Source organism: Gallinula chloropus, assembly GCF_964237585.1.
Source record: "Gallinula chloropus genome assembly, chromosome: 10".
Taxonomy (NCBI): Eukaryota; Metazoa; Chordata; class Aves; order Gruiformes; family Rallidae; genus Gallinula; species Gallinula chloropus.
This window is the reverse complement of record NC_140095.1, coordinates 9,359,351-9,483,487: the sequence shown is the minus strand read 5'-3', so window position 1 is coordinate 9,483,487 and position 124,137 is coordinate 9,359,351. Positions and strand designations below refer to the sequence as shown.

The window sequence follows — 124,137 nt, the reverse complement described above, 5'->3', positions numbered from 1 at the left end:
CACAACAGCCACGGAACATACCCCGGGGATGAATCCAGAGGCACGACAGGGGAAAAAATAAACGTGGTTTGATCTTACAAACCTAAAGGACCTGGAGATGTCTGCAAAATGCTTTATTAGTGAGCATTAAATGAAATGGAAACAGCGGGACAGTCAGGAGTCTCCTTCAACAGCTCCTGTTCAGGTACAACACTACTGGGAAGTTTAATTAGGAACTGACAAAACTGACTAACCTGTTTTCCCTAGAAAATAGAATTGAAGTAAAACTGTATGTTGTCAGATTGAGTATTTTAGAAGACATAATTTCACATGTAATATCTATATTGTGATTCCTCACAATCAACCATCTCTAGGAACGTTGGTTTTCATCTACTAGAAGCTGAAGATAACTCCAGGGGGAAAGAAGAATTAGTGTTTAGATGCAACTCTTCCCTCTTCTTCCATAGGTGGGATACACCTGCCTGCCACAGACACACAATGACCCATCTTCACATCCTGTCACCACGTAGAAGCCTCCTTTGCTTCAAGCTGGACATGGAAATAGAGCCTCAAATATAAAAACTCCTCTGTGAACACTATGAAGTAACAGGATTTTGGCCAGGATACACAACTCAGCTTTCAATAGTTTTGCAACCTACAGCACTGCAGGTTAAGCTAATCTCCAGCACATTGCAACTGGAGCTGACAGAATCCCCTTAAATAAATATTAACCTGTTCCAAAACTCCTAAATTAATAGCAAATGATTCTGATGGGCGTGATTGACGTAGGGAGTGGAGGATGGACGACGCAAGTTTAACCATCCATCTCCCCATAAACCCATCCCTGTTGGATAATCTTCGTACCCACACGGAGAACACACATTTCAACTTCACCCATTTGGCACATGCTTCCTCAGCCCCCAAGCCTTTCCCTTCCATATGCAGCGATTGTGGATCAAACCAGAACCACTCACACACAGCCCTTACCCCCCCAGCAGGCAGTACCCACACCCCCATGGCGCTCGGGAGCGAGCAGCAAACATCCCTCATCATCTCCAAGCACTTTAAGTCAAAGTCTCCTAGAAGTACACTTCAGATAACAAAAATAACTGAACAGTGTTAATGAAAAACCTCTTACAGATTTATGTCCAATACATCCACTAAACACGCATCTGCCATGCACAGTTCCCAGCGATAAAGGGTTATCGTGGTTGTCGCACGGGCTGACTCACTGTGAGCGATTCCATTCAAGCCATTAAGACTTCATCATGTCTAGGATGTGACAGAGCAGCCCTATTGACACTGAACAGATTTCTCTCCTGAATCACTCCACAAATAAGCTCTTCTGTACTGCCCATTAAGTGCCTGTGACCCATAACCTTCATGCACTGATATGGAAGTGCCAGTTTCCACTTCGAATGAGATCTTATGAGGGCATTCTTCAGTCTAAAACCAACACATGGGAAAATGCCTTCCCTTTGAGACAAGCAGAACAAGAGTGGATATTGTTGCAGCCTCAAAATGAATAAAATTTCCTTCCCTGGGGCAGAGCGCTCGTCTGGTAATTAATTATACTTTCTCCAAGAGTCAGACAAAAGATGAAAATAAGCAGCAGTGCTTTCGTAACTGAAGGGAAGACAGACTGAGGTTCATGGTATTTCTGTCCTCCTGTGTAGCCTCATCACATCAAGGGAAACAAAAGCAAAACTCCAGGCTGCTACAGCCAACTCCACAGCTACACACTGTATTTTCTTCTCTTGTACTCTCCAGTTAGTTTAAACTGTCAGAGTTGCTTGTATAGAAACTACAAAATGGCTTGGGGCAATAGAAGTGGGTTTTTTTCCTACAACTCCTAGAGCACCCTCACAATAAACACTTCCTTCATTCTGGCCCATCCTGTACTTGATCTTTTAAGCAAAATTGAAAGCTATTAAGTAAATCTGCATCTAGCAGCTCACCTCTACCACCTAGGGGCTGGGATTCCTGTGCAGTGCCCAGTGGCTTCAGATTTGTCAAAAGGGTATTGATAATCAGAAGCACACCCAAGAGGACTCCCAGGAGTCTCCCATGACAATGACCTGTCATCTCTTTGTCATGGAAGCAGTTTTGATGCAGGACATAGGCTGACTTAACCTCAGTGACACCTCCAAGCTAGACGACCCATCCTCCTCCTTGTTGTTTGTTTTCACTGCAGAGCCTCATAGGTGTCATGCCGCGGCACCTGGAGAGGTGGAGGAGTCACAGAGGAGATGTGCATGCTGTGCTGGGCAGGACCCTGTCACTACTGTCACCTTTCCCTTACATCGCCATGTTCAGCCAGGCACAGAGAGGACAGGGAATGCAGGGAAGGCAGGGTGCAATCCCAGTCATCTGTGTGTGTCTCCCAAACTCCCTGATGCTCCTCTACCTACTCACCTCCTCTGGTGAAGGCCACCTATACTGGTGCATGAGTGGGACACAGCCTGTGGCCCAGCACCAGGGTGGCTGTGCCCTCCCACTGGAGTCCCACTGTGGGCTCCCAGCACCTCTCTCAGCTCCCGAGGTGCCCCTGGTTCAGGAACCCCATGTGCACCACAGATCTACCAGCACAGAACAATGCCCAGAATGAGATCTAGTTGCTTGTACAAAGTAATTTTAATACAGTAATACTTGAGTATTTACAAGCTTACTGCAAAGTATTATTCTAAATTCCAAATACTGTATGTACAAAAAAAAAAACACAAAAAGGACCATTAAGTCTTGGTAAGTAGTTCTGTTTCACCTCTCTGCCACAGCAGCAGGACAGTTACTTCTTCTGTTGACTCCACCCCTGCTGAAACCCAGAAATCTCATCTGCGTTTACAGTAGATCCAGTTTTTGGTGCTCGTAATATCATCTGGGGAGAAAGTGATAAGTTAAACACTGAAGTGGCACATTATCAGGTATAAGAGAACGCCTGTTGATCTGACAAGCTGTGTAGGTGCTCAATAGATACCTGTGCTCTCATTCATAGGAACCTGAATCTTGTAGGTCAGTTGGTAGTGAGAACAGCTTTGAAAGGGAAGCAGCAGTGAAAGGGAGCACGGTCTGGAAGACTCCTTGACCAGAGGTGAAGCCATCCAGCACAAAACCCACCACCACCACCTTCAGGCAGTCTAATTCCCAATTCCCAGGCTCCTCTCAAAAAGCAGTAATGAAGCCAAACTTCTGTCCTGACATCAGAACACTTGCTGATTTCTGAGATCCACTTGCCTGCCAAGAACAACCTATCTTCTGTATTACCACAAGGACTTAACATCCCCCTCATCCTTGTTCCTTGGCCTGTCCAGAGGCATCAGATGATTGTCATTTAACACATACACACAATTAAAAGCGCTTCTCTCTATTCCAGATGCTGCCCATGCTCAATCCATAATGAAACAGGAGAGCATTTGGACTCAGGAACCTGGAAATTTGTGTATATTCAATATTTTTGAAAGCTATTATACTTATGCAGTGCCTTTGTATTACATTAAACCAGCACAAGTGACAAACAAAGCTTGCAGAAGATTTGCTGACGTTGTCTGCGAAGAGCTACTTGAAACTTCGGAAGACATGTGCCATCCAGTGGCACACGGAGAAACTTCAAGAGAGATTAGAAAGGGAGGGGATCTCACCTCTCCGGTAGCAATGACAGAGTTTGCTACTCAGTTCTCATTTTTTGTTTAACTAAAATCTAGGAAGTGAAGAAAGGAGCTTCCCCTGTGTGATGGGTCTCAGGAGAAAAGAACAGAAACCTCCAGAAAAAGCCTGCCCGTTTTTAAAGAAAAACATACCCTGTTACATGAACTGTTTGCAGGGCAAGGAGGAGGAGGAGGGGGGGGAATACTAGGTGCCAAAGAGTTCAGTTTAGCTGATAAAGATAGAAAACACACTAATGGCTGAACGCTGAAGTCAGCCATACTCATCCTAGAAATAAGGCACAGGATAATAATTTCCTTAAAAAGGCACCCTCTGTTCTAGGGAGTCTCCACAGCAGCAGTGAAGCCTAAAGTTTGTGTTTAGGAGTAACTTCAGAGGTGCAGATATTCCCAGAATTACCCTGTAGCATCTTCTGGCCTAAGAAATGGCTGGACTGCGTTAATTCCTATGCTAAAGGCCCTGGAGGAGAAAGCTGAATGTGGATTGTTCATGCACAAAACCACTGTTAAATCAGAAATTTGACGTTTTCAACATCTTTTCCTCCTTAGGATTTTTGCAAGTATTCAGACTTCTGTAAAACCAAACCACCTACAAACACTTGCACAGCCAGCTGCTGTCTGCACAGTGATCTGAGTGTGGACTTATTACCTTCAGGCACCCCTTGGGGAAGGCAGAATGGCTTTGTGTTCGCTGGGGTTTGGTGACGCTGGGAAGGCCTCTGGCAGGGTGAAGTCCTGACAATGAAGCAGATCTCTTGTTCGGCACACAGAGGCTGAAAAGGTGAAGGACATCTCGTTCACACAGCTTTTTCCACTGGAGAAATATTGTTCTGGGAAAATTAGAGCCGCCATGCAGATTTCGAGGGATGCTTAGGAAACAGGTAAGACTATTAGTGCACATTTTGTATGCTATCAGAAAGGGTGATAGAAAGCTTCAAAGCTGAAGCATCTTCTTCAGCTGTTTGCAGTACTGTAAAGCTTTAATATCTAGTACATTCCATACTAACAATATCTGAAGGGTGGGACACAGGGGGACATGGGCAGCCTCTTCTCAGTGTCTGTGAGGACAGGACAAGGGGCGATGGCCTCAAGTTGGAGCACAGGGAGTTCCACACCAATCTGAGGAAGAACTTCTTCCCAGTGAGGGTGAGGGAGCCCTGGGACAGGCTGCCCAGGGGGTGTGGAGTCTCCTTCTCTGGAGAGATTCCAGATCCATCTGGACACCGACCTGTGTGCCCTGTCCTAGGGACCCTGCTTTGGCAGGGGGTTGGACCCCATGGGCTCTGGAGGTCCCTTCCAGCCTCTACAACTCTGATTCCGTAACATGCCAAAACTGGATTTTTAAAAGTGTAATAAAATTAGAACCTGTAAAATAGTCTTTTCTTCTGGACTTTGAGGTGTAGTTTTTCTTTCTGAGCTCAGAGATGCAGGAACTATTTCTTCAGAATTTACATCTGGCCCTGTGGTGTTCAGGAACAGGCCTTCCCCAGGTGAGGCTTTGCTCACTGGTGACAAGCTAAGCTACAGCTCCATCAAAAGACAAAACACCACAGCAACAGCCACCCAATTAAACAACAGACAAGGCAAATCAGCCAACACTTGTTGGCTTGTGCAAAAAAATGTTCTAGTGCTTATAAATATGATTCCAGACTCCAGTGATTCCTGTGTTCAGCCTCCAACAAGGCCCTGATGTTCTCTACTTGTTAATCTAGTATCCATAAACCCAAGGATGCTTGTAACACTACTAGGAAAGCCCAGTCTGCTTTCCTGCCATCTAATCTGGTGCAGGATTAATCAGTCTTTCTATTGTAACAGTTTACCTTTTCCTTTAAAAAAAGAAGAGGTACAACGTGCTGATTTGGTTGGGAGCTGTGGAATGAAAGCAGAGACAGACATCGCTTCCAGCACTGCAGAGAAGTGGTACTATACTATCTTCACTGACAAAGAATTCAAGCTGGTATTGAAGTATCTAGTTTGTTTTCATCAAAGGGTAGTGCAAGTAAGGCAACTAGGTGCTGGTTTTACATTAGAAGATGTTACAAAACTACAAACTATATACCTCAGGTTCCTGTTGTAGCTTTTTAACTGTCCGACCGACTGTATTTAACGTGCACTGTGTTGTGCAACTTCCATTATCATATAAGTGCAGCCAGAACTGAACTGTGCCACAAGAACAATTTGTTTGGTTTTACTCATTAAAACAAATCTCAGATTAGACACTCACATCTAGCTGTGCAGGCTGAGCATAATCAACATCTTTTAGGGCTTTCTTTTCCTCCCCAGTCAGCATGGTGGAGCTCATCTGCTAAAGAAAAACAGGGAAGAATTCAGTATCAGTTTCCAGTTCTTTGCTCTTTATTATTAGTCCTACTGTACTCCCCCAGTGCACCATGCTATTTATAACAGCTCCATTTAGAATTACTAATAGTTCTTAAGGTTTAACTACTGAATCCCTGTCATTCACTTTTATTTTGGTCTTACACTCTCCATAATTAAGACAAAGCAGCTGTTTACAGAACACACACATTTCAGGTCCCCTTCACAACTAGGAGATAAAGCTCTTCCTACCACTTGTCATGTTTAATTGTAACTTCTGTCACAACTGCAAACTCCCACTTCAATTTCACACCCTTGCTGTTCAGCAGGGCACAAGGGGAATACTCACCACCACAGCATCCGTCTGTCTGGATGGCAGTACTTCTGCTGCCAGCCCCACTGATCTGGCTGAAGCATCTCCCAAGCTGTCATGTGGGCTGCACAATGATTTCTCTTTTTCTGACACATTAGAAGCTTTTCCCCCTTTCTCACGCTTCAGCTTTTTGGGTTTAGCAGTCGGGTTGTCAGGCTGAAGGGTGAAACGTTTTGTGTTACAAAGTGAACCTCTGCACCCTGGTAAGCACTAACACAGAGTCACAGTCATACTGGAGCCCCACATTGGGTACAACTGACAAGAGTCAGTCTGGAAAGCAGTGAGCTCAGGGGGTGCCCGTGACTATTACTGCTATCCTGAGGCAGAGCCAAGCCACTACATCTTTGCTCTCTGCCCCTGCCTGCAGGCACCCCTTTCAAGGGCACTGCTGCACTTCCAGGTGGAGTCTTCCACCTTACAAGGAAGGAGCAAGTCATCTCTCTTTTTTACAACCTGGCTGATTAAGATTATTAAAGATCTTTCACCTTTCCTTCTGGTCCTAAAGGTGAAGAACAGCGCATACCAGTTTTTAGGTCTGGAGTTCTCTCTCTTGCAGCAGTAATTTTACAGACTTTTTTCCCTGTGATAAATTTCCAACACATTAGTCAACAAAGACCACAGCTTCTCTCCAGCCCATGTCTTACAGGAGGGTTTTAAGGGAGGGATCACTCCAAAGCCACCCCCATAAAGACACTTCCTCCCTTCAATATAATCACTGTCTCCCTCTCCCAGCCACCAGGGCTGCTTTACTGCTCTCCTTTTCCTTCAGGAAACAAGGTTGCATATTAATCTTACGTTCACCTGGCTATTTACTGCCAGACACACGTACTGTGGGAGCAGAGGAATTGCATAATCATGGCAGTCTTTGCCAGTGGCAACTTCTGCTGCTATTACAGTCCAAATTAAGCAGGGGAAAATTATGTGGTACCTGGGCCACAGCCAGAATTGCATCAGTCACAGTTCAGAACTGTAGTTACATGAGGGACTCCCTAATAGTATTTGTGAAGCTGACAGGAACTAAGTTCAGGTAAGGAGTGACACAAACAGTTCCATTCCTGGATAAGTTAAAGAAGAAATGCTCATTTTCACTGAGCATCACAGGTGATTAAACAAAACAATAATCAGGGTTTGGGTTTTTTTTTGTTCTTCTAGCATGTTAATTAGAACCACCTCTTATTTACAGGGAGTACTTTCAATTCACACTTTCCCTTCCAGACACAACTTTGCTTAGCCTGTGCCAGAAGGACAAATGACCCAGTACAAGCCTGGTTCTGGTGTTTTGCCATTATTTAAGTTTGGATAGAATATTCTGTTGTCCCACAGCTAGGGCAACTGCTTCAGGTCATATTTTACCTGCCAGAATGGTTGAAACATTTAATGGTGAAGAACTGTAATTGCAATTTGATGGTCTCTTTCTAGGAGAGGAGGAAAAAAGTGAACAACTATTCTGAATGAGTCTTACTGTTAAAAAAAAATGTATAACAAAATCACAGGAAAATACAGACTGAGTGAAAAGGGATAAAGCATATCTTTATACCACTACTGAGTTACTTCATCACACTTTATAGTTATTTGATTATTTATCAAGTCATACAGCTTATCCTGAGGATACTTTCAGCTTAAGGCCCACAGAAGACATTTGGTACAGTAGTCACTGGAGCATACTAGGATAGAACTTACTTAGGGAGAACACAGGGAAAAATTAGGCTAGAAAAACAATTCAGATTGAATTGTGTAGAGATCCATAACAACAGGACTGGTTTAATGAGTTATTAATTGAACCAGAGACTTAATGAGGGCTTGACAACAGGTGCCCTGTGTAGTCTGTACCGCCCAGACCACCTGGGCACACACATGGGGCTGCCTGTGACCGAACGGACTCTGACAGAGTAAGTGCAACTGGATAAAACCAACTTATTTAGGGATAAATGGCACCTTCCCCTTCCATAAAACCCCACACTGATTCTCCCTACAGCTGTAAGGCCACAACAAAAGTCTGTAAGGCAAACTCCTAACTGACCAAATACACCCAATTTCAAAGTTAGTGAGGACACAGCTGAAACTCAACACACACATCTGCAGGATCAGAAGCTTATTCATACTGGCTTTTCCTTTAAAGATCACTCAAAAGAGAAAAACCTGAATATTTAGGTGCATCAAAAGCCTGCTTGGCCAATTACCTTCTAGTGTGTTGGTCTTGAAAACCTTCTGGTACAGGTTCTAAAAAACATAAAGGTTAAACTTTAAAAGAAAAAGCTACGTTGTGATTCAATAATAATAATAATAATAATAATAATAATAATAATAATAATAATAATAATAATAATAATAATAATAATAATAATAATAATAATAATAATAATAATAATAATAATGCCAGACCAGACAATTACAGACCAGACAATTATAAAGCAAAATATTAGAAGCAAACACAGACCACTAACAGGAAGCTGTTCTCCATTGTGCAGACATGTCTTAAATGAAATGAAGATTATGTATTTTATACAGGTTCCTTGCACTAGAGAGAAAATAATTTGTGCGTAAGTTATTAAGTATTGTAGAAAAGAATTACCTAATATTGATGAAAGATTTGAGATCTGTGGTATCTTATCTATGGTCACTGCTTTGCTGGAGTCCAGGAGAGTAGAGTTCTTGCACTGGCCAGAGTAAACATGACTTCTTTCTGGAAATGGAAGATGTAAGCACAAGCTTGAGTGAGTTATTAAGCGTGTGACTAAACTGAAAGCAATTAATTTGCCAGACAGGAACTTTAAAGCAAAGTGAAAGCACTGGCTTGGCTCAAACAGCTGCAGGAGAGGTTTGGGAGGAATTGTACTTAAAACAGATTTGCTGGTCACCCTCAGTAAACACTTTGTGTCATCAGCAAATTACTTTGAGTTTACAGAGTAATTCAAACTACACCAGGAGCATGTTACCCACAGGCTGGCTTACAGCAAAGATCTGACACAGTGAGTCATGGCAAGAGAGGTTAGTGTTTCTATTGGAGACAGTCCTCACATGCATCTTCTACATCAGATAAAGCTCAAAAAAACCCCTGAAGTCTCACCTGAACAATCATCTCTGAATGTTTCAGGGGATGACCAACTGCTGGAGCTGTCGTTAGCAGCTGTGTTAGAGTTGGCAGTTGAATCTGCATCCAAACACTCCAAGAGAAAGGTTGAAACACCTGTCGGAAGAGTCATTTCTGTACCTAGAGATAAGAGGCAGCTACTAAACAAAAGGCATCATCACAAGCCATCAGGATTTCCTTATCTAAGTTTCATTCATGTGATGAGCTAAATATCATCAAGTCAGTGCCTTACACTGACTCATAACACAGATAAAGACACAAATAAACAAAGGGCATCCTGAAGCCCAGTTTACACTACCATAAGCTAACAGAGGACTAGAAACACCTGAGGAATTTTACTTCTCTGCTACAGTAATTCACAGCCAGGTTTGTTTTCAGAAGGACAAACTATTTAGTCACAGGCTTTTAAAGGTACAGGTTTGAGTAAACTGAAGAAGTCACACCAACAACTGGTTCCACTGATGAAAACCACATGGCCTTGGTTTTATCAATCAGCTGGGCTCAAGACTGTCTTAGGAGGCTCCTGTCCTGTTTGTGCTGCCTACAACCCGTTCACATGAACCAAACTACAGCCAGAACTCCAGCAAACGGTCTCAAACCTTTCACTTTCTAACATCACACAGTCAGAACCAGTACAAGAGCAGCACACCAGTGCTTTTATGGAAATGTAGGTAATTTTACATTTAGTTTTATACAGATCTAAAGAGACACTTAAGGTAAGGTGTTGCCATTCTACTCACCTGAAGTCATTTCAGCATTTTTCAAACTTTCCAAGCTCATTATCTGGGATTCCTAAAAATTAAATTACCAATACAAACAGCCTGAGAGAACTGGATGTAGACAAAGAAATGTAATTTAATGTATTTTTACATTAGGAGATGCTCAGAAACAGTGTACTGCCAGGAATTTCACTATTTAAAATTGCTATTCAGAGTGTAATTTGACCAGGGTTTTCACGCATCGTTAACAAGTCTGAAATCTAACTTATAGTCCTAAAATTCATAACAAATACCCAGTAATTTGATTCTACAACCTCTGCTGGATGAGACTTGCAGTGAAGGCATACTTCAACTATAGTATGCATAAGGCAGCAGCAGAGGAATTAATTTCCCCATCTTTACTTTAAGTAGTACAATTCATGCTTCTCTCTTTCAAATTCCTCAACTGCTCCTATAAACATCATAGTTGTTTGCATTTAAGTAATAAATTCAATGAAACTAAGCCTTTGCAGGGCATGTAAATAATTGGGGGACTCTGAATAAGAGGCAACATTTCAAAGAAAACTAGTTTTACACCAATATCACTCAAGCCCTTCGCTGCAGAGGGTTTCAGTTCAGATACACATGGTGAACAACCTTCTCACCACTACAGTACTAACTGTCCTGTAACACCTCTGCTCAGTCACCTCAAAGTATTTTGCTCCACTCAAAGATGAGGAGGAACACAACAGTGACTTGCCAAAGGTCTGTGCCTGAACTAGAATTGAGCAAGTCTCTGGAATCACTCTCTAATGAGGTAACTTGATACAACACAACTGCTACAGCCTTTCTTCGTTACAGATAATCAGTATTGATGTCTTCTCATGCTACCAATATCCTCAAAAGCTTTTATTCTGGCCAAAGATTCAGGGAAGTGTCACCGAAACACAGGGCCAAATTCAGCCTGAAGAATGTGCATGTGCACACACACAGCTCACAGGTAATTCTACTTAGGAAAAGAATATGTCACATCACAGTTCTTTGATTTAGCCTCTGTTAAGTTACTAGTCAATAAAGAGGAAGACATTCTCACCTTCAGCACTGCAGTGCTTTCTTCTGTTTCCTCTTCATTTTTTTCCAAGTCTGTTTCTTCTTTCATATTCACTTGATTGCTGCAGTGGAAGAACAGAGCAGAGCTGAATACACAGAGCTACACTGTTCTACAGGAGAGCAAAGCTACAAAATGCTTTTATCTGGTGTCAACAAATAGTCTGGCAGACATCAGTTTACCAGCCATGTGCCCTGTGTATCTCCAAGAGACATCCCATGCAGGGAACACAGTATCAGTGATTAGCCAGTATTAGTAAGTGTGTATCTGAAGGAGTTCTAACAGACCTGTGGCTGGGTGAATGGCTCCCTGAAGACACCTCAAGATTTTCTTTAATTTTTGGTAGGGTTTTCACACTGAACTTGCCCTTCAGGCCTAGGGAGAAACACATACCCACTTCAGTGATTGTAGCTTTACTATTAGAATTTAAATGATTATTTCTAACAGGGCACCTGTAGCTGTCCCCCCTCCTCCATGCTGATACTTCTGACACTATTCTCACAAACACTGTAAAGACTGAACGTGCTTTATTTTTCCCCAACCTTTTTTATAAATCAGTGTATCAACAAGACCCCAAAAATAGCAGACTTCAAGAAGCACTTCAGGTGGTTTAGAAACCTCTCAATTGAAAGGAACAATTCACCTTGGGAGTGACCTTTACTATACTGAGGTTCAAAGTAATTTGAGCATAAATCATTTAAATTGATTTTACTAGGAATACCATAACATTCCAACATAGGCTGGTCCTCACCATATGTAATCCCAAAGGCCCCAATGACACAATTACTTAGGAACCAGCAAATTTCAGAGATGTACTTTCTTATCCTAGAAGCAATTTTTTAAGTTGTTTAGCTTTATGTTTTATTTTCAGTAGCCAGGAGCTAGAAATAGCCAGACTTTCTAGAGTTATGCTTTTATGGCAGCAAATTAATAGAGCACCCACTCTCTCCCTACACCATGGGTTTGATGTGCTGCAGCATTCCCCCAGCATTGCACAGAGCCCTAGAACTCACTGGGAGCTCAGGACAGGACAGTGTATGAGCAGGACTCATCCCTTTCCTGCTTTCTTCCATATACACCTAAGCACAAAAAGCAAAGGCTGCTAGTTGCACCCAGTCAGGTGGACAGGAGTTACTGTACCTCTACAAGAACACGGCCCAGAAGACATGGATTAAGCCAGAAACTCTTCATTGTACCTTGGACAATTACCCAAATCAGCACAGGACCATGGTTGGTCTTCCCCATTCACCTGACCAAGTTACACCACCACCATCAGCCTTCCCTCAAATCCCATACCTTCCCTCAGATCACTTTTTTCCCCTCAAGGTCTCCAACTCCTCACACAGACACCCCTACGCTACATTCAGCGATGAGGCTGCTCCTTCTGAGGAACAACCTCGAGCAGCTTCGTAGGGCATCCTCTCCAAGGTGGCCAAGGGGTTTGTCACACCATTTTGGGGTGGGAAGAATACCTCACAAAAGGAAAACCCCTTTTTTATTACTAATAGCTAAAACTGAGGAAACACTCCCGCTCCCAGGGCGGCTGCCGGCCTTCTCCAGGCTGTAAGAGGCACGGGACACGCCGCACTGCCCCAGCTCGGCTGGAGGCCGAGGCACCCGAGGTCCCAGGCCCGCGAAGCCACACAGGCTTAGCAGCCCTTGTGGCTAACGACCGCCCTGGAGGGCGAGTTAACCGCCACGGAAACACAAGCACCGGGCACAGCACCACACACCACCCCCGGCACCCCCCGGCCCCGGCCCAGCCGCCTCCCCGCTGGTGCGACGGGACCTCCCGGCTCCCGCGGCGCCTCGGCCTAGCGGTGCGGGAAGAGCGCTTACAGCCGGGCTGCGGCCCGCGGGCACCCGCGCTCCCGAACAGGCGCCGTCGGCTCGCCTGGGAGGCGCCGGCCCGGCTGCGGGTTCGGCCCAGGGGAGCGGCCGGCAGCGGGGACAGGCGGCGCTTCTTCGACGGCGCCTTTCCGCCCCGGGAAGCGCTCTTCCAGCGGGACCGCTCCATCTCGGGCCCCTGAGAGGCGGCGGGAGAGAAGCAACACCAACGCCCGAGCTGCCCGCAGGAAAAAGCCGGCTGCCCCCAACCCCCACGCCGGCTCCCTCAGCCACCTCAGGCCGCCCCCCCGCTCCCAGCCCGCATGCGCGGCGGCACCCGGGCCCGGCAGGAGGGGGCGCTCCGCCCCGAGCCGGGCGCGAGGCGCGAGGCGCGGGGCGCGGGGCGAGGGGCGTGAGGCGCGGGCCCCTGACACGGGCTGTGCGGAGCCCGGCCACGTTTTGGGCTGAGAAACGCACCGAGAGGGTCGGTGTGTAATGCTGCATCTCACCTGCAACCCGTTCACTGATCAGACCTGAGCTCCAGCTTAAGTTCCCAGAGCACAGAAGCCCCTTCATGCTCTTCATTACCCTTGAGGTAATCCTTCGCCATGGCTGGTGCTGCGTCCATCAGACCCTGACGTGCTGTGTCCAGCTTGGGCATCTCCAGGACAGGAAAGACACAGAGCTGTTGGAGGGAGTCCAGAGGAGACCACGGAGATGATCAGGGGGCTGGAGCACCCCTGGTTTGAAGCCAGGCTGGGAGAGCTGGGCTTGTCCAGCCTGGAGAAGGGAAGGCTCTGGGGTGACCTGATTACAGTGTCCCAACACTTAAAGGGGTCCTACAGGAACATGGGAGAGGAGCTGGTCACCAGGGAGTGCAGGGACAGGACAAGGGGCGATGGCTTCAAGCTGACAGAGGGCAGGGGTAGGTTAGATATTAGGAAGTAATTCTTCGCTCTGAGGTGGTGAGGCCCTGGCACAGGGTGCCCAGAGAGGCTGTGGAAGCCCCTGGGTCCCTGGCAGGGCTCAAGGCCAGGTTGGATGGGGCTTTGGGCACCCTGGTCTGGTGAGGGGGTCCCTGCCCATGGCAGGGGTTTGGAACTAGATGATCTGTGAGGTCCCTTCCAACCCAAAGCATTCTGTGGTTCTATGATTCTATGCAAGTGCACGCAGAAACCGTAATAGAGGCTGAATGCTTTTAAACTTTATTGGTTTAGACACATGGCCTGAAAAAATATTATGCATTCCCAATTGTCAGTGCATATTAAACAAGCATATACACTTGGTTATATTATTATTGAATTAAAATAAATTGAAACCATTACAGAAAGACTGCTGCATCTTCAGAGAACTTTGCAACAATTATTTTTTTTCGTAGAAGATTGCTAAAAATCAATCTCAGGTTCCAGTATTGCTTTGGTCGTTATTTTACCTTTTTTTCCCTTGTTTTCTAACACCACTTTTAGTCTAGCCACGCGATCTGCAGGACGTCGTACCGATCGAGAGGACAGAGTGCTGGAGTAACAGCAGGTTTTGTAAAAGAGCTTTTATTGTATGTCAGTCCACGAGAAAACCCTGTGAGCGGCTTTGAGGAGTGTGACAGTTTAATTCTTTACAAAAGTTGCCGTAGATGACTTTTTGATGTACATGCTAATATACCAAAACTGAAAAAGCTTTTAATTACAGTTAAGACTTCTTTATACACAGGTGTATATATTATATTTTAACCCCTCCACTTTCAGTTGAAAATAGAACAGGCAGCTCTTAGGAAGTTGCCTCGTTTGTTTGCTGCTTGTACTTCGCTAAAATACATAACAGAAAGCTGAACTGAAGTGAAGGCCTTAAAGGGGCTCTAGATGCCTCAGAAAACATTTTATTTTGGAACAATACCAGGGATCCAAAACTTTTTCCCTCCCAGACTACAAGCATCCAGATTTCGCCTCCAAAATGCACGGCCTCCACCATTTAACAGGAGTGAAGGTGGTGTAGAAACCATTGAATGTGCGTAGGACCAAGAGTGGTAATTCCAAGAAGAAATGAAGATTGATTATTATTCTTTTTCCCCCCCAGACAAAACCAGAGTGAGCTAAAGATACAAAAAGCACACAAATAGAATTGCCACTAAATAAAATGCTTTTCCAAATTCTCTGTAAGGCATCAAGAGGTCTTTAAGTAATCTGTTACCATGCAAAAATAGTATATTCTTTCCCAGTTTACATTCATCTTGTAGCGGTTTATTTACATAGAGATCACCAGCTTGTGCTTTTAACACATGGAAAATAATAATAATCAACAAAATGCAGTTAATTTGTTTCATTCCAGAAGATTAAGTCAGGTTATTTTTCTGTTAAATGCAAGAATTTCATGTTCATGGCAGAGGTGATGCTGGGCTTTACTGATGCTCATAGATCCTTCCTAATGGCGCTGACAGATTGCAAAAGAGTACTTTTACCAATGAACAGCTCACACCTTTCTCACCTGGTGTCTGTCAACCAGCCTAACCTGCAAATGTGCCTTTCAGGACAGAATATTACTGTGTGTTTCCTGCCAAGGTGGGGTTAAGACTGGCACAGTTTCTGCTCATGCTCCTCTCTGTCTTTGACCGCTGCTGTGGTAGAACAGTATTTTCTCTGTGTGATATATTGAGCAAAGAGCATACAAAATACATGACCAAGCAATATTCTCTTCCAGGCAAAGGTATTTTATTCTGGTTTTATGTATATGGGCACTGGAGGGAGTCTTAGAGTGATTTGAGAGGCGTAACATCGGGCTCAGGCAGACCCTCACGTGTTGTGCAGAGCCCGACAGCGCACCCATGGCAGCATGGAAACGGCTTTGGCTCACCCAGCAGCCACCGTGCTTTGGGGTTCATCCTCCTGACTGACCTCCCCCCCCCCCCAAACCCCACAGGAGAGCTTGTGTGTGGGCTTGCTGCAGGGTTTTTTAATTAATTGATGGAATGAACAAGCAGATGAGAGTGATTAGTTAAAAGCAGTCACCCAGAAGCCATCAAGAATAGAGAGATGGGCAAGTAACGCTGCCTTTTGTGCAGTGGTGCTCGAGTCTCAGCACTTCCAGTAAGATGAATATTAGAAATTAATTCTGTAATTAGTTGAGGAAAAATAGTACCCTGCTAGACAGCCCTGGGGCTTTTCCCTTGGTGGTCACAAGCAGTATTTCAGTTTAAGAAATCTCAGTGCAAAACAATATTCCTGGAATTTGAAGAGAAGCGTGTTTGTGCCTGGCCTGGGCATTACACACGTGTTCTTGTCAAACTTTAATCTCTTACAACATCGTTACAATTACAATGAGAGAGTGACCTACAGAGGAGAATAGGGTTACACATGGAAGTATTCCAGAGATCTTTTAGTTTGTTCACACAGCTTTTCACAAGTTCTGACAGTACTCATGCTTCTGGTGCAACAGCAGTTCCTCACAAACCACCCTGGTGCAGCCAGGTCTCTGGTTTTTGCTTTCTTACTCGTTTGGCATTCACATCTTTGGCTCTAGTGCATCTGACATTTTGCATCAAATACCAAAAGAACAATACAGGTCTATTATTCAGCATGACATATTTAACAGCGACCTGAGCATAAATAAACTAATACTGGGATCTTCTACACTTTCAGAGTCAGAGTTTAATTACCTAGAAAAGTCTGGGAAACTGAAATCATCGTAGAAGAAAAGTAAATAAAAATAATATGGTAGGAAAAGGTCAGTGGAAAATAACTTTTCTGTACTTATTTAGATGATTAGTTCTTTTTTTTTTCATTTGAAAACCATGTTGCATTAAAACAGGTAATTGCACTAATTCTTCATTGCTTTGAAGTGTGTGTGTGTAGCGTCTGTCTTCTGGCTGACACACAAAAAAAAGAGATGAACTAGACTCCACAGAGAGTAAAACCTTTTATGACTTGAGCCAGGTTTTGTACAGTAATGCAGATTCCTGAGGGATGCTGTTGCTGTGCACATAGGTGAAAAATGACTGTACAACACCTTCAGCTTGTGGTAGTGGGATTTCTTACTTGCTTTAGACTGACACAAGTCATTGCACTGGAATCAAAGACAGAATCGGGCACAGAAAGGGGTTCAAACAAATCCTTCCACATTTTGTAAATCATTATGTTCTTTATATGAGTGATTACATTAGCTGATACTGTTTCCTGTGTATTGTTTTGTTCTGAAATTACTGCAATAAATCAGTCTCTGTGTAACACTAACTCGTTAATTCCATTTATTTCATTTCGAGGCATGCAATGGAATTGCAGAGGGAAAATAAGAAAGAGATCATTTAGATTAAAAATTTAAACTTTTAGCCTCAAAAGTCTATGGTAAATTCCAGTTTAAGAGAGAAAACGTGTGCTTTCACCGTCCTAGCAAAGATCTAGCAGGCACAGCTCCATGCTAGTATGCACTGGCGCAACAAACAGCAGCTATTACAATACACATAGACATTTCAGACTGTGCTGAGCAGAAGGAAGCCACCGACAGTCCAAGTATTCAAGCGACTTGACATGAGTTTTCTCACTGGTTTGTACTGTGCCTTATTTCAGGAGCGAGCTCTGCTCCCGTTCCCATGAGACTCGTCCCCTCTCGAATGGCCACAGCTGCCTGTGAGGTCTCAGCTTTCAGCCCGACTCCTTGCTGGCAATTCCAGAGAGGCCACGGGAAGCGATGACAGTGGGAACTGAGACTTCCAGGCATCTGAACATAAAGCTGTCTTCTTAGCAGGCCTTTCCACAACCACATCCAATGTTTCGCCGTACTGTGACAGCAGCAGTGGCTAACACAGCCTTTCACCCATCCCTGCAGGCCTTCTGGAGCAGTATTCCTCCCTCTCCCGCAGCCAGCCGAAGGATACCCTCCACTGCTGCATCTCCTTCCTCCCAAACTCCTCTAAGCCCCATTCAGAATCGCAGCTCAAACCTCGCGCCCCATTTCTTTAGCACTGTTTCTGAAAGGGAGTTAGTCCGACTGGACTATGCAGTAGTAGCAGCCTGTCAAGTAATAAATTAGGGACCAGGAGCACGTGGGTTAATGAGAACTCCCACAGAGAGATGCCACAGAGCCAGTGATGCTTTTGCAACCTTCTGGGTTTGAGTAGTTGGAATGTCCATGAGTGTGCTGTGCTGAAGGAGACCCTAATGCAAAATCAGCATGCCATGTATAAACTGAGTTCAGATGAAAAGGGAATGGAGGGAATTCTATCCTATCCCTTCCTAACCACTTCTTGTCGTTTCAGCTTAATCCAAAGTAACATACTAATAGGTCTATTAACTACAACTAGCGGGAGATTCACTCCTATTTCTATTCTGGTTGTTAGTTAGCTCCTTAATGATTAAATCAAATCAGTGTCATTTATGTGCTGGAAAATATAAACCCTGTCACTTAATATATAAACTGATACCCAGCTTGAAGTTCCAGATCAGGGAAAACAGACTTTCACCCTCAGTTACCGATTGTTTGAGGTAGACCACATTATTGAATTACCCACAATTTTAGTCTCTAATGCACTAGGTTCTCAGACATACCTACCTGAATTTTTCCCCATTTTAATTAGAAGTGTTTGGAGTTCTTGATAAGGTAAGTTTCCATAGTTTACTCGGTCATAGATTGAAATTTCCATGTATTTTGTGGCAATTTAGCATAATTCTTAGTAGTACCCTACTGTCTATGTACAGTAAAAAATAAATTGTATCACGTGTGATGGAAAAAAGAAGGAAAATTATGATTAGTGGTCAAATCCTAGAACAATGAAAGGCTCAAATGTCAGATTCAGGTGCTTATCCATTTCAGCTCTGTCATTCTGGCTCTGTACTTTTGAGTATTATTCTAATATTGCTACGAAGTCCATTAATTCAGAAGATTCTTCCCGTGATTTTCAGATGGAGATGCTTGAATATAGCTCTTCTATTTGTTTTTTGAAGTAATCTCTTAGTTCTGGTCTCTTAGCCTTTAACGTTGGTGTCAACAAACCGTTTTGTACTGAGAACATATCAGAGTGAATGTAAATGGCTTTGACCTAAAATAAAGAAGGGATAAATTTACAGCAAAAATTAGGGCCATCACACTCACTGAGCATCACTTTGCACACCAACCTTGCTGTGTCGCTGTGCCTGGTGCCCAGGACACCCCTCCACCAGGTCCCTGGGATTTTCCTCACCTTACCAAGTTTTCAAGGTGACACTAAATCCCTCCATCCACCACCCCTCATCACTCTCCAGCTCGTTTTCCCGTGTCTGCGCTGGCCTCAGAGCCAACCAGTGCAGAAGGGAGCTCTCCAAGAGAGTGAGCACATAAACCTCCCTCCCAGATGAAACCAAGGCCTAAACACAGCATCACCTTTTTAAAGGGGTAGATAATGGCAGGACAAGGGGGATGGATTAAAGCTAAAGGAAGGAAGGTTTAAATTAGATATTAGGGGTAAGTTTTTTACAGAGAGTGTGGTGAGGGGCTGGAACAGGCTGCCCAGAGAGGGGGTGGATGCCCCATCCCTGGGGGTGTTCAAGGCCAGGTTGGATGGGGCCCTGGGCAACCTTGTGTAGCTCCAGGCCTGGAGGTTGGTGTCCCTGCCTGTGGCAGGGGGTTGGAGCTCTGTGATCCTTGGGGTCCCTTCCAGCCCAGACCAGTCTGTGATTCTGCGATTCTATGATCACCACATGCGATCCTGCAACTGTGGCGTTTCACACAGTAGAAAGCCCGTGGAAGAGCAGGGGAGGGAGGGCAGGGAGTTCTGTGAAGAATCATCATCATAATCAAACAGCAAAAGAAAGCAAGCAGCACTGATTCAGCCTTGCAGCACTGCCATAAAGCTTCACACACGCCAAGAGCGTACACGGTGATCATCTTTTAAAGGAGAATTGGTGCTGTTTTACTGGCTAATTAAAATGATATAAAATCATTCGTCCCAGGCAAGCAGGAGTTTACAAGGCTGCCCTTGTTAGCGGCAGTGTCTGAGCACAGCGGGGAGCCTGGCGGCGCAGATGGGAGCGCGCTTTTCCTTCCAGCGTGTGTACAGGACCGCTGGTGTGGGAGAAAGCAGAACACTGCTGCGTGGCTGGTCACAGTCCACTGATTTAAGACAAAATTCCCCAGCCATCTGCTGCTTTTGCCATTCCCCAAGCCTGGTTTGCATTTCATTAGGCTGGGAGTTGCAGGAACATAGACCTTTTAAATTCCCATCAGATGTTATTCATCCTTCCCCAGTAAGCACCACGGTCCAGTTCCTCCCCCAGTGATGTCCTGCACTATTAGCTCTTCCCCAGCTTTCAGAGCCTGCACCCTGGGAGCTACTGGTTGCTGGAGCTGTCGTTTCCATGCTTAGGCCTCCAGCATGGCAGGCACAGAGATGAGAAAGAGCAGCTCTGCCATATAAAGGGGATCCCACTCTACAACAGTCTTAGCCAAAATAGCCAGCCTGGAGTTTGGTTATCAAATGAGGTGTTGCAACAGAGATGCTAATTTTTAAGCCCTATAGTTAGAGATACAAAGCATTTCTCTTCTTAGCTTTCAGAAGGGTGGCAAGGCTTTCCACACTGCTGCATCGGCTGTTAATCCAGACTGCTGCTAGGCCAGACCACACCGGGGTATTTCACACTGTGAAGGCCATGGCAGGAGCAAACCAGACTTGTTAGCCCAGGCAACGATGTGCATTGCAATCTGGGCTTTATAGTGAGCTTTGCTGTTAAATTAATCCCTTTTCACCATCATTTCATTCCAATAACTACCTGAGAAATGAAGACTAACGACTCTATGTTTAATGGTGCTTCTGCTGTGCTCAGATATGGTGTGTCACTCATTACAACCACCACCCAAAAACAGTCTCAAAAAAGCACAAAAAGGTCCTTGCTAATTATATGCAATGCCTAAGCTGTTCATTAGTTTAACAGAAATATGCATTTAGACATTTTAAATCGTGGTGGTTTATTTTTTAGTGGTTTTAATGTGGTGTAATCCATGGCTGATTTCAGAGCTCTCCTCCTGAAGTGTTTGTAGCCCTGTTGCAGAAATATTTACATGAGCACCAGAAAAGAATTAGCACACAGGCTGAAAATCAACAAACCAGCAGCATTTCCTAGGCCAGTTATAAGAATGGTAATTAGTGACCCAGTTTCTTCACAGTGCTTCGGTGGCAGCAGAATCAGAGCCCTACAGACATTTGTCCTGAGCCCTAGTTGTCAGACTGCAGAGATTATCCACATCCTTGGATTAGATTTTTACCTCTGCACTCACAATTTTCATTAAATTTAATTTGAATTTCAAGCAGGAGTGGAATCCCAGCCTATATATATTTTCAAACACCACCTGCCCCTCTCAGAAAACATCGCCTGCAGCTGCAACGAGGATATGTCCTAACAGACCAAACTCCCACAAATCCCCAGTCAATGCAAATGGACCAACTGCCTGTCTGCCCACACCAAATAACATCGAAGTGTTTCATTTTACCTGCTCAAAGGAATGAAGTCCACTCTCCTTACCTAACCGCACCATGTCTTCCATTATCGCTCGCTGCAGTTCCTGGGTTAAAACACAGAAATCCCTCATGAAATATCAGTCGGCCTTGCACCAATTAACATCATTGTTCAGCAAGAAGACACACTTCTGAGCCAAGTCCAAGTGCCTTGTTGGTAATTAATACAGAATTAGCAAATACTCTATTACAGAAGCGTGCAAACGTTAAACTGAAGCGTGGTGATGTTAACCCTGTCCTCAGCATGAAAAGTAAGGTTAGATTTGGAGTCCTTCAGCCACGTGCCAGACTCTGATGTGGAATCATCTCCCACAGGCACCAGTGGGATGATTCAGTGGCACCGGCGTTCGTTAATGTGATCCAACTGCTCACCCTGCTTAATTTTCAGCAAAGAAGTAATTCTTGTCACTGAGGACACCCACTTTAACCACATTATGCCACAGTGAAAAAGTGTCTGTACTACTGATAGATAGGAGGACAAACCTTATTTTTACAGAGTTCTGCATATGTTCCATCAAACCCTCTTTTCCTTGCCCAGCCTGGCATGACTTCAGGATCAGGCACCACAATTCCCACCAGAAAAGCCTGCAGGTGGAGGAGAAGAGAACTGCAGGCAGAAGCTGAACACTGTTTAAGGGCCTACATCAAAGTGAATACACAAGCTGGTTGAATTTGGTACATGTTTAGCACTCCTGTTTAATTACACTAATAATTTGCTAATGTGACACAGCAAAGTATATTTTCAGTGTATATTTTCCTCAGATAAAATGGTTCTTCTGTGGCTGTTCCTGCATTTTCCATCAACTTCTAACACCTTCAGTTGGGTTCATGCTCTGCTTGGATGTTGATTAAGTTTATTTGCACAGCCTATGTTGTTTATACACACACAGTCCATGGGCCTGTGAGTCTCAAGCAGACCCCAGCGCCAAGGGTTGCTGCCAGTGAGTGCAGAGGGGATGACCTGTGATGCTTTCAGAAGCATATGTGTGTGTGTGTAAGCCTGTGAATAAGACATCTTCACTGTATTTGCAGCTGTGAGGGATGAACAGAGCTGTAATTTGGGGAGAGGGGTAAGGCACAAATAGGACAAGACGGGCCAGAACGTGTAGGCCGCGGTTGTGGAGGAGCAGTAGCTTTGCCATCACCTGGCTTACCACAGGCAGCACAGCAAAGGAAAGCGTTACAGACCCAAAGGGGGACACTAAGGCAAATTTTGAGGCGTGATCTTTGGCCACAGCATCCTCCAAGCTGCTTCGGGTCACACCAGCAGCTCAGCCCCTGCATGGCTGCCAGCCAGCTACACAACAGGAAGGAGACATCAGGGGCAAAACCATGGCATGACCCACTCACACTTTCCCCTCCTTCACACCCAGCGCTCTGCCTTCTGGTTACAAAGAACAGAGTCATGTTTTCTGAAACCAGAGTTCTTACCTGCAGGCTGTCTCCATGGACATAGATCTGGGCAACAGGGTCACTGCGGATATAGATGTTCTCTATCTTCTCAGGTGCAATATACTCTCCCTGAGCCAGTTTAAATATATGCTTTTTCCGATCGATGATTTTAAGGGTCCCATTCTGTTAGGAGAGAGAAATAAGAGTTCCCAGAGAAGTTATTTAACCAGAGACTCAGCAAGCAGCCTGCTCTGAACAGAGCTTCTAACACTGCCAGAGCACACTTCACTGGTATATCGAGCTTCCTCTGCAAAATATAACCTTGAGCCTTTGTAAACATCAATCTGCTTGGAAATGTAAGTTCAGCCCTCAAAATTGTATGTGGGATATAATACAATTAACACAGAAACTACAGCTCTGGTCAGTACGCACAGGTAACCATTTCCCAATGTCTCCGGTGTGAAGCCAGCCCTCCTGGTCCAGTGCTTCAGTTGTCTTCTCTTCATCTTTCAGGTAACCTTTGAAAACATTTGGTCCTTTCACACATATCTGCAAAACAGCCAGAGATGCTGATAAACTCGTTTATTAGTCTGCTGTGAAGAGTAACAAGCTAAACAGTGGTGCACTACAATGGAAATACTTTATAGCTTGACTTTATGACTGTGCACAAAAATAAGACATATTGTGTTATAAAATTGCCTCTGGGGTTTTTTTTTTTCAAACCCCATATGAAGTAGGGAATGCTAAAGTGATCTGTTAGAAGACGATTTGCATCCAGCTTGAGATTAATAAAAGTTTAATGTGCGTGCAGTATAGAAACACCAGCGCTGGAGCAATCGCAGCCATTCGGCTCATCTGAGCTGAACTCGTTCGTTTGGTACTGCCACAGCCCCTTATTAATTAACACGTGGCTGCTCTGATGCCAAATCGACATTTTCCTTTCCTGACTAACATGTAACACATGTAACATGCACCTTACAAAGGTAAAATGCTTCTGTAACTACAGAACTACTTAACGCAGCGCTAACTCCTGAGAATTTGATATGAAGATGTGATGTGCTACCTCTCCTTCTCCTTTGGAAGCAAAATAGTTCAGCTCCTCCACATCCTTCAATCTGATTAAGTTACAGGGCAAAGGGGCTCCTACATGACCTGGAAATCAAAGTTATCAAGTCACTTGCGATCAATGATTAGCATTTCATTATTAGTCACTTGCATAGCTGTAGGTACACTGATGTTCCTGCAGGAGCTAGGCGTATTTCCTCCATTTCAGGTTTTGAGCTACTGAACTCCCAAACCTCCTGTTTGGACACAAACTCTGTTTTCCAACATGTTAAGTACATTACCTGGACGAAATAAACCCTTTTTAAGCTTAACGTTATCAAAGCACACCAAGCTCTGGACTCTTGTTTTAATCACGTGGGAATACCATAGTAATAATATGCTGACCACAGTCCCCCCATCCCTACGGCTTTCTCCAGAGATGAATTGAGGACAATGTCTGCTGAAGCTGACAAGCAGCTTGGGGCACTGAGGTGAGCAAACCAAGCCTGTTCTCCCCAAAAGCACCCACTAGGAACAGCGGACTCGAAAGAGAGGAGTCACAACTCTGCAAAGGAGCCGGATCAAAGCGCACTGAGTGAGGATGAGGATGCAGCGTTGGAGCGCCAGCGGTGCTTAGCCCAGTGCTGGGCACGGGCAGCAAGCCCTGGGGCACACCAGTTTGGTTTGAAGAAAACCAAACAGATGGCTGCTTGTACTGGGAGAAGAAAGCACATGCTCTTCTCCAGCCATGGAAAACCTGGATTGGAAAGGAGGGACTGTTTAACTGGCCAGACCCATTAGTACCTGACATCCAGGTTCCTACTAGTATTTATTGGAATATAAAACCCATTTCAAACCATTTTATAAATACTGGTGAGTTATATTGAGAAGAAATCATGCTGGAGTACGTGTATGTGCCATCTGAGCCTTGCTGAGTGCTACTTTTTATCAGATTTTTGTCCAGAGTCAAAAGTTTTGAAATATATAACATATTGAGCAGCAGCAGATCTGTATCCACAGCCTGGGTTTGCTCACCAAGTACACAATGTGTGCATCATTTCCTTGTTCCACACTGCACTGTAACCAACAATCTTCTGAATTCAGCTCCACAGGGCCAGGAATGTGGAGGTGCAAGTCAGAATTAATATTGTTATCACAAATAATAGGTACTACAAATAACAGTATTATTTGCAGTAACAGTATTCCAGATCTCCCCAAGCAAACATTCCCACCATCAGATCCCTGTCTGCCTACTCTGGACTGGAAATTGTTCTCATGGTAGATGTTCCAGCCCAGAATTTACAAAAGAAATGGTGTGTTCCTTTGCTTTCTGGAAGTGGGGGAAGAAGATCATTACCTGACGTCCAGTCGCCCGGGGTGGTGAAGGTGCACCCAGCCGTGCATTCCGTTTGGCCATAACCTTCATAGACCTGGCAAAGAAATGGGTGGCTGAGAGCACTGCCTGAGACATCACTGCTACAGAAGAGACACTCTCATAATCACCTTGTGCTGCCCAGTCTGGTGAGCTAGTCCCACCTGCTGCTGTGCACAGGCGCACGCCTGACACAGGGACACCCTCCCTGGCTCTTGGGGTCTACAAATCTTCATTAACACAGCCATGAATTTACTGTGGCTCTGTGTACCTCAAAACAGTGAGAAGTCAAGTGATTAGCCTGTGAGTCAGGAAGTACTGTACCCCGTGGAGGAGTTTATTAATGGGGAAGAAAAAGGTATTTTCTGTGGGACACTGAAAATAGACCTTGATGAGGAATGGTGCAGCAGACCTTACATGGGTTCAATTGCCATCTGAAGATTGTCTTTCTCCATTTACAGGCAGAAAAACCCTCCCATAACGAAGTTCCCAGCACATGCACAACCACGTTTAATTGCACATGTGCAGCTAAGTGCTGAGAGCAGGATGAGCCTCTGCTTTTCCCTGGCAGCTGCCTGCAGCAAAAGCAGCACTTCCTGCTGCTCACATCCCAGGACCACAGGTCATTCCCACTCCAACCCCACGGCTGTGAGAGCAGAGCTCAGGGGACACCAGGGTGCTGTGCCCCAGCCCCACAGCCACGGCCACATCAAACTTAAATGAAGGTCTGAGGTCTCAACCCATCTCCTCTCTCAAACGCAGCGTGTTTCCTTGCTAGCAGCAAATACACACCTCCAAACCGGCGCAGGAACCCACCTGACACCCGAGGGCCGCACGGAGGAAGCCCAGGACGGTGGGAGAGGCGGGGGCAGCGCCTGTTACTATCATGCGAACGCACCCGCCGAGACTGGCCTGTTCGACAGCAGGAGGAACACAAGAGAAGTGCCACAGGTTATTACAGGGGGCAGAAACAGCAGCACCCAGGAGTATTGATTACACAGAGCTTGCACGGAGCGCTCACTCGGGAATCACAGAGTCGTAGGGACTGGAAGGGACCTCCAGAGATTGAGTCCAACCCCCTGCCAAAGCAGCTCCCTAGGACAGGGCACACAGGTTGGTGTCCAGACGGGGCTGGAATCTCTCCAGAGAAGGAGACTCCACACCCCCTGGGCAGCCTGTCCCAGGGCTCCCTCACCCTCACTGGGAAAAAGTTCTTCCCCAGATTGGTGGGGAACTCCCTGTGCTCCAACTTGAGCCCATTGCCCCTTGTCCTGTCCCCACAGACACTGAGAAGAGGCTGTCCATGTCCCCCTGTGTCCCACCCTTCAGCTATTGATACCCATTGATCAGATCCCCTCTCAGGCTTCTTTTCTCCAGGCTGAACAGCCCCAGCTCACTCAGCCTTTACTCATCAGGGAGACAATAGATGCAGCCATGCTATGGGAGGAGCAGGCCCTGAACCTTTCCTTAGGGATAAAAAGGCAGCTAAATCATCAAAGCAATAACTGTCCCTCTCAGAGGCAGATGTAGTGCCCACAGAAAAATCCATTCCACGGACAGGAGCGAGAGTTTCACATCTCTCAGAGGATGAGCTGCTCAGTCTCACCCATGCTCCCTGCGCCCGGGCAGGCTGCAAACCTGGGGGGGACAGCCTCTGCCTGCATAAAGTGCATCTGGGGCTAAAAATCAGACCCTTTCCCCCTCCACTTCCCTTTGCTTATTTGCACCTCCTCGTTTTCTAATGAATTGGCTCCCAAGGCATCTAAAACAACGCTGCCCCTTTCTCAAGGCAGGTGACCTTCAAATATTTGCAGAGGGTATTACATCGATTCCCGTGTCGCATTGCACTTCTTTTCTCCCCTCCTTCATTTCCTTTTCCTTATTCTAAGAGTGAAAAGAAAAAGCTGGGACAAAAGGAAACAACTCCTGGCTGGGCTGCCTGTCTCGCCAGGCCCCGAATCAATATGCAGCCTGGCTTCCTCATGTCTGGGCTCTGTGTGAACTCGGCTTGCTCTGTGCTCTGAGGACAACTAAGCTGCAGATGAAAAGTACAGTCAGTTTCCTAGTTAAAAATGAAGAGACATGTCTCCAGAGGAGTTATCCAATAAAAAAAAAATAAATAAGTGAAGTAATTGGAGCCTCCTGGGGTAGTACCAAAAACCTGGTTTAAAGCCAAATTAATAATTTTTTTCCCCTTTATTTCTTTTTTCCCTTTTTTTCTTTTTCCCCCCCTTTTTTTTTTTTACCCTGTTCTCACTGGGGAGATGTATGGCACACAGCAGGACATTCCTCTTTCTTTCCCCTTTTGTTAGACCATGATTTACACACGTGTTTCTCTCTACACCCTTATCCTTGTTTTGCTAGGGAAAAAAACAGTTTCAAATATTCCCAACTGAAACCTGTCCCTCGATCCAGTCCTGCCTACAGAGAGCTTGCAGAAATCCTTGGAGCAACATCTCCTTGATCTGGCTCCTCTTTTCACCAGCACCTTCCTGAATTTCATCCCTGGTGGGAGCAGACTGGAGTGGGTTTGATAGCATCCTCTTCCCTGCCCGTAGCTGGGTGTGAGCAGGGAGAAGCCATCTACCATTCCCCAGTCCCCATATTTAAGGAAGGAGGTTACAGCAGCCCTGGCCTGGGGTCTGAGAGCTGCGAAAACCAGGTGCTGTTCTGTGAACAGGTGATTTGTCAGGGCTGCAGAAGGAGCAATGTGGCAAAAGCCAGCTCGCTCTGCCTTGTGTTCCTCCCTTCCCCTCTGGAAAAGTCTCCCCAGTAGAATCGACATTTTGGCATCTTATGCATAGTGTTTAAAAATAAGTACATAAAGAAAATTAACTGTGGCAAAAGTTAATGTAAAAAGTTAGTGGAACAACAAACTGTGCTCCTTTTTTCATTGGATTTTTCACCCTGCTGTTCACTAGTATCAAGTGCCCGCAGTTCAGACTGCACTGGCTTGAAGGGAAACCGTCCAGCACTAGATGTGCTGGCTCTTTGACTTCAGGCTCCTTAAATTGCTTACCTGTATTTTATTAAAGAAAAGCTTGTCCCACAGGCTGTCATTTCGTATGATCCCGTTTCGAACTTCGGCTTTTTTCCGCTTTGCAGCGAACTCCAGAATCCAGCGCTTGAGGGACGTGTCTGCCTGGCTGAAGATCTGTGGGAGCACAGGGTGGCAGGCAGCACAGCACCCAGCAGAGAGGAAACATGGGTCAACAGCCAGAGCCAGGTAGGGTACAGGTACATCAGTTAAATAAGATTACACGGCGGCTTTTGTGGTGGTGGGGGAAATCAGAGGAGTGGTTTGTTTCGCTCCATTCGCTATTGTACATCCTGTTCCTCTGGGGGAACTGAGGGAGGGTGCTGGGGGAGGCTTTGGCTAGATTTCTGTGGTATTTCTGTGTGACTTTTACAACAGGATGCAGTGAAAACCTGAAATCTGAGCAACTAGGAATGAGCAGCGTGGCTACCTGGCAGCTGGAGCAGGTGTTGGTGTGGCTGGTGAGGTGATGGGGGCTGGGGTTAGCTAAGCTCAGACACTAGTGTGAACTACATCTCTGCAAAGGAGAAACCCCCAGTGCCCATCCCTTTAATGAGGCACCAGAACCCCTGACCCAACAGTCCTGACCTTGGGGGAAAATTCAATCAGTAGCTTGTGCTTAAGCTCCTCTTTAGGGGATAAGTCCTCTGAGGAATGAGTGTTCCCAGCTGGTCTAAACAGATTTAACATGATGACCAGACGTGTCTGTCTTAAATACCTTTCTAGACCACCTCTCCAAGATTTCCAGGTCCAAAAGCCAACCTCCCACTTACACTGCCTAAATTCTCACAGTCTTTCTGCAGTCCCCAATTTGCAGCCATCATTGCCACCAGAAAGGGAGAGCCAAGATCCAAAACTGGTTGAAGGGCACCAGAAGTCCTAGAGCATCCAGGCTTGACTGGTGTTTCTGTGATGAGAAAGCCCCTCATCTCTGGGAATGGTACTACTAGTAACCTTGGTGAGAGCAGGGTGAGGGGCTAACGCTGAGGGATTTCTCAGTGACATGCAATAATAGCTGTGTCTGCTGTCTGTGTGAGTCAGTGGGCTACAGAGACTTGGGGATTGGAGCAGCTGGGTGAGTTCCACGGGGGAAGAATGTGTTTGTAGTCCAGCAGAACCAGCACAATCTGCTCGGGAAACCGCTGCGGCTGTGGGGACCCTTCCACGTTCAGTGCTGAAGGGCTGTCAGCTTTATCACTACAGAAAGAGCAGAATGAAACTCACCTTGTCATACATCCTGTTCAAGAGCCGCGGCACCACGGGGAAGATGGTGGGACGCAAGGCTTTCATGTCATCCGACAAGAGGCGGATGTCTCCTTGGAAGAACCCGATCCGCCCCCCGTGGCAGTACACTACAGACTGATGGGAAGAGAAAGGGACACATGGAACATCTTGGAGTTTAGTTCCCACAGCAGAGCATCCCTCCCCAGCACAGAAGTGCCTCTCCTCTAATTCTACACTCCGGGGATGGTAAAAACAGGGCTTTAGGAATATGTATTAAGGTAACAGTGAATTTTGCACTGAATAAAATATATATGGATAGTTCTGGGCACTCTTTGGTGCTGGCAATTCAGCATCCACCAAATTTGCCATTGTTTCTGGCAGAACAAGGAAGCAAAGCTTTTCGAAGGGATTTCCCTTCATCCCCTGCATACAGGGATGGAGAAGTCCGAGTTAGGGTCAGATTCTGAATCAGAACTTCTCCTCTGAAGCCCAGACCTACCATAACAGCTCACAGCATGAGGACCTACTGTCAATAAAGGAAAGTATATTAAGAAACATTGTAAAACATATGGATCAGCAGTCGATTTTTAGATGTTAATACTTTAGTTTTGTTTAAATACAACGATAGAGACTACGTTAGCAGCACAGTGCCTGATCCTGTATCCCAGAAATAGAAGCCCGCTTCATCAAAGGTGCTTTACTTGGATGGAAACTAGAGATCCAGAAGTTTTGTGCTTGAAAAGACAAGAGGCCACGTTCATCAGATCAGAATGGAGCTGGATGTGTGGATGGGCAGGGCGGGCTGCCTGCGGTGAGCCAACTAGCAGCTGAAACAGCAGCTCTGGTAGTTTGTAATACTGCAGAATATAAGTCACTAACTTGGTTAAACTGGTGTTTTATCTGCTCTGCTGCTGCTGGGGAGCACCCAGAGACCAGCATCCCAACCCTGCTCTTAGGGTACAAGCAGGAGGAAGCAGCCTCAGCAATTCTGGGAGCTGAGCCCAACCTTCCTAAGCCTGGACTGGAGCAAGGTCCAATTTACCAGGGGTAAATCAAGACCATCAGCTCCCTTTGGAGTACTAAAATCTTCTTAAGAGGCACCCAGGTCTTTTTGTGCTGCTCCTGAAAAATCTGTACCACTTCTGAAGGGCTCTCACCACTGTCAGCCAGTCAGGGACCGTCTCTCCATCAGCTGAAACCACTGGAATGTGATACACGTGATGCTGGTTTGGCAAACACCACCCTGCCAAACCCACAGTTCACACTGCACGTGCATCCACAGAAAACACAACCAGCCTGCTCACTGGGGACTATTAATAACCACTTAATTTTTAGCTTTCAAGAATTTATCTGTATTATTTTAACAGTAAGTTCCAGGCACTTGTCATGTTGGCTAAAGCTAGGGAGGCTGGCACAGGGTTTGCTGGTCAGAACAACTTTAAAAATTATTCTTTAGCCCCTTTGAAAAAAAAAAAATCTTTATATTAACGAACATTTTTTAGCAGTGAGGATAAACCTGGCTGTTCTTTGGACCCCTGCCCCTTTCCATTCAGCAACATCCTGCAAAAGGACGTTATTTCAGACACCTCTAATTTTCTTTTCCCCATTAGATGACTTTTTAATAACTATATTGCTGTTTGCTGGCAAAGCAGGTTGCCTGAATAATGGCCTCACACCGACTAATTTGCCTTTTAAAATTAGACTTCCAAGTGAAGACAGTCTGGGCTGTAACTCTCCAAAACTTTCATGGACTTTCACTTCCAATTTGCATGTTTTTCAGTGGGGTGGAATATATTATATCTGGCATGTGTGGGAGGCTTATATGTGGATGCTTGTCTGACTCAAAAAGTACACTTTCAGGCCAAACCAGTCCTCCCTGAGGAGTTATGGAGCTGCAGCCAAATCCGGACCCAACCTCCACGTGTTGGATCGCTTTTTGGTTGGCAGCTTCTCAGGGGAGGACTGATGTGGCTGCCTCATCTGCCTCTAACCTCATCTAACACACAGACTACGGCACAAACCACCACCTGGCTTTGCAGAGAAGATGTGACAAGTCAGTTCTGGGAGCTGGCACGAGCCAGCACTTCTCCCTGCCAGCATGCCCAGGGCACGCTGCCTTCCAGTTCGTGCCCACCTTACTACGCCCTGCCAGGAGGATGGTGTCTGTCACCCCACGATCTTGGTTTCCTCTTTTTCAGCCCCTTTCCCTCAAGTTTGGGGTCTTTTTGCAGATCTGGTTGCTTGAGCAGCAGAAGTCTTTCAGCTGATGTATAAAACAACGCCAATTGTATTTACACCATGATACTTGACCCTAGAGGGCTTCGAAAACCTGCTCCAAAGTTGCACAGGTAGGCTCTGTTTGTTGACAAAGGGCCATTTTTCCAGTCATGGAACCACCAGCATAAGTGGGATGGCTCAGGAAACCTCTCCTGGGATCGCTCTGGACTCAGGGCCATGTCACCAAGCCCAGAGGCCGGGCTGTGGTGTTGCACGCGTGGCACTTCTGGAGTACAAGCTTTTTTTAGTGCTATGAGATATCACTGGTTATTTAGTATTTTATATATATGTTTTTGGGGGGGCGTGGAAATAAGATGCTTTCCACTGACACCAGGACCTTACCTGTACCATTCTCTCAAACATGTGTGCTAAAGGCAAATAGGAAATGTGTACATCCTCACAAGTAGGAGACCACTGACTCTGGAAGAAAACACAAGGAGCCCCACGAGGCCTCGTCAGTTCAGGCAGGCTTCTTACCTGGATAACTCTTTCAAACATGTGAGCCAGAGGCAGGAAGGAGATGAGCACATCGTCCTGTCTCGGAAAGATCACTTTCTGCAGGTGAAGGGCATGGGAGACAGAAAGGAAAGAAACACTGACAGGAAGACAACAAGAAAGTCATAAAACAATAAAAGAAAAATGGCACCAGAGGAGCAAAAGGGGAAAGATTGTCAAGAGAGGAAGGGAGCAGCGTACGGAGGGAAGCGTTAAGCCACAGCGTCAATGGAGCTGGGTTAGCAGGAGGAGTAAAGAGCACGGAGATGTACACAGAAGGCGATGGAGAGCTCTCTCCATGACAGGAGGCATATTGTATCCACACAGCTGGACCCAGGGGCTCACCCTGACCAAGAACCCGATTGCTTTCAGCCATGGTTGGCGCTCAGCGGCATGCAGACCCCTCCTGGACATCAGCAGGGCTCTCACATCATTCTGCCCAGAGCCCACCAGAGATTCACAGTGTTACTAGAGGCAAAGCTATACATTTCATTTATTTTTTCCCCTTTTCCTTAGGTCAATCATGGATTTGAATCAGAATATGTTGGAAAAAGCATTGATTGTTCTTCCAGCTGTAAAATTTAATGATTTCTGTTAGTTTCTCATCATTTTAAGGGATTAAAATGTGATTTTAAGGGCGTTATCACTGGGAGGTGCAGCAGAGGAAAAAAAAGAAGGCAAGACTAATTTGGTGAAAATTAAAATGACCCAAGTCTCCAGTTTGCTGAGGTTTGAACAAAGTCTCACAGGCTGGAATAAGCAAAGGCCCTGAGAGCCTTACCTGGTCCATGCCCCAAAAGAAAAGTCACCTCTCCACCTGCATTTCCAAGGTAAGGCTTGCCATCCTCTTACAGATTAGAAAAACCAAGAGCTTGATTACCCAGTAACTTGCACCAGGGCCAATGGGAAATGGGTATAAAAGTCAATTAGCTCGCTGAATTAGCAGCTTATACCCACTTTGCATCTGCACTACTGTGACAGGATCGATAGTCCGTGATCTGGGACACAGGGGTGGGTGGAGGCACAGGAGCTTCTTCCTCGGGGAATGTTTTATTGGAGCTAACTCTGGGCAAGTCAGATTTGGGCATGCCCTCCCAACCATTACCTAGTCAAGTCAAACATGATGGACCATGTGGATGTTCTCAGCATCCCATTTCATATTATTTTAGCTGTCAGTCTGAATTAAACTGTTCAAGCCTGAAAAGCTATTTATACTCTATTTTAAACTGGCTTTGTTTTCTGGAAGCCCAGTAAAGCCATTACCCTCTCTAGCTCTGCTGCTTGCACTGCTTTAAGTGCCCAGGCAATGAAGGGTTGGGTTTTAAATCAGACTGGGATGATGACATGGGATGGGATTTCACTGTTAGCGCTGCTGTCCTGGTGAATGTAAAAATGAGAACAGCTCCTTGGCATTTGGGGCCAGCCATGTAATAAAGCTCCAGGTACGCCTCAAAAGGATGTTTCTTTGAGAAAAAATAATCTCTAAGCAAAACTGGCACAAGTCTATGTCAACAGCAAATCTACAGTGCTTCCAGCTTCAGGGATCGCACTGGGACCTCTTCCAGGCATCCTGATGGCTGGGGTTAGGCATTGCCCTCACTGGGGTGACTGGCTCTGAGCAGTTGCGCTCTCACCAACAATACTCCAGTGACAGGCGATTGAATTTACAACCATTCACACCAGACTTACATCTCAATCTGGTACCTTTGGGATTAATCAGAGTCCCACTGCTGTCAGCGAATGCTAAATCCTTTTCCGTGGGCTGGTCCTGGAAGATGCCCAACTTCCCTGAGCTCCCTCTGAATCAGTTCTCGTCCAAAATAAACCTTCCTGCCCTTTGAAGTTCAGGAGTTTCTACACATCAGCTTTCAGTCATGCTTCTTGCTGCCTCTGAACCCAGTGAAAGCTCCACGCTGCAGCCAGCTGTGGTATGGCCATTTCAAACTGGGAATGCCTGGAGTCACAACCCCATGGATGCTCGAACATCTCTCACATCACACGTCCAAGTTTCTTTACAACAGTGGTCTGGAACTCTCAGAAAGGTCAAGGATAATAACACTGTGGTATTTTCAGCAACAGCAATAAGACCAGCAAGGTAACAAACACATCTCACGTGTTGAGTGCCACTTTAAAGAACTACCTGTTTACTACAAGTAGTAGATTCTTTAGATTAGCTAGGTACAAGCTGCCTAAAATCCTTAATATGTTGGGCTAATGGAATTCTGCTTCCTATATTGTTTGTAAACACAAGTTTACACTTTGCATGAAACATTATAGGGGTCCTTGGCCAGCACTATGCTTTTGTAAAAATACATATTGCAGAAACCAAGATATACTTAATTATCAGTTAAATTAACCATGCTTATAAAAATATATATGTGCTTTCATATATATTTCATATATATTTACACAAACAGTCACACACACACACACACACTTCATAGGCAGAGAGCTTTCAAATACACTATGGCACTGTGTGGGCACAAAGAGCACGAGTAGACCCCTGTACTCTTTTTGAAGCACTAGTTACAACCATACAGGGCTTGTCTGTGCTCCTGCTTCATCAAAAGGAGTAAATTAATTGATCACAGGAGCCAACATCACTCCTCAGAACCATGCTGTGCCCCGGAGAGCCCAGGCTGGAAAGGGGATTTAATGCCCTGCAGTGCTGTAACTCAGACTTGCTCCCATCTCCATGGATTTGGCCCTCAGAGTAAGAGAATTTTCAGCTCTTATCTGCAGAAGCACACTTCCAGCCCATGCAGGGACACAGCATCACCCCCACGGCCTGCCACATATTCTACATCAGGGTATTCACCTCTGTCACTTTCAAAAAGCCTGAAAAATCAGCAACCACGTTCCCATGAGTCAGCATAGCACCTTTGGGGTTTCCTGAAAGGAAACAGAGAGTGATTTCAAAAGATGAGACAGTAGGTCATTTCCTAAAGCTTAAGAAAAACACACACCAAAAAAACCTGTCACAAAGAAAAGCAGTAAGTGGCTAAAACATTAAAGTTCCCTTTTTGAATTTTAAAGCTCACCTCTATATTTTTGCAGTGATTTGGGGGCAGTTAGGGGCACCAGAAGCACTTCTTTCCATACTCAAAATGATACTGAGAGCATGAGTATTTGTACTGGAGACTGAACAAGGGTTTCCACCAGAAATACCCCAACTGCAATTTATGGGAGCACTCAGATGGAGCCGCTCAATGTTCCCAGCCTCCCCAGGAGGATTTATTTCATGCAGATTTTTGATTAAGAATGATCTTAAACACCACCAAACCCCATTTAAAAGGCTGTTAAGCTCTTACTCAGCCAGTGCACTGGATAACCTGAACAATGCAGGGTAAAAAAGGCAATATATGGTACAAATTAGGCTACAAGACCACCCTATGTGACTGCAGTTAAGGGAAGTCATTGTCAGCAGCAGGGCAGAAGTGTCCCAGAGATGGGGACAGGGAGCTGGCAAAGCCTCGACAGATCTGCCCAGCTCTGAGTGCTGCGCCTGCAGCGTGTCACCCACGAGCAGCTCCACGCTGTCAGCATCAGCTTTGGGACTTTGGGGCTTTTCTCTTCCAGGCCAAGCATCCTCCTTCACACCTTAAAGGGATTTTTGGATTTCACTTCTGTTCTTACACAGAGCCAGCCTCTCCTCTCTCTCCAGTGTGTTGTTAAACAGGTTGGTTTAACTCTGTCCCACCACTGTAGCAGAGCTCCTGCATGCTGTGCGGAAGCAGATCGGAGGGGCTTTGCCAGCCCCGGCACAGCAGGCACAGGGGTGTCTCCAGCAATGCTCTTACAGTGAACGATGGATGCAACAGCCTCACAAAGCTGTCAGACAGAATTTCACAAGGAAGGGGCAATGGTGCTTAATCCTCTTGGTTTCAGAGCAGCTCACAGGCTGTGTTGCTGGCAGTGCCACTGACGTGGCACAGCCTGGCAGCACCAAGCCCTGTGCCGTGCCAGCTTCACCGACACCACTCCTACCAGGCTGTCAGGTAATTAAATAAAGGCCCAAACATACCAGGAATTGCTGCAGACATTTATTGCACTACTACAGCAGGACATCTCGAACACAACGTGCTTTACCAAAACCCCTCACTTGGCATTCCAAGAGCCTTCAAGTAACTCAGTGCCAGGACCTGCCGTGACCTCACGGTTGTTCCTCTCTCGAAGCTCAGAGGTGAAGGTAGGGCTGACATCCTCACAAACCACAACTGCTCCTGTCCCAATGTGTTGTGCACACCCAGACAGACTGGTGGGCACCAGCTCAGCCAGGCAGCTTGTGTTTTGAGGTGCTTATTTTCACAGCTGGGTGCACACATGGATCCAGACCTCAAGAAAACTCAGTAAGCCAACGTAGGTTGTAAATAGCAGCAATCCAGAAACTGTTGGTGTCAGTTTAGATGTGGCTGGCCAAATCTGCGTGCTTGGCCCCTGCAGTTCCACAAGCAGCCATACCCAGTGTTGCACAAGTGTCTCTGTGAGGAGAAGACACGTTCAGCACTGGTTTGGAGGTTCAAACCTGCACCCTCCAGCTGACCCAACAGCAGATCTGGCTCCTGCACCCTGACACAGCTCTTCAGGCTTCTTGGAAGATTTCTCAGATGCTTTCAGACCTCAGGCTCATTAAATTACTCCACCTCTGACTTTTATTTTTAATACAAAACCAGCACCTCTCCTCAAATCGCCGTGAGGTGCCTGGCAGCAGTGTGAGCATCCTGACTCCTTCTCCAGTGTCCTGCCTGCAGCAGGTTTGGGGTCCCAGACAGACAGTGGTGTTAATGGTGTCAAAGCAGAACAGTGGTGTTAAGAGCCTTCACCAGGAGAAACCCAGAACAAACCATGTTCCCACAGGCGAGCCAGAGTTTTGTGGGCTGGGGGATTCCTGTCAATTCTGACCTCCTTTAGCTCTTCTGTCTGGAGAGTCAACCCTGCAGAGCCGGTGCCTCTTGCTACAAGCCCTCTCCCAGAATTACCACTTTGAGAGAAAAAGGTTGGCAGTGATCCTCCTTCTCTTATTAAAAATCTGGGCCAGAGCTGCACTGCTGCTCTTGGGTTGGAATTTCTTGGGAAGACACATCTCAGGAGGACACATCTCATGAGCATCTGGTTACGGAGGCGACTGCACTGCGATCCCAGGCAGTTAACAGCCCTGAGCACAGCTGATGCCAAGCTGGTTTGACAGTTCCCGTAAGCAACAGGAGGACTTTTCCCACAGGGTAGCTGGGCATTTCAAGCAGCAGCTCCAGCACTAACTCAGGAGTGTGATGGTTTGGGATGTAAGCACTTTCCTCACCCTGGGAGCCTTCGGGAGTCACGGGTGTGCACTGGGAGGTTGTAAGAAACCACTGAGAAGCAATTTTTATCCAAGTGGTTACAGGTGGATCCTTAAGGAAAGGATAGTTTGCTTTTCTGAAGAAGCCAGCATGAAAAACCGTGTTCTGATGGTTTGGGGACATCCAAGTGCCTTCGGCCCATTCGTGTATGAGTGCAGATGGTTTTTTGGTACCATGATAAAAGTTGGTCTTGTGATTTGAGCTCAGTGATCTCAGTCTCTCTCTTCAGCCTGTGGAGGCATTTTGTTATCTGATCCTATTAAAGAAAAAGTACATTAAAGTCCACTTCTCTGTGTGTTGTTTTTATAATCAGCTTCTAATTCTACAGCTTCCAGGTTACAAACTCCATAGCAAAGACTTATTTCACACCGTACAACAATATTTGGAGCCCTTCAGAATTGAAAAAACACCCCTGAAAACACAAAAAGGTTCTAAATCTGGTCACTGAAAATACCCTGACATGGGCTACATGAAACACCAAGCCTTTTGTGTGTGGAAAACAGACCTGGGGGGTGATACCACCTCTGGGAAAGCCAGAAGGTGAGGTGCAAAGTCCTCCACAGGCTGGTGGTTCACAAAGCCCTGCTCTGCAAGAGTTTCGTTTCCAGATGATCTGCAGGACTTGAAACCTCTGGTTTGGATGGGCAAAAGCAGCCAAGCTCCCTGGTTGTCCTATTTCTGTAACATCACACATGTTCCTAACTGGCCCCTGACTGCATCTGTAAGTAAAAGGACAATTAAAACCCCCTTTTTCTACTCAGAATTTCTTATTTACAAATAAAAATGGCAACAAAAACGTGACTTGAAAAAAATCAACTGTGCTGTGCTTTGAAATCACACCCCATAGCCACAGGCACAGGTCCTTTGGGTTCCTACAGTGCCCGTTTGTGCTCGGGCACAGCCAGAGCTCACAGCGTTACACAGCTCCTGTGATGGCTGTATCCTGCAGTGTGTTCCCACTGCTGGGAGCGAGCAGCATCACGGGCTCCTCTCACACAGCACACTGCCCAGGGTACTCCAAAGGGCATTTCAAAACTAAGGTGAAAAGAAAACCAGCCCACAAACAAAGCCACCGAACACATGCTGAGTGTGTACTTGGAGCTGATGAAGCAGTTGCCTACCTGATCTGCGGTACAGGTCTTCTCCAGGAGGTGGAAGATAAAGATGTCCCCTCTTCCTCAGCCTAACCTGCAGGCTTTGTGCTCTGCAGGCTGAGCAGCACGAGCAGCTCCCTTCCTGGAGGGCAGCTTGGGCTCAAGCGGCATCTTCTGCTTGCCTAAATGAGCGGAGGAGGCCAAGTCGAGGATGCTTTGGGGTAGGACCAAGTGTCAGGCCATCCCAAGAGCAACGATGAGCTGCTCCAGCAGTTCCTAGAGCAGGGTCCTTCCCCACAGGCAAGTATAAAAGTAGTTTCCCAAGCAATCCTGCCTCGTGCCTGCTGTTTGCCTGTCTGTTTGTCCTGCCCGTATAGCTTTCTGGTAGATGTGGCAGAGGCTGAGTTCTCAAGAGCAGGAAATTCCTGCAAGCTGCATGAAAGCCAGGGGCTAGAGAGAGGAGAAGGCTCTGCTGCTGGTAAGCACAGGCAGGATAACCCTGCTGCAAGGAAAAGGGGCCAGCAGCACACCTGTACCGGCAGCGTGGGCTGCCAGGGCTTGTCCCAAGGAGATGGGCAGTGTGGGAGCAGGCTGAGCCACGCTGCAGAGGACACAGCGGCGCTGAGGATGTTCATGTGCTTGGGATACAGAGAGTGGAAAGCTGAGGACCTGCATTTCTTTTTTTAAACATCTGCAGAAGATAAATACCCATCAATCAAGCACTTCACGATGACACTGAGAAATGGGAAGCAGAAGCACAGGGAGGGGGGAGTCCAGGCAACTGCAGAATCATACCCCCAAAAAGTGTCTTTCAGGGAATTCAAATGAAAAGTAAACAAATAACTATGCTTAATTTGCAACCTACAGAAGCATACTTACATGTATTTTCTTAATTATTAAAAATGCATAGAAATATCACTGCTATATCAGTATATCAGCATGTTTGTGCATACCGAGGAGGGATTAATAATTCATTTAATATTCAGTTCTAATATTCTGAGATTAAAATGCTGCTGGTTTTACCTGTAGTGCCACTAGTAAAACAGACAATGGATAGATCTTCTGGACGAGGAGGCTAGAAACACACAAGCAGAGTAAGAGTATCACATCAATCAAGTGCAGAAGGGTCCATCATAGACTTGTCATTGTAAGCTAGAAGATCAAACCAATTACATTGCAGCTTTGCCATAAAAAATCCCAATTTTCACCCCCCTTGGCAAATATAAAAGACCATCATGAAACTTTTTATTGGGTTTCCTCAGCTGATGCAGGTTCTGTTCCTCCCTCGTGTGTTTGCTCAGCTGCATTAAGGTTGTGCTTTAGTGTAAGAAGCCTTGGGTGGAATATTTGGCTCTCAGTTTGCATTCTCCAAAACACCATCTATACCTGTAGGTGATGGGGAAAATTTGGGACAACATACTGATTTCCAGATAAATTCTGGAAACATGTAATTATCTGCAATAGGAGGGAACAACTTCCCCAAGCTGCTAATTGCTCCCGTTTCCAGGCACGTCCCCATACTCCCAGCACTGCCTGTGCTGTTTCCAGAGGCTGCTTTTGAAAGCATGAACAGCCCCTGAAAAATCACAGTGCAGCTTTCAGTCGCTGCCCCAGAGAAACACTGCCAGGTGGTGTTTCTGAGCTGTGGAAACCCCACTGGAAAGCCCAGGGTGCAAACACGTTCCTGCGGTGCCGCCTGGGTAAGGTAGTGGAATTAGTGTGGCTTAACAAGGGCATTTAATTACTGTCCCGTTAACGCCTTCAGCAAGGATGAGCTCTTGGTTAAGTGTCCCAGGCAGAAGGCACAAGGCAAGGGCTGCACACCTCTGGCGGATGGTATCGACAGTCCCAGGGCTCCTTCACCACCTCCCACATAGAGAGGGGGGGTCACTGAGCACTGCCCTGAACACACACCAGCGTCCTTCCGTCCAGCAAACTGAATCACAGACTTGTAGGGGTTGGAAGGGACTTCCAGAGATCATTGTGTCCGAACCCCCTGCCAAAACAGAGTCCCTGGGACATATCACACAGGTCGGCATCCAGATGGGGCTGGAATATCTCCAGAGAAGGAGACTTCACTCCCCCCTGGGCAGCCTGTCCCACCAGCAGCAGTGAAATAACTGTAACATGGTCAGCAGCAATTTTAAGTGGGAAAGAAACACTCACCACAGGCACGTGTCGGCTCTCACGGCCACAGTCCTGAAAGAGATTGAAGCAACCAGCAGTTAGTGGGAATGACTAACCTGCTAGTAATCTGCAGATTGCTAAGGGGGAGTGAGCTAGGGCAGAGTTGTGGCTAACAGCTTTTCTATCTAAAGCTTCTGGCATTAGCAGGAATGCCATCCTTGGATTTCAAGTAGTCCTTGGGTTGGCTGAACTGGATCCAGGCTGTTTCAGCTTATATATATATAGGACAGTGTCTGGAACAGCAACCCCCCTTTGCAGGCTTAACTCATGGTGATACCTTATTTGAGCAGGAAGGTTGGAAATCTCAGCTCTCTTGTCAACAAGTAACACTAAGAGGCAACAGCCCTGAGCATTGGGATTATCAGCCACAAGCTGCTCCCCACACACTGAACCTGCCACGTGGTTCCCAAGTCCCTGTGTGTTCTACTGGCTGGTAGAAGGAGAGGGAGAGCAAACTCACCTCCACCTCCTGCATGGTCTGGATGCGAACCCCACAGCACCTCCCTCGCTCCGTCAGCTCCTTCTCAAAGGGGTCCATCAGGATGATGGAGCTCAGCCCTGGTGTTTCTCTCCTCTCCACGTGGTCGAGGAGTATTCTGGCTTTTTCAGGCTTGTCACAAATGACTGTGGAAATGTCAGCTGGAAGGAAAGCAGCCAGAGAAGTTGGTACAAGTCTTTTTCAATGCAAGACTGGCTGTTTGCTCATAGCTAGCATTGTATCAGTTCTGATACTCACTTCAGGCTAACATTGTGAATCCTAAAATATAACATACATTTCTCTTAGAAAATCACTGCAATTTTAGCTAACCTAACTCACTGCCAAAGCTGTAGCCCACAGCTACAGTTTTTTTCTGGGATTGAGTTCAAAATGCTGAAATTGCTCATTGTAGGAGCTAAAAAAAATCCAGGAGGCAAACCATGAAGCAGCACAGGAGTGGGTGGCTGTGGAGTGATTCCTGCTGCCAGAGCAGCCCCATCCATAGCAGTGCACAACCAGGCACGTGGGAAAGGCAGCAGAGCCAGCCCTGACCCAGCGTGGGGACACGCAGCTCCCCAGAACCTCCCTAAGTGACTTCAAGACACTCAATGAGTAAAATCACCTGCTTTTTGGAAAAGAGAAGAAAACAAACCATTCTGAGCAATGAAACTGGATTCGGAGTTCTGGCTTTACCTGTGTTGACAATGTAACGGATGGCTCCAGGACCTAAGGTGTCGTAGAGGGGAACCACCACCATGGAGTAGGTGTAGCAAGCCAGCTCGGAAATGATCCACTGCCAGAGGACATCAAAGCACAAAGGTGAGAAGGGGGCCACAGAAACAGATTTAATGCACTTGAGAACAACCTTCAAGGATAAAGCAAGCTCCCAAGTCAGGAACATTAGGAATACAGCACCAAACTGAACTTCAAAGCTCACCTCTGGACGGTTCTGAGCAAAGACCCCAATGAACTGCTTTGTGGATGGCTTGCAGCCCTGCTGAAGAAGCCCTGAACCCAGAGCTTCTGCTCTTTCAGCCACCTGGAATTTGGAGATTAAAAAAACCCACATAAAAAGGAGGAATAGAACGATACCAAACTAAGCAAAGAGTTGGCTTCTACAGGGAGGCTCTCAAGTTGTATTTGCCACCCAACCGCCTAATCATTCACGTTATCACGAGCCACTGACTACCAGCTGACCTCTGGTTGGCAATGCCCCACAGCTCTGAGCATGTCAGTGCCACTGTCAACAGTGACCTAACAGCATTGAGCCAGTGCCCAAAAGCTGACACACCTCTAGAACACCAGGACGTGCCCAGCCGGGGTAACTGAGAGCCCTCGCACGCTATGGTAGCAACCTCCTGGACTAGCGCCTGTGTGTCACCGATGGGCTCCTTATCACCACCCTGTTCTGCTGGGCATGGGGAGAGGACTGTGCAGGGGGGGTCATTTCCAGCTCACCTCCTTGTAGGACAGCCACTGGTAGGGCTGCTTGGGCTTCCTGAACCCCAGGCAGGGGCCGTTTTCTGGAAGACACAAGCAGAGATGACGGAGTTACAGGGGCAGTGCCAGGAGATGACGTGCTGCCCAGTACCAGGGGACACAGCAGAGCCCCCCAAGGGTGAATCCACTGTTATCGGGGCCAGCTCTCATGCCTGGGGCAGAGCTCACAAGCCCAATCAAATCAAACACAGGAGAGCAGCTAATGGGAGACCAGCAGCTGGGATGTCCCGCTTCAGTCCTCCTCCCCGAGCTGCAGAAGGGACAGGGGCACTTTGCCCCCAGAGAGTCTCCTTAAAAGACACTTCTCCAAAGGTAGCATGAGCATCAGTGTCTGATGAGGCCTTTCATCCTAAACACCAGCTCCTGCTGCTTTCACTGCCTGTGGATTTAAACTCTTCAAAGAGAAAACTGCTATTTTTAGCCCAGCCCATACTTCAGGGGAGGGCAAGAGGACTATTTGAAAAGTTTAATTAATTTGCTAACTGTACTTACCTGTGGAAGATCCATCCCACCATATACCCACTGAGTTTAGTTATTATCCTTGTCCTGGGGGGTGGAATATTTGCAGTTCCATCAAGGCTTTTGGTGGTACCCAAAATAAGAATCCAGCCATGAAACTGTTGCATTCCAGGTGGGAAGTTGTAAGTAGTGAACATGGAAATAATTAAGACAGAGCAGGGAAGAGTCATCGTGCCTCTTTTGAAGCAGGGAATGATGTCTCACGAGTGCATGACAGCTCTTTGATGGCCTGATGGATCATGGGGTAAGGGTGATGGACTGATACACCACACTCAGCTTTCCTAAGAGCTTTTGGCAGGGTCAGGGATAAAATAAAAGGTAAGCTGGAGGAGTTACTGATGAAAAGGCAGCAACAAGCAGAAATAGGTATCAAGGAAGAGCTCTGTTGGGTTCCACAGGTCTATGCCTGGATCCATTTAATGCATTCATAAATGTTCTGGAAATGAATAATGTATGATGAGCTTTGCTGATGCTGCAGAATTCAGGATGTTAAACTGTCTGCCAGTGGTGGCAAAAAGATCTCGTGGTACCAAGAGACTGCACAGTAACATTCAATGGTGTTATGGGCAAAATAATGCATGTTGCAAATAATCACCCTAATTAGAACCCCCATGCTCCAAAAGCAGCACCTGTGATGCAGAGGCTGCAGCACCCACCCTGCTCCTCGCTGGGCCTCCTCCTTCCTTGGCCTCCACTCCTTGGACCTCCCACTCTCCCGGCTTCTGTCCCTCAGGCCTCATACCCTGCTTGGGACTCCAGTTCTGGGTCTCCTTTCACTTTTTTCCCCCCACTCTGTTGGCGGCCACTCTTTGGGCCAGCCCTTCCCTGAGATGTCCGCTTGCTGGGCTTCCCACACCTGTTGGGCATCCCACTCTCTGGTCCTCCCAATTACCTTCTCCCTCCCACACCTCTTTGGCGTCTCTACCTTGTTGGGTTCCAACATACTTTTCAGCCTCTACAGCTCATTGGACTCCCAGACCTTTCTGCCTCACATACCTCATCAGCTTCCACAGCCTTTCAGCCTCCCATGCCTTCATAAGCCTCTACAACACATCGGTCTCCCACTCTTTCATCAACCTCTATAGACCCTTGGCCTCCCAATACCCTTCCAGCCTCCCACTAATTGGGCCTCAACACTTGTAGTCCTCTCACACATTTTTTGGCCTCTAAACTCTTCTGGCCTCCAACACATAGTAGTCCTCTATAGTTTTTGGGGCTCCCACACTAAGGGCTTTGAGCCTCTCAGACCGCTGGGATCTCTGCGTCGTCTGGTCCCCATCTCTCCCAGGCCTCCTGGTCACCATGCTCTCACCGGAGATGCTGAATCCCCTCCTGAAGACCTCGTACATGGTCCTGGCATCATCATAGTAGTGCGTCAGCAGCTGCGGGCTGTCCCCAATCACCGACCGGCGTGCCCCGTCCAGGCCCTGTGTGACATGACATGACACGATGTGACACAGCCATCAGCACTGTGTGATGGGCAGGAGATGGGGAACCCCCAAACCATAAAGCAGCACCCCCCCCCTCCAAATGCCAAAAGCACCTCTACAGGCATCATCAGGCTCCTGTCCCAACACCCAAAGAGACCTGAGAGGTGGGACATCCACCTTGGTGCCCCAGTAACATGAAGAACCAGCTGCCCACAGAGCAGCACCTCACTGGGCTCGTTGCCACGGGAGATGGTTGATATTTCCCAAGGAGATTTGAGGGGGAAATTGTAAATCTGCAGGTAATGGAGTGGGGATGTGCTGGGGGAGCAGCTGCTCTGCCCTTCACAGGTCCCCAGAATCAGCACCACGGGCACCTTCTCGAGGACACGCAGACCAGCACAAAGGACAGACCACAGCAGAGGCCAGGCCTGAAGGCCTCAGATATTCATTTAAGTGGAAACGATTTTCAGAATTATTTCTGCTCTTTAAAACAGAGCAGCTTCATTAAACTTTAAAATCCTTCACAAGCATGAGAATGAATAACTCCTCGGCCTCTACGTGTGGGCTCCAGCCCGCTTCCTCTTATCGCTATGAAGTTCACAGCAGCAGCCTCAGTAACGGGCAGGCACAGAAGGGCCGGCTGGTTTGAGGTGATATATCAGCTACTGCTGCAGCTCTGGGCCTGTAACTTTCAGTCATGGATGGTAAAGCAAAGCCAAGACCAAAATGTTACTGAAAATCTAAGGGAATAAAGTAACAGGCTGCGTTACAGAGCTCTGCTTTGCAGGAAAATGTGAATTCAGGACTGAAGCCATCCCTGGCATAGCGTATTGCACAACTGACTTCAGGATGGGGTTGGAGAGCCCTCAAAACAAACAAAAGCACCTCCTGGCACCCCCCTGCGCTCCTTTCCAGGGGTGCAAACCTGAGGTGAACCCCAGCCTCTCCATCCGACGTGCCCCTGGCCTCACCTCGACTTCCTCTGACTGCATCCGCAGGTCGCAGGGCGGCTTCACGGCCTTGGGCCGGCTGGCAAACCAGTAGGCGACGACAGCCGCGAAGGCACCGATGCCCACCAGCGCCGTGGCCGGCAGGTTGCGGAAGAACTGGCTGAGGTCATCGAACTCGGGGAGCCTCAGGCTCCGCAGGATTTCCTGAGCCTGCATCTTCTCCACGAGGGAAACAGCAAACTCTGCAAGAGCCAGAATCACAGAATTGTAGGGGCTGGAAGGGACCTCGAGAGATCATCGAGTCCAAGCCCTGAAGGACGCGCTCAGGTCACGCTGCGGGGTGGGCACGGGCAGCATGGGTCTCTGTGTGGTGAGGGATGGGGAGAACGTGCTTTGCCTTGGCAGCCACAGCGAACACACTGCTCGGCTGACCCACGGGGCTGCCTACCAACGTCCACCTTAACAGCATCACCTGTGGAAGAGATGTGAGGAAGGAGGAAACACCCGTAACAGGGTGAGTGGGAATGAACTGCTCACTCCAAAGGGCAACGGAGTGAAAACATAAGTTAGGCAAAGCAGCTGCAGTTATCTGTAGCAGCCAGATGCTGTGACAAGCCCTGGGATCCAACTACAGCTGTATCCTCAGGGGTACAGGAGCTTGTTCTGCCATCCCTGAGCAGAATGGGGCTGTGGGAAGTGGGGGCATGCTGCCTGCTCCAGCTGCAAGCCCTTGGCTCCCGTGGAGCTGGGCATATTGAGCCACAGTGTGCCAAGCACTGAGCGACTGTGCTCTGAACCACTTTCTGCTTCATGTTCTCAGCTTGGAGATCCTTGTGGTTCACATCAGGGGAAAACAGATCATGCAAGCCAAGGAAAGTTTCCTTTCATCACTTAGATGTTTCCTGGAAGAAAGAGCAAGTGACTGCAGATAAGGGGGTGCTGGGGTATCAGGCTGAGAGCGTGCCACCGCAGAGCCCCCGCCCCGCAGCCCAGCCAGACACGATGTGCCTGAGGTGCTCCACAGGGGAGGTGGGCAGCTCCCAGGAGAAGTGCCAGGGCATTCCCCGACAGACAGTCCCACAGGGTTTGGCACCAGAAGCAACAGGCTGGAGCCTCGGCTCCTGGCAGGACACGGGGGTGGGGGGTTGCTGGGAACACACAGCCCAGCCCCGCGCTGCTCCAATGGCACTGAAACTAAAGGCAAAGAGAGAAACTTTTCTCCTTCACTGTCAAGGGGGCTGTGCACGGAGCAGCCAGGAGAGGGAACAGGTTTTATGACATGGGATGGTAACATAACTCCTTTTACACCTGCTAGCATCACTTTGCTGCGAGCACCGGGTGCTGGACTGATGGGGTGAGAGCTCCTGGCTGGGCAGGCAGAGGGCACACCGCTGAGCGGGCGCAGCAGCTGCAGGGTGCCTTGCTCTTCTCTTCGGTGTACCCAGAAACAGACACCAGAGAGAGGAGCCGGGCACCTGGCTCTCTGCTCCAGGGCTGCAGCTGTCCTCAGGGGACTCCCGCCTGGGTGCTGGGTGCACAAAGAGTGTTTTAAGTCCCTCGTGTTTGCAATAACAGTCTGGTATCAGCTCCCTGCCAGGGAGCCCCCAGAAACGGCCAGCCCTGTGAGGGACAAGCCCAGCAGAGGCTGCAGAGGAGGGGACCCAAACCGTTATGGGTTCCTGTTAAGCCCCACAGCTCTATTTATGACCTCACCAGATCTCAAAGACAAAGCTTTCCTGCGTCAGGAGCCCGGCAGCCCCTCTCCTCTCACCCACTGGCTCCACTCCAGCCTCCAGCGCTGGAGTGATTAATGGAGGGGCCGCACTCCCATGGGGGGGGCCAGGACTTCTCACACAATGGCACCACTGACACTAACACAAACCAGCTTTTTTCCTCCTGGGAACAGTGTCTGGGTTATGCTGAAGGTCAGGACTACCCTCTCGCAGCCTTTTCCTGTAGTTGTGCTGAGGCCAGCCTTCAAACAGGGGAGCACCCCTCACACAAGGCTCTGGAGGAGGGTTTTTTGAGAAAAAAACCCCACAACCAACAATTAACCTCACTCATTGTCAGGCTACAACAGGGTGGGGGGCAGCAGGGAGGGGTGGCTGTGGCACAGAGCCCACAGTTGGGGCCATCTCCCTCCTACGGGCTCTGGCTCAGTCATCAGCCCAGCATCCCGCATCCACCGCTGCTCCCCCAGGAGTTTCTGGCTATGTGAACACTCTGGGGCCACAACCTGTCCCCCAAGAGCAGCTGCAACGATCACAGCAAACGGAACAGCATCCAGAAAACAGAATTTAATCCTGAGCTTTGAGCAGAAATCTCCACATGGGATAAAACACTCACTGTGGGGCTGCAGTGACGTTCAGAGGTGCCAAGCTGGAGCGCTGAGCTCTCCCCTCTCTAACTCTCCAGGCTATGAGAAGCAGCTGGCCAAACACACTTTTACTAGCAAACTACAGAAAGCAGGAGAGCTCGGCCAGGGAGCTGTGAGGGAGCTATTCATCTCCTGATGAATTCACTGCTGGTGTGGAAGCATTTCAGCGAGTCCCACTTAAAGCTGCCTGCTCCCAGGAACACAGCCCGTCCCACGGAAGGTTACTGTGGCTGCTGGACAGACTGAAATCTTGAGAACGATTCCCTTGACACCAGCAACTCCCTTGACATCAGCCCCTGAGCCGTGTTTTGTATCCCCCCATGCAGCCAAGCTGAAGGTGGAAAGCTGGGAAGGTGGGAACAGCAGGGCAGCACTGCCATGGGGGCATGCTCGGCTGCAGCCACGTGTTTCTGCCCTGCTTGGCTGTGGGCATCCCCAGGGCCAGGCCCTTCTGTCCATCTGTCCAGGTATGAAGTATCCATGCACAACCCGAGCTGGCAGCACTGGCAGAAGGACAGTGAGAGTCAGGGCTGCAGGAAAAAGAATGGGAGTTGGAAGGCATATCCTGTTGGATACAGGAATAAAGCTATTTCAGTTATAAATCAGATAATGATGGTGCTGTAACTCCACCTTTACTGCCTCTGCATCCCTCTGATGTGTGTCTGATATCATTTATATCAGATAGGACCTGGATTTTAAAAAACTTGCTGTAAAGATACCAAATCACCTTTGTAATCTGCCCAGTGGATACAATGCTTAATTAATACAGAATTACGAATCACTTATAGTTGCCAGGGGGTGTTTGGCTTGAGTAAAGCCATGGCACAGCACTCTGTGAGGTTTGCAGGGAACATACTCCCCTCACTGGGGTGGTGGCAGGGACATGAGGGACCATCAAGTGCCACGAGCAGGATGCTGTTGGCAGAACCTGCCGCAGCGCTGAGCTACAACGTGCTGCAGCAGCCAAAGTTACACCAGGCTTACAGGGAAGCAACTGCAGTGGGACCTGTTCCACCCACTCCCAGGGGAAAAATCAGGACATTCATCTCAAACCAACACTCTCAGTACATTTATTCTTCCTGAGCTACATTCTGCTGCCTCCTGCTAAATTCCCACTGACCTGAAGCTGCTGTCGTGCAGGAGATCATACCCCTGGAAGAGCTGCCCAAAGCCCCTGTTCAGAACCACATCAGCTGGATTAAATAAGTGTGACTGGAAGGCAGAATTTCACTTTTCCTTGCTCAAGGGGAGCTGCTGGCCCAGGGAGGTCAGCACAAAGATGCCCACGACCATGAAGTCCACTGAGATTTTTAGATCATTTATGAATAAGTTAAAAAAAACCCCCAACAACACCTCAAAACATGAAGTCATTCTTGTTAGTGGCTCATTTTAAGTACACTGCAGGGCATCTCAAAGGATGCCCCAGTGATGGAAATGTCAACAATGAGGAATAATCTAAGAAAATACCCTGGAAAGCAGAAATCCACTTAGTTTTCTGCCAAATGCAACAAGTGTGCTGAGAGCCCTGTGAGAGTTAATCAAAAGCACTGGTGTGGTGAGGAGAAGGTTCACAGACTCATCTGCTCATGTTTTCCTACTTCCACTTAGTAATCAGAGTTCAGTGGAGACATACACGTTGGGAGCAAAACCCTGCTCCCAAGAGTGAATTTAGCCAGCCAAGGGAACCTCCCAGCACCTCTAAATCCTCTTATTCAGCCTGAGACCTGTAACTTCAGCCACTGCACCCCCGTTTCTGATCACGGTCGATTTTCTCCCCACAGAGCTCACCCAGCTTGCCTTTCCCAACAGCTCATCTTGATTCCTGCACCCCAGAGCAATTCATGATGAGCCCATACTTGATGTGCTCGAGGCAGCGAACCTGCCCTGGGAAGGCAGCCAGGAAAGGTGCTCAGGCACGTCTGGGAGGAGCAGAATGGTCCAGAGAGAAGAGAAACGCCCCAGCACCCTCCTACCCCAGGGGTGCTCCTTCCCCCTCACCTGTGGAAACAGGGCCGAGGGGGAGCTCGGGTGGGTTGAGCTGAGCGGGCGAGCACCTCCTGATCCCAGGCTCTCCCTGAATAAACTCCTCATGTGACCAGGAAAGTTAATGATATTTTACAAAGGCAGCACAGATGGCCTGGGTTTCCCCATCAGCACGGCACCAGCACAGCCCAGCACCACAAGCAGCTGCTGCCATCACTTCCACGTGGGGAACAGCAGCAGGACACCCTCCAAACACTTTATCCAGGGGTTCTGCCCCATTTCTGTTACCTGCGGGGTATTCACCAGGCTTTGGGGTGGACAAGGCTCCTGCAGCCAGTCCCAGAGGGACTCCGGGCTTTGAATCAGCCACCAGCCCTTGTGAAGGGGCAGTCCAGGCAGGGACAGGGTTTATTTATTTATTTAGACACAAATGGCACCATTGTGCCATTGGGTTTTGATCTCTTCCTGCTGGAAGTGAGTCTGTAACTCCAGTCAATGGAGTTTTTTGTGACATAAACCAGTGTGGGAACAGCCTAAAACTACTGGTGTGTGCATAATGCAATTAAAACCTTACCAGCCCTGCGATCACATCCTTCCTGCCACCACACCAGCGCTCAGGAAGGAGAAACCCTTCTCAGATGCCTTTATCTTCTTGCCCACCCCAGGTTGCAGCAGGGTAGGGAAGAGGCAGGTGATTCATTTCACACTGGAGACCAGGCAAAACATCTAATTAATGTCCCTATATTCACACACACACACAAAAAAAAAGCTGTTTGCTTCACAGCACCAAACCAACATCCCACCAGCAGCTTTCCAGCCTGTGAGAATTAACTCTTTGTGGTGGGGAACCACGAGATGCAGCCAGCGGGCACCGGTCAGCTCAGAGCCCCCTGACCCACAGCTTCCCTCCATGCCACCACAGTGATAGCAGTGTCCCATCAGCCAGCACTGTGTCTTTGGCAACAGCAGTGGCTGCTCACTTGTTTCTCCAAGGAAATTGCATTTACAGGATCTAAACCATCTCAGTCCAGAGAGGCAGGGTTGGATGAGTTTCACCCAAGCGAAGCAGAACGAGCTTCTTGAGCTCTTAGAGCTGTGTGTTCTCACATCCAGCTCCCTGGACCTCAGTATGTATGGGTGCTTTCCTGGGACAGGCTTGGTGCTGGAAGATTTGCCCAGGGAAGTGCTCACTTATGTGCCCCTGCAGAAGGAAAACCTTACTTTCACAGTGAGGGTGAGGGAGCCCTGGGACAGGCTGCCCAGGGGGTGTGGAGTCTCCTTCTCTGGAGAGATTCCAGCCCCGTCTGGACACCCACCTGTGTGCCCTGTCCTAGGGACCCTGCTTTGGCAGGGGGTTGGACCCCATGGGCTCTGGATGTCCCTTCCAGCCCCTACAACTCTGTGATTCTGTGAAAACACAATGGTGGCTCTCAGTACGTGACGTTCAGGTGCCTCAGAGATGAGGACTGAAATCCTCTTGCAGCTGTTGCCACACGAGTCTCCACTTCAGGAGGTGAGGGACCACCAGCAGCGCTCCGAGGGACACTGACCACGGTCAGGCGTGAGCTGGGCTGCACCCCAGGCCCCACACACTGATCTCAGCCAAAGCTCCTGCAGCGATGAGCCTGTTCCTGAGGCTGCCGGGGAGGGGGCTGCTCCAGCGGGGCAGGCAGGGGGCACTGGGGGTGCAAAGCACTACTTACAGAGTGCAATTCTCTTTGTTTCCCCTTTTCTCAAGCCTCATGCAAGCAGGCGGTGGGGCAGCAACCCTCAGAGGAGCCCGTGGTTAAACACAGCTCAAGCACCACCGACTTTCTCTAACTTGGCCAGGACTTTCCCTAACTTGGCCAGGACAGCAGCCCTTGAGAGACCACAGGCTACGAATTCCTAATTACTGCTGTAATTAAACCCCTAAACGATGCCAAGCCAGCCTCTGCCATGCACCTCTGCAAGCTTTGCTTGTACGGGCACAGGAGATGAGGAGTTGGATGAACCTCCCGTTCCCAACCTCAGCCCAGGAGGGAGGAGAGCAGCCACGCCACAGCCCACTGGTCTCACACATGCAGACAGGCAAAAGAGCCCATGAAACACTAAAGATTTTATGAGAACAAGTGATGCAATAACCACAAAACCCAAAATCCAGCCCTTGTGCTTCAGCCACAAATACCCAGTTTGCCCAAACCTGCCAACTCTTCCTCGTTGGTTTTAATTAATAGGAGAAAATTTGGGAAGCTCGGGGCACTTGGCTGCCTTTCTGTTTTCAGCTACTTCTGGATGAAGTCAATTTTATTCTCTGTTGTAATAGTTTTATGCCATAGTGGGTTTGGGAATGGTAACACCAGGCTTGGCAGTGGGGACAGAGCCAGCTGAACGGTGCTGATCAGCGAGGAGATGCCACGGAGCAGATGCTTATTGATCCTGATGGACAGGGACTTCTACAGTGCTGCCATGAGATGGAAAGCCAGACAACCCACCAGTCTTACAAACTGCTTTGGAAAGAGTACAGTGGGCGATAAAGGGAAAATACAAGCATCAGAAAGATCAGAAACCATGAAGGAATGAACATGGAGCAATCCAGTACCGAGCCCCACGGCAAGGAAGACAAGCAATACTTGGCTCACATACTTTTCCAGCACTCCTCTCAGTTTCTGTCCTACCCTGTACTTGTGGGAGAAGCACCTGGCCATGGCACTGCCCCAAAATCTGTCCTTATACGGCTGCATCCCTCCTTGAGCAGCTCCAGCACCGGTGACCCCGCAGCCCTCAGCCATCCCTAAGTGCATATAGAGGGACCCTCTGTGCTCTGCAGGGATTAAGTGCCTGTAACTACTTGGGATTCAGCAATTATTGGGATTACCACCCAAGCCAGGGCTAATGCTATCTAAAACTTTCTTAAACTTCACCTGCTTTTGCTCCCATGAAGTGACATGCTTCACTCCAGCCCTTCTCTCCAGCTAACATCTGCTTCAATGTGATCTGAGGTGAGGAGCTCCCACAGCTTCTGTATGATGCATCCTTGCTGGGATGCTCTGGACAGTAAATAGTCATGAAAACCTGAGTTTTCCATTAAAAGAATTGGCCCACACCCACCAAAACAAACCCTTGCAGTGCTTAATTTTACCCACTGTGAGTGAAATACTTTACTCCCAAGCACAGCAATATATAAACCCCAATTACTGCCTTTTACTCAGCTTACACTATTCTTTGCAGAGTCAAATCATAATTTTATATCTAGGAATCAAAGCAAAGGCATTAATCCTCACTGACTCTGGTTCTGGTGTAACTCAGTGAGTCATAATTTGAAATAAAAAGAGAAAAATTAAAAGTTAACCTGTTTAGAGAGAGATAAAATGTTTTTTTTGAGTTATTGTGTCAGGACTCTGCATCAGTAGGTGCAAGAGGCAATGGATGCAGGACACGGGATGCAGAAGGGATGCTCTGGGATGTTTATTTGCATGGATAGTGAACATGGGAGGAAAGGCACACTGTGCCTGAGAGGCTGTGGCATCTCTCTGGGGAGCAGACACTGGGGAAGCACACAGTGAGCAAGAAATGTAATAAAAGGCAGTTAGAACTTTTATATTTGATCTTCACTAATGAAAAGTGTCCTTCTCCCTTCCCCCTGGGAAGCAGACCTGTCCAATCTGTTACACTGGCCACTTGCCAACAAGACAATTAAAGAACCAGGTTCCAATGGTCCATAAGCCTCCTGAGCTCAAATTGCTTTCGTGCTGGAAGAACCGGCTGGGAGCTCCGAGCACCCTGAGATGGGTGTCTGGGGAGCAGGGCTGCAGCGATGCCATGGGGGACCACCCCTCCACCACTGCCTGCCCCCAACCCCTCTGTGCTGCCCCTCCCTGCTCAGCAAGGCAGAGTTATCTTGCCCTGGAAAAGGCTTTGCAGCCTGGCCATGCCTCTGATCTACCAGAGAGGAATTCAGCAAAGTGAGTTCACACTGAGGGAGCCAGGGATGCTTCTGTGTGACCTCTGCTCACTGTGTGGAGCAGGGAGAGGACAGGGATGGATGAAAGGGACCAGTTCTGCTGTGGCACAGACAGTGATGTATGCTGGATTATTTATTTGGGAGGGGGTTGGCTGTTTTTGTCAGGAGAGGCAGATTGAGGAACGCCTGGTACAGAAAGATTGTCTCAGAGGGAAGCTGCCTTACATCCAGATCTATGATCTGGCTGCCATACATATATACATCAGCATTGTGGATGCACGTGGGCATATATACAAGCAGAAAAGACTTTCCCCTGCTCTGGGTGGCTGATGATTAACTGAGGAGACATCTCACACTCCTGCTCTGAGCTCCAGCAAAACCTCCTTCGTACCGAACATCCTGTGTGTGAGCAGCACCAGCTGCTCCCCAGCACGACTGTGGCTCCCAGGGACCGAGCTGGTGGCAGAGCTGAGGTGGGCATGGGGACCCCCAGCCTCCTCACCACCCCAGCGCCACAGGCAAGGCAGGGACAAAGGATGGGAATCTCCAAGCAACCTAGAGCAGCAGCACTGGCCTCCGCTCCCTCCCGCTCAGGGCTGCCTGAGAAATGCATTTGCAAGACACAAGAACGTTGCAAGCATCCTCTAAAAAGGGAAAAAAAACGCTAACAAGGAGCTCAATGTCCTCAAAGCCCAATTTTAGAGAAAGAGCACAGTAACCCTGCATAAACAGAGGTATTTAAAGCATCTGAAATATCCACAGCATCCCAGGCCTTTGCCAAGGGAAATTATTCAATAAATAATTCAGGGGCTGAGTGGAGATCTCACTTTATATGCTCACAGTGTTTCAGAGAGCAAAATCCACCTCCCAGCTGGCTGGTAACACCCTGTGCTCAGAGCCACCCATGGACCACACCACTGGCACATCCCTCTGCGTGGAGTCCACCCATGCGGCTGCTGACAGCGACCCCCTGCTGGAAAGCCTCCTGCCACAGCCCCACACCTCCTCACCACCCTCAGGCACAGCTCACAGATGTGAGCCAACCTAAAAATACCTTTCCCAGCCCCGAGCAAGTCAGCACAGCAGTTCCCTGAAGCCACCATGACTCATGTGCACAGGAAAGCTGAGCCTGGGATCCTGGTCCAGATCTGCCACTCTTCTGGAGAACAAAGCAGTAGGGAACCCGCAGAACTATTTCATCTCCCTACTAGAAAGGAGAACTCAACAGCTCAGAGCTCTGTTGTCTCTGAAGTCCATCAATTGCCTAACACATGGTGATTGAAAAGCCCCTCTACCTGCTGAAGCATCCTTAAAACCTTACCCAGTGCTAGCACATGACGAGCCTTTGTCATGAGGTTTCAAAAAAGTCCCCAGCCTGTGGTTGCTGAGGATGAAGTTCAGATGGCAAAACCCACCTGGGATATTTCTACACCCACCATCACACTCCTCACCCCTCTCTTGTGCCAGCGTGTCTGCTGTGGGCTTATCCCAACCAAGCTCAGGTGATTCCTCTGAGCTAAAACATAACCCAGCCAGAAATAAACCAAGCAAACCCCAAAGCTGTGAGTTTTCCTGGCTCTCTGGTCTTTTCCCTGCAGCTCTATCAGGAACACTCACCCAGCACTTCCAAAACCAGCTCAGTACCTGCAAAGTTTCACGTGGGGCAAGCACAGCATCATCCATCCCTGCCCACACCCTGCCTGCTTCCTTGGCTCATGGGCAGCTTGGCCAGTGGGAGCAATCTGTGCAGGTGACCACAGCAGGAGAGAATTTGCCCCTTGGTGTGATGGAAAAGTTCAGAGGTGCCAGTGAACCCTGTTTGCTGGGGCTCATGTTTAAGCACCATGTCCTGCAGGCATCATCAAAGCAGGGCATCACGCCACTGGAGCTGGGGTTCAGTTCTGGAAGCTGCTTCCAGAGCACCTGGAAAGCTTCTCTGGTTCCTAGAGGTACCCAGCTCACTCATACATCTCAGTTCCTGTGAAAAAGGGAGTTTCTTCGTTTGGGGGGGAGGGTGTTGGGACTTTCTGAGTGACTTTGATGGTTGATTGTCCCATATACCATGTTGTTCCTGAATGCTGCATGACAGGCAGAGAACAAACAGCTTAAATAATTGCACAAAAATAGTTATCTGGGGCAGAGTACAAAGAGAGGCCCTGAATGGAGAGGGAAAAGGCAGCTGCACCTGTGACAGCCAGCTGTATAGAGCAGGAGAGACCAAGGTGCTCTGCAGAGAGCTGGGGGGCTTATTGCCAGGCAGAGCTTTGACATTCACCTTCAGATATCCATTGGATTTAAACCAACCTTGGTGCTGCCCAGAGAGGCCATGGCCCCCTCAGACCCCCACAAACCCAGAGTCTTTGCCACATGGTCAGTACAGTGGTGTGGGGCCCAGCACAGCAGGGGAAGGAAAAGGTGCCCACCCACAGCACCCAGCAGGCTGGGTTCAGCTCCAGACCTTGCCAAGTCCCATGTCATCGCTCTAGTTTCTTTTTTCCCCTCCTTTCTTTTGTGAAGAACACACCTCCAGCTGCCCAGCAGAGGCTGCAGGTAACAGTTGTGCTGCGTGTCACAGCACTGGTGGCATCAGCATCCCCCAACCCAGGGGCTACCCAGAGCCTGGGGATCACTTTCTGTGCCCCTGCAGACCTCATGCTGCCCTTCAACACACCCAGGCAGGATGTAACCCCCTCCACAGGGCTCGTTTTTCAGTCTCCCCACCTTGACAGGCTCTTTGTGGTCACCTCAGCCTGCAGGGCCCCTGGGCCAGGGTTGGGTGGAGGAAAGGGGATTTGAGGTGAAGCTTTCTGCTCTCACAGGCAGGGAAGAAGCAGGCACACACGTTCCTAACTGGGTCTGCTCTGTCCCTGCAGCAGGTCACTGCCAGGCCAGGCCAGGCATGCAGGCAGGTCCCCATGCTGCCAGGTCCCCGCCTGGCTCAGCTTCCCATGACCACTCACATCACCGTGATGCAGTGGGGTTGAAGGGAGACCAGGAGCTGCTCTCCTACACCACACACCTACTGCCCCAGCTTTGTTTGCTACTTGCTGTTCCTGAAAAATCTCCTTCTCAGCAGGCTGGGGTGACCCAAACCCAGCCCATTGCTGGATGGGGTCATGGGGCTCCCAGAGCTCCCCACCACTGGGCAGTGTCCCCCTCTGCCTCGTGCCCACCCTGGGGTGAATGACTGATGGATGGAGTGGGCAACTGAGTGGGCACAAAGCTCACTGTGCTGCACAAGGAACAGGAAAAAATGCTTAGTTTCCAATCCCCATCTGGGGTGATTGGGTGGTGTCATAAGCACCGGTGCCATGATGGAGCCAGAAGCGTGTGCGCAGTGGGCAGCTGGACACCATGGCAGCAGCACGGCTCAGGGCAGCTTCGTTAAGGCTGGAACGGCACTGTGTGGTCACAGGGACCAGCCTGCTCTTCGCCTGCCCCAGTTGATGGGAACAGGGCAGCTTCCCAACCACCACACACCCATCTCCTGCTCTGCTGGGAGCAGACCACAGCCGAGCCCATGCAGGTTGTGACACCTCACTACATCTCATGACACCCAACTACAACCCAGGCCAGCCCCCCTGCCTGCTCCTGGCATTGTTCCCACTCCAACCCTGTCTTTCCCAAATGTTTGTGCAGCAGCCCAGGGAATGGCCCAGAAGGGGGGCAGGGGGAAGACACAATCCAGCTGCAAACCTTTCTGGGTGTGTTGCTGCTGTTTCTTTTGGCAGCAGCAACAGCTCAAAGTGGTTTGTGAAATACACTGGGAGCATCCTGCCCGACCATGGCGTTATGTTCAGGCAAGTCTGGCAGCCCTGGAACACATCACCCAAAGCGACAGAGAAACCTAAACAAGCTTCTGACAGAAGACCTTCCATAACACTTACAATGCAATGGCCCACTCAGAGCTAGTCCTGCACAGGACAGGGAAGAACAGGAATGTTGTGTACACCACGGTAACCTGCATTGTTTTGCTGGCAGCTCAAACTGGCCTGAAACTCTTTTTACTTGGTCAAATTTCAATATCACATCCCCCTCTGTAATATCAACAGTTACACAGAATCACCAGGTTGGAAAAGACCTTTTAAGATCACCAAGTCCAACCATTCCCATCCTGTGCTAAACCATACCCCTGAGCACTTTTTAGAAAGTAGTTGCAGCAGGACTGAGGGTGCCAAACTGCAGCTGGTGCTGCTTTCAGCCATGAAGATCCTGGAAATCCAGCCTGTTGCTGCCTGCGGGATGCTGCCCATGAGCATCACACCACAGATCTTCATCTGCTGCTGCCAGAGAGACACAAACTAAGGCTGAGACCTGCTAGTTCGTACCACGTAACAGCAGAGCACTGCCCTTGTTATAAGGAGCAGCACTCTTTAAGCCCACGCTACGGCTTGAAGAGCTCCCAAACTTGCTGCCCTGCCACTGCGGTAAGAGCAGGGCCTCACACACAGCGAGCGGGACACAAGGCCCTTCAGGTGCGGGTCACGTGTGCCCATGAAGATGGTGTCACAAGTGTCACACTGGAATCTGAGACTAGAAAATTACACTGAGAAGGGGAGCTTAAAAAAAGGAACAGCCGTGTCATGATCTAACTATAATAAATACAGTTGCATCCCTCACAGTAAGCTGCCTATAATTAGACCAAGTTAATTACCAACCAAGTGACCTCCAAGTTGCAGTGCCTTTCTGAAGGACCCTGCCCGTGCAGATGGGAAGGGGTGAGGGGACCCCAAAGGTGTAACTACACCCAGAGAGAACAGGGGTTTATCCAGACCCTTTGCAGATATAAACAGGCCCAGGCTTCAGCCCAAAACAAACTAGCAGCCAAAGAAGGTTTTAAGAGTTGCTCAAGGCTTATTTGGCAACTTCGTAGTGCAATAAGGGGCAAGAAAATAAGGGTTAAGTAAGAGGCAGGTCATGTGCCAAGAGACCTGAAGGAAAGCAACTTCCTCTGGCTGATACAGGCTGCCCAAAGGCAGCGGGACGGGCAGGAGGAGCGCGGTGTGGTGCGGCAGCCGTGACCGCTGCACAGGCCTGCCGGCTCCTGCCGAGCCCTCGGCCTGCCCAGGCCCTGCGCCAGCAGCCTCCAGCCACCACCAAAACACAACACCAGCAAACAGAGCTTCTCAAAATAATATAGATTATAAATATATAGATAAAAATACATATATTTTCTGGGTGCAAGAACGTCACCGGGCTGTAAAAGGATTGTAACTTTTACGCTGGTGTCTCACACGTGAAACCAGTAAAAACCAGACCACTCACTGCAGGGACGGTCACCGCCTTGGGGACCTCCCCCTCTCACCACGCTGGGGACCTCTCTCACCATGCTGGTGACCTCTCTCACCACACCGGAAACCAGCAAATAACCACGTTTGGTTTGTGCAGCTTTTCCCTGCAGCTGCACGTGGCCCCCCCAGCAGCTCGTACCAAGCAGCCATGCCTGACACACCATGCTATGAGCCACCACCAACAAGAAGGAATCTTCCCCAAGCCTCTCCAAAACCCCTGAAAGCATCATCCTCTTCACATCCCCCAACCCAACCTGTCCCCACCATGCCAGAGGATGCGACACACACCAAAGCAATGCAGCAAGAATCCACACTCAACATCCAGAGTTGAGCTTCATGCCTGTGATGAGGTGTCCACGTTCTGTGCCCAGTGCAAGGACACAGAGCCCAGCAGGCTCTTCCCACACAGATGGAGCACACATGTGGTGACATGCCTGAGCACGGTACGAATCCACAGCATTTGGTGAGGAACCAGCCACATTAAACCACATCACTTTGACAAAGGCGCCAACCAGCAAGGTCCATCCCAAGGAGCTGGCCTTGAAGCCAAGGTGGCTGAAACTCAAGGCACAGCAAGTCTGGAAACCCACATGGCATCAGTCATAACTAAACAGAGTTTGCCGGTCTCTGCAGAGCCCCTGCTGTGGGAAACAAGCCCTGATGCCGGGGACAGAAGATTTGGGGAACGGAGCAGAGAGCACCCCCAGAAACCAGCCTCCATCTCTGCATCCAAGCCACCTTGTCTCCCCAGCCGGTGGTCGGGCAGAGCCGCTGTCACCGGGGAGCCCACGGAGGTGCTCAGAGGGTCCCCGAGCCCCGGTGGGGGGAGGTCCCGGCCCTGGAAGCTGAAGCCCGACGAGCCCCGGCGGGACCAGCCGCTTTCAGCGCTACGACCTCCGGCCAGAGCCGGCCTGGAGCTTCTCCCCCCTCTCAGACCGTTAGAAACATCTGAAACAACAGGAAACCCCAGAAGCAACCAGCAATTTCTGGGGCTGGGCTTGCAGTCCCCCTCCCCCTGCATCGCGACGGGCGGAACGCAGCCCAGACCCCCGCCCCCCCCCCCCCCCCCCCCCCGGCGGCAGCGCCCGGGGGGTCCCCTCTCTGCGCTGAGGGGTCTCACACACAAATGAGGTTACTTCTCCCTCCCCCCCCCCGCTTTTCTCGCGGTTTTCCTTTCCTCCGCATCCCGGAGCCCAACGACCGCAGAGCTCAGAGCCGAGCGAAGCCCCCGGGGTTCCCCCGGAGCCCCCCCAACAACAGCGCACCCACGGCCTTACCAGCTGCAGGGACCCCTCCTCTCCCCTCACAAGCAGTCAGCTCATGGCTGGGTCTCCCACCGCCCGGGCTGGCGTCCCTGGACTTGTTGGAGAACTGCTGACTCCAGGACGTCCCACCCCCTTCCCATCTGCAAACTGCTGAAAGAAGTTAAGCTTGGCTAATATCAGCTTAGGCTGCATTAGCGGGGCAGCGGCAGTGCCCCGGTGTAACCCTTGAGGCACTGGAGGCTGCGCTGGGAGCCCCACGCCAGCTTCCCGCAGATGGGCAAAACTCCCCCCTCCGCCGCTGAATATCGGCACCTCTGCTTTGTCATCCCGGTTTGACACGTCTGTTTGTCACCCTGGAAGCTTTCCGGCTCCTGACAGACTCAGGGGAAGGCGTTTGGATGTGAAACCGCGCAGCATCCCTGCAAACGCTCAGTTGAAAATGAAAGCAGCATTTGAATTTATATATATTTATATATATATATATATATAAAATTTTCTTTTCCCTTTGGGAGAAGTTATGATAACGTGAGGTTTCTGATGCTGAGGAAGCCTGTGTTGGCAGTCCTAGGCTGTGAAAACAGAGCTTGAGTGGAATAAATGTAAATAAATGTAAATGATGTGAACAAAGAGAACAGCGAGAGAATTACTGCATCCAGCATCCCCCTTAGGGTGTCAGGGGAGGGGAACAGCCTCGGTGCCAGACCCAGGTCTGGGTCATTTACACCGGTAATAACAGACCAAACCCCTTGTGATTCATTTGTGGTGAAGTTATTAATGTGTAAGATTTGAGAGCTCTGGCTAAGGCATTTATCCCAACTGAAGGGACCTTCAGCTGGAAGCTGCCAGGCTCTGATGGCTTCCAGCTCCCCACTTGTGAGCTGACACCCACGAGTGTGCCCCTCCTCTGTGTTCCCCCCACCCATTAACTGTGATTTACTGTTATTCCTCCTTCCAACAGTTAGCAAGGCATTTGAGGAATCCCTCCCTCCCAGGGATGGATACCTGGCTCTGTTAACATTTAAATTAAGGCTTTTCTCACCTCTCTCATTTTTCCCTGGGTGAGCTGGATCTCCCCAGTCCCTTGGCAGAGAAAAGCACAGGAGGAAGATGCTGCCCGAACACTCTCTCACCATTCTCATAGTTAATAAAGTTTCTGTCAGACCTGTCCTAAATCGCACTTGTGGTACTGCATATGGAGACTTCTCAAAGAACATTTAACACTCGGGAATGAAGGGGAACAGATATATTTAACGAGGTTGCAGGCAAGCTTGTCAGACATCACCCCCTGGGTTCACATGTGGGTAATTCTGCAATCAGACTTGATTCATCAGAATGCCAGGGTAGGGCTGGGAGTGCTGGTCTCAATGGTCTGCAGGTGTAAATCCGCATCACAGTGATGGCTGAGAGGGACTTGAACAACATCCACCAGCTCAGACTCTCACCCCTTTGTTTCTTTTGACAGAAACTCTGTACTCAGGGAAATCCTTCAGGAATGTGAGTAGTGTGGGGTTGGGGCTGGGTGCTTGAGTGCCTGCAGCCCACAGATAAACACAGTTGTGTCCGTGATGGAGTGCTCTGAAGGGATGCAGGTGTACTGCTTTTAAATACATATTGGATTAGGACCAAGTCACTGAGCTCCATTGATTTCTAAGAGGTCTTATTTCAGGCACCTGTGGCTAAGGGATGCTCTTGCCTGCCTCCAAGGAGATGACAGTGGGTGACATACCCTCAGCATAGGTGGGGGGCTTCAGTAAAACAAGTGTTTCAGGACAGCTTGAGACCCTTCCAACTCCCCAGGAAAAGCCCTGAGGACTTACTCCCTTTCTCCTGCATGTGCAGCAGACAGACTCACGGGCTGGAACAGCCACAGGAGAAACGTGAGGCAGAGCAAAGGGAGGCAACTGGATTCAGGCTCCCTGCCTCGGGGGAAGATGGATGTAAGCACACTCTAAGTAACACACAGAATAAAACCTTCCCCAATGCCTCACAGCTTCTGCCAGAGCAGTTGGGAGAGCGTGTTATGGAGACACAAGCTCCTTTTTAGGATACCCAGCCAAGGGAAGGCATGTGGTTCAGCACAAACAGGGGATTGCTCTAAGAGCCTCTGGCACTGGAATTGGGAGGACAGTTCAAGATCCTCCTGCAGACTGTTAGCTGTGCCCTGCAGAATGTGAGGCTGGGGGTGCTGAGCCAGGAGGTGCTGAGCACCCAGGACCTGGCCAAGGCCAGAGGAACTGCAAAGCCCTTAGTGCTTCAAACCAGGACTCGAGTGACTTCTGCTTCTGTAGAACACTGCCCCAATCTGACCAACCCCTCAGTGCCTTAACTAGCAGGGGTGTTTATACTCTACAAGTACAAAGGAAATAAGACTTCACCTTTTGTGCTGATTACTGCTCAGTCTAAAGCCCAGTGAGATCCAACTACCAGTAAAATCAATGGAAAGACTTCAAAGGACTTTTATGGGATTTGGCTGAGACCCCACACCTGTCCAGGAGAAAAAAAAAAAGTGGTATCAGTAAATCACAGTTCTTTAATGCTCACAGTACACACAGTGAAAGGTTACTGTAAGAGTAACATCTTTCATTTCTCTATGCTTTTATACTTTATCAAAATGAATGAGAAACACTGATTAAGGCTGAATTTTCAACAGTGATGCTTATAGCCAGGGGAGTGCAGAGCCCTCCAGGCAGCTAACCAACCAGGGCTGTGCCACCAGGAAACCACACAGGCTCAGAGCTGGCCCATGAGCTCCTGGGCTTTCATTGCTCCCCCATCCCACACAGCACTTCAAAGTTCTGAGTACAACTCAAGAAAACCCACTGCCCCATCTTTCAGGACATCCCCATGACCCAGGGCAATGGCTTCACCTACAGAACAGAGACCTGCCAACAGTTCCTTAAGGCTCATCCCTGGAAAACCCTGCCATGAGTAAGGGCAGAAAGCAGCTACCTGTTAAAATACTGAAGGTCATGTAAAAGATGGGGGAACTTTACTCCTTTGTGTTTCTTCTTATCCATCCTTTTCCTTTCCACATCTTTTGGTCAGGCATTATGCTTGTATTGCTTATACAGCATATATTTTTGACCACTTCCAGTGAGCAGCAGGAAGGAGACATACTGTATGAATAGAGAACTGATTCACTAATTAGCAACACTAATATGAGGCTAGCAGGCAAGTGTTTCTGCCTCCTCTCCCTCTAGCCCTCCATTTCCTCACACCACAGTGATGCCAAGGGGTGGCAAAGGGACAAAAAGAAACCCACGATGATGATTTTATTGCTGATGCATCTCTCCCCAGCTGTCATCCTCACAACAGCTTGCAGCCCTCCAGAAGCACAGTCTCCATTTTGCAGCTGAGTTTGGTGGGTGCAGGATGCAGTGAGGGGCAGGGGCTGTATCATGCCCTGGTCCAGGGGGTTCCCTTCCTCATCCTGACACCCACCAGCCACAGCCCCCAACCACAGCACAGCACCAGCTCCAGCACCCCCAGCAGCGAGGGCCTGGCACTGGCCTGGAAAATGAGGGGGGAAAAGGGGATTTGGCATCATCTCTCAGAAGGTTCTTGAGTAAAGGGCTGTGATTTGAGATGTTGAACATGGAAACTCCCCTGAAACTCTTTTCTTCTGACATCAGTTAACAAGTGGTTACGTCATCTGACAGCTTCTAAACCCTGGGTGGATGTTTCAGGGTCTTTGCCGTTGCTGTGGGGTTTGGTTGTGGGTTTGGGGTTTGGCAGCAGTGAGACTCGCTGTATTTTCGTTTCTAGCCCAGCTCCCCTTGCAGAGCCCCGCACCCCGCGGAGCATCTCTGCGCCAGGCTCTTGCTTTAGCCCTGTCAGCACGGCTGCTTCCCGGTCCTCAGGAAGGCACCGCCGGCTGTGCCCAGTCCTCCCAGCCCTCCCCCGAGGCAGCAGAGGGGCGGATTTTCCAGCTCGGAAGGATATGGCAACCTTCCTGCTGCCTCCCGGCTGTCAGGCTTCTCCCCAGCCCCCTTCACTGCTGCAAAAGCAGCCTGTAAATCCCTCTTTCTGGGTGTTTTAAGACGCGTCTCTCTAAGACACTGGGACGAGGTTTCAAAGAGTTAAGGGGCGGAGGGGAAGGAGGGGGGGGGGGCTCAGACAACCCATTCTTCAGTCTCAATGACCCAGAGCTTTTGGCTTTTCAAATGTATTTAACCAAACGAAGTGAATAGAGGATATGCAAATGACTTTTCCGAAAGGAAACACAGCCCTGAATTGTTGTTGGCAGGTCAGAGCATCACACCACCCTCAGCAGCCTCTCAGCTGCGGGGTTCGCACCGGCCGGGCCGGGGAGAGGCGGCTGCGCTCGCCCGGCACAGAAAAACCCCTTTTCAGGCACAATAAACCCGGGGCCCGGCCGCTCCGCAGGGGTACAGGGAGGAGGTCACTCGGGAATCCCCCCCGTGTCCCCAAAACCCCGGCTAGTTCGTGGCAGAGGCTTCGCGTGGGGTGTGTGGGATGGGGGATGGAGGATGGAGGGGGGTTATCCCCCTCCTCTCAAAGGCTCCGAGGGCTCGGTAACCTTGCGCTGGTTGCTCACAAGTTGCTCTCAGCTGGGATGCTCACAGAGACACTCGCAATCGGAGGCTGTTCCCGAGCCTCCGTCTCTCCCCAGGCACCATCAGCAGCCCAAATGGGTCAGCACGGCCTGGGGGCTGCTCCAGCTCGTGCACAGGGGGCAACCTCAGCCTCAGCTCCTCGGTGGCCGAGGAGAGAACGGTCATTTCAGCCCCTTTTCTTCTCGGCCATGAACACACACAGAAGCTTGGCTTGCCCAGCCAGGGAAAAGGAGGCTGCACAGCTTTCCACCCAAGGGTGGTGCAAAGAGAGCCGTTGTGCCCTCTGCACCCCACCACACACTCCCCATGCCCTCCACAGCAGGAGAAACCCATCCTTTCCAAGGGGAAAAGCTGCCAGGCTGCAGAGGGGATGCAGCCCTGGAAGCAGGCAGGATGGGGGCACAGAGCTGCCATGGGGGCAGAGAGGAGGTTGGGAAAGAAACCCCAGGGGAAAACAGACAGCTTGGCTGAGGCACTACACTGGCACCCAAACAAGCAGGATCTAGATTAGTCATAAGCAAAGCTGAGCTGAAACTTGGAAGATTTTGGAGCAAAAGGTTCTAAACCAACACAGCAGGGAGGACGACGCCTCTGCAGAAGGGATGGCTGAGGTGGCCTCATGCACCCAGTCCCTGCCAGCCCTTCAGCATCCAAAGGTACAACAGAAGGGAAGGCTGTGAGGTGACTGCGCCCAGGCTGACAGCCTTGGAGTGACTGTGCCTCACCTGTGGTTAAGGCACAACCCTGAGGGATGGGTGACTGGATGGAGCATCCTGGTACCCGTTCCCAGGTGTGGGACTTGTGGTCCCCTCCTTCCTACCGTCACCGAAACCCACAGTGATGAGAGCGACAGAGGCTGCCTTGGAGTTTGGCCATCAGACTGTGGGCTTACACAGCTAACCACCTCTGCCAGAGACAGGAGCAGGTAAAAGTCCCTTCCCTGGGGTTCTTGTTTCCCTGAGTCACCCAGCATCTGTCTGCTCCTGCAGCATTCCCCTGTCAGACAGGAACCAAGTGACGTGGCTGACTTCAGAGAGCAAAGCCACCTAACAAAACCCCAGGTATCTCTGGAGCCCGTTGACCTCACCCAGGCCAACTCATCTGACACTGATTTCGCAGCATTATTTTGCACTAATGAAGTGGAAACTGTTCCCTGTAGCTTACATGTGGTGGTTCTGAGATTGTATCTACACCACAGCAGCCACACCATTGAGCAAATGGAAATGTGAGCTGCAGTATTGCAACATCAGAGCACACAGGCCTAAATATAAAGACTTTTCCTCCCTTAATTGGGGGTTTCCTAGTGAGGTGGTGATTTCCCCTGAACGATACTTGATTTTTGACAAGTGGCTCTTTTCTGTGGCACAGAAGATGATGATTTGGACAAGATGGTTGCCTTCATTTGCTTTCCCCATTTTTGAGAGCAGCGTACCACACAGCATGAGAGACAGAGAAGCACTCCGTGTGGCTACCAGGCAGCTTCTGGGACGTCAAAGTGCTTGAGTTTGTGGGAGAATCACTCCAGTCTTGCCAAAGCCTGCTGTGAGCTCAGCCCATGCCGAGCAGGGGCTGTGCTTTTAGCCATACTTTCCCACATTGTGCCTACATCACTGCTCGTAAAAGCCCAAGCAGTGAGTAAAGAGTGTGCAACGTGCAGTGTGGGGACCAGCTCCAGGGCCTGTGGGATGACCCCAGGGGCTGAACTACCCCCGCAGCTCTGAGGTCACCAGCCACCAACTTCTCCATGGCGCAGTCTCTGGTGCAAAGGTAAAGTAAGTACGATTTTATCTACGTATGAAGCATAAAGAAGAAGCAGAACCAGCACAGCCTCTGGCCCCTTCCCTCCCCACCAGCCACTGGTCACCTTGAAGGCTCCCTGGCAATCTTTACAGTGGAAGGAGGATTTGGCACAGTAAATGACATCAATAAGCACTGATAGCACGCTAGGGCACTCAATCCAAGCCCAGCAGAACAGCCCCCAGCATCATGCTGTATGTTGTCAGAGCTAAGCTCCTCAGGGTCTCCAAAAAAAGGAGCTGCAAAGGCTCTGAATCAGCCCAGCTGGGGAGGAAAGCTCCGGGAGAGCCAGGCAGGGCTCACAGCAGGAAGGGCGTGAGGGCTCCCGCTGGGGTTTCATGGCTTTTACAGAGGTGTTCCAAGCTCAGTTTACACATGTTTTAAAGCCACGTGCTCTCTGGTTCACCTTCCTCTGCTGCCTTTGTCTCGTTTCCAGGCTAAGAGGGGGTGTGTGCGTTCAGGAGCTTCAGAAGGAGAGGAGGGAGAGAGGCTGAAGCAGTGGGAACACCAGTGCCGTCCCCAGAGGGAACAAGTCCGGAGCACTGCAGTGACCCTCCTCAGAGCTGCCTGTGCTCCTGACACCCACAGGGACAGCAGCAGGGACAGATGGGACCTGCAGGGCTTTGGCTTCGCACAGGAGCACAGGAGATATAAATAGCAGTGATGGAAGAAACTCATTACTGGTATTGATCCGTCACCAAAGGACACATGGGGAGCACTTAAAAAAAACACAGATTGTATTAATAGAAACTCTTCTTTCCTGTTTCCTTCTGATCAGCAAGAAGGTGATTAAGTCAATCGGTTTGTTTGGGTCTGTTCTTCAAAGCCAAGAACAAAAGCCATGGGGAAATAGCTGCCCTGGATGGCTGTGCACCCATCAGGAGACAAACACCCGCATCACCTCACCTACCCTCGCTTCTCCAGCCTCACCCAGGCTTGCCTACATCGAGTTAGCTACAAGTGACTCGGTGCTGGTTGCAACTGTGCTGTGATGAAGAGGGAAGAAGGTGCCAGTATATCTTTTAAAGACCTCTCAGATATGTAATAATGAGGAAAGGTTTAAACCCTGTGGTGCTCTGCAGTCTTTGGTGACGTCAAAACAAGGGCAATTACCCTCTCACTGATGTAATGTTGCATTCCTTTGCTCCTGGCTTCCTCCCAAGTCAGCTTTCCTACAGTTTCTGTGGGTATTCAGTTAATGCAGTTTACCATCTGTCCTCAAAGCTTTCCTCCTCTTTTCATTACTTGAATATCTCTGTAATATCCATAGTAGCTGGAGACAAGCAGCAAATAAATGTCTACGTTACTCCAGAGCAGCAGAGAAAAACTGCTGCGTGCTGCCTTTCCCTGTGAGCAAGCAGGGAAAGCCAAATGCATTCGCTCTTTCCTTTTGATGGTATCTAGCAACTGTTCAAATGGAGCAGTAATAGAGGGATGGAGAATAAAAGCAACTAAATATACCTCATCAAATGACACAGGCTCTGCCTCTTGTGCCACAGCCAGCACTTCTCCAGGCAGGTCTGAGCAGCCTTGGGCATCTGCTCCCCTTCATACACAAAGCACAGCAGGAAGCATTTCTTATCCAGACCGCTCCATTTCAGGGCATCAGAGGACTCACTCCTGTGTCACAGCGTGTCACAGCTTGTCACAGTGAGCCAGGGTTGGATGTGGGGCTGTAGAGACTTACTGCAACGCCAGATGAACCTCCCACTTCCTTTGAGAATGTGCATGGAGAAGTGTTTGGAGATGTGCTGGTGCTGGGGGGAGAAAGGGGCTCTGGGATGGCAGAATTCCCATCTTATGCCACCTCTGCACAGGCGCCTGCTGGGGCCTCCAGCTGCTGCCAAGAGTCAGGAGAGCAGACCCTCCTCTTCCTCACTGCAAAACAGGGCTGACAGGGCGGGCAAGGGGCTGCAGCCACGTGCAATGTGGGGGCAAGAGAAGAGCAGAGGAGCTTTGGGGTTTCCTACTCAAGAGGAAAGGAGCAGTCTAACCTTGCACTGCTTCCACCAAACCAGCCCATGTGCACATCCCTGGGGGGACTGATCGTCAGGTTTGTTTGCTTTATTTTACTCTATCACTCTGTGCATCCTCCAGACCGCCCAAGCCTGCCCATTAGGGAATAATTACCTCTGTTTTTCTCCGACTTCCACTGTTAATTCATTGAGCTGAGCATTGCAGACCTGTTCTCAATTAGTCCAAGCCCTTGTAATGGTGCCAGAAGAGCATTTAAAATAAACAAGAGGGCTGCTCAGTGCTGGAATGGCCAAGGAAGCCCTGGTTCAGTAAAACCTCCACAGCACGGAGCTGTGTCTGATGGGATGGGGAAACTGAGACCACAACCAAGAGCAGCCACTGCCTGCACACAGCCGAGCAAGTGCCCTGCTGCTGGGTCTTCCAAAGGCACCTACTCTGTAGAGCAAAACACTGGGCTACAGGCGTGTGGACAGTGAAATAAAAGGAGCCAGAACTGCACCTCAACAGACACTCACAGCTGGGAGCACAAGGGAGGCATGGTGGGACGCAGCAGAGTAAACACTGGGATCAATACCGTGGGGTGAGCTTGGAGGCCTCAGAGCAGGAGCTCACACAAGAGGCGCATTCCCAGTGGGCCCAGTTCTCCTCCTGTTGCCATAAACAAGCCTGGTGCATCCAGTACTGCAGCTCAGAGCAGCCCCAGGGGCCTCGGGCCCCAAACTCCTGTAACAAACCCTTGCCTGTGGTCTGGGAGCCAAGTCCAGCTTTCTGATTCACCCACGTAATTCCCTCTGGGCCACATTTGCTCTGCGTGAGTTTTGCTACAGTGCAGAAGCAGCTGATTCAAGCTGCTGATACAAGGCTCTGGGAGCCATCAGGATATTTTCAGAGGCAAAATTCAGGCCAGTGACATTAGATTCCCATTTTTTCTCAGTGTGCAACATCCCTTTCTATAATCAAAAGTAGCAAGTAGATGTGAACATAAATAATCACAATGTGTTTTCCATTTTTGGTGCTTCCCCTCCTTGAAAATTTACCTAATGATGCAAAGATGAGGAGGTTTTTAAAACCATTTCTCCCTTTGTGCTTCTTCCCCTTGGAAGCCTGCTTGCCTAGAGGACAGCTGATAGATAAAGGGGGAGATAGTGCAGGCATTGAGCATTGTCTTCCCTTGGGACATTCGCTTTACATGGATTTGGGAGACTCGATTTTGAATCAGGGCAGCAGATCATTTCCCACTGAACCTTTAAACACCTTACAGAGAGCCTCCTGTTTCAGACTTGTGATTTTCCAGTCCTGACACACTCTGATGCATTGCCACCTGCCCAGCCTGCCATGGGATGTCCACGTTGCCATGGAATGCCTGGGCCACCATGGGATGTCCACATTGCCGTGGGATGCCCACCCTGCCATGGGATGCCTGGGCAGCCAAGGGTTACCCACCCTGCCATGGGATGCCCGCGCCACTACAGGATGCCTGGGCCACCATGGGATGCCCACCCTGCCATGGGATGCCCATGGTGGCCCAGGCCAACACCGACAACATGCACACATCCAGACACTGCCCTGTGCCATGGACCCGCGACAGAAGGAGCCAGAGATGGAGGGAGCTGACAAACCGGCGAGAGAAAGGATGCCAGGCCGTGCCCGCGGGGCTCGCTGGCTCCTGCTGCGGCACCGCCGGTCGTGCCGGCTCCGCGCCCGCACGCAGCACGGCCCCGCGGATCCATCTTTGCGATGCAGTGCGCGCTCCCGCCCGCCTTTCCCCATCCAAGCGCCTGGAATACCCTTTCTCCCGAGCAGAGGAGCGAGAGGGGGTGGATAGAGGGGCGCAGAGCGGAAAGCGGCGCTCAGGGGTCGTTTCAGAGGGGTCCGGGGCCGGCATTTCCCAGCCCATCCCCCGCACGCTGCGGGGGAACAGGAGCCGGGAGAGCACGAGCGGAGAGGGCCGAGAGGGGGAAAGGGAGGAGGGGGGGCAAATTCCAAACGCCGAGGGGGTTTTAGGGGGAGCACTCACCCAGCAGCAGCCAGCCGGAGCCCGCGGAGCCCAGGAGCGGGGCGAGCATCCCTGCGGCGCGGCCCGCTCCGTGCAGCCGCGCACTGCGGCGCGTTCCCTGCGCGCCGAGGCGCGTTCCCTGCGCACAAGAAGCGCGTTCCCCGCGCACCGAGGCGGTCCGGCCCGCCGGGCACCGCGCGTTTCCCTGCGCTCCCCCGGCATAGGGCGGTATTTTTAGCAAGCCTCCTCCTCTGCCCATCGCGCCGAGCCCTCCAGCTCCGGCTTAAAAGGGGCGATGCGGCTGATGGTCAGACGGGAGGGAGAGCGCATCCCTTCCCCTGGGTACGGCCCAGGCGTGAGCGGCGGGGGGAGCAGGGAGGGAAGGGGAGAAACTTTCCTCCATAGCAGCGGTGATGTGCGTCTTTGGGCCATGAAATTGTCACTGGATGGTGACCAGCACAGGAGGGCTCTGAAGACCTTGACCATCAGAGATGCTGAAACTACAGCTCCATCAGCAGCACCCACAAGACCCTCAAGACCTTAGAGAACCCGCAGCACGTTAGAAGAGACTTAATGGCTACTTAAAAAACGGGGACAAGCTGCGATCCTGACGCTGAGTGCGTTGGGGGGGTGGGGAGGGAACAGCAGATTTGTGTTCTCAGCAATTCCATCTCTGAACGAGCTGGTTGTGGAAAAATTAATCTCTCTGCTTCGTGGTATAAGAAGGGCTTTGCAGGAAAAGGCTTTAGAAGGGCTGCACCAGCAGTGAGAGCAGCTCTTGCATCCCTCTGGCTATCACAGTGCCCGTTGGGCAAACAGGACAGGAGTGGTAAGAGGTAGGAGACACAGTGTCTTCTATTTTTCTTTCCCCAGATCTGCAAAGCAGGCAGAATGGCTCAAGGCTGCGATATGCAGCTCTTTAGCTCTCTGTGAGCACAGACCAAGATATGCCAGAAATCATTCCTGCCCATGCCAGGGCTTAGCACTAGTCCAGGTACAGTCACAGCTGTCCAAGGCATGAATTTCCTTTGAAGATAAAGGCTTTTGGTTGTCTTACAGGTAAGAAACCTTAATTTTTGTAAATGAAGATTTTCCATTTCATGGCAAACAGCTTTTCATGATGTGGCTTCCTTCTGATTCACTATGAAAAGGACCATAAACATTTCCTGTATGCAGAGGACCATCAGCTGACTGAAACTCATGTCACTTGTGTTAATGTCACCACTACCCACTCCTGAACACTGCTGGAAAGTCACTATGTGCATTGACCTTGAGGGCTGTTGGGCTCCCCAGATCCAGGGTCTCCAAGAAGAAAACCATCACCAAGTGAGCTGACAAGTGAGCTGGGAACTGGAGACACCTGTACCTGGTTCCTCAGACTACATTTCTCATGGCAAATGCCTCTACAGCCTGAAGCAGTTGTGACTCCAGCTACACCTGGTGTCATAAAATCAAATAAACCAGCTGTAAAATAAGGCTTGGCAAAATCATCTCTACTGTGATCTATTTTACTTGAGTAAAACAGATGACAGATTAAATGCTGCACAATCTATTTTACTTACGAGCTCTTGTCTAGCCTATTCCTACAGCCTTCTCTGTCTTCATAAGGAAGAAGAGTTTCCATCCAATGTTTTACCCTCCTCCCTGCAGTAAATTGTGTTTTGGAAGGCTGTTAGCATGTCCTGCCTTCTGCAGGCTACCCAGATCCTACAGTCCCTGTGTCTAAGCAAGCCCAGATGTCTCCCTGCACCACCAGTGTCCTTTGGTGAGCCCTGCTTCTGGGTTCCTGGAAAGCTCTGTTAGCTAGAAGTGGCAATACTGAAGCTCACTGACAGGACAAGTTAAGTTCTCCTAGTGATGTGGGATCTCTTGGTCTTTCAGGAGTTGAACCAGTTCAAATAACACTTACCTAGGGGAGCTGAAGGACCAGTACAAACCGGTGGAGTGCACCAGCTCCCAAACTCCACTGAACAGGTTTAGAGCAGACAGATTTGCAGGTGCAGTTGCAGGTGCAGCCCTGAAGACACCTTTCCTCCTTCTAGCACAGGAAGGCTGAAGACCATCAATACAACAACCACCACCTGGACCTCCATGCCTTTGCTTCGGGAAGCCACAGGGTGTCTGCCTCTGCTCTGCAAAGAGCTTCCCCGACCTCGTCTCCTGCAGCTGCTCCTCCAAGCTCTCTGCAGATTAAGAAAAAGACAAGGGACTTCCTGTGTTTCACCACAAATTTCCTGCCTTTCTGTGAAGTTCTCATGAACCTTTTTCTAATTCTTGACTTTAAAACCTTTGGCAGCTTTCTGCTGCTCTGTACACCAGATCCCAAGGCCAACTTGGCCCAGCTGGTCACCGAAAGGCCCAGCTAATCTCTTCTCTGGAGTAGTTCACGTCTCAGCAGCAGCCAGTCTAAGTGCTCACATGGAATCAAGCTCTTTCACCCAGCGTCTGTCACCTGGGAGAGCAGCAATGGGGGTTTTGCCTTTGGAGGTGTCACAGTGACAGACATCTGTCATCAAGATGCTGAAATTTTCCACGGTAAGAAACTGCCCCGAATGAGTCAGAGAAGTGCCTCGATCACTGCTGCATCTCCTGCAGAGGACGTGCCTTCCGCCAGCAAGACACCAGCCACAGCCAGAGCCCCACAGCGACCTTCCTAAAAGCCAGAGTGGAGGACAACTCCAGAAAAGGCTGCCTGAGGAACCTTGAGCTCTCTAAACGCTGTTAAGTGTCTGTGGTGGTTTGGCTCTGGCTAGAGGCCAAATGCCCAAAGCCGCTCGCTCACTCCTGGAGGAGAAACAAGCAGATCCTCTGTGAGGTGGGATAAGGACCATTTACTGCCAAAAATCACCATGAATATAGAACAATAATGGCCAGTTACACTCACACCCAGTGCTAACACAGAGTACCTTATTGACCCGACGTTTACAGACGGCTGCCCAACAGCAGGGATGGACGGACAGACCAACTGACTGACCAACTCAACATCCCAGCCACACTCAGACTGTCCTGGAGGCAAAACAGCCCCTCCCCTTCCCCAACCAGCTGCTTTTATGGGGAAAGTGGTATCAGGTGGTGTGGAAAACAGCCACGGGTGACTCAGCTCACCTGTGTTGGCCAACTGGGGAGGTTAACCCTGGCCTGGCCAGAACCAGGACAGCATCCCAACTCCCCCCAAAACCTGTCGCTGCTGGAAGAACCCTCACCTCTGGGTTCCTTCACAGCCTGGGCTAGGTTATAGAAAATACACACAGCACCACATCCCCACCAATAAACAAACCCAAAGAGGCTCCTGCTTGTTCTCCCAATCAGATGCAACAACTTAGTTTGTCAGGGGGTTATTTCTTGCTTGGATACTTTCATGTGTCTATTCAATAGGCCAAAGTAACCTGCTTGTCCCAAGTAACACGCAATTAAAAATATCTTAGAAAGCATTCAATTCTGTTAAACCTTTTAAAAATATATGTATGTAATATATTTCAAGCTGCAATTTGTCTAATTTAATTTCAGGTTTTCCAGTCTCTCCTCACTCCCAACCAGCTGGTAAATAGTTACTATGGCAGCAGCAAGTGCAGAGTGACTCAGCACTCCCCCACCTTTCAGTAGCAGCTCTGCCTGCCCTCTGGATTTCTTATGATGATAACCTTGCCCTCTCTTTATAACTTCATTGCAGAATTATGATTTTAAGAAGATCATTCTTCCCTTGTGTGTAATTCAGCATTTATTGAGGGAACCAGTGCAAGAATCTGCTACATAAAGATCAGACCCATTCAGGATGCTATTCAGCTTTCTCTTTGGTTTGATCACAAAGATGTTTGAACTGTTTCCATCATCTTTGTGTCTCTTTGGAGCTTTGTATTACTCATTGCCAAGAGAGCTAGTCTAGCATCAAACCACAATGACCCCAGTTCCGAAATGGCCCAGTCTGGTTGATTGTGAGCAGAAACCTCCCTTCCCTTTGTTGCTGTTCCTTGTTTTCTGCTCCTGGGCAGGAACTGGGGTGTGTTTGGCTGGTTTTGGTGTGTGGGGTGGGGTTTTTGTGAGGGTTTTTTTGTGAATTTAGTTGTGTTGGGTTTTTTTTTAATTTGCCTTACCTTGCATTCACACCTTGAGTTCTCTCCTGCATCCTTTCTTTGGTCTTCAGAGGTGACCTGGTCAACCAGTTCTCATTCTTTCCAGCAGCACTGCTGTTGGAGTGCAGTCAGAAGCCACACACCTTTTAACCTGTACCTTAAAGCAAAGAACATGAATCCGCCACCGTCAGCCAATTTGTCATGTCTGAAAACATGAGGAGGTTTTGGTGAGTCATCAATTTGAAATCATTAATTTTAGTAACAGTGAAACCTGTGAAGCCTGTGGCTTTCTGTCTCATGGCTGGATTGCCCCGGGACTAGAAAGGTGTGAACTCTCACATCAGGGCTCTTCCTGGACCTGACGTATTTGCTTTACCTTCTTCTGGCATGTGCTGTTACAGGTGAGTCGGAATTGGCTGGCAGGGGATCTCATCTGAGTTCATTTCTTAGATTTCACTTTCTGACACTGTGTTTGACAGACTTACCAGAAACACTACGTCAGGTACATGTGAAAGGGGTTAAGGTGCCTTTCCAGTACGCTTGATGGAAGTTCAGGTGGTGTTCTAGACCTTCAATGCAGCCCTGCACCCAGGGCAGAGCCATTCCTTTTTGTGTAAGGCTCCACTTAAGGTGCTTTCCACTTTCCCCTCAACCAGCCCCTAACACCCACAGCCCCAGTGTCCCACACGAGGTGTGAAGCCCTTTTATCCCCTGTCAGCATCTTCTCTCGGGTGGTTTCCAAGCGTGATGGAAGGGGATGATCACAGCCTGTCCCAGGACCCGAATGGCTCCAGCACCACGGACAGCGACACCACCGGTTGTTGTTAATTAAAGGGTCGTTGTTCATTAAAGGGCATTAACTCAGTGACATTTGTGATGGGCTCCCCACTGTACTGCTTGCCAGTGTCAGAGACAGCAACGCCGACTAACACGTTACCCTAGAAACTGTGCTGGTTCCTTCCCCATCTCTTGCTCCTGTGCCCGTCTCTTTTCTGGCCATTGCTTCTTCTTGTCTACCTGTGGGAGAGAAGATAATTAGGTCCATGCTGTAGTTCCCAAGGGTCACCTCATGCAGATGAGTGTGGGCTTCTGGCTGAGGACTGGAGGCCAGCGTGCATGTTCAGGGTGTATTTGGAGGAGGGACTGCCCGTGGTGCTGTCTGGCAGCCCAAGTCAGGATGAAATGATGGGCCAACATTGCAATAAATCTATTCAGCATCTCATAGTCCAGAGAACAGCACAGATTTCTGCTGAAAGCTATGTAAACACACTGTATGGTGCCAACTCTCCCTGCCTGACTGACCTTGAAAGTTTGGAGAAAGTTATTTTGGCTAAAGGAGGGGACGAGGTCAGCCTTTGAGAGGAAATTTTCCCTCATGTCAATAGAAACAGTTACTTCCTCTGACCACTACCCAGATGTCCAAGGCATCCTCAACTTCTGCATTGTTCTTATCAGCTTGCAGAACATTTTGGTTTGCTAGTAGCTCCTGTCTAAACTGTGTTGCTGTCAGTGTGCAGCTTAACCTTACTGGCAAGCATGGACTTACTGTTCAGGGTGCTAACTGCACCCTCAGTGAGGGCTAACTGCACCCTAAGATAGGGGGAGCCAAGAGCCAAGCAAAATAACACATCTGATGGGGGAGGCACCTCACCAGCCAGGGTGCAGTCCTGTGGCATCTAAGCACAACAAGCAGGAGAGGCCTCAAAGTGGCTACTGGGGGTCAACCAACAGCCCAGACCTGGAGACTGTGTGGAGATGAGGCATGTCCAAGGTCAGGTCAGGACACGTAGACACACAAATTATAATTCTTGGACTCTGAAGCAATTTAATCAATGGAAATTTTTAATATGTCTCGTTAATTTTGTCAGATTTAACCTCTGCATGAAGGTTTGTTGAGATGAATGACCTTAGTGCCAAAATCTCCCTGCCTGTAAGGCTGGAGGCAAAACCTCTACGTAACCACTCACAGGAAAAATCAGCTAATCGCCTGTGTGAAGTAGGAAAAATAGAATATTTCATTTTGGGAATACAAAAATACCAGCAGGAGTTAGATTAGAGCTGGTAGAATGCCCTACTTTATCCATTTGGTTTCTGTTAGTGTCCATTCATCACCATGAACTCTCTGAATGGCTTCTGGCTGAGTTACGTGAGGACAGCGCGGGTGCTGCTGCTGCTGTCCCGCTGCCCCAGCTGCCAAAACAAAGCCAGAACTTACAAGAGCTTTTTGAGAAGAGGCAAATCCCAGCCCTGCTCTTCCTACATCACAGTAAGAAACAAGAAAACAAGTAGTTCTATTATGGTTGTTGTGCGACAAATTAAGGTATCAGAATAGGACAAAGCTGGTTTCACCTCATAACCCTTCATGCCAGGTATGTTGAAATCACATGAGGGACACAAGATATTCAGCTTAGCCTCTTCTGGCTTGGAGGACAGACATACAGCTTGAGTCCAAATGGCTCCTGATGGCAAACAGGAGGGAGCTCTGCCTGCAGGGTGCTGTAGCCAGTAAGGATTCATTTCGCTGAAGTAAAACATCAAGCCCTTTATATAAATGCAAATATACACTGTAATGCCATTAGTTCTGTCATTGGACAAGAGCTCTTCTCTTTAGATGTGGGTAACGGAGAGATACAGATGCTGTGACGTTAATAAAGGGCAAAGGCCATACCTGAGCACATCTTTTCTCAGTACTTTCAATTTAAGTGGCGTTTTAAAGGATAACACCTATGAAATCACTTTGACACTGGTTTCAGGTGGAGCATTCACCAGAGTGTGAAGGGTTTATACTAATTGTTAAACTCCCTCTTTCTTCTTCCCCAGCCCCCGGATGAGGGTCAGGAGGTGGGTGGCTGGGAAGCTGACGCAGACCTGTCAAGGGCAGTGTTGCAGTGAGGTTGTGCAGTGACTGTAAAGCAACAGCCTGTTCACCCTGGTGATTTAGTGAGCTGTGACTGTATTATTTAAAAAGCATCCAGGTTCCTTACAAGCTGTAAATGCTGGGCAGAGAAACAAAGCGCTCTGCTTCCCCAACCCGGGTAAGAGGAGAGATGCTCTCATGGCCAAATTTTGCACCCATCAATAATGTAACCTCGTCAACAGCAGCAGGCTGGTGGAGCAGGGCAATGAGGTTTGGGCTTTGGTTTCCTCCTGCAGCAATCCCTTTCGCCCCTCTGGTTTGGAGGAAGCTGCCATCTGCTGTCAGCAGCTCATGCGGACAGACACACGGCGCTGGGGACGGAGCCAACGCCAGCAAGAGCAACCCAAGTCCAAGAGCAGCAGGAAAAGGCCCTTGAAAACCCCAGCTGAAACGCATTCGACATGACGTAGCATGATTATCTCCCTCACACATCTCATTACTTGATACACTCAGCTCGTACGGAAATGGAGCATCTTTGGGCAACGAGCTGCCTGTTTGCCTTGGTTTAATTAAAAGATAGATAGGGTAGGGCATGTAATTTCATAATAATGAGGCTGAGAGTTTAGAGAACTGTTCAGAGAGGCAGATAGAAGAGGTGTGAGTACCTGAGCTGAGCCTGAGCATGGCAGGGACTTTATAAGTACCGTGGGAGCATCAGCGCGGAGCCCATTTCCACATAGAGAGAACAGATCCCTGTTCACCAATGGGACAGCAAGAGAGGCTGTGAGATAGTAAACCTTTCATTAATGATGTGAGTCAAAGGATGTATCTCTCAGGGGAGTAAAACACACTGTATGGGCTGATAAAGTGGATGGAATAGAAATGAATGGGGTCTGAATGTCTGGATGCAGAACTGAATGTGTAAAAAAATGGAGCCGTAAATAAAATCAAAGTGAAAAGGAGTTTGGATCACTCCAGTCAAAGGGAAAATGCCACTGCATGGAACAATTAATTTAGAGGAATTACTCACGGGCACATGGGTCATCAGTGGGGTTTAAAGTGAGAATTAAGAGACCTGCGTTGCTTAGTGTCCTCTGGAAATAAGAGGTGGATGTAATGTGATAAAGCATGGAGAGATGCTAAGTGCTCTCTGAACTGAGTATGAGGCATTCTGATAAGGTCTTGCACCAATGAGCAACTGGGCAAGGAAGCGGCACAGAGGTGTCAGTGCCGGTAACATGGGAAACTTCCCATCACTAAAAATAGCAACGGGCTCTACGTGAGTCTCAGCTCAGCATCCTCACGGACCATCCGCAAGAGCATCAGCTCAGTTATGGGAAAGGCTGTGGGAAAAGTGAGTAAAGTAGTCTAAATTCTTCGGAAATGATGTGAGTGTAACAAAGAGGAAAATAAAATAGGCGTTGTGTGTGGTGGCTGTGTCTTAAATGCTGTGTATGGGTCTGACCACCTCTGAAAGGGCACTGCAGAGTGCAAGGAGGGGCAAGGGAAGCTGGGGGCACAGAGGAGCTTTCTGAGTGGGAGAGACTTGGGAGTGATGGAAAGGGAGACATGGGGTATTGCAGTCAGGGGAGGCAAGAAGCAGCTGAATCACAAGTGGTTTCATTACTTCTCAAAATAGAAAATGATTAAATGGTCAGGCAGCATCCTGAGGGGGAAAAATGTAAAAAGAAGTATATTCTTACTTAAAACTTTGTTAAACACAGCTTAATTGCTGTGGAGTATAATCATAGAATCATAGACTGGTCTGGGTTGGAAGGGACCCCAAGGATCACAGAGCTCCAACCCCCTGCCACAGGCAGGGCCACCAACCTCCAGGCCTGGATCTACAATGGAAAGAAGATGGATCTAAAATGGAAAGAAGATCTCTATGCAAGTTCAAAAAAAGTCACCCAAATTCGCAGATCACAACCCTGTTTGTAGAATTAAACTCAACTGCAGGGATCATTTGTCTCAGAGATTTCCCACTCAGCCAAGGGCCAGGTGTCAGGACAACATGGTGGGGAAAGGCCTTTCTGTACAGTCTCCAATGATTTCCTTAGATACCCACTGCTGCTCATGCGACACCATTAAACAGTTTCAAAATGGAGCAGCTCTTCTGCTCCAAAATCCATGCTTGTGTTTCCCAAACCCCCCTTTCCACCTGCAGCCCCTACACACAAACACAGCCATGTGCTGGGCAAAGCTGCCGCCACTCGGGCACCGCTCCTGTCACTTCAGCAACTGAGAAGCTGCCTCAGGTTGTACATCCCAAACAGAGACTCCTACGGAAGCCACGGCAACTGTTCCTGTGAACACCGGGCTTGGAGAGCTCCAACACCAGCCGACTTCGAGATCCAACGAGACCCTGGCAGTGACTGGGGAGTTACAGAATCACAGATTGCAGGGGTTGGAAGGGACCTCTAGAGCCCATGGGGTCCAACCCCCTGCCAAAGCAGGGTCCCTAGGACAGGGCACACAGGTCGGTGTCCAGACGGGGCTGGATTCTCTCCAGAGGAGAAGACTCCACACCCCCTGGGCAGCCTGTCCCAGGGCTCCCTCACCCTCACTGGGAAGAAGTTCTTCCCCAGATTGGTGGGGAACTCCCTGTGCTCCAACTTGAGGCCATCGCCCCTTGTCCTGTCCCCGCAGACACTGAAAAGAGGCTGCCCATGTCCCCCTGTGTCCCACCCTTCAGCTATTGATACCCATTGATCAGATCCCCTCTCAGACTTCTTTTATCCAGGCTGAACAGCCCCAGCTCACTCAGCCTTTCCTCACAGGGGAGATGCTCCAGGTCTTTCATCATCTTCGTAGCCCTAACGTTGAGGTTGTCAGAAACCTCAAAATTATGCTTATACATCCTCCTATTTCTTGGTTTTCAGCAGTTACCTGGATTATTCCATGGGGATGTGTTTATTCACATATGTTTTGAGGACAAATTTCTGAAAAGAGGAATTAGCAGCTCAGCTTTGGGCGGTATCTGAGCAGGGTTTGAAGTAATGGCTGCAGGACCAAAGGAGGAAGTTTGTTAATGACATGGAAACTGGATCAAATTAACAGGAAAAAAACATGAATAATTTTGTTCTACTTTCTATGAAAGAAAAGGAGAAATATAAACAGATACACCCTTGCTGTAGGTCTTCCCCAGTGCGTACTGAGAGTTTCCAGCAGTATTTCTGTGTTCATGAGCTCATATGGATAAATGTCAATATTGTGATGTAGTAATTGACACAGATTTTTCAGACTTTCATAGCCAAGAAGCCGAAACACATCCCAGCTGGTTTGATGGTTGAACACCAGTGAAATGGGTGAGCACAAGGACCGATGATATGGGCCTAAAAATCAGGTCTAAGAAATCCATAGAAGGCTTTGGCTTTACATTTACATCAGCATTTTGAAAACACCTCTTGAATGCTCAAGCAGCCGCCTTTAGGCACACAAAAGACCTCAAAAATCCTTTCCTAAGCCAGGACAACCGTTCCCTGGGGACCAATGTTTCCCTCCGCCTCACAGAGGAGAACGGGAGCAGCTGGAGCTGCCAGCCAGCAGCACCCAAGCAAAAAAGAAGTGGTGCTGCCTGTGACACTTCTGGCTACTGGGGATACAGCCACTGCCTGCTGGCTGCTCTGAAAGAACACGCTTGCTCCCAGACCCTCCAGCTCTTTCTCCAAGGGTGGGAAGTGTTGGGATGCAGCAGTTGATTAGAATCACAGAATCATAGAATCCCAGACTGCTCTGGGTTGGAAGGGACCCCAAGGGTCACAGAGCTCCAACCCCCTGCCACAGGCAGGGACACCAACCTCCAGGCCTGGAGCTACACAAGGCTGCCCAGGGCCCCTTCCAATCTGGCCTTGAGCACCCCCAGGGATGGGGCACCCACCCCCTCTCTGGGCAGCCTGTTCCAGCCCCTCACCACTCTCTCTGGAAAGACCTTCCCCCTAATATCTCATCTCACCCTTCCCTCCTCCAGCTTCACCCCATCCCCCTTGTCCTGCTATTATCTACCCTTTTAACAAGCTGATTCCCCTCCTGTTTCTCTGCTCCCTTCAGGGACAGAAAGGCTGCAATGAGGTCCCCCCACAGCCTTCTCTTCTCCAGGCTGAACCAGCCCAGCTTCCTCAGCCTTTCTCCATAGGGGAGCTGCTCCAGCCCTCTGAGCATCTCTGGCTCCTCTGACCCCTCTCCAACAGCCCCACATCTTTCTTGTGTTGGGCCCCAGCTCTGGACACAGGACTCCAGCTGGGGCCTCCTGAGGGCAGAGCAGAGAGGGACAATCCCCTCCCTGTCCCTGCTGCCACCCCTCTGCTGATGGAGCCCAGGATCCCACTGCCCTTCCAAGCTGCAAGAGCCACTGCTGCTCATGTGAAGTTTCTCATCCACCAGAAACTCCAGGTCCTTCTCAGAAGACCAAATGAGATCTAGAAACCTATTTCTCAGTTCCCAGGTAGGGAAAATGGGACTGAAATCCTGAGAGCAATGTGAAATCATCCCCTTTTTTACCTCCTCGGAATAATCTGCTATAGAGTTGATTTCTCAGCCCCATGCTGTTGCCATCAGTCTGCTTACAGCCATGGGGATGCTGCTGTGCCCCAGGGCCTGTTCGTCACACACCGATGGACACGGGCTCTGTACCACCATCTCCACAGCTTCACGGGGAAAACAATGCAGGAGGCATGGGGAAAGATTATTCCCTGGTTGTTTGAAACGGATGCGAGAAGAACTGTCTCTGTTTTTGTTTGTTTAAAAACATCATAACAATTCTGAACACCCACCCTCCTCTCAGCTGATCTGGAAATTCCAGAAACTTCCAAAGGATGTGGTTAAACTTCCAGGCAGGGTCTCTTGCAGCTGCTGGGGAACCACCGAGTGCTTTGGGGCACTTTGCTCCATAAACTTTATCCAAACTTCATCTTTAACCTCTGACCATCAGCATCTTTGTCATTAAGAGGTTGCTGGTCTGGGAAGAGCTTCCATTGAGAAAGTCCTGCCTGCAGCTGGAACGTGGATAGACATCACCTGGGTCCTGATGGGAAAACAAGCCATGTCCTGAGGTGTAAAGTGAAGCTTTGCTGTCTCACAGCATCTTCTCTGCTTGGTCTCACACATGGTTTTGGCCAAGCAGGAAACATGAGAGTGGTGGAATCAGGGTCATTTCTCCAATACTGCTCACGCTGCCCTTCAATTTGCCACCTGGAATAGCACAAGATGTCATTTCTTTTTTACTAGTGATGGGGAAAAAAGATGTTAAAGCAGAAGGGACATTCATATAGTGGCCACTGCACAGAGCTGGAATCGATAGCTCAATGCCTGTAACCTGAATGGACCCAGGGCAGAAGAAGTTGGATGATCTTTGACCTTCTCTGAAGACTGCCTATCAGTGAGGGCTCTACCTGTAACATGGTTGTTTTGATTTTTCTAGGGATTTCCCTGGAGAAAAAAAAATAAATGGGTAAAGAGTAAGTAGAGTTTGTCATGTAAAAAAATGTCCAAGAGCAGGAAGGGCCGTGAAGCCAACACGAAACCAGCTCATCAGGTGCTGGGAGTCCGGAGGTGCGTCACCAGCTTCCACCCAGGCACAGGTTCCTGCAGGTTGTTTTTCCATTGCGCTGAATCCCACGGCTTTTCCCAGGTGGGATGTGATGCTCTCCTTTCACCATGGAGCCCCACATGCTGCCCATCATTTTCCTTGCCAACAGAGACCTCTCAATGTTTCACCACTAAGTCAAAATTTTCCACGCTGACTGGGAGCTTATTTTGAAGATGTCAGTTCAGTAGTTTCTAAAAATAGGACTAAGGTAAAAAAAAAAAAATGTTGCTTAGTAAGACTGAAAATGTAAAAATGACCTTTTTTTTTTAAAAAAAAAAAAACATCTCTGTGGCCTTATACAGTGAACTCAGTGAGGTTCACCGAGTTTCTAACCATGCTGGTGTCACTGTGACTCCACAAGGTACCTTGCCTGGGAGTTTGAGGGGGTTTTTTACTTGATAAAAACCCCCTCACATTAAGGTAGGGAAAAACTGCCTCAAAGGATAATTGAGGCTGCAAAGCAACCACTTAAAAGCCAGAAAATGCTAAAAGATGTCAACCGCTGGTGTCCAAGAGAGGTCTGCCCTGAGCAAAGTAGGGGCTGGACACATTTTTCATGGGAAAAATTATACAAAATGTAACTAAAGAAAGTTTGAAATCAAGGTGTGAGGCATTGAAATCCTGGCCACATAAGCAAAAATTAATTTGGGGCTTTGTTGCTTAGGAATCACAGAATCACTTAGGTTGGAAAAGACCCTTCAGATAAGCTTCCGAGTGTTCAATTATGGTCTTGTTAGCAATAAGGTATAAGAAGAGGTAAAAGGATTAATTGCAAAGGCAGCAGAAAAAGATGACACCAGTTTTGTGAAATCAGTTTTGGGGTCACTTGTGTCCCAGACTACTGCAAACCTCTGAAAAATTCCCAGGTAAAACCCTTGGCTATGAGGACCCACCAGCACTTCTGGCTTTAGCTCGTAGTTCTTTTCTTGGAGTTGGAAGGGTTATGTCATGAAAAATATTTATAAATAAATCCCCAAGTACTTCTAAAAGCATAATTGCCATTCTCTCAAGTTACTGTGCATAGGCAGCATCCTTCCTCTGAAACAGAAACTACCCTGCGGTCTGCTCTGCATCATCAGCTCACCACCACTGGGAATGAGGAGTTTCCAGTCCCTTCCCACCACTGCCTGTGTGTCACTACACCTAAGTCCACCTTCCAAATCACAGTGGATTTGGTAGAAAAAAGACTGATTTTTAAACTCTTTAGTGACCCAATGTGGCCCAATGACTGTCATCCATAATTTGAAACCTGGTTTGGATTATTATGTAAAATATCCCAAACTACTTGCCATATGTCAATCATTCTTGGCTGCCAGGTCTCATTCATGGACCTTCCCTGATTTGTATTTGTGGATTGATCATGATTATTGGCTTATTCCATGCCCCCCCACCCCGGATGCTATCGATAATGTCTCTAACTGATGTGATGCTGAGACAACCATCCCTAGCTCTTGTCAGAGAAGTAGTTACAAGTCCCCACCACACTTCCCTATCTGTGTATGGCCACTATCAACTCTACTGAATCTCTCACGAGTTTGAGAATAAGGAAAAATCAAGAGAAGCAGAGAGATAATGAATGAGTAGTTCTAGTCGCTGTGCACACTATCACAGGGCACCCTGAGGCACTTCCTGGTTGTGTGGGGAGCAAATGGCATCAGCACCAAGTGTGTCTGTCCCAGGCTCAGCTCAGGAGTGATGGGATCCCAATGGGATACACGTTTGTGTGCGCAGGAGGATGGACCCCAAGGCTCCGTGGGGTGTTGGGAAGACCCAGACTGACCCATGCAATGCACCTGATGTTAGGGGGTGTATTTTTACTGCCTGAATAAACTTGCCTAAGCTTGTCTAAAGGCAGCCAATGATCAGATGGAAAACACATCATAGAACCATGGAATCATAGACTGGTCTGGGTTGGAAGGGACCCCAAGGATCACAGAGCTCCAACCCCCTGCCACAGGCAGGGACACCAACCTCCAGGCCTGGAGCTACACAAGGTTGCCCAGGGCCCCACCCAACCTGGCCTTCAACACCCCCAGGGATGGGGCATCCACCCCCTGTCTGGGCAGCCTGTTCCAGCCCCTCACCACTCTCTCTGGAAAGAACTTCCCCCTAATATCTCATCTCACCCTTCCCTCCCCCAGCTTTAATCCATCCCCCTTGTCCTGCCATTATCTACCCTTTTAACAAGCTGATTCCCCTCCTGTTCCTCTGCTCCCTTCAGGGACTGGAAGGCTGCAATGAGGTCCCCCCACAGCCTTCTCTTCTCCAGGCTGAACAAGTCCAGCTCCCTCAGCCTCTCTTCATAGGGGAGCTGCTCCAGCCCTCTGAGCATCTCTGGCTCCTCTGACCCCTCTCCAACAGCCCCACATCTTCCTTGTATTGAGGCCACAGCTCTGGACACAGGGCTCCAGCTGGGGCCTCCTGAGGGCAGAGCAGAGAGGGACAATCCCCTCCCTGTCCCTGCTGCCACCCCTCTCCTGATGGAGCCCAGGATCCCACCGCCCTTCCGAGCTGCAAGAGCCACTGCTGGCTCATGTGGAGTGTCTCATCCACATGAAGCAGCCAGGCTGCAGCCCAGCAGAAGATTCGATCTCTGCATTTGCAGAGCAGGCTGAAAAAAACCCCATTAAGCTTCCCCTGTGAAAACAGGGAAACCTTCACCCAACCCAGAGCAACTTTTTCAGACAACCATTTCATAGCAACAGGAATTTGGATACAGGCCAGAGCCAGCAGTTGAAGCGCTCATCAAAGCATTGCATTTGTGATGTGTTGATTAGACCTCGCAAGAGATTTACTGAGGGTACTGAAAAAGTACTTGCAGCCTGTGCTTGTGGTTTTTGAGACCAAGCATGTGTAAAACTTCCACAGGAGACTGGAAAGAAAAGCTGTGTGAGATAAATTAACTTTCTGATGCAAATATTTCTGTTCCTCTTTAATTCCCTGGTGAGCTGGGTTAATTAAACCTAATTATCAGGATTATTTTAATCACGATCACCCAATAGTCAGTCTTGATAGTTCCAGGAGAAAACATGACATGTTTGTAAACATATGCACCCCCTCAAAATAAGTCACTGAAAGAGGATCAAAGAAATGGTGACTACTGAGGATGGAAGAAATGCAACCTCACTCCAGACAGTGGGAATCCCAAAACCCATTCAACGTCCTGCTCAGCCTGATGGGAAGCTGTGTGTGAGGGCAAGTTGCTGTCTTGAAGAGCAGCAGCAGACTGCTCATTCTCCTGTGTTTTGCCATTGAGTTTCTCATCAGTCCATTGCTGTTCCATCAGTCTGTTGCTGTTGGCTATGGGAAATTGTGGAGGAAAGCAAATGTATTTGCATTCCTCCACGATTTCCCATAGCCAACAGCAATGACAGCCATGGTGATGAGCTCACCTGCAACTTTGGGTTATATATTGGAATATCTGGATTTTTTCAAGTATTTACCCTGCTGACAGCACAAGGTTGGCATGATATTCTCCATTCACAGAAATTAATTTCATCTCATTTACATGTCATCCTGTTTTGGGGTCAGAATAGAGGGCATCGTTCCTTCCCCCCCCCCCCCCAGCGCTCTTTGGCATGACCCAAAGCACTCTCTCACTTTGCATATCTCCAATCACCTCTGACTGAGGGTACCAGAATAGCACATGGGCTGACGTCATTGCCACGGATGACTATGCACAAACCTTCCTCTACATCGCTCTGCAATATAGGTCAATACTGAAGATCTGCCACAGGTATTCTGCTTCCTAGAAGGGGCTTTTGGAGGTTTCTTAGAACAGATTTGTACATTGTTTTGTAAGGAATCTGTAGTTTTGGGCATTGCGAAAGCCGGCACGGCGCTCGGATGCTCATGCAACAAGACGTGATGGTGATGTGAAGCTCAAGGCTTTGGGGAGATTTTCTTTGACTACAGATATTTAACCCGAGTGTATCAATCTCTGAGATGTGTTTGTAGAGGATAACCCCAACTGTGAAACTCTCTGTAACTGGGTTATCTTTGGTGGCTCTTCCTTTGCCACCAACACAACAGCTGTTCTTACTCATCTTGTGGCAGAAATTTGGAGCAAAGCTGCTGTAAACCAGGATGTTTGTGGGAGATCCGGTCAACAAAGTGCACTAGTTGTCTTCATAAAAAAAAAAAAAAAGAATATTTAAGTAAGATAGCCATAGATGAGTCTGCAGGACATGAGGCAATTAAATTTTGAGCTCCAGCGTGACTGTGGATGACTTCCAATAAACCTCGAGAACCCGAAGAGCTGTGGGAATTTATGGGAGTAGAAAAAGGTAAACACAGCGTGGGGCCAGATGAAAACCAAGGAGCTTATTGGGCAACCAGCTCAGCTTGAGCTGCAGGAGGATCTGGGAACCAATTCTCTATCAGTCTCTTCAACAACAAAATAAGGCCATGAAGTGAATTTTAAAACAGACAGGATGGGTTTGGGGTGACACAATCTGCTCCTCACAGTTAAATTGTTCTTTGACAGGCTGAGTGCCCCCCTGGGTGAGGGGCAAGGTGGTGCTGGGCTCCTGGCAGTGTCTGGCATGCCAGGCTGGAGCCTGAAAGGTTGAAAAGTCTGAAGATGTTTTCTTCCAGTGCCAGCAGCAGTTACCTGCATGAGAGGATGAAATGTCTCAGCACTGAGGATGGTTTGCTACTGAACAGAGGGAACACACTGGGGGGTTCACAGCCAGGTTTCCTGGCCCAGGTAGAATAATAAAATAGTACTAATAAAAGAGATCTATTTGAATCAGAAAACAGGGACAATCCTTATCAGATTTGAGTGTGATATGCTCTGGGGAAGACAAGGGGTAAAGTGTGACACGAGGTGAACAGCTGAAACACAGACGCAAAACAGCCAAGTGGGGCACAGCTTTCTCCTTTCCTTTCCTTTCCTTTCCTTTCCTTTCCTTTCCTTTCCTTTCCTTTCCTTTCCTTTCCTTTCCTTTCCTTTCCTTTCCTTTCCTTTCCTTTCCTTCCTTTCCTTTCCTTTCCTTTCCTTTCCTTTCCTTTCCTTTCCTTTCCTTTCCTTTCCTTTCCTTTCCTTTCCTTTCCTTTCCTTTCCTTTCCTTTCCTTTCCTTTCCTTTCCTTTCCTTTCCTTTCCTTTCCTTTCCTTTCCTTTCCTTTCCTTTCCTTTCCTTTCCTTTCCTTTCCTTTCCTTTCCTTTCCTTTCCTTTCCTTTCCTTTCCTTTCCTTTCCTTTCCTTTCCTTTCCTTTCCTTTCCTTTCCTTTCCTTTCCTTTCCTTTCCTTTCCTTTCCTTTCCTTTCCTTTCCTTTCCTTTCCTTTCCTTTCCTTTCCTTTCCTTTCCTTTCCTTTCCTTCCTTTCCTTTTCCTTTTCTTTCCTTTTCTTTTAACTTTCCTTTTCTTTTCTCTTCTCTTTCATTTTCTTCCCTTCCCTTCCCCTTCCCCTTTCCCTTCCCCTTCCCTTTCCCTTCCCCTTCCCTTTCCCTCCCCCTTTCCACTTCCATTTCCATTTCCGTTTTTCTTTCCCTTTCTCTTTCCCTTTCCCTTTCCTTTTTTCTTTCCTTTCTTTGCCTTGCCTTGCCTCCACTTGCCTCCACTTGCCTCCACTTGCCCTCACTTGCCTTCTCCTCTTCGCATTCCTTCTTCCTCCCCCCCCCGCCCCCGTCGCACATCTGAGCGATGTGCAGACTCCCTCCGGGACAGAGGAGCGGGCTGCAGAGCTGTAAGACATGACGGGTACCCTGTCCCACGCATCCCTGGACGCCTAAGGAAGCGTCTCGCTGCTGAAGCACTTCCGCAGCGCCGTGATGCTGACACCAGACGGCGACACTGTTTTTCCGTGCCGTTTGCTGTTGACAATCGAGAGCGAATCCAAGTCAGTAACCATACAAGTCATGCTCCTGGCATTTATCTCAGATTATCACCCCGGAGTTTAACACTATTTTGACTCTGGCAAAGTGCCTTGGTAGCTGGGCAGTGTGAGTAACAGCTGTACTCTGGCCTGTTGTAAATCACTTGCTGCATTTGAAGTATTCTTATTACTGTTTTACACCTGCTGGTTCTCCTCCTGGACCACTCATCCCTCTCTGCACAGTGTCTCCATCCTACCCAAGCTCTGCCCCCTTGCCTGCACACCGTGTCCATCGCCCTGTCCCAGAAGTATGCCCAGAATGCCAAAAAATTCAGCCTGGAAGCTGCCTGACCCTGACAGCTGCATTAAAAATGTTGGGAATTACCAGAGAAGTGTCACAGATTATTGCAGGAATGTAGGAGGGATTATTAAGCGTGGCTGAAATATCAGTGAAATTATGAGGAAACCATAGCTCATTGTTGGAAACTACGCCTTAGATGAAAGATAGAGATATAGGGAAACACTGAGGTGGCTGGAAGAAAGCCTACTGATGGTGTACTTTCTCCTTTCCCCTTTAGCTTTATATCTTTTCAAGACTCTGCAAGCCCACAGTGTCATCTACAAAGTCCTTGTCACGGTGCAATCTCTTTTGTATTGCAATGGGGAGAGAAGCAGATTGATACAGCAGGGTTGACATTTCAGGAGGTGAATGTCTTCAGAGAGCTTAATAAAATACATCCTAGAGATGGAACAAATGCAAACCTGACTGTGACTTGACCATATTCGATAGCGCTGGAGCTAAAGCAGGAGGGAGTGTCTGGTTCCCTGACGTGGCTTTTGCCCAAGACTACATCATGTTTTCATAAGCAAACTAGGGGGGGAAATAACTGAAGTTACTGTGTTAAGTATATTGCTGCTCAAAAGAGCAGGTAAGCAACAATCCACCCTCAGCTTGTGAGGCTGTACCTCGCCCGGGTCCCAGCCGGGTCCAGCATCACTCAGGATTTTCATTGGCACAGTTGGATTCAAAAGCAAAGCACACTGTGAAGGAGATGTCTGGATGGCTCAGTGTGTGCTGCTATTGTCAGGTCTGAAAGTGAGTGAGGCACGAGGAAATGCCGAGCAGAGGATGCTTTGCCTTCCCAGGAGATGGCTGAGACACTGCCAGCACCCACAAGTGCCTTCTCAATCGCCCAGGAGTTGGTAAAATCCCTGATAACACTCTGAGATGGAAACTGCGTTTGCAGACTTTAAATAAAACATGGAAAACCACTTGGTTCACAGAATCACGGACTCATAGGGGTTGGAAGGGACCTCCAGAGCCCATCAGGTCCAACCCCCTGCCAAAGCAGGGTCCCTAGGACAGGTTGGCATCCAGACGGGGCTGGAATCTCTCCAGAGAAGGAGACTCCACACCCCCTGGGCAGCCTGTCCCAGGGCTCCTTCACCCTCACTGTGAAGGTTCCCACCTTCACTTATAGCCCAGGGCCAAATCAGTGCAAGATGCCAGAGCATCTTTTCCAGGGCGATCTAACAGCTCTTTTTCAGCACTCCAGCACCCATGGCTGATCTTCCTCTAATCCCAGCCCAGGGGACAGCTGTTCTAATGAAACCTGATTTCTTTATACCCACAGTCCAGTTGTGAATCATTCTTTATGGAATTTCTTCACTGGATATTTGTAATTAGTTCATCCTGTGCTTTGGCAGCTCTACCCATATGAAATGAAACTGGGTTGCAAACTTTCTCGATTGCTATCCAAGCTTTGTTTGTCTCCTCAGACAGCAGGGAAACCATCCCTGAGGCTACAGTGCCTTTCCTAAGAGCCCTAACACCTTGGCACCTCTGGTTTAACTCAAGTTTCAATATATTTCATTAATTTACCCACATAATTCCCTATAGAAACTGTACAGAGTAGCCACAGAAGTTTCAATATAAACCTTTCAAAATGTAAATATTCTAGTGCTGAGCACTATAATCCTAGTTTTCTGGGGGACTCTGTACAGTATCCTTACATGACCTCCACATATTTGAAAATCCTAAAGAATTAATATTAAAAAAGATTTAGCTCTTCAACATTTACATTCGTGTGTCTGTCTGTCTGCCTATGTCTATAAGTCCGTATGTCCTGGTCTATGAATACAGCCTCTAATATCTTCACACATGGAGAGCTACATGCTAAAGAGTTGGATAGCTCATCTTGGAAGTAGGTAGTGCAAAGGGGTTCAGGTATGGAGCCTGTAAAGCTGTTCCTGATGTAGAAAGTACGTAGACTGTTACTCATTTGAATCAGCCAGCAGATTCCATCCTTCAGGTAAATCTTCCCCGCCTCCCCTTTAAGCAACATCATGTTTGTGGTGAGATATTAATCATTTCCTCCGGCTCTGTGTGTGTATATAAGTGAAGCCCAAGGCAGAGCCACACACAGTTCACCCAGCTGAAGTGCAGAGCTGACTTTGCAATGCTGGTCCAGGTCGTGGCTTTGCTGAGTCTCGGGGTGCTGTGCAGCTCCGCACCGGTGCCAGGCAGCAGTCCCAGTGGCACCAGCAGTCACCCAGGGCAGGAGGATCACCTCAGGACCTTGGTGGGATTTATCATTCGAGAAGTTCTTCAGGACATGCAGAAACTCACTCTGAATGCAGTAAGTCCCTTTATTTCGGATGCCTTTCACCTGTCTGTCTTCCACCCCAAGTTTTATTCTGAAGTTGCTGACTTTGTTTTCTCTTGAGCAGGTTCCCAGCATCACAGCTGTGAACGCCACGGTAAGAAGCTGCCTGCTTTCCTTCTATCTAAAACTATTGTTTCAAATCCACAACTTCCTCATCCACTCCAGAACTCTGATAGCACAATGACAGCTCCAGAAACACAAAGCTCTTTAAAGAACCTACAGAAAGCTGCTGCCAAGGCGAATATCCTTCCAGTGGCTCTCTCAGTACACGCACACTCTGAACTCTGAGGTTTTGAACAGTCCAAAAATGGCTATTTGGTTTGCATCCCAAACAGAGACATTCATTTCACTGAGCTGTCCTGAAATTTGGGGGAGGAAAAAGAGCTTTTCATGGAGGAGACGAGCAGGACAAATGAGGAGTAGGGACCCATCTCCAAAGTGAGCGGGAGATGAACAGCATCAGCCCTTCTTAGTGTCAGGGAGAAGGGTTAAAAATTCATACCAGCAGCAATAATTATATTTCATTAAGACAATTCAGAGCTAGTTTCAGCAGAGACACAATAGTGAGGAAGGAAGCCCTAATGCAGGACTGGCATTCCTTTCCCTGGAGGAACAAACACCTCCTCTGTTGGCCACCTCCAGATTTTACCTGGCCAGGTTAGAGTGGCACCTCTCACTAAAGGCACTGGGATTTGTTGTTGTTGTTGTTCCTGGCACATTTTAAAATGAAAATTACAGATTGTGCCATAGTTCCCTCAGTTTGGTGTCCAGTAAATTGCTGTGTGCAAAGTTGGGGGTTGTACCTGAACACACACATCTTCATTCCTGGGGGAGAGTGTTTTTCAAGGGCATCTAAATCCCTGGCACACGATGTGTTGTTGATGTGGTACCACTGTGTCACACGCCTGTTGAAATAACCCCTTTCTGTCCTTGCAGGTGGAAAGATGTATGCACAGCCACCTGAAAACCTTTGCTGACACCTTGGCAGCAGATCTCAACGAGCGGAGCAAATTTATCGCCAGAAAGCTAAACATAGTCACCAAGTACAAAAACATCATCCCCAAAGTAAGTTTGACTTCAGTGCATCCAATAGCACAATATTTGGCAAAGGCTGTTCAATAATGGGACACAGCAGCTGGGACAGGCACTGACCTGGCTGCGGTGGGGGCCAGAAATCTCTTCTGAGAATAAACATAATTAGGAAGGGTGCAAATAGATCCACGGTCCTTCCTGAAACACTCCCCCTTAGGCAGCCACGTGCTGTCACGTTTCCCCACAGCAATCTCAATCGCCAGAGAGATAATACTAATGAAAATCTAAACCAGATCTGAGTGGCAGCTGTGGTGGCAACGGGTCTCAGGACATCCTCTGCGCGCCGCCAGGGTTATCAGTTCCATCCCCACATCGTCACCCCGCCGCGGAGTTTCCAGAGACCAGCTCAGGCAGCTCTCCCCAGCACACTGGGGGATATTGCAGCCCACACTGTCAGTATTCTTTAGAAAATGGGCGTATCCAGTAACTCAGGCTTAAATATGATATTCAAGTTACAGGGCTGAATCATGTTCTCTTTGTGGCTTGTTTTTTTTTTAAGGACCTTGATAAGGAATGTGAGACTGTACAAGTAACAAGTGATGTGTTCCTGGAGACCCTGGACAGATTCTTGAGACTGCTCTCTGAGAAAATACAAGTACCTAATGAGGACACCGACCCCAGACCCAAGGAGGAATGAAGAACCTGAACTCTACTCCAACCAATATGTGATGTGATTATTAACTTATTCTAAGGAATATGTCCATGCATATTTATATATATATATTATATGTATATATATATGTTTTAAATATATATATATATATATAAAGGGATGTTATGACAGCAGCCATATTCTCTAGAATGATTGAAACATGCTGCTCTGTTAAAACACAATTATTTAAAAGAATATATAAATCTCTGTATATATAATTTTAATATTTTAATCTATGTCATCCAGATGCAGGAAGGGCATCATTATTTATTTATTTATTTATTGTGTTATTGTCATACTGATTTATACAGAAAGAGTACTAGTATCTATTTATTTATTTATTCAATTGCCATACTGACTGAAAAAGGAGGAGAAATAGTATGTATTTATTCTATTTATTTATTTAATTATTTATTTAATGGCTACTTTGAGATATTTGTTGTGATGATGCTGTATTTAAGCATTTACTTTAGGGAAAGGCTGTTTAATGGGGTGTGAGGAGGAGCCCTGTGGATCCAGCCTTGGATGCGCTGTCACACTATTTCTCTACCACACTGTCCCAAGCCCCAGCTCCAGGGCTGGGCTCTGCATCACTTGAGGGCTCTGAGAGTCAGGGCAAAGCCACCCTGTGAGATAGGGACGGGGGTCATGGGTGCCACCCATCACCTCCACCTCCCTCTTGGCCCCCAGAGAAGGTTGAGCCCAGTTGTGAGCTCCTACCTCTGCTCACTCCCTGGGCATTCGGATCTGGGTCATATCTGCAACCACTACATGTTTTATTATTGACTAAGCAGAGCCCTGGCACCCAAATCCAACCAAAGTCTGCACAGCACAAAAGCAAACGGGGCTTTGACAGTCTTGTTTGCTCTCCCTCAAGGTTTATTCAGCTGATAGGAGGTGTTTCCCCCAGCTCAGGCAGCTGAATTTTACTGAGCTGAATCAGGCAACACCTGTTTTTCAAATTGTTTAAGTATCCATAGCTATGGGAGAGCGTGGAGATTGTGCACCCTTCTGCCACTCTCAGTTTAGATTACAAAAGTTAATATTTAATAAAATAATATTCAAGTGGAATGTTACTGCTCGGGCTGGTTTGTGAGGACGAACACTGCACGCTGCCTCTACTGACGTGGTTGTTGTTAAATGCCTGTGACCTTCTGTGAGCCAAAATGGACCTTTACAAAAATAAACCTTCTTTTGGAATTAAGTGGCCTTTATTTGTGAAGGGTGAGGGGTCTCAGAGCTGTTCAGGGGAGCTGGTGGGATTTCCAGGTGGGATGGACACATGGATGCTACTGGGGATGAAGGAGATTCACCCTGGTCAGGGTAACACCCAATGACTGCCCTTGCCCATCCAGGCACCTTCCAAGGACCTGCAGCCCTCATGCTCCAGTCCAGCCCCAAGCTCAGCTTTACTGAGCTGCACTGTGCTTAAGCTTTTAAGACAAGCTGCCCTCTGGCCTGCTGGGGTGGCTCATTCCTGGCTGCACCGTGTCCCTGCCACGTTCATGGCATGGCAAAAGCCAAAGAGCTCTCGCTTGCCACAACCAAGAAGTGTCCCCTGACCTTCCCTGGAGCAGGAAGATCCCAGCATGTTAAAAATGAGAAGCATCCATGTCCTCTGGGAGGATGGGGATGCAGAGGACAGCCCAGCTGGAGCAGTCTGAGTGCCCAAGAAGGCAAAGCCACGCAGCCACTGCGGCACAGCACCGACGGAGCCACACACGCTTCCATGGCCAAGCCACAGGCAGCCACGCTCTGCAGTCACACAGCATCTCCCCAGTGCAAAGGGTGCCTGTGGCAGAGACCGACCTGGTCAGACAGACACACGTCAACCCCTGCCACATGAGGAGAGCCCCCAGAAGCCCCCACAGCAGGGGATGCAGCCCCTGGAAGGGATGAGTGCCCCAAACACCCCCAGGGACCACAAACCAGGTTCTGTGGGCAAAGTCATCAGGGCATCAGTTTATATTGAACCCTCCTGGTTACCACAAAACCCTGTGAATAAACCAAAACCATGAATCTGTTTAGTAAAGTCAGAGCAATGGAGAGAGAATGCCCAGACTGACTGTCCCAGGCTGAACCTAGGGAAGAGAATCCCTCCTCCTGAGCACAGCCTCGCTCAGTGCTGCACTAAGTTCAAGTGCTAATAACCCCCCAAAGAGACTGCCACTGCCACTTGAGTTTAAAAGCTTCTATTAGCAAGGAGGAGATTAATTTTTCACATGGAGTATTTTAAATGCCATTTAAATATTTTAGGTTGAATTTTAAATTCCCCGTTCAGATAAATGGGATGTCCTGGAACTGCAGGTACATGGAAGAGAGGAAGATGTCAGGGGTTTAAGTAGAAAACATTAATCAGGCTCAGCATTCTTGGCATGGCACTCCAGGAAACTCTGACAAAGAGACAAGAGGGAAAAGTGAAATGTTAATTAAGTCAACACTGGGCTGGCTGTAGGCAAATGCAGACAGAGCTGTTGCCCAGGGCAGCAGACTGCTGGGGGAAGGAAAATAGTGTCAGGCCTTGCAGCAGCATCCCAGTTCTGGATGGAACCTCCCAGCACCAGTGCTGGCAGAATCCTGCATTGATCTCCAGCACAGCATCCTTCCATCTCATCACCCTGACCAGCCAAGGGGAAAACCCCATTTTGGTGGGGTTTCTAAGAGCCCATCACCTCTGATCCCACATGGGCTCCTCAATACCCTGAATTCCAGCAAAGAGCAGTGAAAATAGGTGTGAGGGAAATGCCCAGTTTCGAGCAGGTGGCACAGGCTCAGCAGGGGCATGACTGCACTGGTGAGCTGAGCACGCTTCCCTGAGCATGGGAACCACCACCACAGCTTCATCACAGCTTTGTTATCGCTGCTGAGGATCTTGCGTCACCCTAACATCATCCTAACACAATACAACACACATGCCTCCAAATCTGAGCTAAGCCACAGCCCGGGCTCTCGAGGGCTGCTGCAGACTTGTCCCTCTAGGAAGTGTGTTTTTCAGTAGAAAATGAGTGTTGGGTTTCTCCCATCACTGGCAGGAACAGCAGGAGCCCCACACGGCTCCCTGAGCCCCAGGTGGGGATGAGACATGTGAGACGGTGACACAGAGGAGGATTTACAGGGGCATGTTCCACTTTTAGGAGCTGTAGGTGTGAGTTATATTTAGCACTCCTTGTTTGCCAAGCTGGAAATTGCTCTCAGTAAAACCTGGCCCCTCACTGTGGTGGCAGGAGAGCTGATCCCCCAGCCTGCCCAACCTCTTTGAGGTGCGTAGCCCATGCTCAGACCTGCCTGTGCCCATGGGATGAGCCCTCCAAGGGTGGGAGAAGCCCATCCAGCCCATGCAGGACCAGTCACAGTCTTCTGGCTGCCCTCTAAATCCTTAATGGTGGCAATTGTCCTGGGAGAAGGACAACTCTCAGGGCTGGGAGATGGTTTGCAGAGATACATCAGGGCTCTGGGAGATCATGGGATACACAACACACTCACTCTTGCACTGACACCAGCATCTCAAGGCCACATTTTGCAGCTTAGATCAGGGGTTCTTCTCCTAGACCCCCACTTTCCAGGCTGTGGATGGCTCTGGAAGATCTCCTCCTGCACAGGAGCACATGGTGGGGCAGCCACAAGGGAGCCAGATCACCAGCACTGTCTGCAACAGGGCTGCCCCAGCACCACTTCCACTGCCATCCTTTCTCAGCCCTAAGGATGAGAGGGATGGAGAGCTGCTGTGGCATCACTCTCCTGATGAGCTGTCCTGCAGGGGACGGTGATGCCCTCCCGGCCAGCTGAAGGCAGCCTCAACTCCATCACGTTGCAGTTAGAAGCTCAATCTGGGTTAGAACTCTGCAGGTTTCTTTTTTGACACGTTTCCCTTCTCAGTTTCTTTTGCTACTTTACTTCCTCCTTCATCCTCAGTTCTCACTAGTCACCTGCCAGGATTCACAGACTCTTTCTGCTCCCTGCAGAGCACGATCCCCCTTTTCAGGGCTGGGATTACCTGTTCTTCTCTTGCTCACTCATCCATCGTGTCTTTGCAAATGAAAAAAAAAGTTTCTCCTTCTGGCCATCCCCTCCCCAGAGCCAAATTTCAGCTGGTCAGTGGGTGGGGCATGAAAACACCCATTACAGACTGTTTGGACTGATCATCTGTGTTTCCCTCAGACTCAGACGGGTGACTGAGAAGGCAATGAATCACCAGGAAATGCTGCCAGCCTATCTTTGGATGCTCACCACCCACTGCCAAAGCCACCTGCACGTGTGTGGTAGGTACCAGCTTGAAGATGCAAGAGGTGCACACAGCCTGCACCTTGGAGGGCCCCTTGGAGGGCTACGGCTGCTCCATGGGCTCCCACATGGCCCTTGGGGAGCTTGGGAAGGATTTACACCACAAAGTCAAGCCCAGACATGTCTTGCAGTTACTCTCTGTGGATGGGAAGACAGAACAAATTGTGGACTTCATAATTTCTTTCCAGAAAGAGAGGAGACTCTTTTATTTCCTCTGCTGTCAGGGCTGGAAGGTGGATGCAAAACGTGATCACCAATGTTGGCCCACGTGCACCAAGGAGCCACCACTGGGGCTGAAGAGGCACAGGGCTGCCTGTGACCTTTCTTCTGACAACACAGGCATCTCGTTGTGTAGCATTTGACTCAGTCATCCTGATCTTCTCTCCTATTTTGCCTGAAAGGTAAGGAGTCTGTTGCAGATCACCAGGACTTCTCTCAGAGCAAGCAGGGAGGTTTTCTTTGCTTTCCCAAAGTTGGGCACCTACAAAAAGGTCCCCGAGTCCTAAAGCATCCGGACCCTATTAACCCCCTTCAGATACAGAGACCCTGGCAGAGCTTCAGAAGACAAAGGGGTTGCAGCAGAGGGCAGGGGGCCGGGAGGTTGAGATGTGCAGAATGAGTTGGCTTTGGACTGGTTCCGGATTTCATCAGTCTGTGCAGTTCTGCTGTGGTCCTTCAGCAGAAGAGTGTTTCTCTCTGACTCACAGGCGCTTTTTAGCAGCTCCAGAGGAAATCAGACAAACCATGGGGAATACCTCTTGATTAAATAAGGAGCCCAGAGCCTATTTCAAAACGCTCAGCCTCTGCTCTTCAATTAACCCGACTTGGACCCGTGCTCCACGGGCTGCTTTCCAGAGATGACAGCCCACTGTCCAGACAGCTGGCCATGGACCAGCGACCACAGCCAGAGCACGAAAGGCAGAAGGAATGTCCTTGGGAGGAGCTGAACATCTGCTGCAGATGCCCCAGCCCAGGACAGTCACCAGCAAGGACCATTTCAATTCTCACTGCTTCTGAGCTGCATTTGAAGTCGCCCTGCACCCCGTAGAGCAGCATGGTTTCCTTCCTTCTGCAGCACCAGACCACAGAGAAGCAAAACTGTTTAACTCCTTCCAGCACTGAGAGAAGAAAGTGTTGAAGCTGCTGTACAAAGAGGTTTGTAAAGCATTTCAGCCTCCCGCCTTCAAGACTGATTTGAACTGGAAGAGCTGGAGAAGGGCCAAGGAGGGGAAGGAGGAGACCACTGTGCCTGATGGTTTGGTCTGCTCAGAGGTGTATGAGTCCAACTGCCAGCTGTGAACATGGCAGGGCAGATATTTGGGGAGAAATAAAAACACTTCAAGGTTGCACAGGAATGTGTAGATACAAACTTGACACGGGTGAGAAGAGGATATTTGGAGGGGTGAAAGGGGGAAGTGATCAATCTTTCCAGAGAGGAATGAGAGCAGGAAAATGATTTTAATTGGTAAACCCACTTCCAATAAACATTTGCTTTCCCCCTAATATGACAGGAAATTTCACAAGAGGAGCTCCAGCTGGCAGAACTTCCATGCAAGTGGTTTACACGTGGTGAGGATCATATACTGATCACATATGTGGTGGTGACCCAGCAGTTCTCCAGCAAATCCTTCGCAGGGAATGGATTTTGCTCCCAAGGAACAGTCTCTGTGCCACTGCAACACTGAGACTTGTCACCAGGATTTCTACTCCACTGGCACAGGGCTCAGCTCACAAAGATTCAGGCCATTGTGTTTCCAGGCTTAGACAAGTGAAAATGTCTATTAGTTTCTGGTTAATTGTCTGTAAAGCTTTTGGTTCATTCTTAGTGGGTAAGGACATTTCTGCTCATTAACTTACTCTGTGCCTGACCAGGATATGAGGATGTGGTGAGCTGACCCTGGCTGGACACCACGTGCCCCCCCCAAGCTGCTTTGTGTCCCCCCCGCCATCCTCAGCTGGGCCTCCTGTGTGGAGATAAGGACAGGGAGGTCACTCAGCAGTTGCTGTCATGGGCCAAACAGGCTCAACTTGGGGAAAACTAGATTAATTCACTACCAATCAAATCACAGTAGGATAATGAGAAATCAAACTGAACCTTAAAACACCCCCCTCACCCCTCCCTTCCTCCTGGGCTCAATTTCACTCCTGATTTCTCTCCTTCCTCCCTCCCCAGGGCAGAGGGGGCTGGGAAATGGGGGTTGGGGTCAGTCTCTGCCATTCCTTCCTCCTCTGTGTCCCTCCCATGGGAGATTCCTCCATGAGCTGTTCCAGCGAGCGTCCCCCACCGGGTCACAGCTCCTGCCAGCAAAACCTCTCCAGCGTGGGCTCCTCTCCATAGCGTCACAGCCTCCTTCAGTCATCCACCTGCTCCACCTCCCCCTCCATGGGCTGGAGAACAGCCTGCCTCACCATCAACTTCTCCACGGGCTGCAGGGGAATCCCTGCTCCACCATCCCCCTCCATGGGCTGCAGTGGGACAACCTGCCTCACCAGGGTCTGCTGCAGGGGAATCTCTGCTCCAGCGCCTGGAGCACCCTCTCACCCTCCTTCCTCACTGACCTGGGGGTCTGCAGCCCTTCCTCTCACATCCTGTCACTCCTCTCTCTGGCTGCAGTTGCTCTTGGTCTTCCGCTGTTTCTTCCCCCCTCTGCACTGAGCCCAGAGGTGCCGCCGTGGCTGATGGGCTCCTTGGCCAGCAGCAGGTCTGTCTGGGAGCCGGCTGGCATTGGCTCTGTTGGACGTGGGGGGAAGCTTCTGGCAGCTTCCAGAAGCCCCCCTGTAGCCCCCTGATACCAAACCCTTGCCACACAAGCCCAGTACAGGTTATTTTAGTTGATTCTGCCTGGGAATGAAATCATATCAGCGATTTCTCTCTCATTAGTACAAATCCTCTTCACAACGTTTTGGAGGAGATGGAGTTGAGGAGGGGTGCTGCTGAGTGAGCCCTTACTGGAAACTCCCTCCTGCCATCTCAGCATCCCACAGAAGCTATCCCCAAAGTGCAGGATAGGAAAGAAAGGTCAACACTGATCCTGCCAGAAGAGCAGAGTGGTCACAGTGGTTTCTTTTCTCAGTGAATATTTACAAATGCGTCAGTTTGTCAGACCAAGTGCTCAGCGTACACACACACACCAGTGTATGGCAAGTTCCATCTTCCTTTCTGATTTTATCAGGCCTCTTCTTTTCTTTCCACCATGGCCGCAATCTAAGAATGTGGTTAATGACATTAGTGGCTATAAAAAGACCAGAGAGAACAAGGTGGAGTCCCATTTTATGGTTCTGTTTTTTCCAGCAGTAAAAGTCCGTCCTGCCCACACCTTTCCCTTCTGCTCTTTCTGTGGGGAGTTTCATTTCTTTAGCCAGTTCTGAGATACAAGCAAAATCCCTGATGCTCACTGATAAGTTCAGCTGCAGCCCAAATTCCCACTGCTTCTTCCAAGGGAAGGAATCCTTCCCTGGCTACAATATATGAGACCAGAATGCAAACACTCTTCTGTGTGATAATACTCCATACATCCACAGCTTCCCTTTACATCATACTACAGTCTGGCTTATCTCTAGGTGCCAGGGATGTGCATAGTCCTGAACTATGGTCACATAGCCCACAGTCCCATGGACTATGAGGGCAGCAGAGATGGGGTGAACATCTGTCTAGGGTGCAGTTCTGCTTCCCAGGGTGTGTAATGTGAGAGTTCACCCCATTCCTGAAGTCATTAGAATCAGCAAAATGGGGTTTTCTTGAAAGAGACCAGCTGTGCACCATGGTGACTGGTATTTACAACTGTTCCCTTGTCACCTGGCTGAACTGATGCAAACCCCTTGACAGCACCAGGCATTCCTCCAGACACCATCCCAACAAGGCAACACACAGTGGTTTAACCTCAACTCTGGAGGAAAACCCATCTGCTGATTACAGGGGAACAGTGGGAAATTCAGGGTGACACCAGCAAAGCAGAGAATCTCCCCCAGTTCCTGCAGCAGCAGAGTCAGGGCACACAGGCAGAGGAGCACGGTCTGTTCTGCTCAGCTTGTGCTCCAGGGCAGCTCACCCAGCTCACAGTGGGACGTGCTGAGCTGGGGCACAGCAGGGAACATGCCTCACCAAGCCACTACCAGGTGACTGAAAGCAAAGAACTGAACAAGGCAACTCCTCAGGTGCCCGCCAGCATCTCCAAGACCTGGTTTATCATGAACACAGCAATGCCTTCTGATGTCATTACTACCAGGCAGGGAACGTGCTGGGGTTATGCCACGTGCTGCCTGAAACACCAGCTCAGGGGCAAGGAGGAAAATGCCATGTGAGCTTAGGAAAAGCAGTGTCTGGGCTTCACCACCTCAGACAGCACATGTGTGTGTGTGTGGCTCACCTGCCTTCACCTCAGGGCAGAGAACACCTCCAAGAATACAGTCACTACAGTCACAAACCAACTGGGGTTTTTAAGGGCAGGAAAACCCAGTGCAGGGTGAAGGATGTTAATTAGATAGGAAGACTCCTACAGTACTGACACAGCACAAAATAAATCGTAATAAAACATTGAAACAAAACCTCCTGAATGTTGGGATAGGGAAGCAGTGATGTCCTGCAGGCATAAATCCCAGCACAGTTTTCATTCCCCTCGGTGGCAGCACAGAGTGCAGCAGGGGCAGAAGCCAAGGGCACCCCACTCTCCTCCCCAGCAGACTCTGGGGAGGGCAGGAGAGGGCTCCACACACCCAGGACACACCATGGCCACCCCACAACCCACCCTGAGCTCAAGGAGCAATTCTGCCAGAAACATCAGCAATGGGACACAACCCCACCACCCAAACCTCCTGCAGATGGAGCGGGTGGAGACACAGGCCACAGGGTTCCAACCTCCTCTGGGGAGCATGGAAACCAGGCGAGTGCTCCTCAAACAGCAGGGAGGGAGCAGCTTCTATGCCCCTGCCAAGAGGTGCCCCAGCTGCCCCAGGCTGGTCCCTCTCCCTGGCACCCCACAGAGCCCACACAGGCACCACAAGGTCTTGGGAGGGCTCTTCAATTTGTCATTTACTTGCAAGCACGGTGCCACTGAGTTATTTGTAGAGTTCCTTACAACAACCCCAGGCAGGAGCACTGATTAGCAAAGATGAGAGTATTATTTAGTGTAATCGTAATATTAAGTAGGGTGAATGTGAATGTGAACGTAGAGATCCGAGAGGCATTTAGGTAGCCCTGCAGCAATATTTAGGCAATATCAGGTCATAAAAATGTGTCTAAAATCATCATAAGCCCAAGTATCTGAATGTCACAGCTCCTACTATGGGGGAACCCTTATTTAGCAGCGTGTAGTTTCCTCAATCAGATAAGAAACTAAGAGCTTCCATTCCACAGGTGTCTACTCGCCTTCAGAACAGGCATATTTGTGGTGAGGTATTAATCACTTCCTTGCAACAGAGCACACATAAAAGGAAGTCAGGAGCCAGCAGTACCCAGTCCAAGGAGGGGAGCACAGACCTTTCGCCACGATGCTGTGCCTGGTTGGAGTTCTGCTGTCCTGTGGAGCGCTGTGCCTTGCCAAACCCGTGTCACCCTCCCCGAGACCGGGCTGCAATGCCAGCTCCCTCATCCGGGAAACCCTCAGCAACGTTCAGGATCTATACTCTAAGGTTGTTCCATGTTCTGTGTGTCCCACAGGTGACTTTCTGCGCCCGTGGAGAACTTACTAACGTGACTTTTTGTTTTTACCAATTTCTTTCAGGGCGGCGGCAAAATCACACTTGGGGTAAGGTGGCTCTGTGGCTCGCGTTGCGCCGGGCGCGCTTGTGGTGTGGGTGGCGTGCTTTTCGAGACAGAAAGGGGAAAGCAGCCATTGTCAGAACCCGTTCAGGATGTCTGCAAGACTTGGATGCTCTTAAGAGAGATTTTAGATGGTGGCCAGGTCACTCATGGGCTTTGTGGGAGCGCTGCGTTGCAGGGACCGGAGCCTGTGTGTGCTGGGAGGTGATGTGCAGGGCTCAGCGCCCCCGAGATGCACCCTCCTCTGTCCAGAGTTGTCAGTGCAAAGTTATCTCCCTGAACAGCTGAGGGCTACTGCCTTCAGTACAGCAGCACACAGAGGCTTGTCTCTGGCCAGCGCTGGCTGTCTGTCTTTGCAGGGGGTAGATGGTCAGAACGGACCATCTTCTGAGGGCAGGTGGAGGCAGGTGCCTTCCTGCTATTGGAAAGGGGAACAGGCTGTGTATCCCCTGCCTTTTCTCTAAGAATTACCTGCATTGTTAGACACCAATGCCAGCAGCAGCATAGGCACAACGCTTCCCAGGGGAAGCTCAGGAGAGGCTGAGGGTAGCAGGGTTGGAGATGCTGCTCAGCATCACTGCCCTCCTGAGTCTGAGTGCCGTTAGGGAGGCAACTAAAAAGTGCAAGGTGCCTGACCCTGCCGGGTTTCACCTCCACAGTCCAGCTCTGCGGCTTTGGAAGGTGAGGCCAGCCTTCAAACAGTGCCTTCCTCATGGTTCCCTACTCCAAGGTGCCCAGAGTTGCTGTAAGATGTTGGCCTCCAGCTATTGCGCAACGTCACTTCTTGCCGTGGGCACTCTAACTGCGTTTGCCTGGTGCAGCCTGTGCCAGCATCAGACTGCAGAACAGAGAGAATTCACTAAGCTTTCCTACTCCAGAACAAGGTGGAGGAGGGAGCGAACATAAACACCTATCTGGATGGATTTATTGATGCCCTGAAAAGCAGCCAGCAGGGTTCGAAGGAGGAAGAAATAGCCCTGAAGCTCAAGAAGATCCGCAGAGACATAATGCCGTGCTTCAGCGGGGTGGTACGTGTGGGCTGGGTTCCCTGCTTGCTCCGTTGCCTGGTTCAGGTGACCAGTGAAGACCAAGTGCCTGACTAAAGCACGTGGCTGCCTCTGGCACGGGAGGGTGATGGGAGCAGTTCCCAGCCGGCAGCTGTCACTTGGCACAGGCTGCCCAGAGAGGGGGTGGGTGCCCCGTCCCTGGGGGTGTTCAAGGCCAGGTTGGATGGGGCCCTGGGCAACCTTGTGTAGCTCCAGGCCTGGAGGTTGGTGTCCCTGCCTGTGGCAGGGGGTTGGAGCTCTGTGATCCTTGGGGTCCCTCCCAACCCAGACCAGTCTGGGATTCTATGGCCAAGAGCTCTGCTCTGCTCACCTCTTCCTGATGTCTCCTTGGGAAGAGAAATCCCATCAATTGGAGGTGCCCCAGTGCAGAGGATGCTTCCACTGCAGAGCAGCTACACCAGATGTAACTTGCTGTCCTACCCTGCTGTCTCCCTCAGAGCCTTTGTGGTATTAACATTAATTAAGACAAAAAAGCAGCAGTCAGGGAACAGAACACAACTTGTGCATCCAGATTCCATTCTTTTAACTCTTCTCTTTTCTGTCTCTCCCAAGGAACAGGAGGGGGATGAGGAGGAAGAGGAAGAGCAGGAAGATTTCAATGATTTGGAATATTTATTAAAGTTCCTGAATCACAATGCCCCTTGGGACAAATAGGCTTCAGAGAAGTCTGAACCCCAGGTCCAGCTTGCCAGGAGACCTGAGCTTTGCATATTGTTACTTGCAAATCCTTACTCCAAAGAGTAAGGTTATTGGGAGCTATTATTTATTCATCTATCTATTAATATTTATTTATTCTATGTATTTGTATAAACATCAAGTTATTTATTTTTACAATAAAGAAATGCAATGATTATTAACTTTGGGGAAGGGCTGTTTAATGGGGTGTGAGGAGGAGCCCTGTGGATCCAGCCTTGGATGCGCTGTCACACTATTTCTCTAGCACACTGTCCCAAGCCCCAGCCCCAGGGCTGGGCTCTGCATCACCTGAGGGCTCTGAGAGCCAGGGCAAAGCCACCCTGCGACAGGGGGATGCCTGGGGTGCCAGGCTGGAGATGCTGCCCAGCACCTTCATGTCCCTCTCAGCTCCCAGGACCAGCCCCAGGGCTGGGATGCAGCCCATGGCACAGCTGGATGCCTGCTGGCCTCTGGTCCCCTGAGCTGCCACAGAACATGACATCAAACCCTTGAGAGGACTGCTAGCAAACTCCAGGCAGAGCTCATATCCACATAGAGCTTCCCAAAATGACTTTCACTGAGTCTCACCAGTCCCTGTGGGGATAAACTGCCTAAATTAAACCTGATGACTAAGCCCCTGCTCCATCCCATATTCCTTTTCTTTTCAACCAGACAAAATCTCCATGCATCATGCTTTAATGCTGTCACACTCTGGCAATTTCAGCACTTTCTTCCTGCACCTGAAGCTTCCAGCTTCTCATCTCTCCAGGGGCTTTTCAGAGGAGAGTCTTGTGGAAGGATGGAATTGTTGCTGTTAAAGTTAGGTTTGAGTACTTACATCAGCTGGGGGATATGACTGTGCAGTGAACACAGTGGCAATCCTTTTAAAACATAAGAAATGTGAAGTGCAAATTGTGGAAACACAACTTTTTCTTACAGCCCTGAGCTGCTGACAGGCTGCATGTCCCCCTTTCAGCATTAAATATGTGGGAAACTCGTGCACAGAACTCTGTGAAATGTAACCAGACTCTGGCAGAATCTGTGCAAAATAAACCTCTTGCACAAACAGGTGACTTTTAGAATTACTTTTCTTTGGTGATGGCTTGTGGTGATTACAGAAAAGTGAGATTGAGCCAGTCAGGGAGTTCTACTGGTGATGATTTGATGGGTTTGGGGAGTCTATTCAGACACACATTGGCTGACTACATGCTCTATAGATGACTGATACCCCTGACTGATCACTGTGAGGTCCAGAGCCACCTAACACCACCTGAGCTTCCAAATTCTGGGTAAAATTAGCACTTAAATAGCAAGGAAGGATTTTGGTGTTTTTGGTTTTTTTTGTCTCTTGCTTCATGGCAAACACCTCCTGGCAGTATCTCTCCTTTCCCACCAGCTCAGATATTCCCATTTCAGAAAGACTCACCCATACATAAGAAAGCAAACATTTCACAATCAGCCATGAAGCTCTATTTGGGGTGGGGACAGGGGGGAGCAGCACTAGCTGGCAGCTGCCCCTCCATCTCCATGGACCATCGAGGTTCTTAGACATCCCCCCCTCTGAGGGGATTATCTCACTGGAATTTCACCTTCAGGAAGCAGTCCTAGCCCAGCCCATTGTTTTCAGCTACTTCTGCAGGTATCACCTGTCAATATTTCCCTAAATCCCATGATTCATGGAGAATTGAGCAGAGAGTGGCTGTGCAAGTCCCAGTGTGCCTGTGGGATGCCCCTGCCACACTGCCTGCAGGAAAGGGCAGGTTGAAGCTGCAGGGAAATCCATGCTGGAAGCTGCAGGGTTTCCTTCCTAACATGGTTGAGAAATTAGCTAATAGTTTTAATAACACCTGCAGAGGAGTTTCTTGAGAGTGGGGGGAAAGCAGACAGAGTAGTCATTGTGTCAACAGGGAGGAAAAAACCCCAACTGATGGAGGTTCAGACACCATCACTCTGTCCCCCCCCCACCCCAAATCATCTAGAATAAAGCATCAACCAACACCTACAAGTACAGCGTGCATGGAAAAGGGGCTTCAATGTTTCTCATGGCTTCAGGTCAAAGCAGCTCATCCTGTGAGAAGGCAGAGGGAGGCTGACCATAGCTGTGTCTCTGCTCTGGGACAGCCTCATGGGAGACCCCAGGGATGTTCTAGTCCCGAAGCCACAAGACTGGCACAGAGCCTGCTGAAAACCTGGTCCTAACGGGTCCTAAGCTCTTTGGAGAGCCAGATCACAATCCAAATGGCTTCATCCAAAGCAAACAAAATGATTATTTGGGATTGGGTGCAAAAGAGAGGACAAGTGACAACCTCCCAGGGAGGGAAACGCTGCCAGGATCCCGTGGGATGCGAGGGGCAAGCACAGCCATAGGGTCAGTCTGCTTCCAAAGAGAGTTTTACACTTGCTAGTGCAAACATCCTGAGAGGGGGACAGAGCACTGGACCAGGACTACTGGGAGATGCCCTGGAGCATTGCTCATAGTGGGAAGGAAGGTTGGGAAATGGTTCCCTTAGAGCACACTGAACCTGCTGCTGGGTGCTGGGGGAACAGCAGAGACACTCACCCCCAGACACTCCATTCCATGTCACTTGTTAAAACAGGAATACAGGTTAAACTGCTACACCCAGAGAGGAGATCACCTCACCCAGGCAGCTCCTCGGGCTCTCAGGCTGGGGAACATCGGCAGGCAGGCAGCTCCCGCACACACTCAGGATGTGCTGAGGTTTGGCAAGTGCTTCTCCTCGGAAAACGAGACGATGTGAGACTTGTCTGCAACTAGCAGTGGCTGTTCTCTAGGTGGCAGCCCTTGCCTGCGGCATGTCCCAGCCAGCGGAGAGGGAGGAGGGCAGCCAGCTTGCTTCTCCCTCCGGCTTTTAATCAGCTTTTCCTCAGTATTACTCTAGAGAGCTCAGAAGTGTCCCAGAAAGGTGAAGGAAGATATTTCAGACCAGCTGTTTTCTGAACAGGCCTTGAAAAGGGCTTGTGTTGTTCCTCAAGTTCACCTGCAGCGCCCAGTTAGACCAACTGGTACCAAACCCAGTCTCTCATGGTCACAGAATCACTTGGGAAAAGACCTTTGAGACCATCAAGTCCAACCATTCATTGTTTTTCACTATTGTGGAGAATTTTGCATGCTTCCCAGCTTCTCAAAACTCCCTCTGCCAACACCCTTGGAAACTTCATCTGGCTACCGACGTGAGCATCCTGGTTGTGTCTTTGTCACCAAACACCTTTCCATCACCAAAAGGCTACAGATAAAGCACAGGCTTTGATAAAGTACAGCAGCTCCTTGCCTCTCAGCATGGAAAACACTGAAAGCAAACCAGTGCAGCTGCAACCACACCAGGCTGAAAGCCCCTAGGAAGCTGCTGGCTGTGAGCAGGAGCTCTCAGCGCATGGGGAGAGGACCCGGCACCTGCATCCGGCCCCTGCAGCATGGCTGAAAGATGCATCCTGTGCACAGCACAGGGAGCTGCTGTCTTTAAGCTTCACCCTACAGATAACATCTTGCTACTTCTCTCCAGCAGTTTGAAAGGTATTTTGCAGCAAGCCAGGGTGTATTTTCCAAGTGGGTGAGTATTGAAAGGAGCCACGTTGTTCCAAGTGGTATCTGCTGTGAAGATCATTCGCTACAGGGGCTTTGGAGGTGTTGGTATCTGTCTAATGGTTTAGATGAATGTATGGGCTACGTCGTGGTTTGCATCTGCTGGGTCTGGCTATTCAATCCTTGTACAGGATAAGGTGGTGTCTGAGCCTGGGGAAAAGATGGAAGTGGGGGAAGTAAAGGAGACTGAGCATCCCTGCCTCTCCTCTCCCACCTCCAGAAGTGAGGAGCGGCACAGGCTCCCTCGTGTTACCAAGAGACATTGAAGTTTATGTAGGAGAAGCTACAGACACATCTGCATTGTACTTTTACATCTTTCAGAGTGCCAGGTGAGCACATCTAGACATTCATTTTAGTGACTCATTGTAATCAACTCTACCTCAGGTGGTTGGTTGAAAAGAGCCTGCAGATGCCAAATGCTCCTAAGAGCACAGTTGGGAAATGAGGGGGCCCAGACACCAGAGAACAAAGAGCAGCTGGTACTAAAATTTTTCCCTTTGAGGGGATGATTCAGCCCTTTCATCAGAGAGGTGAACTGAAACAGAGCTGGAAAGTGCAGTCATGACAATCATTTCCCATGTGGTTGCTGCCACAGGAACTTTTCAGATGGTGCTAGAGAAGGCAAATACCTGCTCTGCAAACGGGAGGAGTGCAATGAACAGTGACTAACATGGACAAGGCTAGGATGCAGATTTGCATTTTCTAGCTGGGACAACCCAAAACATATCTAGACAAGAACTTAAAGCATCACCCAGTCACTGATTTCCATCCAGAAGTCTATTTGAAGTGAGATGTATCCCCACCTCAGCAGCAAATCAGATCGGGTAAAACCCAGCTGTCCTTTCTGCACTCTGTCAGATGTTTTCTATGAAATGCCATATCTAAAAATCAGATAGAGATTTAGAACAGAAACTGGAGCATGTGGGGAACAGTGAGGTCAGACTGGCAGCTGGCATCGGTCGGCAGGGATACTGGCAGAGCTCTGTGCTGATGGGCTCCAGCCGAGAGCCAGACTCATCCCTAACCCTTTCCAAATAGCACTTGCCATAGAGTCATAGAATCCCAGACTGGGATGGGTTGGAAGGGACCCCAAGGATCACAGAGCTCCAACCCCCTGCCACAGGCAGGATCACCAACCTCCAGGCCTGGAGCTACACAGGGTTGCCCAGAGCCCATCCAACCTGGCCTTGAACACCCCCAGGGACGGGGCATCCACCCCCTCTCTGGGCAATGACAGGGCTTCCCATAACAGGACATCCTTCCAGGTCTCCATGGGAGTCAGAGCTGTTCCTGAGCAAGGTGAGCAGCACAGGCTGCAGCGACGTTCCCTGGGCAGGTTACAGAACCTCCCATGGTGCTGCTGGGTGCGGTTGGCACCGATGCTGAGAATTAAGGATTTCCCTTTTCTTGGTGGGCAGAACTCACCCCTCACTGAGCAATCCCATGATGACACTTCTTTTATTAACTGCACTGTTAATTGCCAGGCAGCATGGAAAATAAACCCTTTTTTTTTTTTCCTTAGAGCTGCATTAACTCAGCATTATCTGAGCCCTGCAACCCCCCTGGCTCTGCAATCCCCCTGGCTCTGCACCCCCCCACACACCTCCCCAGACCCCAGTCCCGTCCCGTCCCGTCCTGTCGTCCCGTCCCGTCGTCCCATCCCCCCCCCGTCCCCGTCCCCGTCCCCCGTCCCCCCTCCCTGGCTCTGCAACCTCCCTGGCGCTGCAATCCCCCTGGCTCTGCAACCCCCCCAGCTATTTTGCTCTTCAAATACAGAGTTATCTAGAAGGGAACTCCCTGGTCTGTTTACTCTGCCCTTAACTGATTGCTCTGGTGAGTGACACAGCCCTCCTAAAGCTGGGGAAAACCTGGTTCCCCACCTGCAGCCATGCCAGGGTCCCACCCTATGGTACCCCTGGACCTGCTGATGCTGCATGATACTGCACTGTCCCTTCAGCCCTTCTCCCCACTCACGCTCACACATAACACAAAGCACCTAATTACCTTGGTGAAGCACCACATAAAGGCCTGAGGGTCAGTAACGAAGCAACGATCAATTTCCCCCAAGAACAAGAACCTGCAGCTGACAACTGAGGTCAAAGATTTGCACAACACCCTCATTAAAAATTAATTAGTTCAGGGCAAGACCCAGCCCATACCCCTACTATCCATGATGAACAAACAACCTTCCATTTTCTTGTCAGGTCAAAGAAAAGACACTTGCTGGAAAGGAACCACTGTGTTTTGCAAGGCTGGTGTACGTGTGTGCACCCCTCTGCTCCCACGTTGCTGCCCAGCTCAGGCTGAGGAGATGTAGATGATGGATCAGGTCCTCTGCCTCCCACCTTCAGCTGATCTCAGCTCCAGACGTGATGAAATCTTTAAGCTGCAATGATTTATGGCAATATTTGGCTTAATCTGACAGGTAACAACCAGTTTCCTGGCTCTGTTACTACAGGTAGAATAATTTCCTCAGATTATGTTCTTTCACAGTCCCTTGCACACCCTTAGAGCCCCTGCACACCGCTTTTGCTTGCATCGAAGCCTTGCTCTGGAGTTAGAGGCTTTAGGAAGTTCACCAGAACACTAATGATAAACACTTTTCAAATCAGATACGCTGCTAATTCGACTGCTCGAGTTGTTGTTTCTTTCCTATTTAAATGATTTATGAATGAGATAAGATAGTAATCACATCCTGCACTTACTCAGCTTCTCTATATAAGTGAGCTTAGTATGTGCCAAGGGAGAGGAGCCCAAATTCAAAGCCTGGTTCAGATAAAGAGGGTCGAGCTCCTGAACACAATACCGTTAAGATGCATCTTCACTTGTTCCTCTTACTGTTTAGCTCTGGAGCATCCAGCTACTTTCTTCCTCAGAAGGAAACGCTGCGTGTGCAGAACAAGACTCAAACAATAATTGATGAGATGCTTTGCTTACTTGAAGCTGAAAACAAGACCACAGAAGTAAATAATCTTCTACTTCCCCTGCCCCAGGTTTGCCTTTTAAGATGATTTCCAATTTGTAACTAACCAATCTCCATCCTTTTCAGATGAAGTTCAACAAACCGGTTCACATAAAGGTAAGAACCTGCTGTTCCTATTCTATTGTTATCAGGCAGAGTCTCCAAAGGGAACTTGAAGTGTAACCTCTGGTGCAGCAGGTCTGAGATGGAAAATGTTACCTGAGGTGGGATTGCTGGGCTGGCTGGCAGGGAGGGAGCCTCAGGGCTCCATCTCATTCCTGTCACTTAGAGGTGACTGTGCTCCTCTTGCTGTCCTAAAATACCAATACTGTAGTATGGTTGGATACTGGGAAGAGGTTCTGTACTGAGAGGGGGGTCAGGCACTGGCACAGGCTCCCCAGGGAAGGGGTCACAGCCCCGAGCTGGGCTGAGGGCAAGACGCGTCTGGACGATGCACTCAGTCCCATCTCTGACTGGGCTGGGCCTGTGTGGAGCCAGGAGCTGGGGCTGATGGTCCTTAGGGGTCCCTGCCAGCTCAGGGGATTCTGTGATTCTCTGTCTTTAAAAGATTGTGTGAAAGTGGCTAATAACCTATTCTAATTGCTAACAAAGATAGGTAGGTATGCCCTACCTCTAGCTTTATCTTTGCTTTCTAATGATTTTCTGGAGAAGCTTCTGTCAGTGATCACAAAGTGGGGTTTCCAAAGGACTGGCAAGAGAAGGAAAAGGAGTTGAAGCAGCTCAGTGTCCTATTGCCAGGGCAAGAACACACAAGAACATCACTCCCCAATTCAGGTGGAACAGAATTGAGTTCCCAGTGTGGTCACACTCACCACTGACAGCAGTTGGACCACTTTTATTGTGGAGTTTCCAGTTAGAGCAGTTATGAAGATGCACTTCTAGCATGACTTCTTAAAAGAAGCTATAAAAAGGAAACCAGCTAAAAGAAGTTAAGATCACCCCAGAAAACTTCTGTTTACACATACATAATGATTTATCCACAGCTAAGAAAAGAAAGCTGCCTCATTGCAAACTACAGCAGTATTTACTCTCCCTTTTTCTCCTAGGAAAAAAACTGTGCTCACGATATCACCCAGATATTTATTTGTGAATTAAATAAGATGTCCAAGGACAAGTGTATGCAGAAGGTTGATGCAGATATGAACGCGCTAAAAAGAAACTGCACCATCTTGGGGGTAAGCTTTTACTAGTTCTTTGAGTTGAGTTTCCAAGATTTTCTTGTTTGTTCCAGTTTCCCTTACACTTGGTGGTTTTGTTGAGGTGCCTGGTAGCTCATTCAGACACATGCTGAGGAATCCAGCAGCTGGAAAGCCATGGCCTCTTCTCCAGCTGGGCAATGCTGCCGTGGCTGCTGGACCACACTGAAGCTCTCACCTTCATTTTTGTGTAGGATAAGGCATGGTTCCTTAACTGAATCCATAGAGATGCTGAAAAAATACTTATCAGAAGCTGTCCTTAGGATTTGAAAGAAACCACCAAGCTTCCTTGAAAGTTAACAGCCCCACAGGAATTAAAGAAACACCAGTGGGAGTTGTTCAATAAGACATCATCTGTCACTCCTTCCTCACTTTTTGGTAAACTCTAATTCACAGTCTGGAGATTCATTAGCAATGAAACTGCTCCTCCTCTTTAATCCTGGGTCAGCTGCAGACTCAAGGAAGGGTCTTGAGCTCTGTCTAACATGCACAGATCCATTCTGATGTGGATTGTGTTAATATAGTTCATTTAGACTTGCAGTAATGAAGATTTCAGAGCCCTGGGACAGGCTGCCCAGGGGGTGTGGAGTCTCCTTCTCTGGAGAGATTCCAGCCCTGTCTGGATGCCGACCTGTGCAACCTGTCCTAGGGACCCTGCTTTGGCAGGGGATTGGACCCCATGGGCTCTGGAGGCACCTTCCAACCCCTACCATTCTCCGATGCTGTGATTGCTTGTCAGGTGTGGTCAGTAATGACCTGTACAGCTTGTTCTTCAGGAAAAACGGGGCAATTAATAGTGGAAAGTATAGAGGCTGAGTATCCTGCAGAGAAAGAAATCGGCCTTTTGAACACCAAAGGGAGAAAGATGGAGAAAATAAGGGGATAGAAAATAGGCTTTGCATGTGTTCTGCTGGTGGCTGTACCTGCAGCAGTGACTGTGCTCAGACATCTCCCCAGAGCAGAGAAATAGGCGTTAGGAAGAAAAGCAGATTTGCATCAATTTGCTAATACCTGCAGGCTGCAGAAGAAGACTGGTCTAATCCTCCCACCTAATGAAATGTTGAGCTCCACACTGCTGCAGCTGGGTCCTCTCCTACTTGGTGCTAAGAGGGAGCGTGGTGTGACGCTGCTGGGATCCCGCTGTGCACCCTGCACCCCTTCTCTGGCCCCAGGATCTGGACATTGAGATAAATGCTTTGGGCTGATTTCTCCCAGTTTGGCAGCTAAGTCCCCCACCTCCCAAAATAACCCAAAATATCTGCAGTAGTGTGAAGGTCAAAGATAAACACCAAGGTCTTATTTGGCTAATGAGTGGTAGGAATTGTGGTTTGGGGCTGGTGAAGGGCAGCTAGCTGGCTTCATCCTCCACGCCAGGAGGAAGCATTTGGGTGGGATTCCTCTGTAACCAGAGCCTCAGTGTCTGTCCTTTTCCCTTAGGAATCTTCATCCAATAACCAAGAATGCTCAAAGGTGAACAAATCAACTTTCTCTGGATTTAAAGACAGTCTGAAAAAATTCTTGGAGTGGGTCAACGAGAAGCAGTACTGCAAAACACTCCCAAGAGGGTCAGGTCTTTACCTGGGTGACAAATGCAGCTGCCGTAACAAGTGAAATGATGACAAGGGATTGCTCTAGGGAAGAGCCACCTGGGCTGTGAGGAGGGAGGCTGGAAGGGGGGGGGGGGGTGGGGAAGAAATGGCTGTCACACATTAGAGTCCTTGCTAAGTGTTAATATGTGCAGGTGAATTAAAACTATACATGGCAATTAAACTTCATGTAACGCGTGTGGCCGAGTGTTGTCATTCATGTCACTCATGGTTGTCAGAGGTGAAATGTCGTGATGTCACCAGAGACAGGTGACAAGGCTTGACGTTTGGGGGGCAGCAAACCCCACCCTGACCCGCAGAGCAGGCGGTCTGGGGACTGGGGCCAGGAAAGGGTTCCTGCAGCGGGATGCTGCTGCGTAGGTGGGCTGAGGGTTGGGAGTTTCGGTGGGGATTTACGGGACCCAGCACAACCCTGCAGAGCAGCCCCTGGGGAGGGAAGAGACCTGATGCCTGCTATTTTCACTGCCTGTTTTAACCCCCCCAGCACTCAAATCATTGCTTTTAATTACTAGTGGTTGACAATGAGCTCTGACACCAGCCTGACCAAATGAATCTTGAGGTTCCGTGTGTCTTCCACATCGGTCACAGTATCTATCTTCTCCCAGCATAACCATCAGCTTTTGCTTTGATTTATTCACTCTTTCAGTGTACAAGGTCTATACAGTTTAGGACCAGATCCAAACTGGTGCTGAGCCACGTGCTTTAAAAAAGACACAGAGCATAATATTCCTTGCATAAGGCCTCCCCTAACTCTGAGAACATCAGTACAAGCTGGTGCCAGATGATGTTTTGCTGATCTATATCAGCATATTCACAAAACAGACAAGCCTTAGGCAGAGACATAGAAGGGAAAAAGTTGGTTTTTTTTAAAAAAAAAACAAACCAGAGTATCACAAACTGGTGGTGAAGAGCGATTCGGGTCACAGAAATACCAGTACTCCCAGCTTGCAATAACGATACCGAGACAGCAGATGTAAGAGGTCGTGGGTGATGGGTCTCCCAAGGGTTCCTTGCCCGATGCCTGTTTCTGTGTGTAGAGACAGCAGTGAAGCAGTGGGATTTGCAGGCACCATGGATTTCAGGGGGGTTTGTCCTCAAGACTTAGAGAAGAAGGGGCAACCCAGAGCGCTGACTTCTCTAAACACAGATAGAAATACAGGTCGCTGCAGAAGGGAGCCAAAAGGCAAATGGCACATCCCATAATGAATCTAAATGCTGCCAGTTACAAACCTGTAGTTCTTCCAAGCCCAGAAAAGGACTGAGACAGGAATTGGGAATGACAGTGATGAAACAAGACGGAGCCATCAAATGGTCTTCTAACTCCAAAATATCACAGATAATGGCAGGACAAGGGGGATGGAGTGAAGCTGAAGGAGGAAAGGGTGAGATGAGATATTAGGGGAAGTTCTTTACAGAGAAAGTGGTGAGGGGCTGGAATGGGCTGCCCAGAGAGGGGGTGGGTGCCCCGTCCCTGGGGGTGTTCAAGACCAGGTTGGATGGGGCCCTGGGCAACCTTGTGTAGCTCCAGGCCTGGAGGTTGTTGTCCCTGCCTGTGGCAGGGGGTTGGAGCTCTGTGATCCTTGGTGTCCCTTTCAACCCATGCCATCCTATGATTCTATGATTCTATACCTGTTTGTAAGATAAATCTTCTCTTGGTGCTCAGGCCCTTGCTGCGCTGAGCACGCTGCACCATCCCCGTGCTCACGGCCTACCTCACGTCTATCAGTTTTGGACAAAAATCCCTCAGAGTCATGGAAATGACTTGTCAGGAAAATAGGATTTGTCACACATGTAAAAATAGATATAATTCATAAACACACACAAGGCAGTAGGTTGGCACCGTTCCCATCACACCTTCATCCCCACCCAGCATCCAGTCGGGATTTTGGCAGCTGACTACAAGGTGGCAAGAGGGAGGAAGAGACACAGCATTTAAAGAAAAACCTGTCACACTGCTGCGCTTCAGTTCAAAGATAAGAGGTTTCCTAGCGTGCTCAGAAGGCCCCAACCCATCAGGTAACTCCAGGTTAAACCAGTAGCGGAGATGGGGCGGTACGGGGCTTGGTTTAGCTGCCTGTGTTTTTCTGTGTCCCATGTGAGATAAGGGCTTTGCAAACACACACATCACAATGATCTTTGAAAGCTGAAATGCTAAATGGGCAAAGCTCAAAGCCTCAGAAAACATTTGCAGTCCCCACACGATGTGACCCGCAGCAGGTTTCTGAAATGCCACATCCCATCAACCACCTGAAGGATGAGCTTTCGTGGTCATGCAGAAGAGGATGGGACCTACACAAAGGAATAAACCAGCCTGAGTTACTGTACTCAGATTATTCACAGCATATACAGTAAATGCAACCGACTACTAACCTTCTACTTGGTGCAGCTGATGAGTAATATCAGAATCTGCTCATATGCTCAGTTCCATCTCACCTTCCAGAAGACTTAAAAACACACCAGGCTTAAGACAACCCAGTTTTAAACTTGCTATCTTCCAATGCTTTTCCTTCTTGAAAGCCACTGTTAAAAGTTACCTGTCTGTCATTTTACCTTAGTCCCAGGGTTTTATTCGAGGGGATGCAGCTCCCTCACCCACCCAACCTAAAGAACAATCCAGTTTAAAAAGCAGATGGCAACTGAAGAGCACTTAGTTTAGCTTCTTAAACTAGAGGGGAACAGAAGTGGTCCTGTCCTAGTCTATGAGAAAACACAGAAACACTTTCTGGAGCTGGTCTGGGCAAACACACAGCTTACAGGCTGGTCTGTATCCTCACAATCTCACATAACCAGAGAACTACACCAGACCCTACGTGACGTGGGGTGGTTGACAGAAGAGCAATGCTAGTCATCAGAAAGACCCTTACTCTGCAGAAGTCCATGATTTTCTGATGCTCTTAGTGGAAAAAAGTCATTTTACTTCCTCCTGCAGTCAGGTTTGCTGATGTACATTTGGGTTTTGCTGCTGAGCACCCAGCTTACACCAGCACCTCCCCCAAGGTATTCATTCTAAGGAAATAATATTAATTCAATTTAATTTCTTAAAATTCAGAACATGACTTGGGTGTACCTCAGAATCTCTGGTATCCCACTGACTTGTTCAGAAGTCCTGTAGCACCCCCAGTGTGATTCATATTTGAATTTGAACTTCATAAAGAGTGGAAAATCACCAGCCACCTACTCTCACTCCTACTATGCTCACTCTTAACTCTAGGTCATTATCCCTGTATAGATATTTAATATTCGTCTGCTTCCAGCCCTTGCATCAAGCAAGCACAGAGAAGGAAATGAACTCAGACTGAAATCTTGACCCTTCAAATTAGGTAGGCAGTGGAATTTCCCTTACCACCTTTATGAACATATTTATTTGGAATTTGCAGCGTTTCCCATACGTGTTTCCTGCACACACGTTTCTCTTTCTCAACACCTAGCAGGGCCAGGGCCACCTCTGCTCGTGCTGGCATGACCCAAGAGAACTCCAGATCTCTTTTCCCCCTCTTCTACCCTGATCAGGCCCCACCTGGAGTGTTGTGTCCAGTTCTGGGCTCCCTGGGATAAAAGAGACAGGGACCTCCTGGAGAGAGTCTAGAGGAGGCAGTGGAGATGATTAAAGGCCTGGAGCATCTCCCATGTGAGGAAAGGCTGAGGGAGCTGGGGCTGTTCAGCCTGGAGAGAAGAGAAACTGAGAGGGGATCTGATCAATGGTTCTCAATAGCTGAAGGGTGGGACACAGGGGGACATGGGCAGCCTCTTCTCAGTGTCTGTGGGGACAGGACAAGGGGTGATGGCCTCAAGTTGGAGCACAGGGAGTTCCCCACCAATCTGGGGAAGAACTTCTTCCCAGTGAGGGTGAGAGAGCCCTGGGACAGGCTGCCCAGGGGGTGTGGAGTCTCCTTCTCTGGAGAGATTCCAGCCCCGTCTGGACGCCGACCTGTGTGCCCTGTCCTAGGGACCCTGCTTTGGCAGGGGGTTGGACCCCATGGGCCCTGGAGGTCCCTTCCAGCCCCTACGATTCTGTGTGATTCTGTGATCATACCAATCAAAGTTTATTTATCCAGTCTTCTTCCCCCACAACCTCAAACTATTTGTGTAATGAGAAACTATTTCTTTTGGAAAAGTGGGCCTTGGTTTTGCTCACAGACCACCACGAGTGTGATGCACAGGAAAGCTTCACCACTCTGACAGGGGGAAATTAAATCCCAGCTCATTACACGAGGCTCATGGGGAGATGAGGTGCTCAGGGATATGGTTTAGCTTAGGACAGGAATGGTTGGACTTGATGATCTTAAAGGGCTTTTCCAACCTGGTCATTCTGGGTTCAGCACTCCTAAGGAGGAGGGGGGCTGCATTGGTCATGCCCTGCAAGTCATCCACAAATTCCCCAAGAGTAAAGCCATACTCAGCTGTTCCTCATAAATCTACAGGGTGAAACAGCTGAGTAACACTCATAAAGAAGCCAGAAACGAACCCTGCCCCAGTACCAGAGTCTGCATCACAATAAAACAACCAACCCTGGGCAAACTTTTACAAGTAAGGACTCAGATACAGGTTAGACTTAACGTCAAAGCTTGTATGGAAAAAGGAAGAGGCATACTTTGGGATGATTCCCTATACCAATACCATTCAGCAACCTGAACTTGCTTGTCAAAGCCCTCCTGCTCTCAGTTTGGTTACAGAGAAAACTCACACAAGTTTAGCTCACAGGATTTGACCCAAAGGAAACAGACTCAGATAACTTCAGCATGTGCATTAATTCTTCCCACGACTTTATCACAGAGTGGGGAAATACAACAGGCACTGAGGTTACAGTACCTGTTTATCAAAGCTCAAATACTTTAACCTGTTGCTTTTCTGAAAGATACACAGAGCTGTTAGCCACATCCTTGAGTCATGAATGCTGCGAGCTGTAGTAGGCAAAGAATATATTCTTATTAAAAGAAGCCACACCTTTCTCAAATAATAATAGCATTAACTACTGGACAAGATGGAAGAATCACTAAAAACCAGCATATTTTTTAAAAGTCAAAGGAATAAATGATGAATATTACAACACTTGAGCTAACATCCCATCAGCAATCTGCACACTGGAGGTACTGGTACCACTGACCGTAACCTGATGGAAAGAGCATGAAAGAGTTTGTTTCCCAAGTTGACAAAAAACAAATCTAATTCTGCTCAGAAACAATTGTGAACCAACCCCAATTCTCTATATCCAATTCCCTAATCCAGATTCTAATCCTCATACTCTATATCCAATTTCTTCATCCAGACTTTGAAGCTTTTTAAGTGCAATGCTTGGGATATTCTCAAAGACAATGGAACAAACAAAAAACCAACTATAAAAAAAGAAATCTGGATCTAATATTCTTGGCAGCAGCACAACCTTCATCCCAACAGCTCCCCTAAGCACTGGGTCTCATGTCTTGAGGCATATTTTATCTCTGATACACTTCACATGTGAATTTCTTTGGTTTTTATTACTTGCAATTCAATGTTCCTTCTCTGTCCTCATGTTTTTTACCAATTTTTACTGACTTTACTGGTTTTTGCTGATTCCTACTCTGCCCCCAAAGCCTTGCGGTGCGGGTCGGTGGAGTTTTAAGCACGTACCATGAGAAAACAAATAAACCAGAACTAATGGGAAAGTCCCCGTCCCTGCCTCCCCCCTCCCCACCCCGCCTCAGCTATCTGTAAAAGCATCATCTCCCTTATCTCCCTGACCTGGGCTGCCAACAATCCCCCCTCAGATAAGCAGGAGGCCCATCCTCCCCGCACTCACCACGAAGGCAGCGCTCCCCCACTACCCCCCACGCCTTTAGCTGCAGGTGAGTTGCATCCAGGATCATTTCCATTCCTCCTTGGAAAAAGCATCTCCAGAGCCTGCATGTGGTTTCAAAGACACCGAAGTAACTCTTGCTCTTCCTCAGCTCAAACGTTTTCCTGGAGAGCATAAGGCTCCTGGATGTGTCTACCCACGCCAAGCTACAGCCCCAAAACCAGCTTACCTTTGGGCTTCATTTGTCGCTGAGAAGATTCTTCCCAGACCCGAGCCGCTGGTCACCGCTTAATGGAAAACACAGCCTGTGCTGGGGGAGGTTTAAAACAGCATTTTAGCTATTGAGAAGTTATAAAGGAAGGCTTATTAGCTAGAAAATAAAAAAGAAAGAGGTGTGATACAGTGCAAGAGACCTCCCTCCGATGGAAGGGCGAGATAAGGTTGTGGTTGAAGAGCAGCAGGAGCTGAGAGCGCAGGCAGTGGTCACTGCTGTGCCTCAGCTTCCTGTGCCGTCCAGTCTCCATTCCAGGAAAAGCAGCCTGAAAAGGAGATTAAAATGAACCCGCTTCAGTTTCAGAGATAAACACAGTGCTGCTGAAAGGTTGGGGATGGATAAACCTGGATGAGGAATTCTGCGTCCCAGGGATGGGTCCTAACCATCCCACCACCTTCCCAAATCCTGCTGCTGCGACCGGAGAGTTGCGGTCCCCATCCTGTGCCGGGCTGCTAACGTGTAGGGGGGAATCTGTCCCACCTGGGCTGCAGACTGGCAATCCAGCAGAAAGTTCAGTGCACTTTCCAGAAGCTCAAATGACTTTTGAGATCTGCCATCTCACCAGGATTCAAATCAATCATCAGAAACATCCTTTATCCCGTTGTTACTCACTGAGCTTCTCGGTTCTGCAGAGCACATCCTCACACCCCTGCTCTTTCCAACAGCTCCTCTGTATTTGAGTTAAAACACATCCACATGCAGCCCTGGGTACTACCAGCACTACACCCTGTCTGATCTATCGGCAAGGCTGATCAGTTTATTGAAGGAATGTACCAGGCACTTGTCTATAGCGACCCACACGCTGGGAAACACTCACAGGACCAGGGGCTGCTCCACCACAGAGCATCACTCTCTAAGCACAGGTTTAACGGGCTTTGTAGCTGGTCCCAAGCAGTTCCCACACCCATTGCTTTGCAGCCCATGTAATGCCTTTTACACCAACAAACATCTCAGCTCTCCATAGTAAAAATCCCTTTTTTCATGTCCAGCCCTGTTTCAGGGGAGTTTTAGCACCAATTGCTGCACGTCAGCACTGCCTGACTCAGGAATTCAGCCTCAGGCCTGCAGCAAACTGAGGCTGCTGGGAAAGGACAGGGCTAAACCCTGGAGAAGGGCACAGACTTTCCTTCACCACAGCCTCAGCAGCCCCACAGAAAGCTCCTACACCACCCACCACCCTTCTCCATCCTGGAGCACCTTGCCCCTGAACCATTGCCACGCAGCGCTGTGCCGGTAAGGAGCCAACGCAAGCGCGAGGTCCTGGCTACCCGGAACACCGAAACAAGGCCGGGCTCAAGGTGAGCGATGCTCTCAGTTCCAGCCAAACCTGGCTCTGGCTGGCTTTGATGTGCTGAGCCACGCAGGTTTCAGCTGTGCTCCCACCTCAGGATGACTCAGATCACACCCCGCAGCCTCTCTGGCTCAGGAGAGCCCTGCCAGGAGCTGCTAAGGCTGCTCAAAGCAAGCAACATGTCTTAGTTTACTACAGGTAGCACGCCAGGGAGACAAGGTGGTTTCTATTTCCCCTGCTGCTCCACAAGGTTATTGCATCAACTTGCTGCATTGCCAGAGCATGATTACAGGATGCTTAATTATTGCATAATTGCATAATTATTGGATGCTTCGCCTTGTCTTGTGGCAAATACGTTTTCAGCAGTGAAAGTCACTGTGACTTTCACCATGGCTCATGGTCACACGTCCCTTCACTGTGACCATGGCTTGAGGGGCACCACGGCACGTTGACCCCCCCAGGCTCCCACTCCCAAATGCTGCACTGACTACTCAAAAGCTCTTAAGGGATGAGCATCCATCACAGGTAAGGAGTCAGGATGTTATTAGCAAGTGATTTGTTTTTAACACCATTTGGTGTTGGACTCGATGAGCTCTGGAGGTCTGGAGGTCCAGATATCTGTTTTTAATAACATTTGGGGTTGGACTTGATGTCTGGAGGTCCCTTCCAACCCCTACAACTCTGTGATTCTGTATTTTAAAGATTACTTTTTTTAACTAGAAGCACTTAGAATAAAGCAAAGCTGGTTTCTAGGAAACTGAAGTGGCCAGGCAGGCAGAAAAGCTGCTCGCTGCAGGTCCCTTCCAGCTGAGCTATTCTATCCATGCCTCCTCCCAAGCACTGCACGCTCCTCCTCACACTGTTTGTGCCACAGTCTGCAGCAGATGCTCTGGCCAGCAGCTCTCCCAGCTGGATACAATCAGCTTTGCTGCTCCACACAAGACTTTTGAGCAGCACTTGTGTTTACGTGGCACCCTGAGCCCGGGGCAGTGGCACTGGTGCTTGCAGAGGGCTCTGAGCAGGGGACATCCCATATGAGAAGAGCCCTTCACACCTGCCTGCAGTCAAGCCTGGGCAAGGGGAAGTGTTAGACACTGCTGGGTTTGAAGAATTCCCCAAATTTAGACTTCCCAAAGACTTAAATGCAAATTGCAAACCTGTTGGGAGTTTATGTATGGAAACTAGACCACAGCATCACAGACTTGTAGGGGTTGGAAGGGACCTCCAGAGCTCATCGGGTCCAACCCCCTGCCAAAGCAGGTTCAGGTCGGCATCCAGATGAGTCTGGAATCTCTCCAGAGAAGGAGACTCCACACCCCCTGGGCAGCTTGTCCCAGGGCTCCCTCACCGGGACGAAGTTCTTCCCCAGATTGGGGTGGAACTCTCTGTGCTCCAACTTGAGCCCATCACCCCTTGTCCTGTCCACACAGACACTGAGAAGAGGCTGCCCATGTCCCCCTGTGTCCCACCCTTCAGCTATTGATACCCATTGATCAGATCCCCTCTCAGTTTCTCTTTTCTCCAGGCTGAACAGCCCCAGCTCACTCAGCCTTTCCTCACAGGGGAGATGCTCCAGGCCCTTAATTATCTCCATAGCCTCCTCTGGACTCTCTCCAGGAGATCCCTGTCTTTTTTATCCCAGGGAGCCCAGAACTGGACACAACACTCTGGGTGGGGCCTGACCAGGGAAAGTGTCCAGCTAAGCAGGGATGTTACCCATTAATATCCAGGGAAGATTGTCTTTTGACCCCAGCATGGCTGGGTAAACCTTTGCATTGAGCAAAGACATTTCTTGGCCATTTATTTGCTCCAAGGCACACGAGGG

General features: G+C 49.0%; 2 protein-coding genes across 3 annotated transcripts; both read right to left on the bottom strand.

Moving 5' to 3' along the window:
* Positions 1-2,608: 2,608 nt before the first annotated feature.
* MEIKIN (meiotic kinetochore factor) lies at positions 2,609-13,241 on the bottom strand (the record flags this gene model as incomplete). Its single annotated transcript, XM_084268783.1, has 14 exons — positions 2,609-2,854; positions 4,288-4,411; positions 5,004-5,159; positions 5,863-5,943; positions 6,304-6,483; positions 6,813-6,907; positions 7,681-7,742; positions 8,508-8,547; positions 8,900-9,010; positions 9,395-9,538; positions 10,159-10,210; positions 11,210-11,288; positions 11,512-11,599; positions 13,064-13,241. 14 exons carry the CDS (start codon positions 13,239-13,241, stop codon positions 2,808-2,810), a joined length of 1,437 nt encoding a protein of 478 aa, XP_084124909.1. The 3' UTR covers positions 2,609-2,807.
* A 5,691-nt stretch (positions 13,242-18,932) lies between these two features.
* On the bottom strand, positions 18,933-46,090 carry ACSL6 (acyl-CoA synthetase long chain family member 6; the record flags this gene model as incomplete). 2 transcript variants are annotated; one of them, XM_084268513.1, is made up of 20 exons in its annotated part: positions 45,881-46,090; positions 44,792-44,906; positions 42,919-42,983; positions 42,398-42,499; positions 42,154-42,253; positions 41,443-41,621; positions 40,962-40,994; positions 39,819-39,870; positions 35,181-35,254; positions 32,345-32,422; positions 29,591-29,725; positions 28,349-28,483; positions 26,146-26,241; positions 25,315-25,387; positions 23,977-24,065; positions 23,346-23,462; positions 22,953-23,096; positions 22,005-22,106; positions 21,497-21,568; positions 18,933-19,073 (listed from the first exon to the last, which is right to left on the bottom strand). In XM_084268513.1, exons 1-20 carry the CDS (start codon positions 46,073-46,075, stop codon positions 18,933-18,935), a joined length of 2,097 nt encoding a protein of 698 aa, XP_084124639.1. In that variant the 5' UTR covers positions 46,076-46,090. The 2 variants fall into 2 exon arrangements, with proteins under 2 accessions (XP_084124639.1, XP_084124640.1); XM_084268514.1 differs by lacking the exon at positions 32,345-32,422 and adding an exon at positions 32,210-32,287.
* Between the last annotated feature and the right edge of the window lie 78,047 nt (positions 46,091-124,137).